This window comes from Carcharhinus amblyrhynchos, chromosome 12 (genome assembly GCF_965287045.1).
Source record: "Carcharhinus amblyrhynchos chromosome 12, sCarAmb.v2.hapA, whole genome shotgun sequence".
NCBI classification, from domain to species: domain Eukaryota; kingdom Metazoa; phylum Chordata; class Chondrichthyes; order Carcharhiniformes; family Carcharhinidae; genus Carcharhinus; species Carcharhinus amblyrhynchos.
Genome location: NC_137335.1, coordinates 51,377,564 through 51,506,837, shown reverse-complemented (window position 1 = coordinate 51,506,837; position 129,274 = coordinate 51,377,564). Strand labels below are relative to the sequence as shown.

At 40.9% G+C, this 129,274-nt stretch overlaps 1 protein-coding gene and 1 pseudogene across 1 annotated transcript; both read right to left on the bottom strand.

Moving 5' to 3' along the window:
• Positions 1-52,831: 52,831 nt before the first annotated feature.
• On the bottom strand, positions 52,832-52,940 carry LOC145350602 (dolichyl-diphosphooligosaccharide--protein glycosyltransferase subunit 4-like; annotated as a pseudogene).
• Positions 52,941-59,737: 6,797 nt separating this feature from the next.
• On the bottom strand, positions 59,738-129,044 carry cenpf (centromere protein F). The gene is made up of 23 exons (XM_080200524.1): positions 128,990-129,044; positions 124,593-124,788; positions 118,802-118,998; positions 117,259-117,371; positions 116,778-116,869; positions 113,119-113,410; positions 111,706-111,908; positions 102,069-102,194; positions 100,510-100,638; positions 100,031-100,153; positions 94,359-94,494; positions 87,385-91,274; positions 84,197-86,497; positions 80,843-80,995; positions 79,524-79,697; positions 79,007-79,144; positions 74,185-74,337; positions 70,936-71,109; positions 69,303-69,440; positions 68,386-68,563; positions 66,017-66,610; positions 64,574-64,761; positions 59,738-63,082 (listed from the first exon to the last, which is right to left on the bottom strand). The coding sequence occupies exons 2-23, from the start codon at positions 124,752-124,754 to the stop codon at positions 62,840-62,842; spliced, it is 9,897 nt and encodes a 3,298-aa protein (XP_080056650.1). The 5' UTR covers positions 124,755-124,788; positions 128,990-129,044; the 3' UTR covers positions 59,738-62,839.
• Positions 129,045-129,274: the final 230 nt, after the last annotated feature.

The window sequence follows — 129,274 nt, the reverse complement described above, 5'->3', positions numbered from 1 at the left end:
TCTCTGTGTCACCATTAAAACTGTTACTGTCTCGCTCTTCCCTGTTTGAATCCCCGCATGGGCCCTATCTACCCCCTCCCCAAGCCTAAAGCGCACAGACTTAAATATTTATGGCAGCCGCTGGATTTAACATTACCAGATCTGTCTAAACCATGTCAAGCAATATCAGATTATTGTCCTGCTCTGCCAAAACTCCACACTATTCAGGATCACCCTAGAAAACAAAGATAATTCCTGATTTATCTTCCCTGCTACAAACTGCCTTCTTCAACCCCTCGGCCCTGTATTGATCACCCTCACCTCCAACAAGTGTGAGGGGCCAATGCAGTTCTATGATTGAGATCATCTGTTTAAATGTCCTTGAAGTTCCCTTCCCTTCTGTTAGCCCACCAAGTGAAACTTCTCAGGTTACCCCTCCCCTCGCCTGGGTCTCTCATCTGTTGATATGCACCCCCCCCCCACCCCACTAATGGATGTATAGTAACTATCTGAATACATGATGACATGCTTAGAGTTTGATAGTGGAGGGAGCTGAGGGAGGATAAACCCTGGTGGACTGCATGAGATCAATCATCTGCTTCCTGCACTGGATGGCAGGCCATAGCCCTGCTGACCTCCTGGTCAATGGCCTCTCAGGCTAGACAAGTGAGGTCGATGTGCTTCTTCCAGCTGTACCTGGTGTAGCGAACATGCCGGTAGTCCCAACTCCCCGAATAAGGGCTTCAAGGACCCTGGCACTGAAAGCTGGCGTTGCTTTCTTCTTAAGGCTGGTAGCCTATTGCCTCTGGGATCCAGAGCAGTTGGAAGGTCTGGTGGAGACAGGTGGGCCGGATAGGAGTGTGCTGGACTGGTGTTTGGCCCCTTTAGCCAGCCAGATTCCTATTTGTTAAAGGAGAATCTGCTTGGTAATTTTGATGCATGTTAGTCAACTATTTCATTTGGCCAAGCCATCATGTCTCTCTATCGCGGACCCACATGGGAACCATAACCGGGAAGTTTCAGTTGCCAGTGGGAAATTCCTTTGCTTCCTAGGACCCTCCACAGCGTCTCTGGCTCAGAGCTGGAGTGGGAGACTTTGAGCAGTTCCATAGTATTTACCTGGGTGGTTACCCAGGAATCGTTAGACAGATTGAAACTTAGTCAAATGCCTTGGTAACTCCACACCTGACCACCTGACTAAACGCCTGACCATCCCCCCACCAACCATCCCCCCTCCGACCAAACCCAACTACTCCCTAACACAGCCCCCCGACCATCGAAACACCCCAACCCAATCCAACTATACCCCTGACGCAGTTGCCACTCTGACTGGACCCAACTACCCTCCAACCTGACCTGACTACCCTGACCTGACTGCCTACTTCACCATCGCCTCACTCACCTACCTCCTTACGTATTTCACCCACCTACCACCTCACCTACCTATCCAATAACCCACCTCACCTGCCTACTGAAAATACTCTTAGGAAACCAACACAACAAAATGCAGTTGATGAATTATTTGGGATTTACTTGCGTCATCCATTTTTGATTTGTGGCATGTTGCTGCAATGTAAGTAGCTAAAACAATTCTCACTGGAAAAACCTCTCTATTGGTGTCCGAGGCAGATCTGAGGAGGCAGGAAAGGGATACATTTACAGCTGAGGTTGTCTGTCTGTCTAATTCAGACTAATGAAAACACATATTAATGTTTTGGAAATACCATGATAAATAGTGTAGACGTAAAATTTATAACTGAAGTATTTAATTTGATAAGTGAATATTATTGTCAGTTGACCTGTAGCACTTCAAATACCCTTCTGAACTTTGATGTGAAGTATTATTTTCCATAAACAAAAAGACACAAAGAATCCTGGGAATCATCTTTCATCTGTTACCACCTTTTTCACTTTGAAAAACCTGCAGTCTGGTCTGATAAAAGCTTTTAGCCAAATCAGTGTGAAAGCCACTACCAGTAAGAATGAGGTTAGAATTCTAAAAGAGCAGAACGGAAATAAAAATAAGACATTGCTTTTTATTAAGTGCTATCACTGCAACCACTCATTCTGTGTACAGCAGCGAAATGAGATGTGGGACATAAATATTATAGGATGGAGGCACTGACAGCCTGGATATAGGTAAGCAAATTTAGCTTGGTCTATGAATAGTATACAAAGACACCAGGCAGATTTAATTTATCAGACTGCTAGCTTGATGTGCAGTCCCATGGGGAAAAGGCAAAGAGGACTGGGATTAGCTGACTTACTCTTGCAGAGAGCCATCATTGGCACGGCAGGCCGAATGGCCTACTTCTGCATTGTAACCTTTCTGTGATTCTATATGGGCTGAATTTTATGCAAAAGTGAGTAGCCCCACTGATGGGACCAAAAGCAGGAGCCAATTGAGAGGCCATTGCCAGGAGCGCTGTCCAATTGGGGGTCGTGACCCATCGATTTGTGACCAATTGGCATTCTGGCAGCTCAGCAGCCTCAGCAGTGCCACCTATAGAGTGGCTATTGCTACAGCAGAAAGGCAGCTCTCTGCAGAAGCATCATCAAAGAAGAGGTAAGTTTTATTTAACCAGGACGGGGCCAGGCAGGTATGCAGCAACAATTGGGGAGTGTGGTGTGGGGGAAGGAGGGGGCAGCTGGTTGCCTTGCTTGGCCATTGATCAGTCATAAAGGAGATCCGTCACAGCACACCAGAGAACCTTCTGGAAGCCTCCAAGATTTATCTGGTACTGTCTTCGTGTGGGCAGCTCGCCTCCTGTCTTGGGAAAATGCCAGTAGGGGTGAGAAGTTGCCTTTAATTGGGCACTTAATTATATTGTGTGTTGCTGTGATGCTGAAGTTCCCACCATTGTTAATAGCCCACAGAGATGTCAGCCTTCTTCCAAATGCATTTCCCTGCTATTTTAGTAGCCCCCATGCCATTCAGCCCATCACCAAAGGGGTATAATCCAGTCCCTTTACTGTGCTGTATGAACGTAGGGAACTGGAAGAATACAAAATACGTTGAATGAAAGATAAATAAGCTGGTGAACTATCTAAGCTATTCAAGTGGCATTGCTGGCAAGGCACAGCAGGAAAAGGTCATTGAGGATATGAGCGGACAATCACAACCCATTTTTATCCGACGAGAAATTTACCTCCCCCCTGCCCCCGTGATATTTTCCCCTCCCACCCGTTGTTATGCCCACCATAAAGACTGGAAAATTCCAACCAATATATCTATTTTCCCACCACAGTCAATCACCTCACTTTTATCTCTGTTAAGGATGGCACGGTGGCACAGTGGTTACCACTGCTGCCTCACAGCATCAGGGACCTGGGTTCAATTCTGGCCTTGGGTCACTGACTGTGTGGAGTTTACACATTGTCCCCGTGTCTGCCAGGGTTTCCTCTGGTTGTCCAGTTTCCTTTCACAGCCCAAAGGTGTGCGGGTTAGTTTGATTGGCCATGCTAAATTGCCCCTTAGTGTCAGGGAGATTAGCAGGGTAAATATGTGAGGTTACAGGGATAGGGCCAGGTGAGATTGTTGTCGGTGTAGGCTTGGTGGGCTGAATGGCCTCCTTCTGCACTGTGATGACTCTATGATTAAAGTTTATTTGCCGCTTACTTGCCAAGTCTGCTGATTTTCTATATTGTCTGCGTCATTGTTTAACCATGTTGAAATAGATCTTGAAAATAGACTTTAAAAACTTCAACCAGATTTAACTGTCAAAATATTGGTGGAACTAATGGCACTCGCATTATTTATGCATAAATGATTAAAGAACTTTAGGTGGCAGGCAGATGTGCAGCTAAATATAACAATCCAGAAGTTGGTGAGAAGATGAGCCACTTTCCCTGTTAGCTTAATGAAAACAACATTTTGTTGCCATAATTAAACATAGCAAAGTTGCTGTATTTGCACAACAGTGATGAACTAAATTCACTGCAAATGTTTAAGATTAGGTGCACAGTGCACAGTGATTAGCACTGCTGCCTTGCAGCGCCAGGGACCCGGGTTTGATTCCAGCCTTGGGTCACAGTTAGTGTGGAGTTTGCAAGTTCTCTCTATGTGTGGGTTTCCTCCAGTGGTCCGGTTTCCTCCCACAATCCAAAGGCGTGCGGGTTAGATTGATTGGCCGCGCTAAATTGACCCTTATGCCAGGATCCTACCACCTTGCCTGCCATGGAATCAGAACGGATGAGGGCCCGAAAACAGAAATCTTTGGGTGGGAAATTCTGGTCTCGCCATAAAATTCTGCCATTAATGTCAGGGGCTTTGGGGTTACAGGGATAGGGCCTGGGTGGGATTGTTGCCAATGACAGCTGTATGGGCCTCCTTCTGCACTGTAGAGAATCCACAAGCACAAATAGGCTTTGAACAATGAAATAAGTGTTAATGATTAGCAAGCAACCTCTGACGCTGAAAAGTAACTGCTAGAATCATGGATACTCATTCCGTCAAATGGTGAACTTCTGTAGGAAATTTTAAAATATCTTTTTTCTTTATCCTTCTGTCCTTTCTCTTCCCTCTCTCCTAATTCAGTCTACCCCTCCTTATTTCTCTTTCCACACTGGATGATTTGACATTGAATTCGCCTGTAATTCACATTCCTCTTAGTTCTTCCACTGTCTATTTCCCAATCTTTAAATCTTACTGATTAATGGAATAGCCTGTTTGCTGTGTTTACTCAGATTCCAAGTGATCTTTCACCCTCACTGTTCCGCCATCAACTCTCACTTTCAGCAACTTATTATAAAAAAATCTCTTGAGGTGCTGGGTGTATGGGGCAAGTCTAAACAATGGCAGGTGCCATTTGTTATCCTGTGACAGTAAGGTTGACCCTATTGTAAAGACACAGGTGGAGATGCCGGGTTTGGACTAGGGTGGGTGCAGTAAGAAGTCTCACAATGCCAGGTTAAAGTCCAACAGGTTAATTGGAATCACAAGCTTTCAGAAGGCTGCCGCTTCATCAAGTGAGTGAGTGACTCAGTCAACTGATGAAGAAGCGGCTCTCTGAATGCTCATGATTCCAAATTAACCTGTTGGACTTTAACCTGGTGTTGTGACACTTCTTACTAGAGACACAGGGGCTAGAATATCTGCACAGTTACACTGATTGTCTCAGTGCATTTCACAAGTTATTGGCACCTCAGCATAAAAAAATTGGAATTTTAAGTGGAAATTGCATTATGCACAATTTTATTGAGCTTTTGTTTTGTATTAGAAGCAGGCACTACTCACAAACCAGGCTGTAACCCCTGGGTGAATGAGTTACTGTTGGGAGTTAAATAGACTTAAATATACTTCTTCACAAGCCTACAAGAAGACTCCTAGACAGTAAGCTGGCTCTTAAAAAGGGACACTAATAGAAAGATTTTAAAAGGTTTGGAACAATTTGTAAAAAAAAACTAAGGATCAGAGTACTGTACCCCTAAATAACAAGAAAATAGTTCTGTACATTTATATTAAAAGCATTTCATCAATTTAGATTGAGTTACTCATAGGTGATAGTCTGACACGTGATTTGTGATATGTACAGCTGCACTAAGTAAACTTTACTTACCAAGTACTTAAATTCAGCAAGGAATGCCTTTAAAGCAATTTTTTTTAAATTACAAATTAAAATGCTTTCTGGCTGTTCAGAGCCATGGTAGATTTTGCATTTGCCATTACGCAAATACATTTGAGTGGAAATTGGCTGAGGGACAAAAGCATTTTTAAAATGGTCCCAATTTTGGGCACAACTTGCATCCGAGATTCTACCACAGGATGGTTATGTTCACAGGTGAGACTTTCTGTTTTCGTGCTTGTTGTGACAATATGCTAATTAACAGACAAACTAATATATTGACGATAAACTGTAGAGGTTAGTTTCTGACTTCCCATTTCCATTAGGAAAACATGCCCAGTACCTATTGAAAATTCAATCACCTGCAGTGTTGGATTCATCAGCTATTAATTTGAAGACCCAATATGCATAAAGTTGGAAAGTTGCTTAATTCTATAACCTGGAAATTGGTCTGTTAGCAGGAACAGAATGGTCAACACATTCCGAGCCCTTAGTGGATGCTGGAGGACAGTGGGGTGTCTGCAGTTAAAACTTTAACCTCATTCTATAATTGTGATCAGATGCTGGCACATTTACACCTCCAGAGACAGAATTCCAGTTGTAACTTGGTAATTTAGGTTGGCTGTCATAAGCTGGCAATGCCTCTTGTTTCTGGAATTGAATGGGGGAGGATGAAAGGGGACAAAGAGAAGGGCTGGGATAGTACTAGCACAGGCAGTTGAATATAGGGGTCCGCAGTACCTTTGTGGAACTGAGAGGATTACTCCTGCTCTTTTAACTCCACGTAAAGGTAATTTTCTTTTGGGTAGACTTTTTAAGGTTGAAGAAACTCAAAAAAGCATGCTCGGCTCTTTGCTAACCAACTTCAGGGACCATCCTGGCACAGTTGGTACACCTGTTTGTCACACCATTCGATATTGGGTTAGGCATGTTACAGGCTGGAGAATGTAGCATCAAGAAGTTGCTCCAATTCTGTGCCAAATAAAGGGCATAGGGAGTTTAATTTTGATCCCTATTTATTTAAGCTATCTTTTGTGTAGTTATCAGAATTAAAAGCACATGAAGCACAAAGTTGATTTTATATTCAGAAGCAGATTTATTCAAGAAGTGATCAAGTACCCCAACTGGCAAAATTTCCCATTCGGAAGACTAAGTCAGGAAAGTTGGTGTGATTCTCGCTGGGCAGTGGAACAGCTGAATGTGGCAAATGTGAGCTACCATATGCATCAACGAGGAACTCACCTAATCCTGCGGCAAGGTGGGCTATCACCTCATGGAACCAAAGGTGCTGACATCATATTTGAATGGTACCCGGACAAACTTTCACTCACCATAGGCCAGGTGTGTGGTAAAGCAGAAAACAACGGCATCAAAGTGAAACAAACCCACTGCAGCACAGTTGAGTGAATTCTCCCTCGCGATTCTCCTCCAGGACTGAGAGGGAAGGCAGGAGATCTTCTTTCTGAAGGATAGGTGTGGAAAGTCCTTCCACCTGACCACGCCAGCCTGGGAGGATGTTGCCGGGGAGCTTAGCATCTATGGAACCCAGGAAAGGATTGCTTTGCAGTGCCACTAACATGATGAACGGCCTACTCTGGTCTACCTGGGTAAGTGAAACTTCTACTCACTGCAAACTCACACTCTCATAAAGGGCATCAGGCAGTCTAAGGATTAGAGTCCACTGGGATGGGTGTCACAAACAACCAGCAAATCTCCCTGAATATCTGCCAGCCACTTTACACGGCATCTCAAACCCTTACCAGTGAAGACACAGGATAAGAACATAAGAAATAGGAGCAGGAGTAGGCCATCCAGCCCTTCGAGCCTGCCCCACCATTCAATAAGATCATGGCTGATCTGTCGTGGCTCAGTTCCACTTTCCCGCCCTCTCCCCATAACCCTTAATCCCCTCTCCTATCAAAAACCCATCAACCCGCGTCTTAAAAATATTTAGTGAGGCAGCCTCCACCACTTCAACGGGCAGAGAATTCCAGAGATTCACCACCCTTTGAGTGAAGAAGTTCCTCCTCAACTCCGTTCTAAACCGCCCCCCTTTTATCACAGCAGAGACAACTGACATGTCTACTTCTGAATTGCTCTTTCATCCACTATAATTTGCCAATTTTTATGCAAGACAATATTTCACATATGGAGAGGGAGAGAGCCATGACTGGCAGGGGAATCCCATGGTTACAGGCCCTCTCAAGATTCAAAGAGTAGACCACAAAGCTCACTGGTGAGGATAGAGATTGTTACTATGAGGAAGTCAGGATCAACCTCCCCCAAGGCACCAGTGAGGATACATTGACAACATGCAGGCAATGACTGTGAGTGTACTTTAATGTTTGAGCCTGCCTCGTCAATAACTAACTTTCTCTTCTCTCTATTCCCAGGCACAGCAAGTAAAGATCAAGGACTTCTTCCAAAAGAAGACTGAGTTCTCAGACTACTTCTGAGGAGGAAACAGAAGTACCCTTAGAAGACTTTATTTATTAGTATCACACTGCAATTAAGTTACTGTGAAAATCCCCTCATCGCCACACTCCTATGTCTGTTTGGGTACACTGAGGGAGAATTTAGCATGGCCAATGCACCTAAAGCAGCCCACCTTTTGGACTGTGGGAGGAAACCGGAGGAAATCCATGCAGACACAGGGAAAACGTGCAGACTCCGCACAAATAGTGGCAAGTCGGGAATCGAACCTGGGTCCTTAGCGCAGTGAGGCAGCAGTGCTAACCATTGTGCCGCAGTGCTGCCCCAAAAGAACTACAATTGTGTTTACCCTCCACCACGCAGATACATGCAAGTTAGTGGAAACTTATTCTAGCGTAGACTCTGGCCCTGGATCTGGTGAACCTCGAACAACTCTGTCTGATGTTCTCCTTTCTCTGCATCTCCAAAATATTTGTTATAGCTGATTCCAAAAGCTTGGCATCAGACTCGGTCTCAACATAGGCCTGGTCTCCTACTGCTCTCCAAGTGTCAGTGACCTTGGCTACCTCTGCAATCACAAGCTGTAGGCCCCTGCCTACTGCTCTAATCCCCCTCTGCCAGTGACTCCATGTATTCCAGCAGGTCAGGCCAAAGAGGAAGCACCAGAGCATCAGAGCTTCAGCAGGTCGGAGCCTCCAGAGGACACTGACTGAATTATCTCAGACAGCAGGACAGCAGTAATCAGGCTGCCTCCATCCTTGCTGCAGATGTCAGGGCTGTCGACGTAGCAATAGGGTAAGAAAAATTAAGAAATTTTGAATGCACACTGGTGCTCACTCATTGCTTTGACTGTTCATTACTGTGACTATGTAGTGTATTAATCCTTCCAATCTCATGGATTCAATTGATAATCAGTTTGATTGAATGTCGTGTGATCATATGGAGCCCCCACCCCCACCCACCCGCCCCAACCCCACCAATGAACTCCCATTAGGATCTTCAGTTATATTCATAGAATCCTTACATTTCAGAAGGAGGCCATTCAGCCCATCAAGTCTGACATCCCACCCCAGCCCACATCCCATCCAGACCCTATTCCCATAACTCCACTCATTTACCTTGCTAATCCTTCTGACACTAGAATAAACTTAGCATGGCCAATCAATCTAACCTACACCTCTTTCACAATCTCACCACATCTACAACATAAGCAAGCGCACACCATCTGATGGCTGGACAATACACCTGTCAGTATTAAATCACAAGCAGGCACGCTTTGGGCTCTGGAGAAATGCTCATCCAGGTTAGTGATTATCCTCCAACTATTGCGCTGATGCCTGTTGTTTATGGATGACGCAAGTGGTCCTTATGACTAAAGCTGTATTTGTTTCTTCACTGTGTGGTTTGCAAAGGCACTTACTTTAGGAGAGTGAGTTCACAAAAATGGAATAGTATCAAACTTTGAAGCATATAGGCTTCCATGCCTCTCTGAATGTAAATGCCACCTCCATGTTTACGACTCAATATCATTCCTTGCTGACTTCCCACGCATGACACTGAACTAGGGAGATAAGGATCAGTATGGAAACTTACAATTGTCTGCAAGAGGGATATGAGTGTCATGTCGGAGGTGTGTGCTAATCTTGATGAGTCTGTCTCCTTATCTGCAGTGATCTTACATTGGACCTGGACAACTGCTTAGTGGTGCTTTATGTGCTCCTTGTGTTAGGGAACAGGATACAAGTCAATCAGAAATTTATTGCTTGACATTGCTGATGTGACCTAGGGTACATAGCCAGGATTGGCCATTGTGAGCTAGAACATGGCGAGGAATGTCATGCTGAGACAGCAATGCATTTTTAAATTTCCTCATGCCTCAGCAGCAATTGTAAAGGGAAGATATTATCATTGGCTGCTGTGTAAACAGTGACTGGACCAGGCTTCCTCCAAGTGCAAAGGTCATTCAGGTCAGAAATTTGTCAGGCTCTTGATGAATATAGCGTCCAGACTGGAACACCATTGTCCTGGTGAGGCACTCACTATGGGGACAATACAAACAAACCTCACAGCTTTACTGCATGAAGTAGAGTTAAACGTCATTGTGTTTTGATGTCTGAAGGACGACTGGAAGTTAATAGCAGGATAATGCCTCGGAATTATGCATTGATGAGAGCTAGCAGTAGGACAAATGGAGTTCTCCAGATGCTGCTCCCTATAGAGACGTCCAAATGCAAAACATTAAAGAAAGTTATACGTGCTTAGGTTGCCTTAGTGAGCTGATGTCATACTGACATGATTACACCCCTGTGTGATTTGGCATTCTGCCATTTAAAACTGCCATGCACACTGACTTGGTGAGGACAAATGTGAAGGGACTGTACAGCACTGAATTATTTTAGGTTGAATGCTAAGGGACTGCTAATCACATTTCACAGCGACCACATGTTGCCAAGGCTACTCTCCCTTCCAAAGATGACTCCCATCTTTAGGACATAGGTGACTAATGCTATATCCACAGTCCATGTCAGACTTTTAAGTTTTTGAGAGGTGTTCAAGCTGAGGATGAAGGTGTTGTTGCAGCCCATTCAGTGTAAGGTTAAGGAAACTTTTGACAACAAAAATCTGCCTTCACCTGGAATTTTGTACCTATAGCGTTGTCACGGCACATCGGCCACAGTGGTATCCTCGTGTGACATGTCTGAATCTTTATCCTGTTCAGAGCCATCCCCTTCAACATCCTCTTCATCCGAGGACATACTTAGCCCCTCAATGTTTACCTCAGGTAACACATTCCACCTTTGCATTATTATGCAGAGCAATCTCTGTGGTTAGTTTTGGAGAATTCTCCCTATTGGGTCCAAACATAAGAAATAGATGTAAAGAGCCCAGTCATTTGCTGTATTAAGGAGCTTGTGGCAGAATGTGCTGCATCGTATCTCTCCTCAGCTGCACCATGTGGACAATAAATGGGTTGTCCCATTATCCGGGGCTTCTGGGGTGCCCTTTGCCCCTGAGGAGCCAGTGCTTGAAGTGACAAGACTCCTCAAGGATCTGTTACCTTTTTTCATTCATTTGTGGGACATGGGTATTGCTGGCTGGCCAGCATTTATTCCCATCCCTAGTTGCCCTTGGAGGGCAGTTGACAGTCAACCACAATGCTGTGGCCCTGGAGTCCTATGTAAGCCAGACCAGGTAAGAATGGCAGATTTCCTTCCCTAAAGGACATTAGTGAACCAAATGGGTTTTCCCAACAATCGATAATGGTTTCATGGTCATCGGTAGATTTTAACTCCAGATATTTTTTATTGAATTCAAATTTCACCATCTGCAGGATTCAAAACTGGGCTCCCAGAACGTTATCTGACTTTAAGGATTAATGATCTAGCAATAATACCACAAGGCTATTGCCTCCTCGAGTGAATCAAAGTGTAAGAGTAATGAGAGTTTCCTAGGTACCTAGCATAAGCAAGACCTGCTTTCTGTGATCATAAATTAGTTGGAAATTTCTTTTCATTTATGGATTGCATTGGCTGCTGCCAGGGAACTTCCAAAGCCTTCCAAAGGCAGTTGATGGTGCCTGAAGGTGCCCAGAGTTGTGGAAACCTGAAATTGCAGAGAATCCCACAATTCTGGCAACCTGGCTTACTTCATCCAGGGGAACTGAATGTGATGGTGATCTTTATTTAAAAAGGCGTTTGTCATTTCCCTTATGCATTTGTATGTCCCCAGTTGTGAAATTCTGCAAAATTGGCCAATCGAGCCATAGAAGGACCCACTGGCAAAATAATTCAGTGCAACTGGCATGGGATGCCATTCAAACCCTTGCAACATGAGTTCCTTTGATGGTCTGCCATAATGAATGGCGGAGCAGACTCAAAGGATCGAATGGCGTACTTCTGCTTCTAGTTTCTATGTTTATATCATCTGCTGGTAAGGCACTTAACTTGGAGGGGGAATGTAATTCCTGTGAGCTGGCCTAATAATGAGCACTCATGAGATGGAAATGATTGCAAATGAGGTCCCCAACATTGCTTAATGGGAAACTCAACCTGTCTTGAAAGTCAGGAGCACAAAATTCTAAATAACTATTCTGCTGGCGGGAAACTGTATTTTGCATTTATTTCAAATCACCAGAATTCCCGTAGCTGGTGGGAGGAGAAAATTCCGCATAATGTGTCCAAATGCCATGGTAGGATGCTGGTTAAGGCCAAGTAATTCCTATATGCAGAACTAACATTGTCAGGTGAACTACCAGGAAAACGTGCTTCAGTACTGAGAGGGGGAAAAAAACATCAGTGCTCCTATCAGTTTACAATACCTTAAAATGACTGATTACAAACAGCACTGAAAAGAACTTCATTAGGTTTGTAACCAAGCCTGGACAATGAGAATGTCACAGATAGAAAAAGTGAAACATATCTACCAGAGTTAGAAAACAATATTCTTTGTACGAAAGAGAAGGGTGGCTTAACAGATTTTTGCAATTATGTTGTTAGGGTAGATGCACAGAAAATATTTTCATTTGTGGCAAAATCCAAAAGTAGGAGTCATAAATATAAGATAGTCATGAATAAATCCCATAAGGAATTCACAAGAATTCTTTTTACCCAGAGATTGCTTAGTATGTGAAACTCACTCCCCATAGGGTAATTAAGGCGAGAAGCATTGATGCATTTAAAATGAAGCTGGATAAAAGTACTTGAGGGAGAGGCAAACAGGAGGATTAGATAAAATGGGATGGCAGGAGGCTCAGATGGAACATAAACACTGGCAGAGAAAACTTGGAACCCAATGGTTTGATTGAATGCTGTAAATTATTTGTGATTCAATGAAATTGGAACTGAAGTGGTTAACGTTTCACATTGAGAGAAACATGGACAATCCCCAAAAATTTTAGAGAACCCAATGTTATACTTATAAAGTTGTAGGAATGAATGTGGTGGTTATATGTCTGCTAAAGTAGGAATTCCAATGGTGAAGAAATATAGACAGTGTATTTAGCTGGTGAACCTTGCACCCCAACACCATCACCATTACACACTCTTCAGCTGAGTCTGAAGAGCAAGCTCAGCTCATTAGTGCAATATCCTGATCAATCCAAGCTGACCTAAAGAATTCTTAAAACTGTCCATTCTGTGCTCATATGCTGGCCTTGCTATATTCTTTCGCTATCCACTTCACAATTCCACAGCTGTCTGCATCTTACATCCTTAACTCTTCCTAAGTTATATCCAATTGTTATATATTTCCTTGTCATCTCCTTCAGACTCCCATTCATTTCTTATAGTCCCGCTCTTCATCAAAAAATGACTTCATGCATTTGTGCCATCCTGTCAACATTATCCTTGTCAATTTATGCCCATTCAAACTTTTTGCTCTTCTGAGCGTGGCTTGCATATTCCCCTTCAACTCTTGCTCACGATCAGCAGCAGTCTTCTGTTGTCCTCTGAAGCTCCCTTCTAACAAACATCCATCTCACTGTATCTCCATCTTCTAAAATCCCCTCTAAAATCTGTTCTTCAGTCACACATTTGGTTAGTCACCTTGTCAATTCCCCTAAATCATTCTCATTCATAGAATCGTAGATTCATAGAATCCCGACAATGCAGAAGGAGGCCATTTAGCTTATTAAGCCTGCATCAACAACAATCCCTCCCAGGTCCTATCTTCATAAATTTATCCTGCTAATCCCCCTGCTAATCCTTTGGCCACTCAACCTAACTCGCACATCGTTGGAGAATGTGGGAGAAACCGGAGCACCCAGAGGAAACCCACACAGACAAGGGGAGAATGTGCAAATTCTACACAGTCACCCGAGGCCAGAATTGAACCCGGGTCCCTGGCACTGTGAGGCAGAAATACTAACCACTGTACCACTGTGCCACCTACCACTATGCCACCATGCCATCTTCTGTTGAACTCCTCCTGAACTTTGGAAATGCCTTGGGATTATTAGCTACGTTAAAGATGGAGTATAAATGCACGTTGTATTGGAAGTGTTGCTTGTGTTGTGGCAGCTGGGATACCACATTCATGTTTGATTGTTTAAGAAGAAAAATCACTCAATTTGTACAAAAATGATGAAAAAACCTGGAGCATACCCCAACTTGATATTGATTCATACGTTCAGCAGAATGATGCATACACAGCCTGCGAAGTGTAAATAAGGGAATTAATAAACATTGCACATAATAAGCACGTTGCTCCTTGGAGATTTTTTAAAAAGCTGTTTTCTTGTATAGAATGTGTTTGGAAGCAGTGATTAATCATTATCTTTTCAAGTTGGTTGATTCTTGCATCATTTTGGACAAGAAATAGATAATGCCAAAGTGGTTAGTGTTATTGCTCCAATATCCAATTGCATATGCTTGATAATTCTTTAAATAGAAAATATTGTGGGTGAATTTATGCAGGGTTCACCCAATGTGTTGCTGCAGTTGTATGAAAGAGGTGTGAAAACCAATTAAAAATGGCATAAGCACTGGAGTTATGGCAGACAAGCAGAAAATTACCCACAGAAATGTGCCCTCTACGTTACTTTGGGTCAGGAGAAATGAATGGCTTTCACAAGATTAGCAAATCAACATTACCAAGACTCAACTGAACAGCAAAGGATGGAGGGAGATTTAAGTCCATTAAAGTTACAAACTTATTTTTAGATTACGAAGTGCATTTTTCTTGATCTCGGTGCATATTTCCCAAAAAGAAAATCTACCGGTTTGGTCAGAAATTGAGGTACAATGTCTAAAGCTGTTTGTCACTAAAACAAAACATTGAGGAAAATATTAATTATTGCTGTGATAAAAATGTTGTTTTCTTCATTCATGTCTTTATTGTAATTAATCATACTGAAAAGCCGATTTTCAAAAAGCAAAAGCGATAAAAGATTGCTTTGATATTGGGAATTATCAAAATTGGCCTCTTGGCTGTAATTATTCTTACGTTTTTACTTGGAACTAAATATTAGACTATCTGATAATAGGCTACAAAAATATTAGCTTCAGTATGTTCATGCATTAAGTGTGAAGTGTTTTAAGAAGGTTTAAGACTAAAATCACTGATTGAATTTTTTTTCTCTTGTAACACCTGGTCCTTCGTTTATTGACCTCAACAAATAGTAATTTACAATATGCAGCTTTTAGTAATTTCACAGTAATTTTTCATAAGAAGCTTTCTGTTTCCAATGATAGAATGTGTTACATTATGTCAGTACCCATCTGGCAGCAAGCATTGATTAGGATTGGTGGTTTAATGGTTCACTGGGCTGTGTGGAAAACAAAGCAATAAAATCAATCCCAGGCCTGAATTTCAGAGCAGTTTCCTTTAAGACAAGTGCAATTATGTACAGGTTATTAGCTTTTTTTTAAAACATCAACTTTATGTGTCAACCCTCATTTCACAAATAAGATACTGTGAATATATAAAAGGAGGGCAAATAATAAGATGTGGTTGACATAATTAATAAAATCAAGCATTGAAGACTAATCTACATTCATACTGGAGGGGTCATAATGCAGTGCCTGCCAATTTCATAGAATCCTACACTGCTGGAAGAGGCCATTTAGCCCATCGAGTCTGCACTGACCGCAATCCCACCCAGGCCCTATCCCCATACATTTACCTTAGCTAGTCTCCCTAAAAAGGGGCTATGTACCATGGCCAATCCACCTAATCTGCACATCTTTGGAATGTGGAAGGAAACTGGAGCACTTGGAAGAAACCCACACAGACACAGGGAGAATGTGCAAACTCCACACAGACAGTGATCTGAGGTCAGAATTGAACCCAGGTCCCTGGCATTGTGAGGCAGCATTGCTCACCACTGTGCCACTGTGCACTCCATAATAACACATCTCCCAAACAGCAGGACAACTTTACTGAAAAATAACAGCCAGTGAAGGCTTACGCTGAACATTTTCGCAACTTAGAGAAAGGACATGTGGCATGGGCAAAGGGCTGAGCAATAATCATCAGTTGCACTTGTAGTAGAGGATTAGGGTGTTGAGTGATAAACAACAAAGTTGCTTGCAATTTTCTTTTATTTAAAGGTGACCCCCCTCCAGTGCTTGAAGCACTGCTTAAGTACTCCAACCATGTTTCTTTTTTAACTCCTTATTGATTTTTTGTAAACAGGCTAAATGTATTGTCATCCAAGAACATGGACCTAGGCGGCAAGTTGTAACTGAATATCTTTCTTGTTGACATGCCTTCAGAACATAGATGACATCCTTGATCCATGGTAGAATACTTCCATCCGTTATCTCTGCTTTTCAACCACTGCAGCAAATATGAGATTTAGTCAATTTAAAGCTTCTCTTCACTGTAGCTCATGGCATGGTACAGGACTCCTGCAACCAACACTGAATGAAAATCAGACTTCTGGAGGCAATCCATTATATAGGGCTGACTCTGGGGCAGCAGGCAAGATGGCACAGTGGTTACCACTGCTGCCTCACACAACCAGGGACCCGGGTTCAATTCCAGCCTTGGCTGACTGTGTGGAATCTCCATGTGTCTGTGTGGGTTTCCTCCAGATGACCTGGCTTCCTCCCACATTCCAAAGATGTGCAATTTAGGTGGATTGGCCATGCTAAATGTGTGAGGTTACAGAGTAGGGTTCAGGGAAAGGGCCTGGGTAAGGTACTTTGTCAAAGAGAGTTGGTACAGACTCCATGGACCTCCTTCTGCACTGTAGGGATTCTATGTGCCTGTGACTGAAAGACAGCACCTCCAACATTACGGCACTCTTTCGGTATTGTATCAGTCTAAGCTATACACAAGCGGTATTTGAAGGTACAACCTGGTGCCTCAGGTGATAATGCTATCAACTGAGCCATGGCATGATCTGCCCTCACCCCCATCCCAAGGATGGGTACTAATTTAATAAAAATTGGGAATTGATGAGTCTAGTATGTAGCAGTTGTGTTGGCCCTCAGCCACTTTACAAGATCTATACTAATATTTAGGGCAAAATATCAAACACCAAGAGAATCCAAACTGCATTTATTTGTCACCTCTACAGTTCAGGATAATAATTATTCTTCACATGATTGGCTTAAGAAGTAGACTTTAGTAGTCAATGCCCCTATAAAATGAGTGCCCATGAACTAACATGTACTTTACAAGATAAATATTAAATAAATTGTAGAATAGAGGAAGTGTTGTCTTGTTGCTGATTTTTGTCCTTAACACTGCAGTAAGGGTTCTTGCCATCTAATGCCGCATGTAGATTAATGCCTCATTTCCGAAGGGTTATATATTAATTAACCAAGCTGCAAAGTTCACAAAGCAACAACTGAGAACCATCTGGTGAATAAGCAAGCCTCAGGCCAAGGCATTTATCAACATTGGCTCAAGGCCATACAGATAACTGAATACTTGAATTACTTCATGGATTTTTTTTTGAAGGTTGTTCACCAAGCCTGCTCTCCATTTATTGTAGTGCTATTAATAGCAAGAAATATTTTGAAATCGTTAATACTGGACAAGCCTGAAGAATTAAAAGCTAAATAAATCCAGTCGGTCAGAGGACATGGAGCTTAAGCTTCTGAAAAACTTGGGGGTCATTTTGATTTTGGATGAGTGTAAAACAGAAGATGTCCAATTAACTGCCAATTTTGATTTTCACTGAAGCCAGGAACTTTTAAGTATAGTTAACGTGTACAATGCAGGAGCTGTAATGGCACACAAGCGGTGCTTGAGTCTAAGCCTTACCTTCGCATAGGTTTATAGAATCCCTACTGTGCAGAAGGAGGCCATTCAGCCCAATGAGCCTGCACTGACAGCAATCCCACCCAGGTCCTATCACCACAACTCCAAGCATTTACTCTGCTAGTCTCCCTGACACTAAGTGGCAATTTATTGTGGCCAATCCATCTAACAACCTGCACATCTTTGGAGCATGGGAGGAAACTGGGCCACCTGGAGGAAACCCACGCAGACACGTTGTGCAAACTCCACACAGACAGTGACCCAAGCTGGAATTGAATCTGTGTCCGTGGCGCTATAAGGCTAAGCACTGCGCCATCGTTCCACCCTTTGATTGCCATGATCTTCTTCTCAGGGCCACCTTGCCATCCCAGCACTGCCCCCTACTGAGTTCTGATTCTGCTGGGACTGCAAGAGCTGCCAACCAACCAGTCAGACTGACCTTTCTCGAAGGCGGGATTTTTTTGTCCCTGTGGGGAAAATATCCAACACCCTGCTTGTTTCGGCGTCAGGCAGCATGTCGTTGCTGAAGGGCAGCCTTACTGAAGCATACCCAACCACCCCCACCACCATCCCCAGAAAATCCAGCTCCTAAAATCCACAGCTTTGTGGGGATAGCATTCCAACATTCCACTGCCCTATTTGTTGAAAAGGTTCTCCAGTTCCAGGAGGCGGGAACTTCAGCAAGATAGATTTTCTGCTTCTGTTCATGATGGGTAGGTTTGGCAGCAGGAGTGGAAAATACCAGGAGGATTGCAAAGTGATATTTTACATCAATGTTGTGATGCAATTGATCCCCCTTCAGCCTCTCCCCCCATCAATGAGAGGGTGCATTTTCTGACTTTCAACATGGTTATAATAAATTACCATATCATCAGGCCCCTACACTGGAACCATCCACCTCCGGGCCATCTCTTGGGTACAGGGCACGCAGCCCAATGAGCCTGCACTGACACGCAAATAAACAAGTCGCTAACACATGAGTATGAAGGATTCATTCTATTCTATAGAATCCAGTTTGGATTGCAAGCCTGTTCACTTCCCGATTTTACCCCTGAATGGTCTAACTCTATATTAAAGACTGGAATTTTAATCCTTTGTATCTATCAAATTACTTTATCATTTTAAATATTTCACTCTGAACTTGTAAACTCAAGGGAATACACAGCCCAAGTTTATGCAACTTTTAATCTTTTATATCCTGATATCAACTTGGCTGTTCCCTCTCTCAAGCCAATATTGCGTGTCTGTTTTCCCCAGAACTGAGGACAGGACTCCAAATGGAATCTGACCAAGAGCCTATTTAACCAAAGCACAACTTCCTGGCCTTTGTAAACTCCTTAAATTAACGGGAAGTATTAGTCATTTGATTATTTGCTGTGCCATTGGTTCTCTTTACGTGATATGCATGCCATGGCAGCCAAATCTCTACTCAGTTTCTAGTCTCTCACCTTGATTCAAAGTAGATGGATAGGCACAGTGCAACACCTCTTAGACTTACGTTAATTCCCTGGGGACAGGCACAACTAGCAGCCCCCTGGTCCTAGGCTGTCCCACAAGAAGGAACAACCTCTCAGCATCTACTCTGTCAAGCCCCCTGAGAATCCTATTTATCTTCTAACCTCGAATGAGCACAAACTCAACCTACTCAACCTCTCCTCATAAGAAAATCTCTCCTTATCCAGGATCAACCTAGTGAACCTTCTGTGGACTGTCTTCAATGCCAATATAATTTTCCTTCGGTAAGGGGATTAAAATTGTTCACAATATTCCAAGTGTGGTCTAATTAGTGCTTTGTATAGTTTTAGCAAGACTTCCTATTTTTTGTATTACATTCCCTTTGAAATAATGGACATGATCTAAGGTGACTGGCAAAAGAATCAGAGAAAACAGGCCCAATTTTACCATCAAGTTGCACCTGTTCTTGGGCGCAAGAACTTGGTAAAGTCAGACATGAGGTGAGTAGTGTGATCCACGCTCACCTCCATGCCGGTTCCCCATTTACCATGGCCCGAAAATGGCCGCAATCGGGATCACATCTGAAATGAGCACAAAGGCCATTTAAATGCATTTGTATGCATTTCAATTGACTTAATAGGCTGCACACCCAACTTTACCAGCAATTCCCCCTTTAACACCATGTTTGTCCATCCACAATCGGCACAAAACAGGCACGCTCTACAAAAGTCCGATTCGGACACTCTGGCTGGTGAGGAGGGTTAACGCCGAGCATCCGACGGCTCTCTGCTTGAGATCGGTGGGGAGGTTGGAAGAAGGGGGTCCGCTGCCACTCTGCAAGTGCTCAGAGAGGGGGAAGGGGAGGTCTGCTGTCACTGCATTTGATCAAAGAGGGGGAAAGGGGAGAGGCACGCGATTGGTCTGGATGGCAGAGGGGATGGGGGGATAAGGGGGGGGGTCAGTAATGTTGTGGGGGTGGGGCAATGTCTGTGGGGGCCAGGGGGAGGGATTATCCAGCCCGGGCATGATGTGACAGGGGAGTCGCATTCTATCTTTTTTTTCCTGTGCATGCGCAGTTGAAGGCGACAATCAGACTACAGGATTTTAGGCAAGTTAAGCCCCACCCATGGGCTTCTGCAGTGAGATTCAGAATTGCTGGTATTTTTTCAGGCAGAGTGCATATGGGGGCACCTGAGAACGGGTCTAAAAGTCGGACCTGAAACACTCCCAGCTTCAAGTCCATCCAAGTAAATTAGGGCCCAACATGAGGAAAATTCTTTTTTACATAGTAAGGGGTTGTTATATGAAAACATAGGACAAGACTTTCCTGCAGACTTCTGAATCCCATCATCAAGCTGAAATGAGGGTCAGATGCTGGCATTATGTAGAAAAGCTATGGTTTTCCCTTAATTAGCCAGTTATTAGCTAGAGAACAGGTTCACCATCCAATAAAAGACAGAAGGCAAACTTTTTTTTTGATTTGATTTATTATTGCCACATGTATTAGTATACAATGAAAAGTATTGTTTCTTGTGTGCTATACAGACAAAGCATACCATTCATAGAGAAGGAAAGGAGAGGATGCAGAATATAGTGTTATTGTCATAGCTAGGGTGAAGAGAAAGATCAACTTAGTATATGGTAGGTCCATTCAAAATTCTGGGAGCTGTAAGTAATGTAAGAGGCTGTCTGGCCTGAAAGCAGCAGTGTAATATTGTTAAATAGCAGGTGGCTTCAACAATTGACTGATACCAAAGACAACCAGTTCAAAGATGTTTTTATTGCATCATTGTGCACTGTGCATGCTCACATTATACGAATACATTACATTGAAATTATTTCTCCTAGGAAAAAGAAGGGTGGCTTAATTGAGATCTTTAAAATTATGAAGGGGTTTGTTAGATGTAGAGAAAGTATTTTTGTTTGTTGCAGAATCCAAAAGTAGGAATCATAAATGTAAGATATGGAGTAGTCATGAATAAATGAGGAATTCGGAAGAATCCTTTTTGCCCAGAGATTGTTTTGTATGTGAAACTCGCTCCCCATGGAATTGTTGAGACGAGAAGCATTGATGCATTTAAAGTGAAGTTGGATAAAAGTACATGAGGGAGAGGCAAACAGGAGGATTTGATAAAATGGGGTGGGAGAAGGCTCAGGTACAGCATAAATACTGGTATGGAGCACTTGGAGCCCAATGGCTTGTTACTATACTGTAAATTCTTCCTCTTTCTAACACAAAAGATTTTTTTGTTCCTCTTCAGCAGACTATCTCCTGTTTCATTAGTTATAAACTTCAACAGTGAGATGCAAATAAGTAAATCTTTATGTATGTGCACTGTTGGCATACTTAGAATTGCCTTTGTCTTAGCTAAAACGGTACTTTCATTCATGTATGCTGACAATTTTGTCTGACGTGTTGGTCTTCAACTTTAGCAATAAAATTTGGTATGATCAGACTCAGTTGTGTCCGTAACCATCTCCTCATTAAAAGTTCAGCAGATTATATTCTACAGTGGACTGTGAACTCCTTATACTTCAGCAGGGACTCAGTCAGTCACCATTACTTACTGAGTTTTGAATGCCTGTGCAGCACTTGGTTCTCCAGTGCTTTGTTAACTAGCCTAACAGATTTTTCAGCTGATCCATTGAATGCAAGATGGTACAGAGTGAGGATATGGTCAATACCATTTTGATTCATGAGATTTTGGAATGGAGTAGAATAAAATTGAGGGCCATTATCAGAGGGAAGCTCCTCAGGTAACCCATGACAAGCAGAAATAGACCATAACAATTGTTCATTCAATATCAGTTTTTGTGTTTTACTTTGGTCTACAAGTGGCTATCAGTGAGTACCAAAAAATCATAATTTTCCTTCTCACAAAATCTAATATCAATTTTTTAAAATGGTGGCATTGGCCATGACCATACCTGCAATGTTTATTTGGTGACTTATTTCTACAGAGAGTACATTTCCTTGCCAGAGATTCTAAAAAATCTCTTGCTATGGATTCTATACTGATCTTATTGCTTTCTTTTCAGTCTAGAGCTAGGTTCTCAATAAACAAAGTACCGTCATTCTGTGACCCCACTTAATGCAGCCCTGCTCACATGACAACTCATTGTGGAACGTTTTCCATTCTTTGTTTATTCATTGTGTCCATTCACTCACTGGGTGGAATTTTATGGCCTCACTCTTCCCGAAACAGTAAAATCCCACCCAAGGTCAACGGACCTTTCCATGGACCGCTCCTCGTTCGCTCTGATTCCTGTGGTGGGCAGGCCAGTAAAATTCCAGCCATTGTCTCTTTGTAGTCCCTTTACAGATTGAGTGTTTCTGAGTTTCAGCTGCAACTTCAGTTTTAGTGATTGGAAAGTCAGCGGCCAGAACATTCTGGCCATTCTCACTGGCAGGATCTTCCAGTCCTGCTGACAGTGGACCCCCGCCACTAGTTCCAGGATATGACTGATCACTGCTCCGATACCAGTGTTAAAAGTATTACGTGGTAGCTTCAGGTCTTAGTGAACAAATAGTGCATCACTGATCATAAGAACATAAGAACATAAGAAACAGGAGCAGGAGTAGGCCATCTAGCCCCTCGAGCCTGCCCCGCCATTCAATAAGATCATGGCTGATCTGTTGTGGCTCAGTTCCACTTTCCCGCCCTCTCCCCATAACCCTTAATCCCCTCTCTTATCAAAAACCCATCAACCCGCTTCTTAAAAATATTTAGCGAGGCAGCCTCCACCACTTCAACGGGCAGAGAATTCCAGAGATTCACCACCCTTTGAGTGAAGAAGTTCCTCCTCAACTCCGTTCTAAACCGCCTCCCCTTTATCTTGAGGCTGTGCCCCCTAGTCCTACTGTCTTTTTTGAGCGGGAAGAGTCTCTCCACCTCTATCCTATCCATCCCATTCATCATCTTATACGTCTCAATGAGATCTCCCCTCATTCTTCTAAACTCTAGCGAGTACAAGCCTAGTTTATTCAGCCTCTCCTCATAGCTCAACCCCCTCAACTCCGGTATCAGCCTAGTAAACCTCCTCTGCACTCCCTCCAGGGCCAAAATATCCTTGCGCAGGTGCGGCGCCCAAAACTGCACACAGTACTCCAGCTGCGGCCTCACCAATGCCCTATACAGCTGCAGCAAGACCTCCCTACTTTTATATTCAATCCCCCTCGCTATGAAGGCCAGCATCCCATTCGCCTTCCTGACCACCTGCTGCACCTGCAAGCTGGGTTTTTGCGACTCATGCACAAGGACCCCGAGGTCCCTCTGCACCGTCGCCTGCTGCAGTTTTTCGCCACGTAAGTAATAGTCCTTCCTACCATTCTTCCTACCAAAGTGGACCACCTCACACTTGCCAACATTAAATTCCATTTGCCATTTCCTGGCCCATTCGCCCAGCCTATCTAGATCCTTCTGCAGACTCTCCACACCCTCCGCACAATTTGCCTTTCCCCCAATCTTTCGTACTTTTCGTACATGCATCGTAAGAAACCATTTTAGAATCAGATTGTAATGGAGCTTTCAGTCTCAAACAGAAATTGTGAGTAGTATTGAACCATATCTAAAAATGTTCTAAGCCACACACCTCGTTTGGCTTGGAGGAATTGCCTCTATCTTCTCTTTCATTTGCTGCAGCCCCTTTCTGTTGATTTTCACACCAATTGGCATAGAATCCAAGGATACAAAATCCCATGCTGGCCTACCCACTTCCATCCCTACTTCAGTTGAAGCTAAAATTCCTGCCTGTAGGAACATAGGAAATTTAAAACACAGCAGGAGGTCATCTGGTCCGTAGTGTCTGTGCTAGTTGAAAAAGAGAGTGATCCAGCTAAGCACCATTTTGTACTGTGTAGCCCAGTACACAATGGCATTGCAAATGCTTATCCAAATACTTTTTCAAATTCGACGAGAGTTTCTTCCTCTCCCAGCCTGCAGGCAATGGGTTCCAGACTATTAGTTTCAAAGTGACAATCACAAGGGGACACAAGTTCAAGGTAAGGGGGTAAAGGTTCAGTGGAGATGTGCAGGGGAAGTTTTTTACACAGAGGGTGGTGGAGGCCTGGAATGCACTGCCAAGTGAGGTGGTTGAGGCAGACACATTAGCCAAAATTAAGACTTATCTGGATAGACACACGAACAGGCGGCGTTTAGAGGGATACAGGAGGTTAGTCTAGATAGGACAACCTGACTGGCGCAGACTTGGTGGGAAGAAAAGCCTGTTCCTGAGCAGTACTGTTCATTGTTCTTTGTTTATCGCGAATCCTTCCCCCGATTATTTTAAATTCATGCTGCTTGGTTATTGACATCTCTGCAAGAAAAATAAGTCATTCCTACCCATGTTACCTTGACACCCTCATCATTTTATACACCTCAGTTAAATCTCCCCTCAGCCACCTTCAGAGAAAAGAACTGATGCCTACTGAATCTTTCCACACTGCTAAAATTCTCCATTCCTGGCAATGCCCTTGTCAATCTCCCATGCATGTTCTCCATTGTGGTCAGATGCTTCCTGTAATACAGTGACTGGGATCAGCTATAAAAATATTAGCCTAGCCAGCGGCACCCACATCCCGTGAAAGAATTTAAAAAAACATCATTGGAACTGCACGCACTACTCTTGTCTTAACTAGTGTTTGTACAATTTTAGCAATCTTATACTCTGTGCCTTAGCTAATAAAGGAAAACATCCCATATGCCTTCTTAACTACCCAATCTATCCTCACAGACCTGTGGACATAATGGACCTTTGTTGCTCTATACTTATCAGTATCCTGTCATTTATTGTGCATTCCTTTACTATGTTTGTACTCCCTAACTGCAGTACCTCACACTTGCCTTGCTTGAATTTCACTTGTCACTTTTCTGCCCATCTGACCATTCCATTGTTATCTTCCTGTCGATACAAAATGTCCCCAAAAATTTGAAGTGTCTCAAAAGTCTGAAAAGCAGAGGGTTTCAATTTTTTTGACAGCCGGGAGTTTCACACCTGTGGGCGGAGCCTAAGCTAGCTGGAGAAGCTCGATGCAGACTGCTAGATGTGTGCACCCTGCTCCTCCATATACTGTATAAAAGTGTATACAAGTGTACACAGTACATGGGAGATCCACCCCCCAACAGACATCACACTCTCCCCAAGGACTCCCACCCCACCCCCCCCCAGTCACCATCACCACCCCCCCCCCTCCCCCGACAGACCACCCAGCTGATTGGCACTTCACACAGATCACCACTCCCCACAAACCCAGCCCTGATCGGAATCCCTCCCACAAACCTCTCCCCATCACCAGCACCCCCCAGAGACCCCTCCCCCAATTTCAGGCCCTTCAATTGCTGGCCTCCTGATTGGCAGCCTTATTCCCAATTGGCAGCCTCAACACCCAATCAGCGGCCACACCACTAGCCACCCTACCCCAATGCAGATTTCCCCTTCCCCTCCCTGCCTACCTTCCCACCACTCTCCCTGGTTCTGCCCTGTCTGGTTTGCCCCCATGAGACCTCACCCCCTCAGATCCCACACATTTGGTACTGCCCAGTGCCCAGTTGGCAGTCCTGAGTGCCTGGTGGGCAGTGCCATGGTACCGAGTTGGCACTGCCAGGGTCCCAGGCTGGCACTGCCCAAAGAGCACTGCCCTTGCTGCACTTGGGGGGCCTCCATGGCCTCCGGTCCTACCAGCTAAGCCATCACATCGGATCCCCATTGGTGGGAACTATCTTTGATCCTTACTGGTGAAGTCCTCTACCAGTGAGGTTGGAAAGGTAAGTGAATGCGGACTATTGCATCTCAGGCTCACTAATAATATTACAATGAGGTTATAAATATTTAAATCAGCGTCGCACCCTTCCTGGATGCAAAGTTGATTACGTCAGTATAATTGGCCTTGGAGGGTCGCATCGGTCCTAATTTTTAGTCTCCCACTAAAATTTCCTACCCCCGCTACGCTACTTGACTAATGCAATGGGGCCTACAAATTTTTCCTCTATCAACCAAAAGAACAATTATTGAATCATCTGCAAATTTCATGACCATGCCCCCGGCATTTACCTCTAAATCATCGATAGATCCAATGAGAAGTATAATCTGAATAATGAGCCTTATGGGCTCCCACTTAAAATGGATTATCAAGTTACAAAAATACTCAAAGGCCATTTCCTGCCATTGAGCCAATTTTGGATCCAACTTGCCATTTGCTTTATACCTCATGGGCTCATACTTTTCTAACGCATCTTCTATGTGGGACATTGTCAAAATCCTTGCTAAAATCACTTGGATTGCATCGAGCAGTCTACCTGTCTCAACCCTCCTTGTTATGCTCTCAAAGCTTCTTGATTAACTCATGTCTTTCTAAGTGACGATTTATTCTGTCTCTCAAAGGTGTTTCCATTAAAATGCTCATTACTGAGGTTAGGTTGCCTGGCCTGTAACGAGTCAGTCTATCTCTTTCTCTCTATTTAAACAACAGAATACTTCTCAATCCATCTTCATCAAAAGGGAAAAAGAGGGGATGGTGAAAATAAAATGAAGGGAATGAGAGAAAATAATAAAATGCTTCTCTTTGGCTAAAGATTCACGCCTAGCGTAATTATCCATCCAATAAATAGTCAGTTTAAACAAAACTATTTAGCTTGGGCTAAGATTTATCAATTTTTATGCTGACCCAAATTTTTATATTAGTATAAGGTAAAATTTTTCCAAGTAAATAATATGTCTTGTATCACATTTTACTTGATAGAAACTCCTCCCAGTAAATATTAACGATAACACTTGTTGTGGTTCCTATCAAATTGTTTTTGACTCCAGGAGGCAAATTAACAGTTACTAATGCAGCTCCCAGATGGTAATTATGAACCTTGAGCCAAACTAATTTTCTTTCTGAAGCTAAATCTGTTTTTCCAACGTGTGATAAATCTTTCTGACAACTTACTTTCCTTGAAACTGAAATAAACAGCACAGTTGGCATCTGACTGATAACTAGAAATAACCAGACAGAGGTAGTATGAAGATGTAAGTAACACTTTCATTTGCTGTTGCTGAAGTCAATACAATCTGCTAGTGCATGGCAGGATTCTTAAGCATAAGCCCATTTGAAATGCATATGACATTTTTAAATCTGTTCAATGTCAAAGGCGAATGAAATATGTACAGAAAATATATAGATAATAAGCAATTACCTGGCAGCAAATACATCAAGGTGGCGAACTGCCAATTCTAGCCATGGAAACAACATTTCAGCAATGCCCGATAGTCATTCCATATTCTTTTTAATTTTAAATAATGTACATTCTATGGGGGCGGGGATGTGCGGGGAGTTTATCCTACTAGTGTGCAGGTTAAAAGAACAAAAACGCAGTTGTGCAGTGGTATTTTCACTGGACAGGGTCTCTATTAATGCAGGTTCAAATCCTGCCACGGCAGATGGTGAGATTTGAATTCCGTATTAGAATTAAAAGTCTAATGATGACCATGAAACCACTGTCGATTGTCATAAAAAATCCCATCTGCTTCACCAATGTCCTTTAGGGAAGGAGACTTGCTATATTTGGTCTGGCCTACATGTGACTCCAGGCCCACAGCAATGTGGACATCTTAAAGGTCCTCTGAAATGGAGGGCAGTTAGGGATGGGCAATAAATGCAGCGCCAGCCAGCGATGCCCACATCCCGTAAATGAATAATAAAATAAAATGCCTCCATGTCAGGAAGCCAGCAGGAGGCTGCCACCTTGCACATTTAACTCGAGCAAGTTTGGTAACATCAGTTAGGATAGGTGGTGGATGCTGAAAGGAAACTGACCAGATTGTTAACCTTGAATCGTGTACTGAACTGTCAGAGCACAGTTTCCCTGGAACCTGCCAGCTTAAACAAGGTGGGAGAACCCACCATGGCAGATGGTGGAATTTGAATTTAATTTAAAAACGCATGGAATTAAGAATCTACTGATGACCATGAAACCATTGTCGATTGTTTGAAAAACCCCTCTGGTTCACTAATGCCCTTTTTGAAAGGAAATCTACCATCGTTACCTGACCTGGCCTACATGTGACTCCAGAGCCACAGCAATGTGGTTGATTCTCAATTACCCTCGGGCAACTAGGGATGGGCAATAAATGCTGGCCAGCCAGTGACAGCAAGGCCCACACATGAATTAAAAAGAGCAGGGATTGATGGGGGAGTTGAAGGCAGCGGTATAGTGGTTGGCTGAGATATGGCCTTGGTAAAAGGCCTTTGCTCATAGGACTTGTTACAAGAGTGTACTTTCACTGTTTTCCAAGATGTTGAAGGTCATTTCTGCTATCTTAGAGTTATGTACTTTTAATTTGTAATTCCCAACCGTCAGCCTTATCAGCAGCACGGGAGCAGTTTGTGCAGCTCTACTTTGGACCGCAGATCTACTTTGGATCTATTTCCTTGCTGTATTGCTCTATGACTCTCTGGCTCTATGACTCTATAACAAAACAGGGGGAATAACACCAATGCCACCAGTAGCAACAGCAACTACCTGCTGCTGTTCAGAACTAGGGTTGCCTACCCTCCAGGATTAGCCTGGAATCTCCTGGACTTGAAGATCAATCTCCAGGACACTGCTGTAACCTGCAACCTTGGAGGGTATTAAAATGTTACCATTTTCTTTGAACGTTTCTTTTTACTAGATATAGAAATATTGCAAGTTGAGAATTAAAGGGTTGTTTTGCTGGCAATCAAACATCACCCAGTTGGGTAATGTCTCTTGTTGCTTAGACTTAGCAAAGTGCTACGTCACAATGATGGATATGTTGGCCAAGGTGGTAATTCATGTGACGAAACCTCCAGGGGTTTAGCAACTGTACTCAGGGCAGAGAGGATGAACACAGAGATCCACCTTGAAAGAAGGCACCAGAGCAAAGGACATACAAGCAGAGGAGTCGCTTTCAGGATATGACTGAACACAAGTTTTTCAGAAGGCTCAACTTCCATGTTAGGTTGTTGCTGACATTTACAACCTTCTCAAAGAAGGCCACCTGTCCCTTGGATGAGGTGGCTGCGCATTGCCCATGGTTGTCAAGGTCACCACAGCCCTGAATTCCTTCACTTCCAGCTCCTTTCAGGGATCTGCTGGTGATATTGCTGGGAATCCCTCAATCTGCTGTGCAGAAGTACTTCTTGGAATACAATATTTGCTGGGGCCACCACTTACATCCACTTTGCTACTGATGACGCTATTCAGAACAAGAGGCCCTGGGATTTGCTACCCCAGTTGGACTTCCACAGGGACAACCAGTCATGTATTGTACCCAAATGGCAATCAAAGCACCCTCAGATCAACCAGTAGTGTGCATCAATCAAAAGGGGTTCCATTTCATTAACGTTCAAATGGCATGTAGCCGCCTAAAGATTTTGATCCATGTCTGTGCAAGATACCCAGTGATGCAGTGATGTCTTTATTCTGCACCAGTCAACTCTCCCACAAATACTCATACCTCCAAGCTGTGTCTGATGTTGGTTTCTTGGAGATAGGTCGCCCTGTAATGACATGACTAGTAACATCTGTCAGAAGCCCTACCATTCACGTACAAAAAAAACTACAATCAAAGCCACATAAACACACGAATGGTCACTGAGCAAACTATCACTATTCCCCATTCCAATCTATAATTGTAGATCAGGGCCAGATGGCTATATTGAATCCTGATTCTGTACTTTTAAGAGAGCCTCTCTACCTTCCTTCCTGCAGGTTTGTGCTTGCCTATTCAAAAATGCACCTTAAAATCAGGACATAGCAAGAAGACAGCAATTTCAGGGGAGGGAACTATCCTCATTTTCCCCTTAATGTTCAAATCAGGCCCATTGCATCATAAACTGTGGTTTAATGCTAAACAGACTGTCCTCAACTTTGTGATGCCGTGTTCCAATAAGTGACACTTACAACATTTATAAATTGATATCCCATTTTGACTTTACAACATCAGTTTTGACTTTGTGGTACCATGCCAGCATATTCATATGTTCACATTTTGTGCCGCCCAGTTGTATGACTGGAAGGTCGAACTGTCATTATTAGGTTGGAGGCAAGTGTTTTATTCTGTTAAATTTTTTTGGCACAACCATCATGATTTTATCGCATTTATGCGCTAATGTTGTATTCAATATGCAATCAGACTCGCAGATGTTCAAGGTTAAACAGGCAACTGACAATGATCGATGGTTTCATTGTATCTGCCACACTAAGCAAGGAACATGTGCTTAGGCGATCTGACATCAACAGTTGCCTCAGCAACTTGATAATGCAGAAGTTGAGAGCATTTAGCACCACCAGATGCCCCGTGAATGATTTCCAGCCTTGGTTCAGGAACCAATTGCCAATTTAGAATATTGGACAGAATTTTACATTTCCCAGATGGACATGCACCCAACCTGAAAGTGAATAAAATAGCATGTGATTACAGCAGGATGCGCAATCTTTTGATCAGCGGGCCAAGCACAGATTGGCAACACAACCATCAACAACTAATGAGCCAGTTGAGTGGATTATCTGTCCTAATGAGTGGGCAGCATCTCAATTTGAAGGCCCTTCCAGGACCTGAGAGCTCTGGCCTTCCCTTTCCCCCGCCCTGACCTAACCCCCAGACGCTGCAATCACCTCCTGCAAACTTCCCACCCAATTATCTCACCCCCGGACTTATCTTGGAACGGTTCTGGGATGTAGTTCCAGGCAGAATGCTGCAGTACTGCTTCTAGCCAGTGCAGCACGGTACCTGGAGGGGATGGAGCACTGTTAGTTGATCAAATAGAAAAACTATAGAAAATTACAGCTCAGAAACAGGTGTTTTGGCCCTTCTTGTCTGTGCCGAACCACTTTTTGCCTAGTCCCACTGGCCTGCACTTGAACCATATCCCTCCACACCCTTCTCATCCATGAACTCATCCAAGTTTTTCTTAAATGTTAAAAGTGACCCTGCATTTACCACTTTATCCGGCAGCTCATTCCACACTCCCACCACTCTGTGCGTGAAGAAGCCCCCCTAATGGGCTGACAGTTCTCCATGGTCTTCCAAGGGTGGACTAGTCAGCAGTCAATTGCATGTGAAATGGCAGTGGGCTTCTGAGAGTCAGTGAGGGGTGCATGCCATCCTAAAAATTCTATCCACCGCTCCTCTGGGAAAATTGGATCCAACTTAGAACATTTCAAGTTATAACCCGGTTTTCAGGAACAAATTGACTGGAATTTTACCCTCCCGCCCACCACAGGAATCGGAGCGGGCAAGGGGCAGACCATGGATATGTCTGTTGACCTCAGACAGGATACCCATTGCATCTTAAGTCCAAGGACTGCCTGAACAGTTAAATGAAATGTCCTGCGGGAATCAACTTGTTCAAGCAAACATAATTTGTGATGAAGAATCTCAGACAGATGCTTGTATTTGTTATGGATTCCCTCCACTGTAACAGATGGGCAATTCTTTTTTTAATAACGCTTACTAAACCTTAAGTTGCAGCAGATGGGTAATGTACTAAAATACTCAGGCAAGATTAAACATTTCTAGAGCAAGGTACCTGATAAGGCATGCCTGAATTGTATGTATGGTGCAATTACAGTGATTTTCACGAATGGATTCATTTGGGCTGGAATTAAAATGATGTAACATGTTCTTATTTTCCCAAACATTCTTGTAATCATTGTTAGGTTAAGTTATCCACTTGCCTAATTATGGTTCTGCTTGTCTAATTCTGGCTATTAAATTAGAAATGCTTTTATGATAAGGTACTCCTTACAACATAAAAGAGAATCAACTTCATCAAAAATTGTCTGCCCACGCAGTCATTAAAATGCAAAGTCAACCCAGTGGTAACCATACAAATATACCACTTGCATGTGATTTTTCTCATTCATAAAATGACTGGTTTGGCAAACAATTTTTCATGTAGGAAATGTACCTTTAACTTACGTTACATATCTATTGCTGGATGGAAATATGTGAGGCAGGATTTTCCAGCCATGTTCATCCCGAAACCGGGAAATCCCATCCGAGATCAATGGACCCTTCCACAGTCCACCCCCACTCACCCACTACAATTCCCATGATGGACAGAATGGGAAAATTCACCCCATGATGCACTAAATTTCGGATCCAAAGCTCAAACTTACAGTGACGTTTGTTGGCTAAAATTGGTAGTGTTGATGTAAAACCAACATTTTCCGTTTTTGTTTCCGATTCCAGCAGCCGCAGTACTGTACCTTTATCTATCTTAATGTAAAACTTTTCATTTCACATGGAACAAGTTTGTCTCCCTCATGTTGTTGAATATATTCAATAAGTAACCAATAAACTACTGATTTTAGCATATTCAATTAGTGAACTAGTTTATGATCACATCACTCATCGGGGAGGCAGTGGCCCAGTGGTATTAGCGCTAGCCTATTAGTCCAGAAATGCAGCTAATGTTCCGGGACCCTGGTTTGAATCCCACCATGGCAGCTGGTAGAATTTGAATTCAATCAAAAATATCTGGAATTAAGAATCTACAGGTGACCACAAAGCCATTGTTGATTGCTGGAAAAATCCCTCTGGTTCACTAATGTCCTTTAGGGAAGGAAATCTCCCATCCTTACCTGGTCTGGCCTACATGTGACTCCAGAGGCACAGCAATGTGGTTGACTCTCAACCCCCCTCTCTCTAAAGGCAACTAAGGACCGGTAATAAATGCTGGCCAGCCAGCAATGCCCATGTCCCATGAATGAATTTTTAAAAAACTCCCCCAAATAATAGCTATTTCTGCAGTTGTTGATTCTTACCAATGACAATATCAGAAATTGACTGTCAGGTGCTGTCACTGAGATTCTTAAAGATATGCATTCTTTCACAGAAAGCCTGAACCACACAAACATCACTAAACTTTCGACTGGACTCAGCATGGTTGATTTTGATCTGCCTTTTTGTGTGAATCCAGATATATTGATGGAAATCAAAAGCAAGTGAATCAGCCTCACAGCTACATGTTAATCCATAATGAATTCTACTCTAATCCCAATACATGAGTGAATTGGTTTTTTTACTGTCTACAATACAGTGGGGAAAATGGAAAAGGGAATTGCATACCTACCGATATATTTGCAAATAATGTGACATCCTTACAACTTACCTGCAGATCTGGATTTTCATCCTCGAGGCGCATAGGAAGAGTCAGGAAAATTCCTGGCTTGACCTGTCCACCTCAAGAGAAAGGGTGAGATCTTCATTGCTGGGAACCAGATGTAGGCTGGTGTCAGGGTGCTACATGTCTTCTGTATGCTCTCTACATGACTATGCTAATTTTGCCCTTCCACACACCTCCTCAGGCCCCTCATGTCCCCTATTCCAGGCTCTGCTCTTCCACCCACCTCTCTGTGCCCCCTTATGCCCTCAATGCCAAGTTCTGCTCTTGCAGCCAACCCTTCAGGCCCCTTACACAAGGTATTGCCTGTTACCTGCCTCTTATGACTGTGTATCTCTTCAGTGCCAGGCTATGGTACTTCCATGGCCATTGGTCCACTGTACACTTCCTGAAAACAATGAATATCACAGTGTAAAATGATATGTGTTTAAAAAAATTTTGAAAAATTGCAATCAATTGATAGATTTCTCCTATGCTTGAAAAAAAGATGGACAAGCTCATAAAAGTATAAATCATTTAGGCCCTTTGAAATTCTAAAAATCATGAACCACAAATACTTGACACCACTTGTCTTATGTCAAACAAACATGGTGAAATTGATGCTGAGATCAGAGAGCCTGAGCTATCAATCAAACAATATTTCTTCTGAAGAACCTGTATTCTTTACTTTTCCCGATGGCTCTCAGCCACATGAACATAATGAGGCATTGTATATGGGGTGGGGGGAGGAAAGGGAAGGGGGTGGGAGGGCGGTGGAATCTTTGGAACTTATCCACAAAATGGGTCTCAAGCGCACCAAGATTCATGACTGCTCCAAGGGGCTGTGAACCATGACTCTTAAAACCTGGTAGAATTCCAACTCTGGATGTTAGTTTCTGACAAGAAGCAGTCCGTTTCCTTTAAAGGCATTCCCAAAAATCACACTGCCTGGGAAAAGGATCAGAAATGCCCGACCCAGGAACAGCCCCCATTTCCAAAAGGCTCCTGAATCAACCAGGCTCAGTGAAGATCCAAGTCATAATGTGCCAGAAGTGAAATTCGAACAGATTTGTGTATACCTTATACTTTAGTGTTTAGCTCAGAATATTACAATGAATCAAACCATTCTGTAAACACAACAGATTCAATTCTTTCTGTTGAACTCATTTGAATTTTAGCAAATTAATGAATAAAGTCCCAATTCTTTCTGAATTCAACTGCAGTTTTTATAAATGTTAGTTTTTGCAAGAGCTACTCACTTTGAGGATAATTTTATCTTCGGGTGATAGTATGAGATGAGAAATTCAATCAGTGGGCTTCTCTAGACAGTTGTATGATGGTTGGCTAATCCTATTATTCCGTTTTACACTATTGCCCAAAGTCAAATTATCCCTGTTGCAGGAACAGGAGTAGGCCATTTAGCCCCTAGAGCCTTTCCATTATTAAGTGAAATCACATTAGATCGATGAGCTAATACCTTTGCCCAAATTTCTTTGCACCTTTAGATAACAAAAATCAATCAATCTGAAATTTAAAATTTACAATTGATTGAGACATAGTTGCTGTTTGCAGAAAAGAGTCCAAATTTTTAACAACACTTTAGGTGGAATTTAATGCCCTGTCCCAACAGAGAGTTGTTTTTCAAACTGGAGGCCTGTGACCAGCAGTGTGCTTCAGGGATCAGTGCTGGGTCCACTGTTATTTGTCATTTATATTAATGATTTGGATGAGAATATAAGGGGCATGGTTAGTAAGTTTGCAGATAACACCAAGATTTGTGGCATAGTGAACAGTGAGGAAGGTCATCTCCAATTGCAGTGGGATCTTGATCAATTGGGCCGGTGGGTTGATGAATGGCAGATGGAGTTAATTTAGATAAATGTGAGGTAATGCATTTTGGTAGATTGAACCTGGGCAGGACTTGCTCAGTTAATGGTAGGGCGTTGGGGAGAGTTACAGAACAAAGAGATCTAGGGGTACATGTTCATAGCTCCTTGAAAGTGGAGTCACAGGAGGACAGAGTGGTGAAGAAGGCATTCAGCATGCCTGGTTTCATCAGTCAAAACATTGAATACAGGAGTTGGGATGTCTTGTTGAAATTGTACAAGACCTTAGTAAGGCCACACTTGGAATACTGTGTGCAATTCTGGTCACCCTATTATAGAAAGGATATTATTAAACTAGAAAGAGTACAGAAAAGATTTACTGGGATGTTACCGGGACTTGATGGATTGAGTTATAAGGAGAGGCTGAATAGACTGGGACTTTTTTCTCTGAAGAGTAGGAGGCTGAGGGGTGACCTTATAGAGGTCTATAAAATAATGAGGGGCATAGACAAGGTAGTCAGTATCTTTTCCCAAATGTAAGGGAATCTAAAACTAGCAGGCATAGGTTTAAAGTGAGAGGGGAGAGATACAAAATGTCCAGAGGAGCAATTTTTTCACACAGAGGGTGGTGAGTGTCCAGAACAAGCTACCAGAGGTAGTAGTGGAGGTGGGTATGATTTTATCTTTTAAAAAACATTTAGATAGTTACATTGGTACGATGGGTATAGAGGGATATGGGCCAAATGCGGGCAATTGGGATTAGTTTAGGGGTTTTAAAAATAAAAGGGTGGCATGGACAAGTTGGGCCAAAGGGCATGTTTCCATGTTGTAAACCTCTATGACTCTATGACTCTATGACATGTTGGGGGACAGAGGCATTTGATCAGAGATGATGATGGATGTTGACCCTATTGCCTTCCTTTTTCTGCCCAAATTAAATCTGGGGTGGAAAGGTTTATGAACACACTTTCTGCCCTGGCACCACTTGAGGCCCCCTAAGTGGACAGTTATTAACCATTTAAGGGCCTCATCCTGCCACCATTGGTATCTGCGCACCAATGGGCAGGGATTCACCGAAAAGCAAACCTAGCTTCCTGGGGTTCCTTTTCTGATCAAGGGACAAAACAACAGGAAGAGGGAATCAATGGGTACCACCCCCAAACTCTTGCTGCCGACCCCTCCAATCCAATCCCGCACGATTCCTGTCCTACCACGATCCCACCCTTTCTATCATTCACCTGTGGCCTGTGCATCTCAGCAATCCTGTGCCTCAGGTGGTTGCATTATTGGCAGTGCCCACTACCTCCCCATTGACTCTGCTGAGCAACGCATGACTGATTAGTCAGCAGCTCTCAGTGGATGCTGAGTGGCATTCCACCCCCACCCTCCCCCAAACTGGGTCATTGATCTCAGAAGGCCAGCTGCTGCCAGTCAAGTGCCAAATTTGATTTGCATTTAATTCGGGGGTCCTCGCATAAGTAGGTGACAGGGCTAGCATCAGCTGGCATTACCCCCATTGCCTACATTAAATTCCACCTTTTGTGTGTTGAAACGCTTCCTAATTTCTTCCCATTTTAAAGCATACTCCCCATCTTAAGCTCCCCAACCAGCAGAAATATCTATCCCAAGCCACCCTATCCATTCCCCTTAATAAATTGAAAACTTTTATCAAATAATTCCTAAATTCTAGGGAATACGAGCCTACATTTATATGGTTAGTAGTTAAACCTTGGGGTCCAAGTATCATTTGGGTAAATTTACAGTGCAATCCCTCCAAGGTCAATATACCTCTCTTAAGGTATGATACCCAGACTGCTTACATTATTCCAGGTCTGGTAACCGGGGCTTTTTCCCTCCTTGTATTCTAGTCCTTTAGATAGAAAGGCCAGCATTCCATTAACCTTTCTGAATATCTTCTGTGCCTGTTCAGAAAAGTTTAATAATTTGTGTACCTCATATTTCTTAGGTTGGATACCCAACTTTCTCCACTGTGTCTATCTTTATGCCATTTATAAAATATTCTATCTTTTTTATCTCCAAATGAATGACTTTGCATTTGACTACATTGAAATAAATTTGTCACAGTTTTGCCCATTTATTTAATCTATCAATATCTTTTTCTAATATTGTGCTTCCATCTCCACTAATTACAAAGCCCCATTTCTTTTGCCATCGACAACCTTGGGTGTGTGCCTTCTATTCCATCATCTAAGTCATTAATAACTACGATCAACAGTTAAAGCAGCAATACAGATGCTTGCAGGACAAAACTAGTCACATCCTGCCAATTTTGACCATCATTCCAACAGGTCCATTGTCTCCATGAGCTTCAGCTTTCACGAGCTGTCTCTTTTATTAAATGCCATATAAATAATGCCGCTCGGCATTCCCCCGTCCGCTACTTTTGTCACCTCTTCAAAACGTTCCATCACGTACATCCAGCTTAACCATTTGCTCATCCATACTGCTTTGCTGAACATTTGCAAGGTGTACAGTCACTCTACCCTTAACTACATAGAGCCAGAGAGTCATAGAGCAATGCAGCAAGGAAACAGGCCCAGCCGGTCCATGCTGATCCTGGTGCCGTCTGAGCTCGTCCCAATTGCCCATGTTTGGCCCACATCCCTCTAAACCTTTCCCATCTATGTACTTATCCAAATGCTTTTTAAATGTTACTATCGTACCCACCTCAACCACTTTCTCTGGCAGCTCATTCCATATACATACTACCCTCTGTGTGAAGCAGCTGCCCCTCAGGTCCCTTTTAAATGTTTCCCCTCTCATCTTAAACCTATACCCTCTAGTTTTCAATTCCCCTTCCATGCAGGACCTATTAATTTTCTGACAACAACAGCTAGGCCAACTAGACTACAATTCAAATAAAGCAAAATACTGCAGATGTTAGAATCTGAAACAAAAACAAAGTGCTGAAAAATCTCTGCAGGTCTGACAGCATCTGTGGGGAGAGAATAGAGCCAATGTTTCAAGTTTAGATGACCCTTCATCAGGGCTGTTGAAGGGTCATCTACATTCAAAACTTTGGCTTCATTCTCTCCCTACAGATACTGTCAAACCTGCTGAGATTTTCCAGCATTTTATGTTTTTGTTGATGTCTATAATTCCATGGTTTCCATCTAAACCTTTCTTAAATAGCAGACTAACGTATAATTTTTCACTCTAAGGAAGTTGTTCTCAGTTTGAGAGAACTTTGGAAGATTGCAGTAAGGGGATCGGCAATGCTGCCATCCATTTTCTTTAAAGTAGGTGGAGAGGGTTAAGACTCCTATGGACTCACAAGTTGGGATATTGGAGACACAAGCTCTAAGGCAGAAATGGTTGCCATAAAGCTCAGACTGATTTCTTTAGCTGCTTCCATATTTTCCATTGATAGGCTTGGCTGAATGTATTGCTCTCTGAAGCCAGACTGCTGCTGAAAAAGAAGCCTATGGCTGGAATTTTACCACTCTGCCTGCCAAAGCGAATGAGGAGCAGAAAATGGGGAGGCCCGTTAACCTGGAGTGGGATTTTTCAGTCTTGGGGCAAGTGTATCCGGAAAATCCTGCCCTATGAGTGAGTTGTTCATATTTCTTTTGGAAAAGCCCTGCCTTTCCATCAGCTGCCCCCACACTCAATTCATTTCCCCCGCCCAACTCAGTGATTGTAATCTACCCATTTCCTCTGCTCAACAACTGAAGCCGCCACTGTGGTCCCTCCCCCCCAACCATTCCCAAATTTACCCTTCCAAATTAAAATTGGGTTACACTGGGAAAAATTCTGGAATAAATGCTTTAAATCCCAGGATGAAAATCATCTGGCCCAGGGGGTTTGTCACTCTTTAGTGCCATTATTTTCCACATCATTGTTGCATTGCATTTGTTATTTTTGGTAAGCTCCTGTCATTGATTTAATAATAATTTCCTTGGGATTTCTGACTTGCTGACTTTTTCCTGTACAGTAAATGCTGGCACAAGAGTAATTATTCGAAGTGTTCCCCCATGTCTGTATTTTTAATAAACTGATGGTATTAGCTGATAAGAGACCACATTGCTCCTGCCCACTTTATTTCTTTATATGATTGGAAAAGTGTTTTTGCTGACTTTGATTACCCGTGCAAGTTTCTTTCATGCTCTTTTATTGTGACTCACGGCTGGCTGTTTCTTTGTATCTGTCCCATATACCAGGACCTGCACCATTTTCTGCAATTTGTGCATACTTTTCCTTTTCCTTTTTTGTTGTCTCTTACTCTTTTGTCAACTTTGCCTGTCCTTTTTTTGGCAAGTAAAGTTCTTAGGAGCTTAAGCCAATTCTGTGTCACATTAAACTCTTTGTTGAGCACTTCCCGAGATCTGCTGCAATTTTACCTGTTAACTTTCTTGCCCAGTTTACTGTGGCCAGTCTCTGTATTTTCACATTGAAATCAACCTTAGCTAAATTTAAAATCTCAGTAGGTGTTTTGCATTTATCCCATTTCAACACATGTGGACTGATCACAGAACCATTGCAGATTGTTGGGAGAAAGGGAATGACACTCAGCACTATTCTTGAGATTCATTTCAAATGTGCATTGGTTAAATTAAAGAAACAGGAACTTACAGCCCAACTTTAACTGAGAACAGGAGTCAGATAGAGTGATTTTAATATCCAGTCCTCATCTGCAAGCTGTCAATCAGTTGTCCGATGGAAGCAGCCAGGAGTTGACAGCTGGCCAGAGGTGGGTGTGAAAGATCAGGCTGCAGGAGCCTGCCAGCCAATGTCAAAGGAATAGTCACAGGTAAATAGATGGGTCTCAGGCAGGCAGTTTGTGACTGGAGAAAAGGAGGGAAAGCCTGGAGAAGAAGAGAGCTAAATGTTCTTGTTCCTCCAGATCCCACAGGAAAGGCAAATTGTTTACCTATCTGCGTGCCATCTGGACCTGGCTTCTCGCCTCATTAGCTTCACGTGGTGGAAAAGCCGCCATGGCTTCCTTCTCAGGCCTCAGTTAAAAATGCATTTGGGGATTGAACATTAACCTGCATGTTTCAATTCACAAGGTCCTCACCTGCTTCGTACAGTTGCAGTATCTGTCAATGAGTATGGTGATGAATTCCAAGTGGGTAAATAACCAGCTCATTCTTAATTGCCCATATGCCTGAATTTTGCCATTTTCGATTTTCAGTGTGCAACTGAAACAGCAGGGAGTAAATATAGATACAGAGGTCATGAGTTGTGATGGAACATTTGGCTTCTTTGCTAACAACATAACTGATTTAATGATCCTGTTGTCGTTCATTATTGTAAGTCATTTTATGATCAGCAGGGTGTAGCCAGATTGTACAAATTACAACAAATCATTTACAAAAGTTCATTTTAGAAATGGACAGAATATGTGTGACTATTTGGAGGCATGATGTATTTATTGGGGTGATACACTAGATGAAAATTCCAATGACCACTTTATTTGAATGACCTACTTAAAACTGATGAGTTCACTAAAATATAAAATAAGGATAAGTGGTATTTCTTCTAATGAGGTTACGACAAGTTCACTTCAGGTACAAAGACAACATTGGCAATGCAGCTATTTTTAAATATTGGAACACCAGTTTGAGAAAGATGATATATCTCTAATAGTTCTGCCTCTATTTTGTATACATAATATATATTTTTATCTATCTCTATATCTCTATGTTTCTATATCTATTTTTATATGCAATATATAAATATATATAACATATATACATATTGGGCGGCATGGTGGCACAGTGGCATAGGCATTGCTACCTCACAGTGCTAGGGACCCAGGTTCAATTCTGGCCTCGGGTCACTGTCTGTGTGGAGTTTGCAATTTCTCTCTGTATCTCCGTGGGTTTCCTCCGGTGCTCCTGTTTCCTCCCACACTCCAAAGATGTGTGGGTTAGGTGGATTGGCCATGCTTAGTGTCAGGGGGATTAGTAAGGTGAATGCATGGGGTTACAGGCTTAGAGCCTGGGTGGGATTGTTGTTGGTGTAGGCTTGATGGGTCGAATGGTCTCCTTCTGCACTGTAGAAATTCCATGATTCTATATTGTCGAATCACAGAAACTACAGCGTAGAATGAGGCATTTAACCTACCGCGTTGCTGCCACTGCTATCTCTTTAATCTTTTTCCTCATAACTTACAGTCTCCCCAGTGAGATTGACAAAGGTGCCACACTGAGACAGTCATTACCAAAGTCGCTATGGCATCCTGTACCACTGTGACCATGGTGAACTATGCCTCTTTGTTCTCCATTGTCTTTCTGCCAACCTAGATCTTGTCAACCATACAATTGTTGTCTCATGCCTTTCCCTATTGTTCATTGTTGGGGAGATGTTGGCCCAGTGGTATTATCGCTGGATTATTAATCCAGGAACCAAGCTAATGTTCTAGAGACTCGGGTTTGAATCCCGCCGTGGCAGAATTCGAATTCAATATAAAATATCTGGAATTATGAGTCTACTGATGACCACAAAACTATTGTCGATTGTCGGGAAAACCCTATCTAGTTCACTCTTGTCCTTTAGGGAGGGAAATTTGCCGTTCTTACCTGGTCTGGCCTACACGTGACTTCAGACTCTCAACAGCCCTGCAAGGGCAACTTGGGATGGGCAATAAATGCTGGCCAGATAGCGATGCCCATGTCCCATGAATGAATAATAAAAAGCCTCAATGTAATTGTCTTCATTTCACTCTTACCTATGTGATTAAAACCAGAACATCAATAGCACTGCATTCTCTTCGCTGCTCCAGAGTCCTCCAAGAATCTATTCTCGTTTGCTTATTCTTGTTCATCTACACATTACCATCTATCAACACTGGGGCAATTTCCACATGCATTCTAACAGCAAGGATAATGTGAAAATACATTGCCTCTGTCTTTTCACATTATTTGGATGGGTATTGGATGGGTTGCAATATATTTCTGTTAAGCCCTGCCATAAATTCAGCATTGTTGCCCCCAATTCCATTGCTTTCCCCAGTGATGTGCCAGGCTAAATAGAATTGATCACAACCTCAGCATCGTCTCAGATCTTGAGCTGACCTTCTGACTCTATGACCTCTCTATCAGGTGACCATTCACTTTCATCTCTGTGAAATCAACCAGCTTTGTTTTTAACTTAGTCCATCTGCTGCTGAAACCCTCATTTACGTCTTTTCATCCATAAACTCAATTGTTCCACAATTTCCTAGCCAATCTTCTATCTTCTAACCATTGTTAACTTAAGGTCTTCAAAAACCCCGCTGTCCACTTCCTATCCTGCTCCAGTCTGCGCTAAACTAAATTGCTTTCTAGTCCCTCATATCTTATTAATAATTCCCATCTGATATTAAATCTATTCACTGCCTGTGTAACATCCTAATTCCATTACTTACATACTACCCCCGTCCCATTCAGCTCTGCATTCTTCTAAATATGGACCCCCTCTCTCTTTGCCCCACTACTGTTGTCTCTGCCTTCAGGTGCTACGGTTTGCTCCCACAGTTTGAAAGACGTGCTGGTTAGGTGGATTGGCTATGCTAAATTTTCCAAACAGGTGCTGGAATGTGGCAACCAGGGGATTTTCACAGTAACTTCATTGTAGTGTTAATGTAAGCCTATTTGTGACATTAATAAATAAATCTAAAAAAAACTATGCAGACAACACATCATAACCCCCCTTACATCATTCTCTTCAAGACACTCCTTCATAGATAATTTACAACAAACCTTTGGTTACAGGTTTTAACATCTCCTCCTTTAGTTTACCATCCATTTTGATTTTGTCTCTGTGAAGCCCCCTTATTAAATGTGTTACAGTATATAATGACATGTTGTTATATTATTCCCAAATTCCCACTGAAAAGAACTGGCTTTTTTTGGTGTTTTTCAACCTAACACACAGGGAAATACAAATATTATGTAAAGAAATTTCTTGGTCCCAAGCATGCTCCAAGGTTCATTGACAAGAGAGCCTCAAAACCCACTGGAGAAAAGCAGAAATCCAACTCAAGACTTTCTTGGTCTGGGAAGGTAGGGAACCTGTCTCCACTTCCTTGTCCATTATTCCCCTTGATATATTTTGTGTCACAACTTCTGTTGGAAGCACGAGGGACATATTTCAGTAAGGCTTTATTACATTTTACGGGTTTTAAACTGGATATTCTGTTCAGGTTTAGCATTTACAACCACTACTGTAATTAAACCTCATGTTCACTAAAATTCAGTATATGTCTTCACCTGCCCAATATCTAGGTAAATGTTGAGACCAAGCAATTGAACAAAGAACCTTTAAATGATACACTGAATTAAAGGAGTATCATTTACTGCCATATGATGTGTTCTCCATGGGCAGATGTATACTTTGCCAGATTAAGCATCCAGCTATAAAGCAGTCAACAATTTATTTTAAAATAGACCAGGTAAAATCAACACATTCATGGCCAAACAGTATATAGTGAATAATGCTCCTTACCATTGTTACAGGGCTAAGCACAAAGACAAACATTTTGCAGGAAGGATGCAAACTCTACAGTTGCTGCCACTTTCCTTTCAATAGTCTGAGTAAGGCTGGTCTTTCATATGCTTAGTGTGTTACCTATTTTATTGAGAGAGATGGGCTGGAATTTTACCATCCCGCCAGTCTTGGGAATTGGAGCGGATGAGGGGCGGATCATGAAAAAGTCTGTTGATTTTGGGCAGGATTTTACGGTTTCAAGAGGAGCACAGCATTAAAGTCATGATGTCTTATTCTGAATCACCTCACACTTCTCCACTTTAACTTCATCTGCCACATATTTGCCTGCTCCACCAACCTATCTATATCCTTTTGAAGTTCTACACTGCCTTCTTCACAGTTTATAATACTTCCAATATTTGTAATTGATAGCAGTGGAATTGATATGGATATAGTATATATAGATTTTTATGTTCAAAAAATTAGCTTTATGTTACAGGCAGTCAGTACGTCAGGGAGGAATGCAGCTCAGATTTAGGGAGAGCAGGATAATTACTCATTTCAATATTGCAAGTGTTTATTTTAAGTAGAGCTAATGGACTTTTGTTTACTTAAGTTTCCTTGGGATTTCAGATTCATGAGATGTTGTAGTTAAGGTGCAGAACTGGGTCTGCAGCAAAGAGTAAAAACCTTTGCAGAAAGCAGTTAGTTGCATCTGAAGTCTGATCGAAGCTATAAGGATTTTGCTGTTTTCTGGAACTCTATCTCTCTCTGAAAGCTTAGGACTATCTCTGCTCATTAGAGCAAGTACTTTTATGATTACTGTAAGGGTTCAGGCTACCCGCACCCCACCCCCCCCCCCCCCCCCCACCCCACACTGAGCCAACCACCTCTCTCCTCAACTCCCAACTCCCCACTCCCCGCAATACTTGCCGGCGTAAGATTATCAGGCAATGCCTCCCCCCCCCCCGAATTACCAACATCAGACCTCCCCTCCCAAGTGAGCAAAGCCCCTCTATGGGGTTAAGAATAACCTGAGGCTAAAAAACTAACAGTTCAGGGAAGATTAAATCAGAGTGAATTCTGTACAGAGAAACCACAGAGTTCCTGGAATATATTTTACAAAGGTACGTTTTGCAGAGAGACACATATAACCACTGTTAGAGAATCTAAATATGTAGTTTTGAAAACATATATTCTGTATTAAAAGCATACATCTTGGCTAATGATACACACTGCTGTAAGGCATGATGGGGTGTAGTCAAGTAAAAAGAACTACATTATTTGGAACAATGCAGCCATTGAGAGAAGAACATAAGAACATAAGAACATAAGAAATAGGAGCAGGAGTAGGCCATCTGGCCCTTCGAGCCTGCCCCGCCATTCAATAAGATCATGGCTGATCTGTCGTGGCTCAGTTCCACTTTCCCGCCCTCTCCCCATAACCCTTAATCCCTTCTCTTATCAAAAACCCATCAACCCGCTTCTTAAAAATATTTAGCGAGGCAGCCTCCACCACTTCAACGGGCAGAGAATTCCAGAGATTCACCACCCTTTGAGTGAAGAAGTTCCTCCTCAACTCCGTTCTGAACCGCCCCCCCTTTATCTTGAGGCTGTGCCCCCTAGTCCTACTGTCTTTTTTGAGCGGGAAGAGTCTTTCCACCTCTATCCTATCCATCCCATTCATCATCTTATACGTCTCAATGAGATCTCCCCTCATTCTTCTAAACTCTAATGAGTACAAGCCTAGTTTATTCAGCCTCTCCTCATAGCTCAACCCCCTCAACTCCGGTATCAGCCTAGTAAACCTCCTCTGCACTCCCTCCAAGGCCAAAATATCCTTGCGCAGGTGCGGCGCCCAAAACTGCACACAGTACTCCAGCTGCGGGGAAAGGCAATTCTTATCAGTGTCTTTAGACGGTCCTAATGAATAGTATATTCACTAGCCAAGGATAGTGCTAGATATCTCAGACAGTTCAAATGAATAGGTCAGATAAGAAAGTCCAGAGAATGTTAGAGGACTGTGAGAACAACTCTTAAAGTTCACAAACTCATGTATTCCTGTGCTGTCAGAGAATAAATTTATTGGCTAAGGTAAATAATCCATACTAATAATGATTGGTTCATACCCGGCTGGTGTGAGCAAAAGGGTGGGAAATGACTTTTGAGAAGTGTATAACTATAATACTAAAAGTAGTGTGATTTTGGAGTGATTTAGAACAGCCTCTCTCCTTAATATGTTGACCAGGCCTAGAAAGTAAAGATACATCTTTAGTCAGAATACTTGTCTCCACTAGCCTTTGTGTTAGCTGATTTATAATTAACAAGGGAAATCCCTCAAGTGAAAGCCAGTTTAATACAGAGTCTCTGACAAAATCCTCCTACAGTTACGAACTGCATCTAAAGTGGTATTTATGTCTGTAAGAGGAATGTTGCTTATTTGGAACTGGAACAGCAATAAGTTAGAAAATAAAGTTGTTTTCTTTTCATGTTTAACAGTTGTTCAACTGCTAGTAGTTAGGTTGCTTCATTTGTTAGAGTAATATTTAAACTATGTTATTAAATAAATTTTGTTTTACTATAAAAAATCCCTTCTTTGTCAGTGGAATCCTTTTTGGCAGGAAGTATCCTCCCTCACATTTATGCCAAAATAGAAAAATTGTTGGGGTGTAGTCTGGCTTTACAAAATACCTTGGGGTTTGGATCCTGGGATTCTAACAGAATCATCTGAAAACTTTGAAACTATCCACTGCACACCAAGATCTAGATCATTAATGTTTATCAAGAAACGTATGGGAACCAGAATGGATCCCTGAGGAACACCAGTATGAACCTTCCTCGAGCCCATAAAGTATTTATTGACTATTATCCTCTCCTTCCTATTGTTTGGTCAATTTTGTATCCATGTTGCTACTGTTCCTGTCATTCTGAGTTATAACTCCTCTCATAAGTCTGTTGTGTGCCACTGTATTGAATGTCTTCTGACAGTCCATGTACACTACATCAACAGGATTACCCCCATCCCTGTTACCTCTTCAAAAAATTGCAACAAATTAGTTAAACACAATTTCCCCTTCAGAATCCTCTCTGTTTTTGTCTAATCAACTCACATTTCTCTATGTGACTGTGAATCCCATCCAGAATAATTGTTCTGGAACTTCCCCCCTCCCCACTGACTGGTCTGTAATTGCTGGGGCTATCCTTACAACTTGTTTTGAATAAGGGAGCAACATTTGCAATTCTCAATTCTGGAGAAGACTGGAAGATTAAGTAAAAATGGACAGAGTCAATTTATAAACTTTATGGTTCTTTCATATCTTGGGGACATGTCATCTGTGTTTATTTGTGCTGTAACACCAGGGGCACATTTGCTGCACATGTGAAGAGGCGATGTCAGTGGTAGTGAGCGATACTTTTAAGTACAGCTGGTGTCTGATAACTCCTTTCATGTTTAGCAAGCAGACAGATATGCTAAATTAAGTTTTGAGATGCAAACTGAAACCAGTTATTAGGAGTAAATTGAAAACAGAATCCTGTCAGGATTGGCTGTTACCCAAAATGTTCATTTGCCATCATAATTAAAGTCCTCATCAGAAATATATCAGGGTGTGATTTTTTTTAATTGGATGTATTGCAGACACTATCAAAAAGACTTTGAGAAATATCAAAATATTGGTTTACTCCACATTGCATTATTTATTAACCAGAACTTAAGGAGCAACTGGACGAATACATGAATAGGATGGGAATGGAAGGATATGGACTCTGTAAGTACATATAGTTTTAGTTTAGGCAGGCATCATGATCGGCGCAGGCTTGGAGGGCTTAAGGGCCTGTTCCTGCGCAGAACTTTTCTTTGTTCTTTGTTCTAACCCTTACTATGTTCGACAAATGAATATGTTCTTCAATAACTGGCCTGTCCTGAATAACCCCTGTTAGCTCTTTATAATTCTTGTACTTGTAACAAGGGTATTTATTCACCACAATTCATAACAAACATTAAAAAAAATTACCCTTCAAAAAAATTATCACCCAAGGTGAAACTAGAGACAATGGGGGCAATTCTCTGGACAGTGATTTTGGAGAGAAACCTGTCACACTGGAGGTTAAACAGTTTCCAACGCTCCCAGCACGGAGTGATTAGGATCTTGCCCACAGAAGTTGAGAACATGATTCCAAACTCGTTTCCATTCATTTTAAGCAAGATTAAGGTTGAATGCAGCAGCCTCCCAATATGCTCCCACCACCACCTCCCCTCCCCACCATCTCCCCAATCTCCCCTGACCCTGTGCCCTGCAGGAAGTCACCTGGGTGCCAAGCACTATAGATCCTTAAAAGCAGGAACCAAGGGTCATGGATTCCAAGCGCAGCAAGGAGGTGGTGCAGCTCACCACCACCTTCTCAAGGGCAATTAGTGATGGGCAATAAATGTTGGCCAGCCGGCAATGCCCATGTCCTACAAATGAATAAAAAAAACTTCCAGGGTGCCCAAGGGCAAAGCATCTGCTGCCAAGCTGCAGAGGGTCCTTCAAAAGGGCTACATGTTGTAGGCTGGACTGGAAGGGTTCAAGACAATAGCCTCCCTCGGGATAGGGGTCATGTAGCTAGTCCTCTTTCTGCTGCCTTTAAAAGCTTTGAACTGTCACACAGCATGTCAATTTCAAAGACCTGTGAGTTAACGCTGGTTAGTAGGCTGTCTGTTGTAAAAGCTTGGAAGTATCTCTCACCATATCAATTTCAAAGAGCTGTCAGGCTGCAGAGGCTAGTCTTCTCCTTGTTGCTTTTAAAAGCTTGGAAGTGCTTTGTTCACATTCCATTTCATGGAGTTTTAACAACCCTCTTGAGTGGCAGCTCCTGGCTATTCCAAAGGAGGGGTTATGATTTTTTTTTATATAACTCTTCACATTCCATTAACTCTGAAGGCGCTCCTCAAAAGCACAGCTGTTCAGTCTCAGCTCATTTCGTTGAGGGGATATTTTCAACTCTGAAGTGCTCCCTAGAAAGCTCAGATGTACAATCAGTTCATTTTTTTAAAGTGAGTTATTTTTCTAACATGTCTGAACAGCATGCCCTTACTGGATGCTGGCTTTAACCAATATAAGCAGCTGGCACAACTCTGGCATTAAAATCCCAGGGTTCCTCAATGAGGAGCTTCTCACAGCAATTGGTGAATTTCTGGAAAGACATGGTGACCACACAGGGGTGTAGAAAGGGGTCAGAGGCCATTGTAGCCCTGGGTGGTCATGGGTGTGGCTGCACAGTACCCTGGCACGGACACCTGGCACACTGGCAGTATCAAAGAGGTCATAAATGGTTGGGGCCTTCGGCAACCCCATTGTGGGGCTTTGCTCACTTGGGAGGGGGGAGCAGCCCGATGTTGGTAATTGGTGGGAGTTGCCTGGTGCCCTTATGCCAGCAAGTATTGCGGGGGGTGGGGAGCTGGGGAGAGAGGTGGTTGGGTCTGTGTGTGTGTGTGTGTGTGTGTGTGTGTGTGGGGGGAGTGGGAGGGTGGCTTGAGGGGGAGGAGGCCTGTCACTTTATTTTGAAATCAAGGCACTTTTTAAAAAGGGCATCTTGATCTCTGAAGAGTCAATCCTTCTTGTGTCTTAAAGTCCCACACATCTCACTCACAGTGCAAATTACCCCAACCTCAAAAAAATGTCTAAATATAGGTGGATCGTGATTGGGATTGTGTCAATGCACTCAGCAGGAATTGCTCCATGTTTCCCACTGGGGGCCACACTTAGAAGATTTTAGGGAGAATTGCTTCTGGGATTAATACCCCCCAGCCACCCTCCCCCCCCCCCCCAGCTATCAAAGGAAGTAGCCAGGCTATGCAGGAATTGGGATTTTTCTGCAATGCTGATGTTCCTGCTGCCAGCCAGAGAGGTTTCAGGGTCAGCTGCACCAGTGAGTGCACGTACAACATGTCTTTGCAGTCAAAGGAGTCGCTCCATGCTCAAAACCTGCTCAGTCGCATGGAGCTTACTCCCTCCTCGCTCATCCCCCAGGATGGACAGATGAGCAAGTGTGAGCTGGTGCTTGGGAGAGATGCTGAATGATGCTCCGTGTGACTTATTGGATGTATAATCCCTCCCTCCCTTTTATCCCTCAGGCAAATCTAGAGAAAGGAGAAAAGAATACAGGTTAAATTGTCCTGACAAGCAGACTTCATATCTAATTTATAGTGAAAAGAGCATTGTACACGGTTTGATGATATATTTTGCTAAGCCTAATGAATAATATGTTAGAATCAGAAAAGAGAAGCAGAAGTTTCCCACAAAGCTGGAGTAGGCTTTTAACTTTTTACTTCTCAACTTTGGCACCCTTAGAGGACAGTCTGACAGCAATTTCTAGAATTTCTTTCTGATAAAGGTAAGTAGTCATAGTTTTGTGGGGCTGCCATTTGGCACTGTTCTCTTCCTGTTGCCTTGGATTTATTGCTGGGTCATTTTGGAAGATGTTGGGTGTTTTACTCATAGCAAGAGATCGCAATGTAGGCAAAGGTACCTTTATCAAAGTAACCTTTATTTACGTCCTTAACTACGTACAAAATTAACTGCTGGTCTTTCAAATTCTCCTCTATGTGACACCATTATTACCTGATTCCCTACGCACATGCTCAGTAGCTATTATTCAACAAGTGTTAAGAGTTAACCCTTTACTCTACATTGTGCTGAGCTCTTCAAAAATGGTACAAAAAGATAGTATTCACCAAGCTGTGTGAAATCAGTATGTATCCCATAATGAGTTTGATTATTCGCGTAGGTAACAGGTAGCTTCGGCGTGTGGGATGCTCACTCACCGAATACATGCCTAAATGGGAGTGAAGGATTAGTTCCTTGTGAAGGCTGGAGAGTGAGACTGTTAAAGAATACTCTGGCTGCCTTATGGGCATTCATGTTAAGCACTTAAAGTGCTTTAAGGGCATGGTGGAGGAGATCATGATAAATGGAGAACATGTTTTGTAGTTTAGTGGGCACAAAAAAATGTTCTGAATGGTTTCTCACCCCTTGCCTGACAGTATGATTCTTGAACTCATTATTGTAAGAGCCTAAAGTCTGTGGAGGGATGGAATTAGTGGTGATGTGTTGTTGCTCATCCATCGTAATCGATGAGGACCTCGACACCATTAGTCATTTTGAGGCTGGTTGCGATGCGTCCGAAGATGACTGATCAGGCCAATTCGGGCACGGAATGTCCTGGCACATATTGGACAGACTTGTGTAGACGCTGTAGTTGTTGCGCTGGTGGCTCTGGACTTGCGCAGCTCACGCTTGAGTTGTGCTTCAGCAATACACTTTGCTTCGTAAGCTTCACAGCCTTTGTTGATGAAACAGCGCCAGGTAGGGCAGTTTTGTGCCAGCATTTCCCAGGTGGTCGTGTCTATGTCCAGCAACTTCAGGGAGGCCTTGAGTGTGTCTTTGAAATGTTTCTTTTGCCCTCCATGCGAGCGCCTTCCAGCAGGGAGTTCCCCAAAAAGGAGTTGCTTGGGTGTGCGCTCGTCTGACATAAGGGTGACATGACCTGCCCACCGGGTCTGCGCTTTCATCAGCAGTGTGTGGACTGATGGTAGACTTGCTCTAGAGAGAACTTCAGTGCCTGGTACTTTGGCTTGCCATCTAATGTGTAATATTCTGCAAAGACAAGTCACGTGGAAATGATTGAGCTGTCTTGCATGCCTTCAATACACAGTCCACGTTTCACAAGCATACAGGAGGGTAGTGAGTACCGTGGTGCTGTAAACCTTCAGTTTTGTTGCTGGGCTGATTCCTTGATGTTCCCATACAGTGATGGGAGCACAGTCTACCGAAAGCAGAACTTGCCTTTGCTATTCTGCAGTTAACTTCTGTATCAATAGGGTTGTCCAAAAGCGTGTGCACGTTCCAAGTGCCAGTGGTGAGCGTTGTGTTTTATTTTGTTCGTTCAACCGCAAGATAGGATCCCCGCCAGCCATGGTAAACTGACCAGGGTGTAATGAAGCAGGCAATGTTTAGGGCACCTTTTCTAGCCCCTTCCTCATTCGATGGAGGTGAGCAGTGCTTTCCTGAAGAGGATTGCTGAGTCGCCAAGTTGGACGCCGAGTTCCACTGCTGCTTCAGTCAGCGGAAAATGACCATTAGACCTGAGCCGCCTGCGTGTAGGTCCGTGATTACTGCTCCCAGTGAATCCACACCTGCTGCTTCATCGCTCGCCCATCGCCACAGGACTTCAAAGGTTGAACAGAACACTGATGATGATGATGAATGGTGTTGAGACTAGCGCTTGATTTGGATTAAAGTGAGAGAGAGTTGCGCAGCCTCACTCTCTCTTCCCAGTTCCCATCTAGATCCAGTGGCAAGACAAAAGTCAAGACAGCTGGAGATGGGACTAGGCGCAGTGGATGACCAGGACATCTTCTGTGTCTTGTCCTGCTCTTCGCGTTCCATGATGCTTGCAGAGACCGCCTCCTTGACTGTTGGGCCCTCCACTGGTCTCTTCCGCTCAATCCGCTGGAGTCTGTCTTCACATGCTGGGATAGACATCTTCCTATCTCACTGAGGGTTGAGACTCGTCGGCTACCCTCACCTGGTTTAGCCAGCTTGTCAAAGACATTGCCCAGGGTGTGGCCGCTGTCGCATGCAAACAGCTGCGGGGAGCCACAGGTGAGAGCTAAGTGCCAGGCGGGGACAAAGGGTGGACAAGCCGCCCGGAAAGGACGTGAGATGTTCCCCCACCAGAGGTATTACCCCTCCCTGACACCCCATACACATCCTGGAGGTGATAAATGTGACATTTGAAAATGTCATAGTATTCATCATAAACAGTGGGCAAGAGAAAAGGGGTAAAAAATCTGTGAGGGAGTCAAGATGTAATGGAAAGCAGAGTTTTGTATTCAATGTTTACATTTGTCTGGCTCAAAGACCATATTGAAAACAGATACAAAATTAAAAGTAATGAAGCCAAAGATTTTGTTTTCGTTTTGGCTGACCTTAGTATTCTTGTCTCTCCCCCATGGGAAAATGTTATGGATTTAAGAGCAGTTACCAATATGGAGACAAACCTTCCACATTCCTGTTATGGGCACTTCACCACAATCTGCAGCTGAGTAATCAACTCAAATCCACACACACCATTTTGCTGGGGGGGTTTAAGTCAAATTTAAGGCATATTTCTAAGTACAAAACACAATAAATGCAGTTGTCATTCATTGTAGTATTGACAAAGTCCAGAGTGCATTGTGTTTTATCAAAGTTGGCTTCCATCTCTCAAAAACAATTCACACATCATCGTTCCTAATTTTCATTGCGACAGTACTACAGTCCTGTGCTGTTCCATTACTTTGACTTCTTGAGGTTGTTAACAGCAACATAACGGTACAGGACAATAGGGAGGAAAAGGGATACCCCCCAGAACCTTGGCAAAGGGCTGTACATCAGTGATCATCCTCCCAGAAGGGTTGACAAGTTAAACCCCACTCCAAGCCCTGACTTCAGGCCACATCTCTCCAATAGCTGTTTTTGCAGTTATCCATCACAGCCATGCTTGAAGTATGCAAATTGCCCATGAAGAATGCCACAAGAAAAGTTAGTCAGAATTATGTCAAGGAATAAACTTTGTAATTTAGCACAGTTATGGTCTTTCCTTAACAAGAGAATATTGGGAATTTGGGTATTTAGGTCACTTTCTGCACCTCTTGAATCAGATATAGAATCCTTTTGATTCTGATGGGAATCTTTGATTCTACAATTAAAACTTCCTAAAGTTCAATCTCAGTTCCTGTAACATTATCAGGAAATAAAACAAGGTAGTGTTTTCAACCTTCTAAAAAAAATCAATTATTATTGGATATAGAGCCTGAAAAGAATAATTTGTTATAATAAGCCTGTGTTTCATTTATGAAGAAATGATGTGAAACATTAATAGCCTGAAGGAGCTTCCTTCTTGCATTGTGAATTATTCTGAAGTACTTTCAGGAACTGTTAAGTCAAAGATCTTGCATGAGCTAATTCAATGATATGGTCAGTTGCATACTCTTTATGGAGCTTTTTTTAGCATAAGTGTAGCAGGACGATTGAACGTATAGTGGAGCTTTTTTACTTACAATAGTTTGATTAAGTTACAATGGGGCTGTAACTAATAATTTCTCAAAATACAGGTAATTCATGAATACCTACAGAGAGCTGTTGGAAAACCGTCAGTAAACATGTTATGCCAGGGCCATTGATGTGTCTATTGGAAGCTGAGAAAGGTACCATGCAGCTAATGTAGAATCTAAAGGTAAAAAATAACATGCAGAAACTGGCTTAAGGTTTACATACATCACCAAGCATGTGTTTACAACAGATGTTAATGACGAGAGTAGGAAAATAAAGCTAACATATGAAGAGGTGGTGTTATGAAGCTCTGAAGGATATATTGGCCAGAATTTATTGGCGGTGAAAGGAGTCCCACTACTTTAGCCAAAAGTAGAGGGTGGTGGCGGGCACCATCGCTTCAACCAGTGTTAGAACCCAGGGCTACACATTGTGGGTGATAGCTAATCATCCCCGAGAGCTGCCAGCCCAATCAGAGGCACCCCACCAACTTCAGCAACACCATTGGAGATGGTGATCACCGCCAAGCCTGCCAGGAAACCTGTGGCCTTCAGCAGTAGGTGTAAAGAAATTTCAAGTGATCACATGGCCAAGTGCAGGAGGGGAAACCCCTTTCAGTAAACTATATGAGGCTGTCAGGCTTTGTCCATTCTTCCTCTTTGCCTCTCTTATTTCCATTTTCACTTCCACTCTAAACTTCCTACATTCAGCCTGATTGTCACTTGAATGATCAATCTGCCGTCTGTCCAACACGCCCTTTTGCTGCTTCATCTTATTTTCTGTTGCCTTTGCTGTCCAGAGAATTCTGGCTTTGGTTGCCTTATCTGTGTCCCATGTGGGAATGAACTTTGGACTCAGTTCATCTGCTCCTTAAAGTTATCCCCCATTGTTCCATTGCAGTTTTGCCTTCCAATCTTTGTTTCTAATTTACCCGAACCAGATTTGTTCTTATTCCGTTGAAAACGGCCCTTCCCCCTATTAAATGCTATCCTTACTAAAGATTGTTCCTTGTCCTTTTCCATAGAGGACAAAACCGTATGATACCATGTTCCCTGAACACTGTTCCCTGAATATTCCCCAACTAACACTTGTTCTTCTTGACCACCTCATTCTACAGAACAAGGTCCAACCATGAATCCTTCTCCTTTGGGTTAGAAAAATACCAATGAAGAAAATTCTCCTGAACACACTTCAGAAATGCTTCTCCCTCACTACCCTTTACAATATTACTATCCCAATTATATTAGGATAATTAAAAATCCCCTTTTCATTATCCTGCAGTTCTTGCACCTTCCTGTAATTTCCTTGCAAATTTACCCCTCTATATCTTTTCCACTAGTTGACGGTCTATAGAATACACCCAGTAATGTAGTGGTATCTCTATTACAACTTGGTTGGAATTCTCTGCCAGCTGGGGACAGAATTTGGCACTCAGCCAAATTTCCATTTACTGCAGTGGAACAGGAGAATCCCGGCTACGAGCAACGCCAGAGAAATCTGGCTCCTTAACTCTAATCCAGTAGATTCTTGTCTCGATCCTTTCTGTAGCATTCTAATGTTTTCCTTAATCAATATTGTTACTACCTTTTTTTCTTTCCTTTCCAATCTTTCCCGGATGTCTGTGTCAAGAAGTATTTAATCTCCTGTTGTTTATTTAGTACCCCCCCAACCAGGGAACGGCCAGAAAATCCCACACACAATGTGAATGCATTGGCAAAAAAAATCCTTCTTTCCTTTAGGACGCTTACTCTAGTAAGTGTCAGGTTTCAAAGGTTAAAGGCAGTGCCCGGGCACTAAGGTAAAATTTACCATACTGGTACAGAGCAGAGAGACCTTTATTCTGCATCTGATCATATGATATCAAACCTAATCAAGGGTGGCATGGTGGCATAGTGGATAGCACTGCTGCCTTACAGCGCCAGGGACCCAAGTTTGATTCCTGACTTGGATCACTGTGTAGAGTTTGCACATTCTCCAAGTGTCTGTGTGGGTTTCCACTGGATGAACTAAGAACAAAGAAAATTACAGCACAGGAACAGACCCTTCGGCCTGCCAAGCTTTCTCCGACCATGCTGCCTGACTTAACTAAAACTCCCTACCCTTCTGGGGACCATATCCCTCTGTTCCTATCCTAATCATATTTTTGTCAAGATGCCCCTTAAAAGTCACTACCGTATCCACTTCCACTACCTCCCCTGGCAACGTGTTCCAGGCACCCATTACTCTGTGTAAAAAATCTGCCTCTTACATCTCCTTTAAACCTTGTCCCTCACACTTTAAACCTATGCCCCCTAACAATTGACTCTTCCACCCTGGGAAAAAGCTTCTGACTATGCACTCTGTCCAAGCCTCTCATAATCTTGTAGACTTCTATCAGACCACTCCTCAACCTCCATCATTCCAGTGAGAACAAACCAAGTTTTTCCAGTCTCTCCTCATCGTTAATGCCCTCCATACCAGGCAACATCCTGGTAACTCTTTTCTGTATCCTTTCCAAAGCCTCCACATCCTTCTGGCGACCAGAATTGAGCACTATATTCCAAGTGTGGTCTAACTAAGGTTCTATAAAGCTGCAACATAACTTGCCAATTTTTAAACTCAATGCCCTGATTGAAGGCAAGCATGCCGTATGCCTTCTTGACTACCTACTCCACCTGCATTTCCTCTTTCAATGATCAATGTACCTGTACAAACAGATCCCTTTGCCTATCAATACTCTTAAGGGTTCTGCCATTTACTGTATATTTCCTATCTGTGTTAGATCTTTCAAAATGCGTTACTCACATTTGTCCAGATTAAACTCTATCAGCCATCTCTCCGGGTACTCCGGTTTCCTCCCACAGTCCGAAAGACATGCTGGTAGGTGCATTGGCCATACTAAATTCTCCCTCAGCGTACAGGTGCCAGCATGTGATGACTAGAGGATTTTCGCAGTAATTTCATTGCAATGTTAATGTAAGCCTATTTATGACTAATAGATAAACTCTACTTTAAAGCTTCTGAACTTCTAATGCTTGAAATGGAAAGTGATTTTCACCCTAGCATCACCATTCTTTACATTGATCCTTACAACATTCACAGTATGGTCTGAAAAATAATAATGTAGGTTTGCAGAAACAAGTTGGCATTTCATACTTTGCTATAGCCTTTTCTCCAGTTCAGTGAAATGCTGTGGTTCTAAGGAGCATGCAGTCATGATGTGTTTTAAAAAATGGGCAAAATGTCATTTCTTTAACTTTTTATAGGATAAATTGAAGAATATACTGCAAAACCTGAGAAATGAGCTGCAAACAGATTCAGTTGTTAGCTACTCCGAGCACAGTAGAGCAGCACAGAAAACCCGGCTTCTTGGCAAGAACATCCTACAGAACATATACTGCACTAAACCAGGAACTGTTCCAACTTAAAGATGATCCCAAAGGAAAACATGATTGGCGAACACTGAATGAGAACTCAGCCTTGGCCAAAAATAGAAATGTATACCTGGGAAAAAGATCAAAAAAGACTGAGCTTGAAAGTCTGAGAAATACACTTGCTGCAAGGCTTTCTACAGTAGATCAAGATTTCAAGTAATTCTGTGCTTTTTATTTCAAGCAAAAGAAAATAGCAAGAATGTACCACATACCACCTATCAAGGTCACAGTGCTCTTCCTGGATATCTCAGATGACCAACTATGTTCTGTCACCTGTTTTGGGATGTACTGCAAGTAAAGGTTACTTAGGCCATTGATGTTTGTAATGATTATTTTCAAACCCATTTGTAACTTATCAATCCCCAGTGGTGAATAAGTGTCCAAACTTTCTGTTTCAATAATATAACTCTGAAAAGATATTCTGAAGGTGTTTTTAAGCAACCAAAGTGATTGATCTTCCAGTTACTTTCCTTTTATTGTAAGAAGTCTCATAACACCAGGTGATAAACCTGATGAAGGAGCAGTGCTCCAAATGCTTGTGATTCTCAATAAACCTGTTGGACTTTAACCTGGTGTTGTGAGACTTCTTACATCTAATGTGTCCCCATCATTCCTTTTATTGTTGAAGCATACAACACTTCAACTTAATGGCTGTTCATAATCGAGTATTTGTTATAACTGAGATTTATTATTTGAATAATTTGTCCCTGAACCACACAATAATGCCCACAAAACAAGATCCTAGAAAGCCTCTTTACATCTGTGTGGATTTATCCCCGAAAGGGGTAAGGGGAGGCAGGGATAATACTGATCATTGACGGGTGTCCACTGAGCACCACCAGTTTTCCCAGATGTGCTGCTGTCTGTCCATCAACCAAAGAGATATGTCTCACTTAAGTCTCAAGTAGAAAGAGGTTGTACAGCAATGAAGAAAACATTTTGTCACTGCAAGAACTGTCCAGACTACCCTTTAACTCCATGGCTGAAAGAAACTGCTCCACAATAAGGTAAAAACATCTGAGTTTAATGCCCCAAGTTGTAATGTTCATCCAAGACCATAGAGCAAGTTCCTGACACACCTTCCCTACTTGAACTTCATAAAGAGAAATCATAATCCAGTAATTACAAGGTGGGTGGCTGGGGGGGTGGGGTGGGATGCGGTGGTGGTGGATGGGGAGGGGAGGGATACCTTTCACCTTTCCTTGAGGAAGCTGATCACTTACCCATGGTAGAGCACAATTAATTTTCACCTCATTCATAATATCAGATGGACAATCCACTCTACTAGATTATGGTCCGGGTGGAGTTGGTTATAATTACTTGCACAAGTCCTGAAATCTTCTATTTATAGATCATATGACGCTTATAAATATTCTGATTTGATTTATTGTCACATGTACAAGTATACAGTGAAAAATATTGTTTCTTGCAATACACAGCGAAGCACAAAGAGGGTTCAGAATATAGTGTTACAGTCATAGCTAGGGTGTTGCAAAAGATCAACTTACTACGAAGTAGGTCCATTCAAAAGTCTGATGGCAGTGGGGAAAAAATTGTTCTTGAGTCAGTTGGTATGCGACCTCAAATTTTTGTATCTCTTTCCTGACAGAAGAAAGTGGAAGAGAGAATTCCAGGGTATGTAGGGTCCTGGCTGCTTTTCTGAGGCAGCAGGAAGTGTAGACAGAGTCAGTGGGTGGGAGGCTGGTTTGTGTGATGGACTGGGCTTCATTCACGACCCTGTGTAGTTTCTTGTACTCTAAGACAGAGCAAGCGCTATACCAAGCTGTGATACAACCAGAATGAATGTTTTCTATGGTGCAGCTATAGAAGTTGGTGAGAGTCGTAGCAGACATGCCAAATTTCCTTAGCTGCCTGAGAAAGTAGAGGTATTGGTGGGATTCTGATTGAAAGCGCCCAGTAATTTCAATCTGGCATTCTCCTTTAACGTTTCCACCTCTTACTTTTTGCAAGGTTGGCTATTATTTTTCCTGGAACAGAAATAACTCAGAATAACAAACATCAATCTGTACCATAGTGCTGTCACAGGCAAAGCGCCACTGTGACATTTGACACAAATGATGGCATGTATTTTTTTCAAATGTTGCCTTACTGTTTACTTTTTGACCTCAGGATGGTTATATTGAAAAAGGGTGGCCCAATCTCTTAATCACAACTTGAAGTTATCTTGTACAAGTATTGCTTTGCATTTGCATGGATAACTTTTGCTTCTATTATAACAGTAACTACACTTTAAAAGTACTTAATTGGCTGCAAAGTGCTTTGAGACATCTAGTGGTCATGAAGAGCAATTTATTTGAGAGACTGATTTAATGAGTAGTTTAGCATGTAAAAAGGGGTTTAGTATGATATTTCCTAACAATGACAGCAGCAACAGGGATATGAAATTGGCTACGTGACAGGAAACAGATAGTAGTAGTTAATGAATGTTTTTCATGCTGGAGGGGGGTTTATAATAGAGTCCCCACAGGTCAGTTTTGCAACCATTGCATTGCCTGATATAAATTAACGATCCATACTTTGGTATACAAGGGAAAATTTTAGTATTTGCAGATGATATGAAACTTGGAGGCATTAAACTGTGTAGAACTTCAAAGAGATATAAACAATTTGGTGGAATAGGCAAACAGGTGCAATTCAGTGCAGAGAAATATGAGGCAACTAATTTTGGTAGGAAGAACTTGGAGACATCACGTAAAGGGTACAAATTTAAAGGGGACATAGAAGGAGATGAACCTGGCTGTGTATGTACATAAATCATTGAAAGCAGCAGGACAGGTCCTGGACTTCAATAATAGCGGCATAAGTATAAGGTCAAGGAGGTTATATTGAACTTGTATAACACACAACTTCAGCCTCAGCTGGAGTATTGAGTCCAGTTCTGGGAGCCACACTTTAGGAAAGATTTGAAGGCAGTGGAGAATGCAGAAAAGATTTGTGAGGATAGTTCCAAGGATGAGGAACCTCAGTTAAGATGATAGATTGGAGATGTTGAGACTGTTTTCTTAGAAGAAGTGAAAGCCAAGAGGAGATGTGATGGAAGTGTTCAAAGCTCAGGGGTCTGGACAGAGTGGATAGGGAGAAATTGTTCCCATTCATGAAAGAGTTGAGAATGAGAGATTTAAAGTAATTGGTAAAAATATCAAAAGCAGGATGAGGGAAAACTTCTTCGCAGAGCAAGTGGTTAAGGTCTGCGAGTGTGGTGAAGGCAAGTTCAATTGAGATATTCAAGAGGGAATTAGACTGTTATCTGAAAATGATACATGTGCAGAGTTAGGGGAAGATGTGGGAGAGTAGCACAAAATGAATTGTTTATTCAGTGAGTGGGTGCTGACACAATGGGCTTCCTTCTATTATTCTGTGAATTGACAGGAAATGCTCAGGAGCAAACAAATTACTATGATCTGGTTAATGGTCAAAAGTGAGCTAACTGAATAAAAATGAGTAAAAGATGCAGGACAATACATTAAATTTCACCCAATGCCCTCCCTAAGGTGATACCAGTTGAGGCCCGTAAGGTATTCACGCAGCAGCTGACAAGGCAATCATGTGGGAAACCCAAGAATCAAACCTAGTTGAGTTTGTTTGCGGATTCTTATTCATTCCTTGTTCAAAGGCACTGAATGCCTGATTAAGAGACACAGAACAGGAAAGCTGTGGCCTGTTAGGAGCCGCTAACTGTTGTAGTCACAGTAATTATGTGACCGATCCAGTTAAGTTCCAAGACATGTTGCCAACTACCTCCCCACGCTGCTCCCCAATAATATCAACAGTAGAGAAATTGAGGGATGGTAATGCTATTGAATGTCATGATGTACTTCGAGTCTTGGACATGATCACTGTGTGGCGTGAATATTCCTTGGCTCTTGTGAACCCAAGCTTACTGTCTGGATTTAATGTAGTCCAGGTACATGGGTTTAGACTATTCATCACCCAAGGAGTTGTGAATAGAACTGAAGGTTGTGAAATTTCAAGTGAACATCCCCAGTTTTGAAAGTGAAACAGAAGACCATTATGCTTAGAATGCTACCGAGGAGCTCTTGCTACAATGGGATTGAAATGATTGGGCTCCAACAACTACAACATAGTATAACTCCAGCCAGTGGACGGTTTACCACAATTCCCATTGGCGTCAATTTTATCAGGCATCTTGATGCCAGTCATGAGCAATCACTCTTATCTCAGCTCTTTGTTGTTGACTGAGGCTGCAAAGAGGTCTGAATCTGAGATATCCTGGCAGAATTAAAACTCAGCAATTGGAACAGATTATAGGCAAGTGCTGCTTGATAGCACTCTTATTACCTTCCAGCACTTTGTTGATCATTGAGAATGGGTTGATGGGTCAGGATTGTCAGATTGTCCATCAGGACAAATTTAATATTGTTAGGTGGAAGTCAGGGTAGGATTTTAAGGATGGTGAGTTATCAACGCAAACATGACTCACACCATTTAACACTCAATTAAGCATTCAGAGGCAATGTTGGGACTTCTATTGCCTTTAGAAGGAAGTCAGCCAATCAAGTTGGCCAAGAACTCTTCAATCTGGCCAAGCACAGCACTGCAGTGACCAGAAGCAGTACTACAGCACTCTGCCTGGGACTATATCCAGGACCATTGAAAAAGTAAGTTCTGGGACAGGAGGTTGTCTCAGGGGCTCAGGAAGGGGCCTATCTTAGCTGGAGTGGGGAGCGTTTGGCTAGGGGAGAGGATGGCCCGGAGCTCCAATGTCACATGTGGGAGGCACCTCAACTCAGAAGGGTCATTTAGAGAAGCATCCTTTCCTGCTCAAGATGGGGAAAATTTCATTGTCACTTTCCCAATCTACCTGCCAGCCTAAAAATTGGGGCTGAATGGGAAAAGGTCCTTAAGAGGTCACTTAAAGTCCTTAATAGGTGAATGGGCAGGTTTCCTGCCTGTGGACCTGTCTACCCAAGCACAAATTTGTGTCTGCGTTTGGGCATTCTGATTCCCATTTTGTTGTACTGTTTTATACGACTGAGTAGCTTGCTAGGCCAAATACCCAGTGCATTCATACAGGCCTTTGGATTAAAGTTCAGTGATAACCTCTTTACTATCATACAAATGGAGAGTACATTATAGAAGATTAAGCAACTTTTGTTAAACAAGATCAGCCACAAATTTAACCAAAATTCTATTAGTTTTAATTAATTTCTGTACAAGTTGTATACAAAACACTAGAAAAAGACAAAAGAAGCACTCTGTGCTCTGAGACAAGTAAAACATAACAAAAAGCAGAAGGAAGTGTATTTGTCTCTCACAAATAAAATCAGTTTTAAATGGCAGTAAATTAATATATTCTCATGTGCTGAATGATTGTTGTTACTGGTTATAAAACTGGGTGTGAAACCATACCCTACATATATTGTCATAAAGCTTTGCAACTTTAAGACGACAAAATTAAGCTTTACCCAGAAATATGATATAATTCAGACAAATTATAAATGTTCCAAGACAAAATAGGTCCTATATTTCAAAAGGTAATTTAGAGACAACAAGCTTGTTGCTGACGTGACAGAAAAATGAATGGTGGTGTTAATTGAATAATTGACATAAAATGTACATTTTATAAGTGTACAAACCATCAGTTTCTTGCAAACAGATGATTTTTTCACCCTTAATTGCTTTGTAAGTTTACTATGGTGTTGCTAAATAAATGAAAGTTATTACTGCAAGTTTACAAACATTTTAATCTCTCTAACTCACTGGATTTTACTCAGTTTTGGTATTTTCTATTTTGTATCTCCAAAAAAAAATTAAAGTACTACTGCAAATCCTGTCCAATTTCTACTATGTTGTTTCACTGTACTTTGCAGTTTTCATTTTCTTCGCTCACAGTAATCTGTTCCCTGTGTTGCTTATTTTGTTCGAGCGTTTTCTTCGTATTCAATGGGCATCTACGTTTTTGTGATTGCTTCCCACCAGAGGTATCAACGGTCATTTTCTTTGGAGTGTTTGTTAAAGATGATAGAGGTGGCTCTGCCATAGCTGGTAGTGAACCCAGAAATAATTCTGGAGAGGAACGCGTAGATTCAGTTGCGTGCTGAGGAATACATGATAATTAAAGTCAAAATGTGAAATTTCCTGTGATGTGAGCAGACATCATAAATAATTTTCTGGTTATTGGAAGGGATAGAACATAGAACAACTACAGCACAAACAGGCCCTTCAGCCCACAAGTTGCACCAAACATGTCCCTACCTACTAGGCTTATTTATAACCCTCTATCTTACTAAGTCCCATCTACTTATCCAAAAGTCTCTTAAAAGACCCTACTGAATCCGCCTCCACCAGCACTGCCAGCAGCCAATTCCACACACCCATCATGTTTCTACCCTTCTGCAATCAGATGGGTAGAAACATGAAGTGACAACATGCAATAGGAGAGAAGGTAAAGACCAGCAGACAAGAACAAAATGCAATTCTTATATTTACATTTGCAATTGCACTGTACACTAAAGGATTTAATGATTCATAAATGTGCTTTTAAGAAAAGCTGTGACACATGCTTGTCCAAACTCTGCAGTAAGTTGCTATGTAATAGTTCCAGAATCTAGGATAATGAAGTCCAAGAGTAAAAGGCGAGATCTAAATTGAATTGAAAAGCAACGAAATGTGGAAAAAAAAACCCTTCACCAATTTTAATATAAAGAGAACGGGGTGAAGTTTAATCCCCAAAAGTGGATGGGATGGAATCTGGTCAGATGTTAAAATCTACGGTAGCACAGAGGCTGTTTCACTGTGCCAGGGACCCGGGTTTGATTCCAGATTGGGTCACTGTCTGTGCGGAGTTTGCACATTCTCCCCGTGTCTGCGGGTTTCCTCCAGGCGCTCTGGTTTCCCCCACAGTCCAAAAGATGTATTGGTTAGGTGCATTGGCCATGCTAAATTCTCCCTCCGTGTACCCGAACAGCCCAGAGTGTGGCGACTAGGGGATTTTCGCAGTAACTTCATTGCAGTGTTAATGTAAGCTTACTTGTGACTAATAAATAAACGTTTAAAAAATCCAACCTCAACCTACCCAAGTTCCAGATTTAATGATGAGAACAGCCAATTCCAACAGCTGGGTTGGCAATTTAAGTAATATAACAAAATTGGCAGCCTTCCATTTGACCTGTTTTACAGGTTTTATAGTGACCAGCTAGGAAAGTTAGTCAACCAAGTTGAGGAAAGCTTTGGGGAGAAGACAACAGCCTTCATGGCACTGCATCTGGGCGAGGAGTAGTTGTTCTTCTCCCACTTCTCCACACTGTCTGACCTCAAAACCCCACCCTATCCTATACAAAAGGCTATAGGACCAAAGCCAGTAAATTCTTAGCCTCAGTATCCAAGCCAAAATAATTTATTAGCTGTCTCATCTTTTCCCAATTCACTCAACATTACACCTGGAAGATGGTACAAAATGCCAAAATGTCCCTAGGTACAGCCTTCATCAGTTTTAGCCACATTTTATTTCTTCACATAACCAGCAGACTGACATTTCTATATCAATTACACAACCATTGGAAGCATTGCACCTGCTAAATAATATTACCTGTTGTGCATGGTTATCTTCTGTTGTCATCTCTGATTTGGTACAAGTTTGTGCAGCTCCCTTACGTTGTGTCTCCCTAAGGGGAGATATCCTGTTCTGAACCGCAAGCTCAGAACCAGCTCTGTTGAGTAAGGTTGTCCTGCGCAATATATAGGGGCTATGTGACATAGCAGGAATGTCTGCAAAACCTAAAAGGAGAAAATACATCTCAATGCAATGATACTACACATATACCAGTGATATTAGACAAACTTATCACTGTCAATATTTGTTCAACTTGCCATACCCAACAATACCACATAATTTAGCTAATCAGCCTTTCAAAATAATCTTTGATAAACTGTAACTTTTTGTCCTCAATTGGACTCATTTCTTCCCAGTAAGATATTGACTTGCAAGATTATCAGGACCTTCAGGGAAAGAGTTCAAGACACTGCCCAAGCTTGATTCTTTAAAAACTTCACTATGCATAGCATTTTTGACTCACCTGACTTGCATCTTTCAGGGATGATACAGGAACTTTAAAAGTTGGTGACTTTAGGTCAGGTGCAATATAAATATTTAAAACCCTTTCCGAGGTAGGGCTGGCAACCAATTTGCCTAGAAGAGGCAAGCTGATCATTTAAATTTGAAATTGAGGCTGTTTGTCTCAGAATTAACCACCATTATAAATTTAATCCTGGTTGGTTGTGTTTCCCAGACCTCAAGGAAGCCATGTGTAAAGAAGAAGAAATCGTGGACTCACTTGCCACTTTACCTGCTTCACTCAATCCCCACGGTCAGACAGATAACTCTGAAACACTCCTCCCAGTCCTGCCTGTCTTCCTGTAATCGCCACCTCCCACCTCTTCAACTCAGCTCAATCCCTTTCAATGTCTAATGTCCCCATGTGGATCCCAAGGCCTCCAACCTCCCACCACCAACCCTTCCAATCTGCACCCTTCCCCCGATTTCCAACCATCACTGACTCTTGTGAACTCAAACCCTACAGCCCAACACCAAAATGAGAGGGGTACAGAACTGATGAGTCAGTCATTCTTAGTACATCCCACCTAATTCTCCTCTCCATTAAAATTAACAGAAAGGGAAATCAGACAGGATCTAAGGGGCAGCCAATTAGCTAATGACTGCTTTGTGCTGCCGTTGAAAGTTGAAATCAGCCCTGGCAGATGTTGGAATCCCACCAGAATTCATAAATGGGTCTGTAAGCATTAACATCATAGCCAAGCCCAATCCTCACCCAAAGGGTTTTGTGAATTGGCTGATTTTTCCCAATTCTGGTCCAAGATTAGGAATCAATATTCATGTCTATACTAGATCAGTTAATTCAAGAAATTATTTTCCAGGTTTCAGCGATTGTTAAAACATCAGAAGCATATTTACACTTGCAATGACCTCAATCTTTTGATCCTGATTCATTGGTCCTTGATTGAAGAAACTTACCCTTTTTAACTAAGTGTGGAAGACCCTCTGGTTCATACAAAGTTTTATCTTGTGCAGCTGACCTTAAAAGGACCTCTTGCGCTTTATCACTTCTTGTCCTCTTTGCAGAATTTTCCAGAGCTTCTGATTTCAATTCATCTCGCTCCTCCTTGGATTCAGCTGCTCTGACTCTCTTCGTGAAAAGGTTAGACTGACTCTCTGGGTACTTATTGTGACTTTTGTTCACAGCCAATTCCAATGGAGCATCCAAATCTAGTCCTACAATACTGCTTCCATTTGAAGACTTCAGATGTTTTTGCTGACTGTTTGACTGACCAGGTGACTTCTTTTCACGTTTTTTGGCAGCAGCTGATCTTGATGCGGCAACTTGTTCTGCAGAACCGTTTTCACCTTGAGTATTCAACTGTTGCAACTTGTTGTTTAACAAGACAACCCTGTTCTTCAGCATTTCATTTTCCTCCTCTAGTCTGTGGCTGCTTTTGATCAGGTTCCAATACTTCTCCATATTTTCATCAATTTCTTTTGTTTTTTCCTCCAATGCCTCTTTTAGTTCCTTCATCTCAGTAGTTAATTCATCTATCTGTGAATCTGGACCTAATGTTAGAAAGATTAAGACATTAAAACGTATTCATCTCTGAAAACTTTGCGCAGACTGGATAAATTCAGGCTAATGAAAAAAATTTGTATTTTACAAACACCACTAAATGTGATTCCCTCTCCAATCTGCATTTTACCATTGATAACTACACAATCATACACAGGACTGACCCAGTTAATAATCTGAAATGGTACATTTTAATAATATGGCACAGTGCTGGTTAAAAACAAAATTTGTGACAAGGCACAAGCAATTTCTGTTTTAAACTTAAATTTGGATAGGAACTGAAGAAGGAAATGCATCTGTATAGTGGAATTACCATTAATCAAACTTGAATATAAACAGGAAATAAAGTTCTGGGCTAATAAAAAAATTGTTAAGAATGTACTTAACAATTGTTAGGTATAGTTTGCTGATTTTTGAGCAGCAAGATGAAGGATATCAAGGCAGGTATTCTCTTTGGCAAACTTTGGTGCTCAGGATAGAAATACAAACCTGACCTGAAAGGCATCATTAGTGGGAAAGGCACTAACAGAAATGCAGATAAGATAGTTTTTTCAAAATTCTTTTTAGATTTATGTAGAGGGATAATATACGTCCGATACCAAACCACAGTGATTGTTCATAAAATTGTTAATGTGTGATACATTCTGGGTAGTTTTCTGCTGTTAATTAATACAGCATACAGTTCACTTTTGAAGAAACATATGACTTTTATTTTGAAAAAGTGCACACCAAGATGAACTACTTGAAATTTTCAAGAATATGAATGCTTTTCTTCATTAAAGCAAATGCCAAGGAAAATAATAAAACTTAGGAACAAGAAGGGAGTCAGTTAAAGTGTAATGAATGTGTCAATTAGTCAAAAATAAATTAATTGGACAAGTGGTTCAAACAATTAAATAAATCACTTAGATTACTTCTGCATTTTGTTTTAACTGAAAAAGTTGGTTGAACTTGAACAATGTGACAAAAAAAAATCATATTTTCAATATTTTCACAAAATTACCGTGGTATATGTGAAATAGGCTTGTGTGGGGCGGGGGGGGTGGGTTTTGATTAATTTGTTAAATTGCAAGATTAGTAACATCAAAATGGGTTAGCAAGTATTTTGAAACAAAGGTGAGCATGGCTAAAATGGGGACAGTAAGCAGGATAAATGGAAATTTGCATTAGGAAGATAATGAGAGGGAAGTTTAACTGTTGTATTTCAAAAGATAAATGAATAAAGCAAAGCATGAAGTTTATTCTTACCATAAAAAACATGAAAGATCTGTATATTGTGGAAGAAGAAACTTACAAGGGGATGTAAAAACAATAGATTTAAAACATGAAAGGGAAAAAAAGAGATTGAAGGCTGTATCCATAGTTGTGCTAAAAACAAATCTGTACAGAAAGCAGCTTACAACTATTCTCAGAGAACCTGTAGATATTTGTGGTAATTATACTTGAAATATTATGGAGAAAACTTATAAGGACTATTACCTAAATTGAGGGGGGAGGGTGTGCTGTGTAAATGTAATCTTGTGTTTTATTTTTTCAAAAAATATTTAAATTTAGTATTTACAATCTCCAAGAGTGATATGAAATTTGTGCTCCCGATTTCAGCACATATGCGTTCGCATTATAAAATACAAATTGCCAAATTGTTGCGATAAGTTGCACCAAGTTTCCCTTTGGGATTTGGGCAGCCCAGCAATTACCACCTGCCACATCATAACAACTGCCTTCTGTCTAATTCAAATGTTGGATTCATCTACTGTCTACTTACCCAGTTTCTGGCTTTTCTGTAGCTTTGCAAGTACTTCTTCTTGTTGCCGAATGTGTTTCTTCAATGATTCCTTTTCATGTTCAAGCTGTTTACAGCTTTTCATCCAAAGTAGCAGTTTATTCTGAGCACTTTCTTTGTCTCTTTTTAGCTTAGTTACAGAGTTTTGCAATTCTTCTGCCTAGAAAAGAAAATCATCATCGATACCCATAATTTAACTATGATTGATACTTCTGTTTTCCAAAAAAATGCATTCATTCATTTAACCTGGGCTCAAATCATGACAAATGGTGAAATCTGAATTCAATAGAAGTCTGAAAGTAAAGTGTATGATGATGAATCATGAAACTATTACCAATAATCATAAAAACCCATCTGGTTCACTAATATCCTTCAGGGAAGGGAATCTGCCATCTTACCTGGTCTGGCCTGCGTATGACTCCAGAACCACAGTAATGTAGTTGACACTCAAATGCCCACTAAAAAATGGAGGGCAATTCGGGACAGGCAACAAATGCTGCCTCAGCTAAACAAAACAACCCACTGATTTATAGAAAGGTAGAGTTTGATTATTTATTACTAATTTAACGCAGTAATAATAATTTCTGCTCTCTGACTGCAAGATGTAATATAAAAAAACAAATTTTAAAAAATTGTGTTTCTTTTTTGCTCTCATTTACTAAATGTTTTCTTGGCTTAGTTTAATAAAGAACAAAAGGTATATACTTCTGACAAGTGTATCCAAATTAGATCATGCCCTTATGTTACACAATTGTATAATTTGATATTGGGCAGTATGGACCTGGCTCCCAGGACATGGTCTGGTCAAAATGATCATTCCTAATAATAATCAGTTTACATCAAGAAGGGTATTTTGGATATAGAAATAGGCAAAATGCCCAGATTTCACTACATTTTACCTTGCCGATGGCATCTTTTAAGGCAACATTTACTTCTTCTTTTGCAGCCTTTAGATTGTTTGTTTCCAAGACTTGTGCAGTAAGTTGTTGTTCCATTCCGACCAACTTTTCTTGGTATGAATGTATTTGATCTTCATGCTAAAGTATTTACAATTGGTAAGGAAATATTTGATCATTTAATAAATATGTACAAAATACTCTGATAAAAATTATGAAGTAAAAGAAAAACTATAGGTAAATGGGTACATAGGGCTGAATTTTCATGTCTCCATTCACATTGGAACAGAGGTAGGTAGGATTTTAAAATGGTGCTCCACATAATTCCAGGTTTCCTGCTCCCTTCGGCTTATTTAGTGGAGCAGGATAAGAATGCGGGAGTACCGAGCCTGCATGTAGCATGCCTGGCTTTGCTGACTCCATTGCTGGGGGTGGGCATTTTACACTCAGCAATTTTGATGGAGTCAAGCCAGTTCATGAAAGAGATGTGGTTCACGGCAGCTGAGAGAAATTATGAAGCAAAGGAGGACTAAGAAACTAATAAAAGGAAGAACAGAATATGAACATAATCTAACAAGAAACATAAAAACTAATCATAAATATTTATATTCTCAGTTAACAGTTTTCTCGATGCCCAATTTAAGAAAGATCTCTTTCTTTGGGTCAGTTTTAAAATGATATTGTACCTTCTAACTCATTCTTGCTAACTTGTAGCCTAAATCCTAAATTCCTTGGGAACTCACAATTTAGATCTTTAGATACAGTTTCTCACCTGTCTATCAGAGAATGGGAAAACCAAATTTAGTATAAATATTTATGATTAGTTACTTTAAATTTGTTTGTACAAATGTTGTTATTGCCACTACCTGCATTGAAGTTCAAATCCAGAACAACCTGGAGTAATAGGTAAGTTCAGATATGAGTTAGAGGCCTCAATCCCATGGTCACAGAACATGTGCCCACAAACTGCAATGAAATACCCAATCAAATAATCAATTTTAGCAACATTGGTTGAAGGATAAATGTTGGTCAGGAAACTGGAGCCCTCATGCATGTCTGGGGAAATGTTTAGATCCACAGGGACAAATGGGCCTTTCATTTTGCGTCTCATTAAAAATACACCACAAACTACACTGAGATGCAAGGTGGATTCTCTAGACTGATCTTGAACTCACCCACTCAGAGGTGAGACTGCTATCATTGAGCCACATCAAAGATCTCAACTATCAGAGTTCTGGAAAAGCAGAGTCAAAAAAGATCGGAGCAATCTGACTGTAATGAAAAAGAAGAAAAGATTCCAGAGTATTGACCTTTATCTTATCCAAAAGTAATGAAATTATTTTGGAGAAAGAAAGGAGTTGTTTAATGCTTGAAAACATCTTATAACTGTACGTGGTAACAACCAGTTATTCATCTCATTAGATTTTAGGACTTCATTTGATTCCCATGATGTTGTACAACAGTTACTAAATTTTAAAAGCAATTCCCAAAGTTAAGCTCTGAGATGAGACATGGGCCTATGGATAGTTTTGTATTTTGGAAGATTTCCAATACTAAGCATAAAACCTAGTCGCTGGATTTTTGTTCTAGCTCTGGATGAATCTTTTATCTACTCAGACTTAGTGCAATCACTTACCTGATCCTGTAAATCCTTAAGCACAGCTTGGTGCTCTTCTTGGATGCACCTTAATTTTTGTGTATGTTCATCTACTTCCTTCTTCAGTACATCAACATGCTGCAGTTCATTCCGAAAGTCCTCAATATCTTTTTCTAACTTGAATTTCTCTGACTGAGAGATTTCTAGCTGCAACTAAGAGATAAAAGCAATTTTAAAAATAGAAACAATCACATCTGAAATATTACATCCAAAAATAATTTCAATACTAATTTTCTTTTTAACTAACTTATCAAGGAAACAAGAAACAGACAATGGGATGTTTTTCTCCTCTAGTGGCACCAAGAAAAAAACTTTGTAAGATATCTGTCTGTGCTTACTAGTTTAATACCCTAAAAGTATGATTTTGGTGGGATGGGATGGGCAGAGTATCTTAGAGGGCAGGATTGTTGGTGTTGACAGTGGGGTCTTAAGGAAAAATTCAGCGTGCTGGTGATGGGAGGGAACACTCACAGACAGAGTGGGGAGTGGAACGCGGTAGGATGGCAGGTTCAGGGAGAGTCTGATCAGTGACGGTCACACTGGTGAGGGGCACAGAGGGGGGCAAGACTGGTGGCTTGGATAATAGGAGAATACAGTGTCATGGTAGGAACAGCAAAGGTAAAAGTATCACCTCTGAGGAGAGAGAAGGCATATGGAGTAGATTGTGATTGGGTAACGGGAATGTTCAGTGGTGACTGAAGGTAGACGAATGGTGTTATTGGGTGGTGGAGCAGTAAGTTGGTGGGTGGGGGAGGGAAGACAGCGGTGGACTGATTTGAAAGCTGATATATACCATTTTTCCAAACTGTCCTTGACCACAGTTATCCTGTCAGTGAGATCCCTGAGCTGGGAGGAAGGTGTTTTTTGGGCGGGTGGAGTTCAAGGTCAACACGTGTAGTTGACTCAAGGAAAATTCGAATAATTATGAGGCAACTGGATGTCAAGCTGCTCAGTTGTGTTCTCTCTATGATGAAGCCTGCATTGCAGTAGGATTGTTCCCAACTCATAACATCAAGACCCCAGCAAGATGCGGAGTAGTCATTCGCTATCGGTTGTGGTCAGAGGCAGGAAGGGACAGAGGGAAAGAGGTGGATGCTTCCAAGAGGCATCCACTGGTGGAAGCCAGTTAATTCGCTACTCTATTGTCCTGGGTGAATGATCATAACTGACAAGGCCTCATGCAACTGGTTTTTCTATGTTGCAATGGTCTCAGAGTCAGCAGGGTAATGGAGACGAGCAGAAGAGTGTCCGAGTGAGACTTCTTGAACATGGCTCTCATTACCTGTGTCAAAGAGCAATGTCTCCAAGTATGAACCGGAGGAACATCTGGTCTTCCAGCATGTTCTTTACTTAAAAGGGATGGGGTGGAGTAGAGATGCCATGTCTAGATGGAGGCCAGGCAATGAACTTAGCATTGGCCTGCAGGCTTTGAGATGGAGGGAAACCCGTAAAGGATCTACTTACTAATTTTATCACTTAAAGTTAATCACACTTCCACTGAGGCACTGATGATGCAAGCTGCAGGGAAACCCACCTTGATCATTGCTGTCTTCTGGATATTGAGGAGAGCCTGATCTTGGCCGGTATGGGTCATGAGGATCAAGAAGCAGTGGGGTCTCTATAAGATCAAGAGGCTAAACAAACGTGGATCACTGCAATGGCAACTATTGGCATAGCTATGGATGTATAATTGACAGTGCTCTCAGAGATGATTGAAAGGCAATGCTAGAGATGCCCTCATATGCCCACAAAATGGTTGCACATAGATGCCACCTTGTCCGGTATGAACAATGGCTGCAAGACCCTGGAGAAATAGTGTCAAGCTCCTAGCCTGCAATGAACGAATGTCTTTCTGGGTGCTGTTTAAACATGGCAGCATGGCTTTCAACCTCATGACAGAACTTTTGAAGTTGATTAGCAAAAGAAAAGCATGTGGGATAGGAATATACTGGCATGGATTAAGGATCAACCAAGATTGATAGAAAACAGATTAGAAATGAACAGGTTATTCCTGCATTAACAGGCTGTGGCTAGTGAGGTACTGCAAGGTTCAGTACTTGGGCTCCAACTGTTCACAATATACACCAATGATTTTGATGTGGGGGCCAAATGTAATATTTCCAAGCTTGCGGATGATTCAAAGCTAAGTGGGAAAGTGTGTGGTGAGGAAGATGTAAAGCGGTTACAGGAGGATTTGGACAGACTTACTGGGCAAGAACATGGCAGATGGAATACAATGTAGAAAAATGTGAGGTAATCCATTTTGGTACAAGAAACATAGATGAAGAGCATTTCCTAAGTGGTAGGAAATTAGAGAATGTAGATGTACAATGGACCTAGGTGTTCTTGTCCACAAGTCATTGAAAGCGAGCATGCAAGTGCGGCAAGCTATTAGGAAATGTTAGCCTTTAATCACAAGAGGATTGGAGTACATGAGTGAAGTCTTGTTTCATTTGTATGGCAGCTTGGTTTGACTGCACCTGGAGAATTATATGCAAATTTGGTCCCTTACCTCAGAAGGATATTATTCCCAATGGGGGTGGGAGGGGGGGGTTGCAACAGACTTGTTCCAGGGATGGCAAGACTGTCTTACAATTAGGCCTGTATTCACTACATTTGAAGAAAGAGGGGTGATCTCATTTGAAGCCTACAGAATGCTTAAAGGAATAGACAGGGTGGATGCAGGTAAAATTTTTCCTTTGGTTGGGAGTCTAGACCAAGAAGAGGAGAAATTCCTTTACACAGAGGGTTGTGAATCTTTGGAATTCTCTATCCCAGAGGGCCGTGGAAGCTCAGTCATTGACTACATTTAAAGATAGTGATTGATAGATTTCTGAATAATGATAACAGAAAGGGTTATGTGGATAGTATGCATATAAAAGGCTTTGAAGTGTCTTATCAGTCATTATTGTGTTGAATGATGGAGCAGGTTTGACAGGCTGAATGACCTACTCCTACTTCTACATATCAAGACAGGTAACCCTTTACCTGCCCTGCCACACAATTTGCTGTGTTCCTCGTGACTGAACGACTAACAAATTCAAAAGTGGAAGACCTCATGTTCATCCTCCCCACAGCCCAGCTGGAATCATGCCGACTATCCAATTTGCCACTGGAGTTAGACTCCACAATGGAAAATTTTGCCTGAGGACTTTCTATGCGTTTTTGTCGATTGCAGCGTGAGTACTTTGGTAAATAATAGATGGTTGGAATTTTCTGATACCAAACCTTGAAGCTTTCTGTCCGATTTCTGAACTCTTCAAGCTGTGCTGAAATCAAATTCTTCTCCACATCAAAATCCTGCTGCATTTTCAGAATCTTTCCATTGGCTATGGTTAAATCAGCCTGCATTTTATGATTATTTTCTGTCAAATCATTTGCCTAAAAGATAGCCATAGGTTGATTATTAAACATTATGGTGTTTTGATCATCTCACCAAGTGTTAACATCTTACACATTTATTATAACTATGCAAAAAGGTTAATTGGAAAAAAACTGCTTGTATTAATATCAAAGTATCTTGTTAAAAGCAAAATACTGCAGATACTAGAATCTAAAATAAAAACAGAAAATGCAGGGAAATCTCAGCAGATCTGACAGCATCTGTGGAGAAAGAACAGAGCCAACGTTTTGAATCTGGAATGTCAGAGTTGATTCGAAATGTTGGCTCCATTCTCTCTCCACGGATGCTATCAGATCTGCTAAGATTTCCCAGCATTTTCTGTCAAAGTATCTTGTAGCTGATTTAAGGCACAATGGTCCAGAATTTGTAGCTAGTAATGAAGTGACATGCTCATTGCTGACCTCAAAGAAAACTGCCTACAAAGATCTAGCAATCATTATGATTTCCCCTTTCCCAGCATTAATGTGAATCTAGTGTCAAGTCAAAGGCAACTCAAGCTTATAATGTCACTTAAGATGAACTCATGGAACAAGAAATGTTCTCATCTAGGTCTGAAAACTCCCATTGTCACTGGAATAATAGAATCATAGATGTCTACAGCATGGAAACAGGCTCTTCAGCCCAACCAGTCCATGCCACCCAGTTTTTAACCACTAAGCTAGTCCCAATTGCCTGCATTTCGCCCATAGCCCCCTATGTCCATCTTTCCTATGCAACTATCTAAATGCTTTTTAAAAGACAAAATTGTACCTGCTTCTACTACTGCCTCTGGCAGCTCATTCCAAACACTCATCACCCTTGTGTGAAAAAATTGCTCCTCAGACACTTTTGTATCTCTCCCCTCTTACATTAAACCTATGCCCTCTAGTTTTAGACTCCATTACCTTTGGAAAAGGATGTTGACTATCTAGTGAATCTATGCTCATTATGTTATAGACTTCTATAAGATCAACCCTAAGCCTCCTAGGCATCAGGAAAAAACATCCCAGTCTATCCAGCCTCTCCTTATAACTCAAACTATCAAGTCCTGGTAGCAACCTAGTAAACCTTTTCTGCACTCTTTCTAGTTTAATAAATATTCTTTCTATAACAGGGTGACCAGAACTGTACACAGTATTCCAAGTGTGGCCTTAATAATGTTTTGTACAATTCCTGTATATAACTTTCTGACCAATGAAATCAAACATGTCGAATGCCTTCTTCAGCACCCTGTCCATCTATGGCTCCACTTTCAAGGAGCTATGAACCTGTACCCCTAGATCTTTGTTCTATAACTCTCCCCAATGCCCTACCATTAACAGAGTAAGGCCTGCAACGATTCAATCTATCGAAATGCATCACCTCACATTTAGCTAAATTAAACTCAATTTTCCATTCATCGGCCTACTGGCCTAATTGATCCAGTTGCAATCCTAGATAATCTTCTTCACTGTCCACTATGCCACCAATCCTGGTGACATCGGCAAACTTACTAACAATGCCTCCTAAATTCTTATCCAAATCATTAACATAAATAACAAATAACAGTAAACCCAGCACCGATTCTTGAGGCACACCGCTGGCCACAGGCCTCTAGAATGAAAAACAACCCTGTACAACCATTCTCTCTCTGTCTTCTGTCATCAACACAGTAAAAAGTCTGACAACACCAGGTTTTAGTCCAACCGATTTATTTGATAGTAAACTCACAAGCTTACTATCAAGCTTACTGAGTTTACTATCAAATAAATCGGTTGGACTAAAACCTGGTGTCAAACTTTTTACTGTGTTTACCCCAGTCCAACGCCGGCATATCCACATTCTGTCGTCAAGCCAATTTTGTATCCAACTGGCTACCTTACCCTGGATCCCGTGAGGTTTAACCTTATGCAACAACTTACCATGCAGTACCTTGTTAAAGGCCTTGCTAAAGTCCATGTAGACAACGTCAACTGCATTGCCCTCATCTACTTTCTTGGTTATCCCTTCAAAAAACTCAAATCAAGTTTGAGAGAGATGATTTCCCACTCAAAGCCATGCTGACTGTCCCTAATCAGTCCCTGCCTCTCTAAATGCCTGTATATAACAAGGAGACTTTTGCAGCCTAAGTCCATTCTTTCAATTTTTTATTTATTCACAAGGTATAGGCATTATTTGTGAGCAATATTCCGTTTAAGCTGTGCAGGTGCCTGGCTGTGCAGCATTCTGGATGCACGCATGCATGGATGCATGACAATTTTAAAGAAACCGCACAGTGCAAAAAATATGCCCTGCAAAACAGAGATATTCGAGGAGGCGTGTTTGGTAAAGCCACCATTTACTGATCATCCCCAATTGCCCTTAACTGGTGGCGTACTAGGCCACTTCAAAGGGCAGTTAAGAGTCAACCACATTGCAGTGAGTCTGAAGTCACATATAGACTGGACCAAGTAAAAGGGCAGAGTTCCTTCCTTCCAGGATATTAGCACACCAGATATGTTTTCAGATTATCCAGCAGTTACATGGTCACCTTACCTAACTGACCCAGCTGCCATTGTGGAATCTGAATTCAATTCTCTCAATTGTTAGTCTGGACCTCCACTATTTTCTGGTCCAATAACATACCCACTCTAACAATTCTGATGATTCCTTCCTTAAACCTTACCATTGTTTGTCATCCCTGTTCTCCTCTTTTAAAGCCATCTTTAAATCGAAGACCCAGACGGGGTATAGCCTATATTTCCCAGGCCTTGAATGGGGAGGTGAGATATTACCCTCGATATTGGGCCATAGGCCCCATTTATTGACCAATATCCAAACTTGCTTTATTGATCTCCTAATCCCTCCCTTTTTAGCTTAACATCGGTTTGCCTTATACTTTTGAAGCACCTTGTAGTCTATGTGAATGCTGCTATATAAATTACAGATACCAACATTGTTGTAGCAAAGTTGGTCGCAGATTTGCTAGTTTGGTTTATGACTGATTTTCTCAATTTTGTTAACATATAGATCATTTTTACCCAGAAATGACTTTATGAAATTTCCCAATCATGTCTGCCAAATAACAATTCAAGCATTGTAGATCATTCAAAATCTAAGATAACAGAACTAGTTAACAAGAACACTGGGAAAACAATTTGTACCATTTGCACTGCAACATTTTCATTGCAATTCAATAGATTAACCATGTCAAAGGAAACATGAAATGAATACAAAGAACTATAAACTAAAAGTTCTTTTAAACCGACAAACCGAGGATAATTGAGTAGAAATTAGGTAAACCATGAAAGAATGATTACACTGATCCAAATTTAGGATCTAAAAGCCTAATCACTGGAGGTAGCAAAGACAGAAAAATATTGCATATCCTTTTAACTGCAATTAAAAAACAAAATGTAAACTTGCATACTTATTCATTCTAAAGAACATTGAAGCAATGGTGAAGAGCATATAATGGCTATGATTAACAAAGTACCCACCTAAGAAAGAGCTAATGAAATAGTTCTGGTGAACTATTACCTGAGCTGCCGCTATGTACAAGTGTTCCTTTCTGTCAGTTGCCTGGCTCAACATGTAATGGAAGCAAATCTGTTGAATCAGCAAGACTGAGCAGGATTTGGATATCACGCCATAATAGTGCACAATGAGTATGTCTGTTTGGGATTGAGGGGGCGCGATGAGGGCTACATTCAATGCAAGGTGTATTTATACATGTTTTTAAAAAATGATGACCTGAGGTTAAAAAGCTGATGCGTTAGGCTTTTAAGCTGTTTTCCCAAAATTATAAGGAATTTGCATGGTGGTTAGCACTGCTGCCTCACACTGTCAAGGACCTGTGTTTGATTCTTGGCTTGGGTCACAGTTTGTGTAGAGTCTGCACGTTTTCCCCATGTGCGTGGGGTTTCCCCCCACCGTTTTAAATGCTTTTGGCCATGCTAAATTCTCTCAGTGTTCTCAAACAGGTGCCGGGCTGTGGCAACCAGGGGATTTTAACAATAACTTCATTGCAGCATTAATGTAAGCCTACTTGTTACACTATTAAATAAACTTTTAAGTATTTATTAGCTTGTCCGATAGTCAGTGAACATCTCATTTTGTTGTAACGTGCACAATTGTGCATGCTTGGCAGAAGTTATCTGACATAAGCCTTTCCTTCTAATTGTGAACAGAGGAAGGGATTGAAGAAAAGGACAAAGTCAGTCAGAATTTTCTTTTAAACAACACAAAACTGCAAGGACAAGCTTACGCCAAGCTTCAAAAAAAACAATGCACCTGAATAAACTAGCTTTGTCTTCAAGTCAAGCAAGACAACACAGTGAAATGCAAATGGGCAGCATTTTCATTACTTGGTATTATAACATAGAGGCAAGCTGTACTAATTTAATGCAATAAGTCCGGTAACAACTATTACTTTTGTATGCTCATATACATTGATATAAAGCAGAGTAACATTTCAAATTTGTCAATTTCCTAAGACTTGTCAGTTTTTGAAAAGCTCATGGAGACACAATCGTGACAAGGAAATATCATTCACACCAAACTGTTTGGTCAGGCTTACTATAACCGTTGGGCACATGCTAAATGCAAGGCTCTCAGAATTTGCACAACACAAAATCCAATCCTAACAGTTTACATTGACAGCATGTTGCACGTAGAAGTAGGCAAAATGCTCAGGTTTCACTGTTTTACCTTGGTAATGGCATCTTTTAAGGCAACATTTACATCTTCTTTCAGAACCTTTAGGTTATTGATTTCCATGTCTTGTGCTGTAAGCTGCTTTTCCATTGCAGCCATTTTCTCTTGGTACGATTGTACTTGAACTTCATGCTGACAAAGCAAATGCAGTATTTATCATTGGTAAGATAGTATTCATCAACATTTTTTGATAATTGTGTACAAGATAGACTAACATAATTGATGTGCAAAAATTTTGAAAAATCCAATCAAATCTCAACAAAATTCAATGAATGATTTACAATAGTAGGGCAATTTTGATAATTAACAAAAAAAGTGGTTCCCACGTTGGTGTATAACAATCATTGAGTTCTAACGGCAAATTGCTGTTATAAGCTCTGTAACGGTGGGGCATGGAGATGTAGATAGTACCTGTATTTTGGAATATTTCCAATACCAAGCACAAAACTGTTTGATTTTTGTTCTAGCTCTGGATGAATCTTTACAACTCTAATTTAGTGCAATGATTTACCTTGCCCTGTAAATCTTTAAGGACAGCTTGGTGCTCTTCCTGGATACATTTTAGTCTTTGTTTTTGTTCATCTACTTCCGTCTTCAATTCATCAGTGATCTGCAATTCAGTCTGAAAGTACCCAACATCCTTTTCTAACTTGCATTTTTCTGATTGAGAGATTTCTAGCTGCATCTAGAGATGAAAGCAATTTTACAATCATATTTGAAATATAACTTCCAGTAATAACTACAGCATTTCCATTATTATTTTCCATATTTCTAATTAGATTTTTCATGAAAACAAAGAACAATAAAATATTTTTCTCCTCTATCCAACTGTGTCACAAAGGAATAAAATTTATAGAATCCCTACAGTGCAGAAGGAAGCCATTTGGCCCACCAAGTCTGCACGACTCTGACCGAGCATCTTACTTAGGCCCACCTCCCATCCTAATCCTGTAACCATGGGCATTCACCATAGCCATAGGAGAAACTAATTATGTTTAAATCAGAGTTACTGTGTATGTATGTGAATGTACGGAGTATAGTAAATAAGATTTGGGAGTTACATGTGTAGTTTGTCATGTGGAAATATGATGTTGTGGCAATAGCACAGGCCTGGCTCAAAGGATGGGGCAAGACTGGGGGTTAAATATTCCTGGATATAAGGTGCTCAGAAAAGATAGAAAAGAAAAAGTAGGGTTTCTAGATCGTTAAAGAGTGAATTGCAGTGCTGAAGAAAGAGGGTGTGCCAGAGGATTCAAGGATAGAATCAATTTAGTTAGAGCCAAGGAACAAAGAGGATGAATTGAAAAAAGTGAAAAGCCACACATCTTGGAACACCACGGGGCATTTTTGCATGATCAATTCACCTATCTTGCATAGCTTTGGACTGTGGGACGAAACCGGAACACCTGGAGGAAACAAGGGGAGAATGTGCAAACTCCACATCGACAATCATCCAAGGCCAGAATCAAACTCAGGTCCCTGACGATCTGAGGCAATGCGCCACCATGTTCTTATTAGATTAAGGACCATGATCGCAACTAGTTTCCTATTACCCTAAAAGTATAGCTTGGCTAAATTGTGACAAAAATATTGTTTTAAACTTTCCAAAACCCTTGATTACAAACAAAGCTCTTAAAGCAGTATAATATTTTGAAAGCATTTATTTCTTATGACTAGACAAAGTTTTATTTGCAACTAAGTAGTTTTGTAGATAAATACTGTTACAGCTGTACTACTATATCTAGACTCGATACTTCCTTTTGTTTCAAAATACCTGGAAAACATTGATTTTTGGCAAATGACTGACTGTAGAATTTTCTAATACTGAACCTTAAAGCTCTCTGTCTGATTTCTGAATTCTTCCAGTTGCGCTGAAATCAATTTCTTCTCTGCATCAAATTCCTGCTGTATTTTCAGCATCTTTTCACTGGTTATGCATAAATCATCCTGCAGTTTATGGTTGTTCTCTGTAAGATCCTTAACCTAAAAGAAATCATGGTTGATTGTTAAACTAAATGTTATAGCATTTTGAGGAAGCTTATTAACCAGTTTTCATGATATGCAATGTAACTATATAAAGAAGAGAAAGGTAACTTGCATCAGTATCAAAATAGTTGACTTAAGGCACTAAGGAAAAGCACGGGCTTTGCAGCCAACAGCAAAACGATGTGCTTGCTGCCGATGTTGAAGAAAGCTGTCCACAAAGATAGTGATCTATTACTTATATTTATCCAAATCTCAATATCACTGTGAATCTGGTGCCAAGCCAAGGAAACTCTAAGCATCCAGCAACAAGTGTAAACAGCCAACTGAAAAATTCTCAGATTACAAACCAGGAAGTACAATGCAGTGATTATCCTCATCTTTTTATAAATGTTACAAAAACTAAAGAGTACTTCATATTCATTAGAAGCTGAAAGATCATAAAAAGCTCAGAAGTATTTAAAAGTGTCAGATTTCATAATGGAAAAAACGGCAATAGCAATATTTAAATATAAAGTTATTTTTCATGGAATGAAAATCATGTTCAACGCCAGAAATGAGTTAGTACGCTTTAAAAAGTTACATTTCATTAACAAGACTTAATGTTTGAGAGATTTTAACAGCAACATTACATTGGGGAACATTACAAGGGGAAATTCTCATCAATTCAGTCATTTGTACAGATGCTGAACTTCAAGATCACATCCTGTAGAGGTTTAAGGAATCAACTGGCAGTAGCTTTTGTATTTTCACATTTAACTGTACGTGTGGACATCACAAGGCAATGATGGTGAAGACTAGTAGTTTTTTTTAAACTTCCCACTCTAGGAATCAGATTAATTAAGGCAGATGAATGTGTGGCTGGAAAGATGACAGGAGGGCTTTAGATTCCTGGGACACTGGGACTGGCTCTGGGGAAGATGGCCCCTGTACAAGCTGGCCAGGTTGCACCCGAGCAGAGCTGAGACTGAGTTCCTTGCAAGACCTTCTGCTACTGCTGTCAGAAGGGCTTTAAACTAACTCAGTAGGGGTGTCAGAATCAAGAGAGAATATTGGAGAGGAATACTAGGGTGCATAAAATACAAGGAGAGACAGATCGCACTATTATGGAGAATAAGTTAATGAAGTCTGAGAAAAGGAGAAAGTAATTATGTTTAAATCAGAGTTACTGAACGTACAGAGTATAGTAAATAAGATTTGGGAGTTACATGTGTAGTTTGTCATGTGGAAATATGATGTTGTGGCAATAGCACAGGTCTGGCTCAAAGGATGGGGCAAGACTGGGGGTTAAATGTTACTGGATATAAGGTGTTCAGAAAAAATAGAAAAGAAAAAGAAATAGGGTTTCTGGATCGTTAAAGAGTGAATTGCAGTGCTGAAGAGGGTGTGCCAGAGGATTCAAGGAAAGAATCAATTTAGCTAGAGTCAAGGAACAAAGAGGATGCATTGAAAAAAGTGAAAAGTGTAGAACTGCAAAAGGACATATGAAGTTCAAAGTGGAAAGTGTGAAGTAATGCATTGTGGTTGGACGAACAGTGACAATACAAAATACTTAAGGGTGTGCAAGAGCAGAGATCTGGGTGTATATGTGTATAGATCATTGGAGGTAGAGAGCAGTAGTAAAGCATATAAGATTTGGCACTGCTGTCTCACAGCACCAGGGACCCAGGTTCAATTCTGACCTTGTGTCACTGTCTGTGTGGAGTATGCACATTCTCTGTGGGTTTTCTCCGAGTGCTCTGGTTTCCTCCCACAGTCCAAAAGGTGTGTGGGTTAGATTGATTGGCCATGCTAAATTAACTCTGGTGTCTGGGATTAACAGCGTAAATGTCCGATGTTACGGGAATAGTGCCCGAATGGGATTGTAGTCAGTACAGCCACAATGGATCAAATGGCTTCCTTCTGCACTGTAGGGATTCTAAATAGTATCTTGGGCTTTATTAATGGGGGCATAGAGTACAAGAGCAAAGAAGTTATGAGGAACTTATACAAAACATCAGTTACATATCAGCTAGAATATTGGGAACCAAACTGTGGGAAGGATGTGAGTGCATAGGAGAGAATGCAGACAAATTTTACAAGAACAGTTCCAGGGATAAAAATTTCGGTTATGAGGATAGATTGGACCTCCTTGGAAAGAAGGTGGCCAAGAGGAGATTTGATAGGATGTTCAAAATCATCTGTGCTGCACAGAGTAGATAGGGAGAAACTGTTCCTGTTCATAAAAGAATCGAGAACAAGAGGGCACAGATTTAAAGTGATTTGCAAAAGAAGCAAATGTGATGTGAGAAAAACCTTTTCACACAGCAAGTGGTTCAGATTTGGAATGCACTGGAATTATGTTGGAGGCAAGTTCAATTGCGGCATTCAAGCAGGTTCTAGAGGATTATTTGAATCAAAACTATGGGCAAAGATACTGGGAAAAGGCAGAACAATGGCACTCAGTCATAATGCTCATTTAGAGAACTACTGCAGACACGATGGGCCCAAATGGTTTCCTTCTGTACTGTAAAAAATTTGTGATTCCTGTTAAATTGAAAAGTCTATGGTATTTCTTTTAACTGCAATTAAAACAGAGAAGTGGACTTTGAAGCAGAGAATGTTCACTCAACAATTCTTGGGATAAAGTGGTTAACATATGAGGAAAGGTTGAACAGCCTGGGCCTGTACTGATTAGAGTTTAAAAGAACGAAAGGTGAACATAATGAATCATACTGGAAGGATGTTTCCCCGTGGGGGAGTCTGGAACTAGGGGTAGGGACGTAGCTTAAAAAATAGGGAACGTCCATTGAAGACTGAGGTGAGTTTTTTTAAAATAAAAAAGGGGTCGTTCATCTGTGGAATTCTCTTCTCAGAGGGCAGTGGAGGCTGGAATGGTTGGATGTATTCAAAGCTGAGTTCGATCGATTTTTGATCAACAAGAGAGTCAAGGGTTATGGAGGGGATAGAGTGGAAAGTGGAATTGAGGCCACAATCAGATCAACCATGATCTTAAATCAATAGCAAAGCCAGCTCAAAGAGCCAAATGGTCTACTCCTGCTCCTATTCCTGTGTGTTGTTGTAACTTGTGTATACTTCCATTCAAAAGGATTTCAAAGTGATTTCGGAGAAGAATATTAAATGTGGATATACTGCTTACGGGTAACAGAAAAATAATTTTCACCAAGACATAATCATGTATTTTTGGTAAAATTATTATACCTGAATAAGAAGAGCAGAAGCTTGCAACTGAGAAACTTGTAGTTCATTTTGTAGTTGTTTCTCAGAATTTTCTTTAGTCTCTTGCATGACCTTATGTCTAGCTGACAAATCTTGTGCTGCTTGCTGAGCTTCAGCTGCTGCTGTCTGCAATTCCTTCCTTTCTGTCTTTAAGTTCTCCACCTCCGTAAGCAAGTTACACAAATCCATGGAATCTTTTTGCCTCAACTGTTCCATATCTGCAATTTGTTGCTGAAGTTTCTCTTTCTCTTCTATGTGTTTGCTTACCTGCTGTTGAAATACTTGAAGATCTTTACTTAGAATTGTATTTGCAGATTGCAGCTCCACATTTAACCCATCAATTTCATGAACTTGGTCAGTTAGCCGGATCTTCTCACTTTCTAAATTTGAGTTTTGACTGAAGTAATTTTTCTCATTTTCTCTCAATTTTTCCAACTCATCGTGGCACACTTTTACTTGTTCATTTAAATGGCTAATTTGAGACTGTAGCTCATTAACAGAACTTTCATAGGCTTCTGTCATTTTGAGCTTTTCGTTTTTAGCTGCTTCGCATTTTCCTGACAACTTTGAGCAACGAGTTTCTAACTTTTCCTGACTTTGTCTCAGTTCTTTCTCTAAAGCTTGCTTTTCAGATAAGAGGGAATTGTGATCTATAGTCAATAGCTTGAGCTTTTCAGTAATTGTTTCCTTCTCTTCCTTTAGTGTCTCAACCTGGTCCTTTGCAGTTTCAGCTTGCAATATCATTTGCTCCATATTTTCTTCAGTCGTCTGTAGCTCCCGTTCAAGTGCCTCAATCTTGTCTTGAAGCAAGTCTGCTTTTCGTTCACTGACTTTGAGCTTTTCGGCCATATGTCGACTTTTATTCTGATCCGCTTCAATGCGCACTTTAAGTTTCTCAATGGCAGGCCGCATTTCAGCTACTTCTGCCTCAGTGGCGTTTAATCTTGTTGCAACTTCGCCTTTTTGCAACTGAGAGGACTCCAAGGATTTGAGTAGTTTCAACTTTTCAAGTTCTACTGTATTAAGTTTGTTCTGCATGGTTTCAGTCTGCTCCAGCATGGATAGATTTTCCTTCTTCAACTGATTCAGTTGCTGCTGCAATTTCTCCCTTCCTTCTGTGTCCAACATAGAATTCTTCTCCAAATATCGGACTTCTGGGATCACGTCTTCCCTTTCCTTTGAGACTTTCTCCATTTGTTCAGCAACAGCTTGTAGCTGATTGGTTAGCTTTTTTACTTCAGCTTCAAGCCCGCAGATTATATTAGAATTATAGATTTTCTCAGCTTTCAGCTCTTGAATTTTTACCTCTTGCTTTTTACTGGTTTGTTCCAATTCATCATTTGTCTTAGCTAAAATGCTAAGTTCCTGAATAACCCCATTATTCTCAGTTTCAAGCTCAGTCAGCTTTTCTCCCTGAACAGAAATAGTCCTTTGACTTGATTCAAGTTCTTTTTCTAAAGATTGCTTTCTGGTTTGCAATTCTTCCAGGTCAACTTCCATTTCAAGGATATGTTTTTCTAAGTTTACTTTATCTGATTTAGCACGCTTCAGTTCATATTCTAGTTCAAGAAATTGCTCATTCCTGTCTTTTTTATCTACCTCTAGGCTCTCCAACATCTTGGTCACATCAGACAATTTAACTTTATCCACATTCAGCTGTAGTGTCACCTTAAGGAGTTCTTCCTCCAAACATTTCACTTTGTCAGAAAGATTCTGATTTTCAAGAGCAGAGGACTTTAACTTGTTACATAGATGGTGCTTCTCCTCTTCAAACGACACCATTTTCTTTTCTAATTCAGTGTAAGCAGAACCTTGGAAAAACAGTTCATTTTGATGGGTATCTAGTTTGGAACGCAAATTCTCCATTTCGCTGAGCAGCGCTTCAGTTATTTTCTTATTCTCTTCATTGGGAAGGAGATGCAGAATTTGTTCAGACTTCTGTTCCAATTGTAACTGAGAATCAATAGGGATTTCACAGGCTGATAGTGTTGCAGTGGAATGCCAAACTTCCTCATTAGTTAAGTGTATCTGTTCAACTATGTGCTCTTGTTTTGTGTTACTTTCATTCAATTCATCACCAATGTCTTTGCTGACATTTTCAGCATCAGCCAAATGTATGTTGCAGCATACAGGACTTTCTCCCATTGTGCCAGACTGCAAACTAGCCTTCTGTTTCCTTTGTACTTTCCTGTCAGGTTCCACATTTAGATTGTTAACCAACTCCAACTGATCAGTTATCAAAGCCACCTCACTTTGTTGTTTCTTTGAATCAGCATGCTTTAACTGAAAAACAAAAATATTTGTAATTAAAACATCAATCCTTGTTTACCAAAAAAAGGCAATTAACAAAATTATGTATGGCCAGACTTGATATAATGAAATATTATAATGGAATAGCAACATGTAAATAATTACGCAGAAAGTTATTCCATAAAAATACATTGCTAGATTATTCCTACCATCTTAGCTATTTTGTCACATTCTTACACATTATTAAAAAAAAGTATTTTTGAGATATCCCAGATAAGTGATAGGTATTATTGGAATATAATTTTGTTCTTTCTGGAAATATACATACTGCTGGTACTTTCAATACCAGTAGTAAACAGTGATAAAAATGTCCAAATTATGAAAATTACCATTCAAACCAAGGTGTTTATATATAAAGTTTGAATCTCAGTTGAGGAGGTTTTCAATGTTACGAGTGTAGGACAAGATGAAAATATATTTATTTGTGCTATTAGTCCATACATTGCAAAAACAAAACAAGCGTTCCATGGAATTTCAGCTCTCCTGATGGTTCATTGGTTAGATACACATCATGTATCATACAGAAGGTAGATCACAGCCTCCAATTCCTTCGATGTAATTTTAATTTGAAAAATAAAAGGAGCATCACAATTGGACTGACTTCACTGGTATTGCTTGCAAGGGAAAAGGCTAGAAAACTAGGATTGCTATTTCTGAATACCATTTTACAGTCACTGTTGGAAAGAAGGACTTGTTTGGTGATGCTGGTTAGGGATAAAACCAAGTCCAGCTGTGATTCCCTCCATGAACCAAAAATAAAATTTGCAAGAATTATGGTATAAACTTAACAATTATAATCCTCAACTGAACACTTACTACATCTTTCAGTAATTAATAATCACAATATTGATTTTTATTACCTTATGTGGAGTACTCTCTGCAGAAAGATAGCTAGCATGCAACAATGACTGAGTACTGAGATCCAGATATTGAAGCTGCATCCTTGCATCTTCTAATTCTGCAGACATTAATTCAGTCTGCTGTTTCTGTGCTGCCAATTTGTTTTCCATTTCGATTGCTAGATTGGTTAACTTCAACTGCCATTCCTCAATTTCAGATGAATGCTGCTGTTTCAGAGTTTCAAGTTCTTGTCTTGTTGCAGTTAAACTTTGATGCAATTCCCAGGTTTGATCTGCAGAATCTTGCTTTTTCTGAAGTTGTTCTTTGAGCAATGTAGTGGACTGCTCAGAAGTCACAGAACTTTCCAGTTTCACTGTTTTCAGTTTCAGGTGAGTACCCTCAACAGAAATAGCAGTCTGGTCACTTACAGTCAAATTAATTGAATTCTCTTTTAGCTGCTGATGCAGTAAAATTATTTCATCATCTTTTTTCTGAATCACCTTCTCTAGCTGTTTTAAGTGCTCTTTCTGCTCTGACACATGAATGTGTGCACTTTCCAGTGTTGATTCAAGTTCTCTCAACTGAGATTGCAGTGTTTCTTTTTCAGTCTTTGTTCCTGATAAAGCAGACTGGGTTTCAATCAAATTATTCTGTAATAAGGACAATTCTGCCTTTAATTCTTCCATGATCTGGTTACCTTTTTCTACAGGGTTTAAAAGGTTTTTCTTTTTTCCTGATGATTCATTTTCACTGTCAACCACCTCTGTCTCTGCTGGAATGTTTTGATGCCTAATTTCACGGGATGAAATAATTTCTTCTTTCACAGCTTTGCACACCTGAGCACCTAGATCGATAGTTGTGTGTGAGGAATCTACTTTACTCAACAGTGATGCCTTTTCAGTTTCCAAAGCTGCAATCAGAGATTGTAACTCAGACACCATTGAATTGAGATGTGCTTCCTGTTCTTTACTTTTTTCAATTTCACTCTTCAGATCCTCAATAGTTTTCTTCTGCAGAGCTATCTGTTCCATCAAACATTCTTCACGATTTTTGCTTTCAATGAAATGCAGGTGCACAGCTGATAATTCAGACTGCACATTACTCAACTCCTTCTGTGCAAGTGTTCTTTGCTCCTCACTCTGTTGCAGAGTATTCTCCAAATTGTTCAAAGTAATTTGCATTTGTGCTTTTAATTCGTGCTGTTGAGATTCCTTTTGAGATTCAATATCACTATTACGACTCATTAAGTCACTTATCTGCATTTCAGACTGAAACAGCTTCCCTAGGAGCTCTTTTTCTTTCAGCTGATATTGCTTTTCTGCATTCTGGCTTTCAGTAAGCTGGATTTCCAAGGAACGAAGATGATCAAGATTCTCTTTTTGCTTTTCAGATTCACTCTTTAGCTCTTCAATAGTTTGCCTTTGGCAAATTATTTGTCCTTGCAACAATTCTTCACGGTCCTTGCTTTCACTAAATTTCAAATCCATAGTTTCCATCTCTGCCTTCATTGCACTTAATTCTTTCTCTAGAACAGTCTTTGTCTCCTCACAATGCTGAAACTTACTTTCCATATTGCTATTCTCAGTTTGCATTTGCTCAAGTTGGGAAATATAAGCCTCTAAAGAAATCTCTTTATCTTCAAGGTCCATCTGGAGAAGCTGGAGTTGAGCTTGAAGTTTCTGAAATTCAGTTTCTTTTGTCATTACTGTATCTTTCAATTGGTCTGAAATACAATTTTTTTCTGCAATTAACTTACTGCTTTTTATATTTTCAGACTGCGCTATAATCAAATCATTTTCAAGATTTTCTAATTTTGTTGCAAGCATGGTTTCTTTTTCAGCTTGCTTTTTTATCAGATGTGTCAATTGTTCTTTTTCCTCAAGTAGTTCGCCATGATCTTCCAATATTTTGTTTTGCTTTGCATAAGATTCAGCAAGTTCCTTTTTTAAATGATCAATTTCTTTAATCTTCTCTAGCTGCGTCTGCAGGCCTTCCATTTCTTCAATCATTGCTTTAATCTTTTCCTCATAGTTTTCAATTTTAGCATTATATTCAATAGAACCCAAAGCATGGCTTCTTTCCAGCTCTGCAACTTCTGTAATTTTCTTCAGCAATTCCTGTGATCTCTCATGTAACTGCTTTTCCATGAAATCTTTGTTTTCTTCCAAAGCAATACATTTTTCACAAAGATTTTTAAATTCTTCTTCTAATGCAGCATGCTGGTGCCTTAGTCCATCTTCCCTAATGTCCTTTTCATTTATCTTTTCAGATAATTGTTGAATATCATTGTCTTTGTCTGCTACTGTGTTTTCCAATAATCTGTATTTTACAGTTAGTTCTTCATACAGCTCTTTAAATGCATTCTCTTTAGTAGTAGCTTCTTCATATTTTTCGGTCTGTTCTTGCAACATTGCTTTACTTCTTTCCACCGCATCAGCAAAATTAGAATTCATTTTGTTCAATTCCATATTTTCCTGCACCATAGTATTGATGGAGTTTTTCAATTCTTCATTTTCCTCAGCAAGCCGTACAAGTTCTTTTTCCTTCAAATTAATTAACTCTTCTTTCTCTTGAATATACTTCTCAGACTGAAGACAAACTTCCAGCTTTGCTTCTAACTCTTTGTTGGTTATCTGCAAGCATTTCAGATTATTCACATTGGTCTCAAGTTCTCGTGCAATATTCTGAATATGTTTATCTTTCTCATCTATGCTAGTCTGTAATGCTTCAGCATGTTGCATTTTCAACTGATGAGTTTCTTGCTCCATCTCCGCTCGCAAGTTCTGATATTTCTTTTCTATCTCCTCATTTTTTCCTTCCAATTCTTGTCTCAGTTTTAATAAAGTTTCATACTTAATTTCCATTTCAGATCGTTGCTGTTTTTCAAGCTTGAGAGAGGATTCTTGAGAAATAATCTGTTCCTTGAAGCTAGAGATATCCTGTTGGTAGTCTGCCAATGTTGACTTTATATTTTCAACTTCAAGATTGTCAAGTAAGCTTTTTTCATACTCTTGCATTAAATTATTTTTCTCTGCTTCAGCCTTGGCAAGCTGCTCTTCGAGATTATTTGTCATCTGCAAAATTTGGTCTTTCAAATTCAAAATTTCAGTTTCCTTCAGTTCAATTAAGCAATCTTTTGACTTTGCCACATTACTGATATTTTCATAATCAGCACAGAACTTATGTCGAGACTCTTCTAATTCCACAACTTTGTTGGTTTCTTGTTGCAAGTTTTTCTCCAATTCAGCTATTTGTGCTGTTAGCTGAGAAATGCTCAAGCTCAGGTTTTCTACTTCCTTTCCCTGTTTTTGTTCCTCTTGTTTTGCTTTTCTAATCGATTCTTCAAAGGCCTGTTTTTGTGTTTCAAATTCAGATGTTTTCTTGTTGAGCATATTCTTAAGATTATCAGTCTGTCTTTGCAAATTCTCCTTTTCATCTTCAACAGACTTAAGTTTTTCAGATTGCTGTTCACTCTTGCACTGGAAAACTGCTAGATTCTGTTCTTGCTGTTGATTTTTATTCAAAGAAACTTCAAGACTTTGTTCCAATTCTTTAATTTTGTTTTCCATTATCTCCTTTTCACACTGAAAATTATTTACAATGTGCATATTTTGCACCTTCCACTGAGCCAACAAACTACTTTCCTCCTTTACTTCTTGAAGTGCCTTTTCTCTTAATTGCATATTTTTCTGTAGTTCTTCAATTTCATTTTCCTTTGTACCAACTTGAACTTTCAGCTGCTCCATATTTCTTTCTTTCTCTTTTATATTCTTAAATGCAGAGTCAAGTTCCATTTTCAGATCAGAAATTTGTTGTTCAAACTTTTCCGTATTTATACACATTGACTTGTTCTGTTCATCTAGTTTCTGCTGTAGATTTTTTATCTCGTCTTCTTGAACAATGTTCTTACCTAAAAAGATGAGAGGTATATAGAAATCAAAAGGCACAATTTCATCAGAAAATAAAAACTCAAAATAAGAAAAAAAGTCACATAGCATTTAATTAATTTTATTGCAATATCTGGAGAGGGACAATTTGCTGTGCGCTATGGATAAGGAGCAGTAAATGTTCTTTCCGTACTGTTTTACAATTTTCTTTTAAATGCTGCACTAAGGAAATCTAACCCCATTATTGTTCAATAAAATTGATTTGTTAATGGAATTTGAAACACCAGAGTACAGCTTCTACAATGTACTTACTTTGGGAATTTGGTGAGTGGCAATTGACAGAATTCTAAATGATTAAAAGGTCAATTAATTTCTGAAATCTAGTCAAATATACATTTAGCATTTAACTTTAACCTTAAACTTGAAGATTTTTTTCACAGTTAGTCAATAGTAAACAATCTACCCGTTATTGACAGCTGTATTTAATGAGGTGATTACTTAGAACTGGTTACCTGGTCAGCAAGGGCTGACTCGCGTCTTCAGATTCTGGCTAGAATAAATGCAGTAAGAATTCTCACAACACCAGGTTAAAGTACAACAGGTTTATTCGGTAGTACAAGCCGCTAGCTTTCAGAGTGCTGTCTCTTTATAAGATGAGTGGGATTTCAGTTCACAAACAGGGCGTATAAAGACACAAACAGGGCGTATAAAGACACAAACAGGGCGTATAAAGACACAAACTCAATTTACAAAATAATGGCTGGAATGCGAGTCTTTGTAGGTAATCAAGTCTTAAAAGGTACAGACAATGCAAGTGGAGAGAGGGTTAAGCAGAGGTTAAAGAGATGTGTATTGTCTGTAAGAGTTGATTACCTTTATTACCTGTACTACAGAGAAATCAGGGTGTCCTCCTACATGAAATACAAGTCAACAATGCAGCACCACAAATAATAAGAACATAAGAACATAAGAAATAGGAGCAGGAGTAGGCCATCTAGCCCTTCGAGCCTGCCCCGCCATTCAATAAGATCATGGCTGATCTGTTGTGGCTCAGTTCCACTTTCCCGCCCTCTCCCCATAACCCTTAATCCCCTCTCTTATCAAGAACCCATCAACCCGCTTCTTAAAAATATTTAGCGAGGCAGCCTCCACCACTTCAACGGGCAGAGAATTCCAGAGATTCACCACCCTTTGAGTGAAGAAGTTCCTTCTCAACTCCGTTCTAAACCGCCTCCCCTTTATCTTGAGGCTGTGCCCCCTAGTCCTACTGTCTTTTTTGAGCGGGAAGAGTCTCTCCACCTCTATCCTATCCATCCCATTCATCATCTTATACATCTCAATGAGATCTCCCCTCATTCTTCTAAACTCTAACAAGTACAAGCCTAGTTTATTCAGCCTCTCCTCATAGCTCAATCCCCTCAACTCCGGTATCAGCCTAGTAAACCTCCTCTGCACTCCCTCCAGGGCAATCAACAGCAAATAGAATGTTGATTTGTAATGCAAGACAGACAGAGTATCAAGTAGGGAAGTCTTGCTACAACGGTACAGAGTATTGAGAGACCACACCTAAAGTACTGCATACAGTTTTGGTCTCCTTGTTTAAAAGGGGAGATATACTTACATTTGAGACAGTTCAGAGAAGTTCCCACAGACTGCTATCTGCCTTGCAATCATTACGGGGCCTTCTGCTCATAATGCTGTTTGTCTTGCTGCAAAAAACCCTAATAAAGGTTACCCCTTGTTGATTAGGGTGTAATTAGGTTAACTGTCATATTAACTTAATCATTATTGCTAAACCACCTGACCTGGAAAGCTATAACATTTATAGAATGCCAACCTTCTTTACTAGGATTAAAAATCTTCTTTGCACTTTAAGAATTTTGTTCATCTACATTTTAGTTTCTATCTTTAATAACAATAAATTATTTCACTGTATGAATATTTAAATTAAAAATGAGAAATTTTAAATGTTTTTTACTTCTCGGTTTACAGTGAATATTTCAATTTGATTGTTTGCGGATATCACTGCTGCTGTATTCTCTTGATCTAGCACCATGTCAATGATCGCTAGAGATTAGCGGGTAGGTAACTTCAAAGTCAATTGCGAGTCCCATCACTTTGCTGCTGACCACAGAATACACACCTATGTGTTCTACTATTATTATTTATTTTCAAAGACTTACATTACTGAGTTTCTAATCTTAAGTTAGCACTGCAGTTAGAGTGTTTTTTATTCATTGCCCTATTGCGGCATGGTGGCGCAGTGGTTAGCACTGCTGCCTCAACACTAGGGACTCGGGTTCAATTCCCAACTTGGGTCACTATCTGCGTAGAGTTTGCACCCTTCAAATTTTCCTCCTTCCTCATGCCTAACCATCACCTGGCATTTTGCACAAAAGATGTGATGAATGCATCCGTTCTACTACAAATCTATCACATCATTTTAAAATAAAAAATTCAGAGTTGCTTGGTTTTGAAGGCACAAAGTTGTATTGACGTAATGGCCTCTCTCTTCAGGCTTACCATCATTGCATCATTATCTAAACTTGATTTGAAAATTACATATCATTCAAGATGGGTGACAGGAAGCAGCAAGCAATGAAAAAGCACTGAATGAGAGGGTTAGGCGAGCAAAGTGTCAAGGGAGATGGTTGGAAGAGGTGCCAAGTTAGAAAAAGTTACTGAATTATTGAAAGGATTTTTGGGCTACTTGGGTTTTTAAATGTGAAAAAAATCCTCAGGATCCTAATCCACCATTGTTACATTTTTGTTTATGGCAAAGTAATTTCCATTTAGCACACCATTTTTAGCAAACTATTAGGAGTGCTGAATCAAGGGTAGCTGTATCTCCTACAACAAAGCAGATTCTCATACAATTCTTTTTAAATTCAACTCAATGGGGAATATTTTGGGTGGAATTTTCCTGATGGCAGTGGATCTTCCAGTTCCATCAATATTTATGGTGTTTTGCATGGCTCGCCCATCCCACTGCCAGGGAACCTGCCACTGGATTTGCCTTCGGCAGGATTGAAAGGGCCAGAAAATTTCACTCTTTAAACAGCTTTGTTAAACATTGTACATTTTACATAGATATTAAAAAGTTTTACCTTTCAGCTCTTCCCCAAAATTCTTACTACGGTTCAAATCCTGTTTGTTCTTTTTTAGTTCATCTTCCAGTTGGTGAATTTGTACAGAATTCTGATGGAGCTGATTGCTAAGACAATTTCTTTCCTCCTGAATATTCTGTCAAGAAATAAATATTAGTAAAACTGGCTTTTATATCAAATTTATAATACAAAGAGATTCTGAATGAAAAGAACTGAATAAGTCACGATTAACTATTACTATTCGTTTACTCAGATGCTTTCAGAGGGAGCTTTTAAAAAAAAACAAAGAAAAGATCACGTGTCTGTCATAGGACAGAATTCTCCCATTTTGAGACTAATTGCAGTGGCAGGTAGCTCCATCTGCATCTGCCCTGCTGACCAGATTAGTGGGATCCCATGCCAGAACCAGAGCTTGGAAGCTCATTAATTATGCACAAATGAGTTCCCCTCCAACTTGCCTAGCAAGCTGGCTGCTGATTCATTCGCCTGCCTCAACCAGTGGGTTTGAGGGTCCTGGTGCCATATTAAAAATCAATCCAGCACACTCATATCACCCTCTCCAACCCACTTGTCTTTACCAGATCTTGCACGATGTCAGCAATCCTGAGGAAAACGTTTGGCAGGAGGAGTCCTGTTCCTTCAATCAACCATCTGGGGTTCAATCAACTGAGCACAACAGCTGCTCCACTGGGACCTCACACATCTCCTTCCATGAAATGATGTGGTAACCCTTTGACCCCCTTGTTTGTGAGCTTTTCATGCAGCCTTGTTGGGCTCCTACATGACACCAGGGCAAGACCCCTGTACTTCCCAACTCCAGGCATAGTACTGATTCAACATTGAGACATAAGGTCCATGGGTCCAGCAGCATGGTTCTCTCCATGAAAACAAGCTTGACATGAAGATGGAAATAGGAACCTGCCTGCCCGGCAGACTGGTGAACAGCGCATCAGGAGCAGCACAGCACTATGCAGAAGATTGTTGCACTCACTCTAAAGTCTCTGATTGCGAAAATGTGACGTACACAAGGCAGTTTAGAAGGGGAAGCAGTGGCCTAGTGGTATTATCGTTAGACTATTAATCGAGCAACTCAGCTATTGTTCTGGGGACCCAGGTTTGAACCCCCTCACAATAGATAATGAAATTTGAATTTTAAAAAAATCTGGAATTAAGCATCTATTGATGACCATGAAACCATTGTCAATTATTGAAAAAACCCACCTGGTTCACTAATGTCCTTTTAGGGAAGGGAATCTGCCATCCTTACTTGGTGTAACCTACATGTGATTCCAGAGCCACACCTATGTGGTTGACTCTCAATTGCCGTCCAAGGGCAAATAGGGATAAGCAATAAATGCTGGTCCAACCAGTGATGCCATGTCCCACAAATGAATTTTTAAAAAATGCCACTCATTAGCAGTCAGGTTTGACACTGATGTTTTTCCCACTAGTGTGATACATAATTGAAAGGCCTGACAGGATGCCAGCGGACAGATGTGAAAAATAAGCATTCATGAGATGTAAATGGTGTTTGCGCCAGCTGACAGCAGGAAGGGCAACCCACCATCGGGGGATGTGCAACAGAATTTCATACTGGTGGGTTTTTGATTTTTTGGCTCTCACCAGATTCACCATACCCTGACTTGTTGGAAGAATTCCGTCCATTGTCTCTGAGTTTTGCTGACAGATTGCACATTCTAAGTAATTGGAGTGGAATCAATGGGAAAATTGGGGTTACCACTGACCGCGGTAGAGGAGGCCATTCAAGAGGGGGAAGCAAAACAACATGTGATAGTTGTAAGGGACTCTATAATTAGGGGGATTGATAGCATCATTTATAAGCCAGATCGTGAGGCCTGCCTGCTATGTTGCCTGCCCGGCACCAGGTTGAAAGACATCTCTGACTGGTTTGAAAGAAAATTGGAGTGGAAGGGGGAGAATCTAGTTGTTGTGGTCCATGTTGGGACAAACAACATAGACAAGACTAAGGAGGAGGATCTGTTTGGGGATTATCAGGCATTAGGAGCCAAATTAAAGAACAAGTCCTCAAGGGTTACAATCTCTGGATTTCTACCCAAGCCACATCCTTTAGCCATGTGTTCACTTCCTTAATTTTCTCATCTCAATGCCAATTTGCATAGGGATGTGACTCTATAATTAGGGGGGTTGATAGCATCATTTATAAGCCAGATCGTGAGGCCCGCATGCTACGTTGCCTGTCCGGCACCAGGGTGAAGGACATCTCTGACCGGTTTGAAAGGATATTGGAGTGGGAGGGGGAGGATCTAGTCGCTGTGGTCTATGTTGGGAGAAGGTTTCAACTACATGGAAAATTACAGAAGAAAAGTTAAAAGGGAAAAGATCTCAGGAGATATTTATTAATGAAGGTGTTAGGATTCAAAAAAGGAAGGTGTAAAAATGAGCACAAAAGGCATTTTACCTAAATGGTCGTAGCATTCAAAACAATGTAAATGAGCTGACAGCACAAATCCTTGCCAATGAGTAGAATTTAGTGGCCATTACAGAGACATGGTTGCAGGGTGATCATGACTGGGAGTTAAATATCCAGGGCTATCAGACTATTCGGGGGGGACAAACAGGAAGGTAGTGTAGCTCTGATATTTAAGCATGCTATCAGGGCAATAGTGAGAGACGATATAAATTCTGTGGAGAAAAGTGTTGAATGGCTGGAAATTAAAAATAGTAAGGAGAAAAAGTAATGATAGGCATAGTATATAGGCCGCCAAATAATATCATGGTGGAGTGGATAATAAACAAGGAAATAACTGACACATATAAAAATAGTACAGCAATTTTCATGGGGGACTTTAATCAACATGTCGATTGGTCAAACCAAGTCAGTCAAGGCAGGAGGAGTTCATAGAACATATCCACGATAGTTTCCTCAAACAGTATGTAATGGAACCTACAAGGCAGCAACTATCCTAGGTCTGTCCTGTGTAACGAGACAGGAATAATTAATGATCTCACAGGGATCCTCTCGGTTAAATTTAAAATACAGATGGAGTGTGAGAAGTTAACATCCAATACCAGTGTCTTGTGCTTAAGCAAAGGAGATGACAATGGGATGAGAGAGGAGTGGCTAAGGTAGATTGGGAGCAAAAAACTTTATGGTAGGACAATCGAGGAACAGTGGGGGTCTTTGAAAGCTATTTTTCCACAGTGCTCAGCAAAAATATATAACAGTGATAAGGAAGGACTGTAGAAAAAGGGATAATCAGCCATGGATGTCTTAAGGAAATAAAACAGGGTATCAAATTGAAAGAAAATGCATACAAAGTGGCAAAGATTAGTGGGAAACTGGAGGATTGGAAAATCTTTAAAGGTCAACAGAAAGCCATTGAAAAGCTACAGGTAAAAGATAGATTAGGAGAGCAAACCAGTTCAGAATATAAAAACAGATAGCAAAAGTTTTTACAAATATATAAAAAAAATAGAGTGGCTAAGGTAAACATTGACTCTTTAGACGATGAGAAGAGAGATTTGATAGCAAGAAGTGACGAGGCACTGAACAGGTATTTTGTCGGTCTTCACAGTGAAAGACACAAACAACATGCCAAAAATTGATGACAAGGTGGCTATGTTAGGTGAAGTCTTAGAAATAATCATTATCACTAAGGAATCAGTGTTTGGCAAGCTAATGGTGCTAAAGGTAGACAAGTCACCTGGCCTTGATGGAATGCATCCCAGAATACTAAAAAAGATGGCTGGGGAAATAGCAAATGACTCATGGTAATTTAACAAAATTCGCTCGACTCTGAGGCAGTTCCAGCAGATTATTAAACAGTGGTATCACATTTGCTGTTTTAAAAAGGGAATAGTCAAAAGGTGGTTAACTATAAGTTGGTTAGCTTAACTTTCATAGTGGGGAAAATGCTTGAATCTATCAAGGAAGAAATAGTGAGACATCTGAATAGAAATTGTCCCATTAGGAAGACAGAGCATGGGTTCATGATTAACTAATTTAGTGAAATTCTTTGAGGACATTGCGAGCACAATGGACAACGAGGAACCAGTGGATGCGGCATACCTGGATTTCCAGTAGGCATCTGACAAGGTGCTGCAAAAAACGGCTGCTGCCAAGATAAAAGGTGCATGGCATTATGGGTAATGTGTTAGCATGGATAAAGGAATGGTTAACTAACAGAAAGCAAAGAGTGGGGATAAATGGGTATTTTTCTGTTTGGTGATCAGTGACTACTGGTGTACCTCAGGGACCAGTGTTGGGACCACAATTGCTTACAATTTACATATATGATTTGGAGACAGGCACCAAGTGTAGCATGTCAAAGTTCGCAGATGACACAAAGATGAGTGGTAGAGCAGAGCACACTGAACATCTGTAATTTAAGTGAGTGGGCAAGGGTCTGGCAGATGGAGTACAATGTTGGTAAATGTGAGGTCATCCATTTTGGTAGGAATAACAGCAAAATGAACTATTATTTAAATAGTAAAAAAATGCAGCATGCTGCTCTACAGAGGGACCTGGGTGTCCTTGTACATGAATCACAACAAGTTGGTTTGCAGATGCAGCATGTAATTAAGAAGGCAAATGGAATTTTGTCCTTCATTGCTAGAGGAATGGAGTTTATAAACAGGAAAGTTATGTTGCAGCTATGTACGGTGCTGGTGAGGCCACACCTGGCATACTGTGTACAGTTTTGGTCTCCTTACTTGAGAAAGGATAAACTGGTACTGGAGGGAGTACAGAGGTGATTCACAGGGTTGATTCTGAAGTTGAAAGGATTGCCTTATGAGGAGAGACTGAGTAGACGAGGACTATACTCACCTGGAGTTCAGAAGAACGCAGGGGGATCTTATAGAAACATATTAAATTTTGAAGGGAATAGATAAGATAGAAGCAGGGAGTTTCCATTGGCAGGTGAAACCAGAACTCAGGGACACAGCCTCAAAATAAGGGGGGAGTAGATTTAAGTCTAGAGTTGAGGAGGAACTTCACCCATAGGGTTGTGAATCTGTGGAATTCCCTGTCCAGTGAGGCAATTGAGGCTACCTCGTTGAATGTTTTTAAGGCGAAGATAAATAAGATTTATGAACAGTAAAGGAATTAACGGTTATGGTGAGTTGACGGCTAAGTGGAGCTGAGTCCACGAAAAGCCAAGATCTTATTGAATGACAGAGAAGTCTCAAGGGGCCAAATGGCCTACTCCTGCTCCTAGTTCTCATGTTCACCATCTTGGGCTCTAAGTTCAAGACACTTTAGTCTCATTTTTTAAAAATGTGATTTATAAATTCAAATGAGGTTTTCAGGCAGTGGAATTAAAATTATTTGGTGTAAAGCGCATCCCTTAAGTCTCTTCTTAAAACCCCCTTCCGACCAATTCCTCCACACTTTACAAACTGTCCTTTAGCACAAAATATATTCTTCCTTCATGCTGCAGTGAAGTGCCTAGGATGTTTTTGACATTAGAGACTTTATTTAAGTTATTGTTGATGTAGCAGATAGACAAAATATCAGTGACTTAGCCTCTCATCCCTTGAGTACTGCTGTCTCGCCTCAATATGAGTTTAATATACCACATAACAAGGGAAGAAGAGATCAACACCTTTCTTTTAAAGAACCAAAAACACTGCAAAAAAAAATGGATCAGTCACTGAAAACACAGTTTGAATTGTTTACTCAACCTTACTTCAAGCTTTTTTTTCAGGTCATTTTCCTTTGTCTGATTTTCCTTCAGCATTTGGTTTGAACGAGATAATTGCTGCCTAATTTCATCCAGTTCTCTTTCCAGTTTCCGTTTGTTTGCCGATACCTGTAACCAAGAAATGTACTTTCACGTGTTAATTTTTGATCTCTTACTGCCCACAGGTAAAACACAAATATTTTCTAAAAATTCTCCTAAATTGAAAATAATATGCCTGAAAGGAAATTACAATAAATGAACCTTAAACTCCAAGCACCAAAATAAATAATTTCACCGGTTGTCTGAACCACAGTTCATATTGGCTTCAATTCATAACAGTGGAATTCAACATCCTGACCGCAGAATTTATTAAGCATCAATTTTAGCCAAAGGAAGTCTAAATTTATAATTAAGTGGGCTAATTCAGATAATTCAATACTGCAAGTTGTCCCCAATTCGATCAATTTATAGCCAAAAATACATACTTTATCAATCTCCAACTGCAGAACATTATAATCATTTTTAGCTTGCTGTAACTCTTGATTCAGTTTATTTTTCATTTGGCTAAATTGTTGATCCAGGCTCTGAAGAGAGTGTTGCTGATGAGAAAGTTCCTGCAGAACAAATGATGTTTTAGAGATTAAATACATGTTTTATTATTTCAAATAGATTAGTAGACTGAATAGCATATTAATAAACTGCAGTATATTTCTTGGTTACAGGTATAGAATTAAAATGCTAAACATCACTTTTATATACAATAGTCCATTAGGATAAAGTCCTATCAGAATGGAAAGATTCTATAAGGAACTCAGCCAATCATTGGCATTCTGAAATTATAATCATACATTACTGCATTTTGTGGAATCATTGACTTCTTGAAAATTTAAAAAATGTGTATAATAATAACGTGCTGCAAGAGACAGCTGTGGGGCCAAATTCTTGTACTGATGCAATAATCTATTTGATTTATCTTTGCAGTAGCATGAGTAAGATGGAAAACAATGAATTGAGGATTTGAATCTATCCCAGCACTTGTGTCGAAAAATACATTTTTATTCTTTCATGGGTGTCACTGACAAGGCTAGTATCTATTGCCCATCCCCACTGCTCTTGAAAAAGTGCCATCTATTATTCAATCACGATGATCACGTCACTCAAACATACTGCTGAATGGTTACTAACAAACTTCCCCTCTTCTTGTAGGGAAAGTGGCACACAACAGGAGGCAGCAGGAATTAATGGACACATGGGGTGGAAGAAGCCACTTGTTTAATTCCCACAGAGGAGACAATACTGGTATTATGTCAAGGGCCATTCTTCCCCTCCTCCTTTCTTTTCAACCTAAGTGCCCTATTCCATGTGGCTTCTGCCCATTCTCCCAGTAATGCTCAAATCCAGATGAAGTCTCACTAGGCCTTCCATGTTTGGATGCAACTTGTTTATACACAAGCTTTTAAGTCACCAAAAAGTACTTGAGCTGTTTTTAGACGTGTCCTGCAAACTATTGGAGGTTTAAACAAATACAGAAAAGCACCCCAAATCCATTGAAACTGTAGAAGCAGCCAGAAGAAATAATCCAGCAACCGTCAAGTACATGCTGATTCTTTTAGGGGTTGGGGGGGGGGGGGGGGGGTGTCCTTTCATAACCACTGAACATGTTCTGCTGTGTAAGGCTAAGAAGTACAGAAATCCAAAATGTAGCACAGTGGTTTAAGATGCCATAAAAATAGATGCTAATCGAGTCCAACTTTGCCTCCCATTTTTCAACATGTGGGGTTGGATATTACAGGGCACCCATATTCCCTCTCTCTGCATTATAACTTGTGGGAATCCTGAAGTTACGATAGCAAATGGGGGAGAGGCCCTGAGGAAATATATCCCAATAATTGGATTCCAAATAACACGTCAATTGTAATGCTATATGGAAACTACTTACATATTTTCATCTATTTTCATCTTCAAACTGTAATGTGTACTTTTACTTGAGTAAAATAAGTACAAATAAGTATAATGCAACTCGCTATAAGTGTAATTTTATCACCTGTTGGAAGTCTCTCTCTTTGTCTTTCAATTTCTGCTCCATGTTGCGCCGTGTACTGTCAGCATTTTGCCTATGACAGCTCAATTCATCAGACACCTGTTTCAGCTTTTGTTCGACCATTACGCACTAAAAAGACAAAAATATGGCTGTTATTTTTATATTGCTCTGGAATCTACTCTGCCATAAATACACAGAGAAAATCACTTCAAAGCTGCATCAAACGCGTAGTTAAGAATTTTTTAAAATCTGATACGGTGTTACTTAAACCTAAATGATTATTTGGTTTCACAACTACACTCAACTGCAGCTTAGGTCCTGTCAAAATTAGGACATGAAAATGTTTTTTATCTTTCTGATCAAATAAATCTCTATTGTTAATTGGCTGGTACTTTCCTGTCCTTAATTGGACAAGAACAGAGGTGGATTGGCAAAAAGCAAAACAGCTTGCAATGTAGCTGGAAATCTCCCTACTTTTTCCTCTGTGCCATTTTCTCCTTGGGCAGGAGAGGGCCTCAGAACCCGCCTGCTTGTATTAATGAGGCAATTTAACTCATTATATTAATTTTGTAAAATACAACATAAAAGTGTACAGTTCTCAATTTTGGGGGGATGTCATATGATGAATATGAACAGGTTTTAAAAGTTACATTTCTTTCCAATGAAATGTTATTGAATAATTATGTTCTATAAATTTATATACCAACACTGAACAGAACCTAGTTTATTTTTGGATTAGGTTTACTATTTTAGAGAAACCTAACCTCTGATCACCCTGAACTTCTTAATTTCAGCATCCATAGTAAGCCTTGGTTTTGGACACTTCAAAATCTAGCTGTACACAGTATTCACCAGGTTAAATAGTTATGCTTTCTGACTCATTCTGCATAGCCCTTAAAAGAAAACACAGTTTCAAAATATAACAGATTCAAATTCAGACTTTCGATGTGTTGCACTCAGCCTTTGATGACTAGGCAGTTTCAAATTTATTCTCCCTCTATCTAATTCTCAAAGAAATAAATGTGACTTCATAATCAATAGTCTTAAGCCATGCGTAATTCCTTCAATTAAAAAAAGTATGCCCCAGTCTTTGAATCCGAAAGTAGTATCACTTTCTCATTGCTTCATTTTCTCTATACTTGTGATCCAGTGATAAACTCTCTTTTTTCTAGGATTTACCAACCCCTACAGTTTTACTTTGTACTATATATAGATCAATGACTATATAATTTTGATTTTACGTACCTAGCATTTTTGAGCAACAAGTATATTCTCTTACCCAAAGTCAAAATGAAATAGAGTGGTGGTGGTGGAAGGAAAAAAAAATGGAGCCGTGTGTCAATGGATATGACTAATTGAAAATTTACCTTGCCCGTTCTGAGATTAGTCTTTCTGTCTTGGACTAGGGGAGGTAGCGACATGCTAGTATTGTACTAGACTAGTCATCCAGATTAGGAGAAAAGGCTCTTTGGCCCATTGAGTCTGCATCAACATGCAAGAAACACATGACACCAGAAACACCAGATAGCTAGGATAATGCTTTGGGGACCCAGACTTGAATTCCACAACGGCAGAAAGTAAAATTTGGAATTAAAAATCAAATGATGACCATGAAACCATTGTCGATTGTTGTAAAAACTCATCTGGTTCCCTCATTTCCTTTAAGGAGGGAAATCTACAATCCTCACCTTATCTGGCCTGCAAATGACTCCACATCCTGCACACTGGATAGCATTGCTGCATCACAGCATCAAGGATCCAGGTTCGATTGCGTGGGTTTCCTCCGGGTGCTCCGGTTTTCTCCCACAGTCCAAAAGATGTGCAGGTTAGATGGATTGCCATGATAAATTCTCCCTCAATATATCCAAACAGGCACCAGCATGTGGTGACTAGGGGATTTTCACAGTAACTTCACTGTAGTGTGAATGTAAGCCTACTTGTGACTAATAAATAAGCTTTAACTTTACATCAACAGCAATCTGGCTGACTCTTCAATGTCATCTGAAAAGTACACGCAAGAAATCTCACAACACCAGGTTAAAGTTCAACAGGTTTATTTGGTATCATGAGTTTTCGGAGTGTTGCTCCACCATCAGATGACTGGGATCATACAAGGCAAACACAAAGAATTGATCCACTTGGATTAAGAGTTTAGCTTGCACATTGGAGGCAGACTTGTCTAAACAAGAAGATAAATGAATCACTGAGGGATTGAGCAAGATGTCTGACTGGAAAAAGTAGCTAGGAGCATCACAATGCATAAAGTTGCCAATTTGCCATCCATTTGCAGCTCAGGTTGAGGAAAATAAGATCAAAATTTTAAAGCATTTATTATTATATAATGCAACAGAAACCATAAGACATGAACTGATGAAGTCAAGGCAGGAACCCAGCTGGAAAGTCCCGGGGCCATAATCTTTAGAAAGAAATCCAGCCCGGTGAGAATTCCACAAACCAAGTGAACTCTGCAAGCTTAACAGTGACATCAATTACTTGAATACATATTATAGGCTTAAAAAGATAACCAAGTTAACCAATTGCAAGAAGAGGACCTAAACTCAACATTAATGTATGGAAATAAAGCCCTGTTTAAAAGGTACTATGTAAATCCATTAGAGGGTGAAGTGAAGCTAAAATAAAATAAAGCTTTACCCACACTACATTGACTGAAATCAAATGAACGTACGTATTGTGAACACAAAGAAAAAATGCATCTTCATGTAATAAATGAAGGGGGCAATTCTTTAGGGCCACTATCTCCAGCCAGGATTCCCAATGTTAAATGGGCATGAGGACCAGATCAAGATAGTGATCATGTGTCAAACCCACTGCTAGTCTCCTGGCCCAGAAAGCCTTGCCAAAATTGGTTCTTGTCCCCTCAATGGACTTGGGGGGGGGGGGGGGGGGAGAGAGAATGGGGGAGTAGCCAAGGTTTGTATCACTGCCAAGGGCTGAAAAATCAATCTCTTTCAGCCAACAGACATCCATTAAGCTGAATGGCTGCCTCGTCTGCTACTATTATCTATGAATCTACACCCAATCTCACTTCATCCAATGAGACCCTTAGAAGGACAATTCACATTAGTTAAATAAGACATGCAAATAATTGTGCTATTGAAATACAAGGATGATGCAGAATTGTGCCCATTTGAACATTGGCTCTTAGAAGTTTTACAAGTCTGACTTTTGTTGCAGCTCCCTTGGATTTGAAATTGATCTCAGAGTTATGACAATACCACACTTAATAAACATGCCAGATCTTACTTGTGAAGCCTTTTAATTAAAAAGGACCAGACTCTCTCTACATGGTTTTGCTTTCTCCTCAATACTCACCTTTTTAGCAACTGCTCATAACATTTCAATGTAATTCATTGGCACTCAGACATAATGAGGACACAACATGCTATGCAAGTCATTTTATGATGGTTTTCTCATCATTTTCAGCACCTATACATGACATGGCGAGCAGCTGGTCGCCAGAAGGTAATGATGTGGAGATGCTGACATTGGACTGGGATAAGCACAGTAAAAAGTCTCACAACACCAGATTAAAGTCCAATAGGTTTATTTGGCAGCACAATGGTGCTTTATTTGGTGCTGCCAAATAAACCAGTCAGACTTTACCTGGTGCTGTGAGATGTCTTACTGCATTAGCTACTTATGAAGTATGCTGGTATGGAGTAGCTCCCCTTCCCAGCGTTAGGAGTGTCTGCCTTCCAATGATTAGATAAGATGGGAAACACATGAGGTCTTATGTGCTAATCTATATCTATTTTATCATATACAAGCTCAGAACCCTATATATTGTGCTACCCTGATGCTCCTGCACTAGGTACAATTTCAGAATTACACCTCATTTTATTATCATGGATATGCGTGAAAGATAGAACCATTGAGATACAGTGCAAGTTTGATTCAGTTATATCACAGATTTTAAATGGACATTGCATAGAATATCTAATTAGTCTCATGATTAACTACTTTTTGAGGAGCAGTTCAGTTACAGGCTTCAAATGATTTTTTTCTGGGTTCTTGCTGCACTTGAGACTGTCAGAGATAAATCCACAATTATAACTCCAAAAGATTGGTCTTATAAAAGATCTAACATGAAATGCTTCCTGCATTAATGTGAGACAGGGTTGTTCTTCCTTCAGTTATTCTGAGAGAAAGAAAAGTTGAAAGTGTCCTCGAATGTCAGCTGAACAACTCATTGCTGATTCAGAGCCTCGTACACCTGGTGCGTTTGGCCTGGTGTGATTGAAATGGGGGCATTTTTTTAAATTTTAACCTTCAAACGCACCCATTTCCTGTAGGTGGTAGCACTTAGATTTTGCTCGGGATAATTGCAGCCCTTTAAGTTTGTGACTGTAAAAGTGGCTATGCACCTTGCCAGAAGTTATCTTCAGAGGAAGTACCCAGTTTCCCAACATAACTTCTGTTTTCCAATATCAACAGAAATTGGTTTCTGTTTTCAAACCAAGACCACTAATTAGAGGGTGGATTCAATTAAATGTAATTAACATTTATCTCCTGAATACTCAATCCACCTACATTTTCGTGCCCATAACCATTATATCGTCCAAGGAAAACAAAAGTAGGTACTGACACAAAACCAATAAGATAAAAGCCAAATAAGTAGATTTGCAGTCAAATGGGGGGGGGCGGGAATCACACAAAGAGATAGAACTACAGTGGGAAATGATTAAAACAGGGATCAAGAGTTCAGGAGAAATCTGGTATTAAAACAGAAAATGTTGGAAGCATTCAGCAAGTCAAGCAATAGCGGTGAACAGAGAAACAAAGCTGCAAGTAGTTGACCTTTTGACGTCCTAACCAAAAAGGTCATTGCTCGGAAATGTTAACTGTTCATCTCTTCGCAAAAGCTATCTGAACTGCTGAGTATTTCAGACACTTTGGGCCCTATTTTACCATTTTGATTCAAAGTGCTGAACGGACTTGAAACTGGGAGTAATTCAGATCCAACTTTTAGTCTGGGGCGGTGGATAGAGGAGAGCCGGTGGATGTGGTCTTTCTTGATTTTCAGAAGGCGTTTGACAAGGTACCTCACAAGAGGTTATTGCAGAAGGTAAGGGGCATGGAGTTGGGGGTAGGGTGTTAGCGTGGATAGAGGATTGGTTGTCAAATAGGAGGCAGAGAGTGGGGGTTAATGGGTGCTATTCGGATTGCCGGTTGGTGACTAGTGGAGTGCCCCAGGGGTTGGTGCTGGGGCCTCAGCTATTTACCATTTATATAGATGATCTGGAGGAGGGAACCGTGTGTACGGTGTCGAAATTTGCTGATGACACCAAGATTGGTGGAAAGGCAAATTGCGCGGAGGGTGTGGAGAGTCTGCAGAAGGATCTAGATAGGCTGGGCGAATGGGCCAGGAACTGGCAAATGGAATTTAATGTTGGCAAGTGCGAGGTGGTCCACTTTGGTAGGAATAATGGTAGGAAGGACTATTACTTATGTGGCGAAAAACTGCAGCAGGCGATGGTGCAGAGGGACCTCGGAGTCCTTGTGCATGAGTCGCAAAAACCCAACCTGCAGGTGCAGCAGGTGGTCAGGAAGGCGAATGGGATGCTGGCCTTCATAGTGAGGGGGATTGAATATAAAAGTAGGGAGGTCTTGCTGCAGCTGTATAGGGCATTGGTGAGGCCGCAGCTGGAGTACTGTGTGCAGTTTTGGTCGCCGTACTTACGCAAGGATATTTTGGCCTTGGAGGAAGTGCAGAGGAGGTTTACTAGGCTGATACCGGAGTTGAGGGGGTTGAGCTATGAAGAGAGGCTGAATAAACTAGGCTTGTACTCGTTAGAGTTTAGAAGAATGAGGGGAGATCACATTGAGACGTATAAGATGATGAATGGGATGGATAGGATAGAGGTGGAGAGACTCTTCCCGCTCAGAAAGACAGTAGGACTGGGGGGCACAGCCTCAAGATAAAGGGGGGGCGGTTTAGAACGGAGTTGAGGAGGAACTTCTTCACTCAAAGAGTGGTGAATCTCTGGAATTCTTTGCCCGTTGAAGTGGTGGAGGCTGCCTCGCTAAATATTTTTAAGACGCGGGTTGATGGGTTTTTGATAAGCGAGGGGATTAAGGGTTATGGGGAGAGGGCAGGAATGTGGAACTGAGCCACGACAGATCAGCCATGATCTTATTGAATGGCGGGGCAGGCTCGAAGGGCTAGATGGCCTACTCCTGCTCCTATTTCTTATGTTCTTACGTAGACCCGTTCTCAGGCGCCCCCATACGCACTCTGCCGAAACAATTACCAGCAATTCTGAATTGCGCTGCAGACGCCTGCGGGTGGGGCTTAACGTGCCTAAAATCATGCCGCTCCAATCAGTGCCTCCAACTGCATGTGCAGAAAAAATAGATTGCAGCTCCATGCCACATTGCTCCTGAGCCAGCAAATATCTTCTTTTAGCCCCCACAAGCATTGTCCACTCCCACATTACTGACTCCTTTACTTTCCCCAAACGCAACCACCACCCCCACCCCCCCCTCCACGCCCCAACCCCCAACCCGATCACAGGCAGATTCTGAATGGCAAACACTGTGGTCAAAGGGGGAAGTCCTGGTAAGGTTGGAGGGGCAAGCCTGATCGCCGCCATTTTCAGACCTTGATAGAGGGGGAACCAGCATGGAGGTTGGCGCAGATCATGCTACTCATCTCACCGCCCAACTTTACCAAGTTTGTTCCCAAAAATGGGCACAACCTGATGGTAAAATCAGACCTTTTGTTTTTATTTCAGATTTCCAGCATCCAGTGTTTTCTATTTTTAAACCTATTTTTTTTTTCTACAATTAAACTTGCCAATAATGAAATTTCATGAATGATTAAAGACGCAATGGTAAAACTGAAACCAACTTTGGCAAGAGGAATATGAAAAAGTTAGGCGAGGTGGTGAACTTTGGCAAGAATAGAAAGACCACATACTGCTTAGATAATAATAGTTTAAAAGAATAGAGAACAAAAGTGATCTAGGAGTGCACTGCTTATTAGAGTAGAGTAATCAGAAAAAGCAAGCACTGGGATTTGTTTCTAGGGCGAAAAAAAGGAGAGCCGGGAAAGTTTATTTTCTCATGTGATATGGTCATTGTTGGATAGGCCAACATTTACTGCCGGTCCTTAAATACCCTTGGAGGTGGTGGTGAGCTGCCTGCTTGAGCTGCTACAGGCCATGCAGTGTAGGTAGACTCTCAGTGCTGTTTGGAAGGATGTTCCAGGACTTTGATCTATTTCTCACTGACTTCATTTTTGCTAGGGCTCCTTAATGCCACATGCGGGCTGCCTTGATGGCTCTGTCAACAACTTTTCTATCATTTTGCTGATGATCAAGAGTACGCTGAAGGGGCAATAGCTGGGCGAATTGGATTTGTCTTGCTTTTGTGGGTACCCTGGGCAATTTACCACAATGTCAGGTAGATGCCAGTATTATAGCTTGACTGGAACAATTTGGCTAGGGCACAGCTAATTCTGGAACACTGTTTCCAGCACTACTACTGGAATGTTGTCAAGGCCCATTGCATTTGCAATTTCTAGTGCCTTCAGCCATTTCTTGATATCATGTGGTGTGAATTGAATGACTGAGAACTTGCTGGGAACGTTAGGAGGCCGATGAATTATCTACTCGGCACTTCTGGCTGAAGATGGCTGCAAATGCTTCACACCCATTATGTGCTGGGCTTCCACATCATTGAGGATGGGGATACTTGTGGAGCCTCCTCCTGCAGTTAGTTGTTTAATTGTCCATCACCATTCACGACTGGACGTGCAATGTTTGCTGATTCTGATCCATTGATTGTGGGATCACTTAGTTCTGTTAAATGCTGTTTCTGCTGTTTAGCATGCAAGTAGTGCTGTGTAATAGCTTCACCAAGGTGACATCGCATTTTTAGGTGTTGCTGCTAGCATGCCCTCCTGCACTCTTCATTGAACTAGGATTGATCCTTAATCGATGGTAATGGTGGAATTGCAGATATGACAGGCCTCAACGAACAGATTGTGGTTGTATACAGAATTCTGATGGCCCATTAAGCACCTTATGAATGCTCAGTTTTGAATTGCTAGACCTGTTTGAAATCTATCCCAAAAGTATGGAACTGTCAATCAACACAGAGGAAGTATCCTCAATGTGAAGGCAGACATCTCCACAAGGATGGCACAATGTCACCACAGTCAATACTGCCAAATGCAGCTGTGACAGGTAAGACCATTAGATATAGGATCAGAATTAGGCCATTCGACCCATCGAGTCTGCTCCACCATTCAGTCATGGCTGATAACTTTCTCAACCCCATTCTAGGATTTGTCCACTTCTTGGTTCCCTTGTTGTCTGCTAAAGACCCATTATAGCAGCTATGACCTTTAGGTCCCGGCCAGCTTGATCAGAAGTGATACTACCGAGCCACTCTTGCTGCTGGACATTGATGTCCCCCACAGTACATTTTGTGCTCTTGCCTTAGTGCTTTCTCCAAGTGCCATTCAACATGAAGTCGAACTGATTTCATCAGTTGAGAGGGCTCAATAGTGATGTTAAGAAGTTATGTCAAACTTGTACCTAACATTGATTAGACCACAGTTCTGGCTTTATATTAATAGCATAATTAAAAAAATACAAATATAGAAGCACTGGAATGGCTCCAAAAATAAATTTGAGAATAATACCAGAATTGGGGAGACATAATCATTAAGGGCAGTTTCAAGAAGAAAGGCTGAGGAATGACCTGATTAGAGATCATTAAGATAATGAAAGGACATGATCGGGTAGAGATGGAGAAAATAGTTCCATCTCTGAAGGAGTATAAAACAAGTGGTCAGAAATATGAGTGACAAATAAATCAATAGGGAATTCAAGATAAAGGGGAGGCGGTTTAGAACGGAGTTGACGAGGAACTTCTTCACTCAAAGGGTGGTGAATCTCTGGAATTCTCTGCCCGTTGAAGTGGTGGAGGCTGCCTCGCTAAATATTTTTAAGAAGCGGGTTGATGGGTTTTTGATAAGAGAGGGGATTAAGGGTTATGGGGAGAGGGCGGGAAAGTGGAACTGAGCCACAACAGATCAGCCATGATCTTATTGAATGGCGGGGCAGGCTCGAAGGGCTAGATGGCCTACTCCTGCTCCTATTTCTTATGTTCTTACAGAGTAGAAAGAGTGTGGAATGCACTACTCTGACTATTTGAGAGAAATGTAATTTTTTCATCGAGGGATAGCTAGATAATCATCTGATGAAAGAGACTTACTGATCGGGCTAGTTAGAGGGATGGCACAAGGTTTGTGTGAGCATAAACACTGGCATGGATCAACTGGACCAAATGGCCTGTTCTTCTGCAGTAGGCCTGATGTAACAACAATAAGATAAAATATTTTTTAGTTTATTAGTTTCACAAGTAGGCTTACATTAACACTGCAATGAAGTTCCTTTGAAAAAAGTAACTTCATTGCAGAGTTAATGTAAGCATCCTTGCAACACTAATAAATATAAACATAAGAACGAAGAATAAGTCAGTTTCAGGCAACTACTTTACACTAATAGTGTTTAAAGCTATTCCAAAACTGCACATTCACAGAACATACTAGTATCCAAGTCTGAAAAAATATAAAAGGAAGACAGTGAATTAATTGATCCTCCTTTACCTTAGCATTGGCTTGTTCACACTGTGCAGTCACTTTGGTCAATTCATCTCTGCATTTAGTCAGCTTGCGCTCTCTCTCTGAAAGATCTGTTTTAGTTTTATCAAACTGGAATTGAATTTCATGTAGCTTGTTCATATGATTTTTCATTTCTTTCTCCTGAGCTTGAAGTCGAAATTCCAGATCCAAAACTTTAGCTTGCAGTTCTTCAGAAAAAAAAAGGAGTACTTTCCATCAGCACTAGAAATTAAATATTGCTGGAGTACAGCAACTAATCATCATTTACTTCATCTGAAACATTTCGATCAACGTTTAATTCAAAAGCAATACAATGGCTAGTATTGCAAGAATACAGAGTACATTGGGGTACTTTTGAGAACAGAACTTTGTCTAATTCTGGCCTCTGGACCCAAAATATTTATTTAGCTTGTCCTTTCAGAATATATTTCCAGCTCTTTATGTGATGGGTTAAACAGAGTGAAAGTGTAAATGATTCACAAAGGACGAACTTCTGTCATATAGTATGTATCGCCAAACATGGAATTCCATAAAGTGAACAGTTTTAGTTTTCAAATAAATACCCTGAGGGAAATCAGGCAGATGTAGACTTTTATCAGTAGAAAGATTACTCTTTGATGGATTGAAAGTATAAATTATTTGCTCAACAGTAACTTCTGAGGATTGGACAAGCTATCACATTGTTCTTCAATCTTCAGGAACCTGCATTCAAATCATATCCTGATTGGTGGGCTAAGTCCTTTTTGCTCTCGGGACAAGATTTTCCAGTCCTCCCCGCCAGCGGGATCTTCTGGTCCTGCTGCAGGCAACCCCTCCATGGCAGGACAGGCATGCCATGCAAAGTGCTGCTGACATCAGCAGAACCAGAAGATCCTGCCAGCAGACAGCAAGCCACCTCCACCACAGGAAAACACACCATAGAGGCAGGATGCAAAAATCCCACTCTGTCTGTTGTAATGATCGTCTTCACATCTTAGTAGATGCAAAGCTACAGAGCAAAGTTAATACTTAATGAAATATAATTAACAGTCAATATATTGCTTGTGTGGGAATTAAAACGATTTATTCTGAAGCAGCAGAGACTGTATATCTAAAGTTTAATCCAGGACAGAAACTAGTGTCAAATAAAGCAAGTTTAGTTCTGCAGCTGTCTATGCGAGAATTATGTGAGAATATTTGTCAACTCCAGGTGACAAATTAAAGACAACAGTAAGACACCACAATGACTGACATGAACAAAAGAACAAATCAATGTGTCTTGGTAGCGAAATGGGTAAAATCCCTGCTCATACACCACTTGTATTCCTCATGCTGTTTAGAATTTAAAAATATTCCTAAAAACAATTCCTCTTTTAAAATGATTAGTTTTGGACAATTGTTATTCTTCGGTCACAATACCTTGATTTTGTGATTTCAGTTGGTCCTCTTGCTTGGAACTGTCCACACTGCTATTAAACAAGCTTGCAGAGTGTGTGATCTCTTGCAATGACTTAGGACAACGCTTCAAGGGAGTTTCTTCCTGCTCCCATTGAAGATTCATGGCAACACCCTTCTTCAATGGGGTCTCCAATGAAAGGGAGGTTTGCTGACTGGGAGTCTGGTCTTGTTGCCATGGGAATACAGAAGATGATCGCTGTCTTGCAATATTCCGATGGCTAATGGTACTCTGAGGTTGTGCTTGGTTGATCAACTGCAAAATTGTAAAAACTCAATTTAGAAAGGTTACCATGAAATGTTTCCCTAAAACTACATTCCTTAACCTGAAATTGAGAACACTCCTATCAACCTATGAGCTTCTATCAACAGTAAATATGCCACAAACCCAGGTCCCAAAAGTGTGTTAACCCATTGTACAATCCAGGTGACCAGCATGTGCTTTTCTATATTCTAGAAGAAAAAGATCGAGACACCACAACATCACCTCGCATTTATATGATGCTTTTAATTTGGACTATATCCCAAACTGCTTCACAAAGATGTAACCAAAGAAGAGTCACCAAACCAAAGCAGATTACATTGGAGGAGCCAAAAGATGAGTTAAGGAGGTGGATGTTAACAAAGGCCTCAAAGAAGGACAGAAAGGTAGAAAGACAGAAGGCTCAGGAAGGAATTCTGTAGCACGGGACCTAGGTAACTGAAAACAAGGCTACCAATGGTAGGCTGAAAGAAAAAGGGAGGTGAACAGGGACAGATTTCATAGAATGAAGAGTTCAAGAGGAGAGGTAAACTATATGACTGAGGGAGGTAAAGAAATAGACAAGGATCTACAATGACAGGATTGAAAAGTGAGGATGAACAAATGTCCCATCTTCCTATCTCAGACTTGCATCGTATGCAGAATTCAAACCTCTTCCAGTCACTTCACCTACCACATGCCCAATTTGACCCAGTCACTGGATAATCATTGCCCTCCCTCCAGAGTCAATGGCAACATTGGAAGCCTCCCCACAAAACTAGATTCCAACACTTGCCATGCCAAACCACTGCAATGATAGTGTCACTCATGTGAACTATTACTTTGGTTTCTTCCCTACTTCACTGGGTCTACCCCCTTTCAAGCAATTCACATCGTTCCTGCGACTCACCTCTTCTTCAAAATTATCTTTGCCTGCCACCACTTCAAGTCCCAACCCAAACATTTCACTCAATTATACTCTAAACCTCCACATTGATCTTCTCATCCTTGATAATTTATCTCAACTTCTCTTCCTTTTTGTCCTCTGAATTTGTCACCTTCTAGTCTACATAAAAACGTTCACTCCATATAAACTCTTCTACCTACTCTCACTGCTAGGCTCTGGTTAGAAAGAGGTCAAGAAGGATGAAGACTCATATCACACAGTCAGAATGTGTCACTTTTGATTTTCCTTAGAGCTATTCAATGCTGTGGAAGAGGTAAAAATCTGACTGGAGAGTCAAACAAGGAAACTCCAGAAAAGATAGCCACAGAGCATTTGAGGATTCAACGACATAAAGAGGAGAAATAAAGGATTGATGAGTTGAGAATGGGTTTTCCGAAGCAAAAAAAAATCCTTTCTAATAAAGTAGTTGGAAAGCAAACCAGAAAACGATGAAAACCATAATTTGATTTATTTTTGTCACGTATTAGCAAACAATGTAATGTAAAGTATTATTTCTTGTGCAGACAAAGCATACATTCATAGAGAAGGAAATAAGAGAGTGCAGATGTAGTGTTACAGTCATAGCTAGGGAATAAGGAAAGATCAACATAATATGAGGTAGGTCAATTCAAAAGTATGATGCAGCAGGCAAGAAGCTGTCCTTGAGTTGGCAGGTACGTGCCCTCAGATTTTTATATCTTTTTCCCAATGGAGGAAAGTGGAAGAGAGAATATACAGGATGCGTGGGATCCTTAGTTATGCTGGCTGCTTTGCCGAGACAGTGGAAAGTGTAAACAGAGTCAATAGATGGGAGGCTGGTTTGCATGACTGTTTGGGCTAGATTCACAACATTTTGTAGTTTTTTTGCAGTCTTGAGCAGAGCAGGAGCCATACCAGTGTGTGATACAACCAGAAGGAATGCTTTCTGTGGTGCATCTGTAAAAGTTGGAAAATGTCGTAGCTGACATGCCAAATTTCCTTAGTCTTCTGAAAAAATAGACTTGTTGGTGGGCTTTCTTAACTATAACGCTGGCATGAGGGGACCAAGACAGGTTGTTGGTGATCTGGACGCCCAAAAACTTGAAGCTGTTGCCCCTTTCTACTTCACCCCCATTGATGCAGACAAGGGCATGTTCTCCTCTATGCTTTGTTTTGTTGACACTGAAGGAGAGATTATTGTTGCTGCACAACTTCACCAGAGTATCTCATTCCTATATTCTGTCTTGTCATTGTTTGAGATTTAAATGCAGATAACTCCTTCCAAAAGTCCAGCCACAAATTTGGCCTCTTCCAATACTGGACTGCTTAAGGAAACCATAGCACATTACATGAATACGCCTCATCAATGGGGGAGGAGAGCACGGTTAGGAAAGGGGGTAGCAGAAGGTAATAGGGAGGACATACAAGCATTAATTGCAGCTACATTGTCCTACATCTGTGAAAATTGGTGTTGCATTAAAAAGGAATTTGTCATGCAACCACTGTCAAATAGCTGCATCTCACATATGCAAAGGAAGCATTTCTGAAGCGTAACAAAGTAACTTTACAGATGTTTGTGGAGGAGGGGTGAGCAAGGCCCTGATGAAAATTCGATGGTATTTCCTCCTTTCAAATTCATCAACAACTTATTTTCATCCATCAAAGAGTAAAGAAAATTAAAATCAATACTTAACTCTCAAAGTTAATCTCAATTTTGTGTATGTAAGGAGAGAAAATATATTGATATGATTCACATTCTAGTGTCATTATATGATCAACTGTCTTAACTTCTTCCAAAAGCACAACCTCAAATCTAGTCTTTTCCAATTCTGAACTGCTCAGGCAAAGCCACAGCATATTACATAGATAAAGCTGATCAATGGGGGAGAACAGCAGGGTTCTGAAAGGAAGTAGTGGAAGGAGGATATACAAGCATTAGCTGCAGTTACATTGTCCTACCTATTGCACGTTAAGATGAACGTGAAAAACTACAGTGAAACTTCTCTTGAGCAATAGCACAAAAACACCAACAAGCACTCAGCCCATTGTTTTTTTCCCTAATTTTAAGTCAGTAGAATTGGACTGAGTGTAAAATGGTTTAACAATCCACCACTGCTCGTTTTGTACTCTGCTAATTCAAATTTCACATTTATAGATCCGGATAGTGTCAAATAATGTGTTTCACTTGTTGGAAATCTGAAATAAAATCAGTTAATGTTTCAGGTCTGTAGCTTTTCACCAGAACATGTCAAGATGCTAAATTAAACATATATAGAAAAGGAAAATACAAGCATCTCATAAAATGGCATTTAATATATCGCACAGAAAGACATTTTCGCCAGAACTGGGAGCAGTTCTCTGTTCAGTTACCACCTTTCTCATCTTTTTAAGATGCCAACAGATCTGCTGTGTACTTCCAGAAAATTTTCTTCAGTGGAGATAAAAGATTTGTCTTACCTTGGTCTGAACTATTTTTAGTTCAGTTTCCAAACGCCTTCTTTCTTCCAGTTCTTTATTATATTTTTCCTGTAGTTCCTCCAATTTTGAATCTGTAAGCAAACCATCAAAATGACATGATACCAAATAAACTCCGCTAATATTGCCTAGTCAACATTAACAAAAAAATTCAATCATTTTTGTACATTCTACAAGTGACTGCATTCTTCTATAATTAGCATTGCTTTTCTGTTCATTTTAAATGCACCACTTGGCATTCCCAATTACACAAATCAGAAAGAACCCATATATTAGCCAGGGCAGCAGCAAAGGGCATTAAATTTCAGCCTTACAACCAACTAAAAGACAGCCTAGATTACATGTTCAAACCTTGAATAGGGTTTGATGCATAACTATCTGTCTCAAAAGCTAAGGCTAACACTTCTGATTTCTTTAAACCTTTAAAACATCAATATGAAATAGTATCTATAACCAAGCTCACCGGCAAAATTTTTAATTGGTGTCATAGATCCAGAGAGGCGTCTTTGTGGTGTTCTAGATTGTGTATCAGACGGCGTTACTGTTTGCTGGCTTCGCTCAAGTTCAGACTTGTATCTATTAAAGAATAAATAAATGAAGAGTAGGTTGTTAAATTAGTCTGATCTAATTGTCTTTTTATTCATAGAAGCAAAAATAAGTCATAGTTTCATTTAAGAGTTTTTTTTAAAAAAGTGAAGTAGATCAGCCTGTCAACAAAATTAAAAGTTGGCTACACGATGACTTGTCTGCATCAGTTTTCCTAGCCATTAAGATAGTTATGCATAAATTCCCTGAATCAATATTTCTCACAATTCCCAAAAGTAGCTATGCAACATGTAATCCAGCAACCAATTTGATTTTATAACTTATAACTACTTCTGCCCTATACATCAAACTCGAGTGAGTGAGCACCTTGAGTCTGGGAATGAGCTGGACACACACAAATACATTCAACGTTTTACACTCTAATGGTCATCTTCATTTAATGCTCATTTATTAATTGCCAATTTATTGCCAACTCCACCTCCCCCCCCAAGTTGTTTCTTCTCCTACATCAGGTTTTTTTTTTGAATTTCATGTTCAATGTTGCGTCAAGCCTTAACTTTCTGAAATTTGAGAGAAAAATTGAAACGCAAAAAGGCGAAACAAGCCAGCACTAGATCACATAGGTAAATGATAAATTGTTCAAGGAGCATGTTCTCATCCCTTTGAAGTACATTATTCCATTATATTAGGAGATTAAATTAAGGATTATAGGAGCAGTCGCATTATTTTGACTAGCGATTTTTTTTTTTAAAACTCCTTTCCTCTATCTGGAAAACATTGACTCCTTGCTGAAGTACAATTCTACAAATGCCGGCCAACCTTCAGTATCTAACCCAAGTAGCTATTATTTATGTTTGAAACAAGACAAGACAGAAAGTCAGCAGGCAGTTTTACCACATTGTTCCAGCAAAGCCTGATATTGTCTTCAACATGACATCCATGCATATACTCTCAATAGGGAACCTTATGCAAAAAAAATTGATCTGTTATTCCAACAATAGTTCAAACTGCCTTCTGAATTTAAATATCACCCTCTAGTGGTTAACCACTATAACACCTTGTTTCACAAATATTTCACTCCAATTAGTGTCTGAATATTGAAACTGCTCTTCTCCACACTTTTAAACAGCAAAACTGTGTCACGTGTTTCCTGTCGAAAGGATATGTTGTGGGTATGCCGGCGTTGGACTGGCATAAACACAGTAAAAAGTCTGACAACACCAGGTTTTAGTCCAACCTAAAACCTGGTGTTGTCAGACTTTTTACTGAAAGGATATGTGCCAAAGTCTTATGTTAGATTGAGGGGGAAAAAAAAAATAGGTGGAGGTTTACTTAGAATCTATTGTGAGCCACCTAGCAGTAATGCTGCCTTCCTGACTTCTGGCACGCAGCAATGTTTCCTTAGTTCTCCTGGTTGACTATGAGTGATAATATCCTCCACCATATAAAAACATCTTTACCTCTTGTTGTCTTGCTCAAGCATGTCCATCCGTTTCTTGCTCGATGCAAGCTGCCCTTCCAGGTAATTAACTTGTGATTCCTTCACCTGCAGTTCATGGGAAATCTTCTGCCTGGTTTTCTCAAGGTTATCACATGATTCTATGAGGCTCTGGTGCTCCCGTTTCAGAGCGCTTGTTTCAGTCTTCTCATTCTCTACCTGTTTACAAGCAATGTTAAATAATGAACATTGTTTCTACAACAAAAAAAAGGAAAAATTACTGGTCACATTACAATAACTGCCACAGCCATTTTGCACTCCTTTAGCAGGTTTTGACTTATTAACAAACGATGATTCTTCTGGTGCAACACACCCCAAGTGGTTTATTGTTGATTTCAGCTCAGACAGTGAGCTTTATCAAGTTATTTTTTTCCCATAGAAACATCACAGATGTGGTAGATTTAAGGTCAAACTATTATTATAGAAACATAGAAGATAGGAGCATGATGAAGCCATTTGGCCCTTCGAGCCTGCTCCATCATTCATTATGATCATGGCAGATCATCCAACTCAATAGCCTAATACTGCTTTTTCCCCTATAACCTTTGATCCCGTTTGCCCCAAGTGCTATATCTAGCCGTCGCTTGAATGCATTCAATGTTTTGGCATCAACTACTTCCTGTGGTAATGAATTCCACAGGCTCACCACTCTTTGGGTAAAGAAATATCTCCTCACCTCCATCCCAAATGGTCTACCTTGAATCCTCAGTCTGTGACCCCAGATTCTGGACACCCCCACCATCAGGAACATCCTCACTAGAATTGTTAGAATTTCATAATTCTCTATCAGATTCCTCCTCATTTCTCTGAACTCCAGCAAAAACATTCTTAACCTAGTCAATCTCTCCTCATACATCAGTCCTGCCATCCCCAGAATCAGCCTGGTAAACCTTTGCTGCACTCCTTCAAGAGCATCCTTCCTCAGGAAAGGAGACCAAAACTGCACACAATGCTCTAGGTGTGGCCTCAACAAGGCCCTGTATAATTGCAACAGCACAGCCATGTTTCTGTACTCAAAACCTCTCGCAACGAAGGTCAACATATCATTTGCCTTCTTTACCACCCGCTACACCTGCATGCTTACCTTTGTGACTGGTGCACAAGGACACCCAGGTCCCGCTGCATATTCCTCTCTCCCAATTTACAGTCATTCAGGTAGTAATCTGCCTTTTTTAAGCATGAACTTACAAGTATCTTCTATATCTGTTTGACTGTTCATTGCATTCTCATATTTAAATCATAAGACTTCATGGTCAAGACACATAGGGTGAATTTCTATGGAGGATGAACAGTGGAAATCCCAGAAATGCAACACAGATGAAGATCAAGAGAACAACCAGAGAAATTCACCCCTGCAATCAAGGCTGACACTCCAGCTCTGCTGATATTGTCGGAGATACCATCCTTTGGACATGTGGGCCGGAATTTTACTGCCTTCCCGCCATGGGGATCAGAACGGACGCAGGAAAGGTCTGTTAACCTTGGGCACAATTCTACAGTTTCGGGATGAGAGAGGCTGTAAAATCCTGCCCAACGTCCTGTCTATTCGCTCAGGGCACACATTTAAGATTTCATTATTCCAAGAGGAGCAGGAAGTTCCCTAAGTCTTTCCCATCCTCCCTCAGGCAACATCAGCAGAGAAAACAATCATCCAGTAGCTGTTGTAATATCTTCCACAAAGTGGCTGCTGCATTTACGTATAATCCAAGAACCCTACAGTGCAGAAAGAGGCCCTTTGACCCATCGAGTCTGCACCGAACACAATCCCACCCAGGCCCTACGCCCATATCCCTACACATTATATCCACTAATCCCTGGACAATTTCTTAGCATGGCCAATCAACCTAACCCGCACATCTTTGGACTGTGGGAGGAAACCAGAGTACCCAGAGGAAACCCACACAGACACGAGGAGAACGTGCAAACTCCACACAGACAGTGACCCGAGCTGGGAATCGAACCCAGGACCCTGGAGCTGTGAAGCAGCAGTGCTAACCACTGTGCTACTGTGCCGCCCCACTCTAATGCAGTCACTCCATTTCAAAGTCATTCATATAATAAATGCTGAATACTGTGATGCTGGAAATCTGAAAAAACAGTAGAAATACTGGGAAAACTCAGCTTGCCTGCCCCCGTTTCCTCCCACAGTCCAAAAGATGTGCTGGTTAGGTGCATGGCCGTGCTAAATTCTCCCTCAGTGTACCTGAACAGGCGCCAGAGTGTGGTGACTAGATTTTCACAGTAATTCCATTGCAGTGTTAGTAAGCCTACTTGGGACACTAATAAATAAACTTAATATACTGATTCAGGAAGTAATTAAGAAGGCAAATTGCATGTTGGCCTTTATTGCAGGTGGATTGGAGTATAAGAATACAGGTGTTTTACTGCAATTATACAGAGCCTTGGTACAATTGGAGTAACGTGCATGCAATTTTCATCTTCTTAACCTCAAGATACACTTATAATAAAGGGAGCGTAATCAAGGTTCACTAAATTAATTCCGAGGATGACAGATTGTTTGGTAATGATTAAATAGGCTGTATATTATTCTCTGGTGTTTAGAAAAGTGAGAGGTGATCTCATTCAAACATACAAAATTATTATAGAGCTCAATATGGTGCTTTCCTGGCTTAGTAGCCTAGAACCAGGCTAGAGGGCTGCAGAAGATCAGTTATTGGGCATGTTCAGAAATGAGAGTGATAGGTATCTACATGTTTAAAAACATCAAGGAATAATGCATAAAAATGGTGCTGAAGCAGAAGATCACCCATGATCTCACTGAATGGCAGAGCAGACTTCAAGAGCTGAATGGTCCAGTCTTGCTTCTCTTATGTTCACACAGCACCAGGGACCTGGGAACAATTCCTAGCTTAGGTCACTGTCTGTGTGGAGTTTGCACATTCTCCCTGTGTCTGCGTGGGTTTCCTTCGACAGTCTTAAGATCTATGGGTTCGGTGGATTGGCCATGCCAACATTTGCCCCTTAGCGTCAGGAGGACTACCTAGGGTAATGGGGATGGGGCCTGGGTGGGATATGGTCAGTGCAGATTCAATGGGTCAAATGGCTTCCTTCTGCACTGTAGGATTCTATGTCTTCACTAGAGTGGTCAAGGTAAACGAATGCTTCTGCCCATCACATCTCACACACGCCATGCATTTCTCCCACTGCTCAATGTACAATATACCTATCTCTAACTGGATGCTCAGAACATCCTGAAATTGCAACTCACTGACACGTATCTTTGAAGCACGTAGCTTCATATTCCTTTAGCTATTCAGCTATAAGGCACCACCCAAATGCAATGGCCCACAGTCCATGACATTTAGCCCCAACACTTGTCGTTGCAGAGTTGAAAGACTTAAGTTACTCTGAAAATTGTTGTGTTGTGTAGTACAGGGACACTGAGTCCATGCTAGATGTAGGGGAACTTGATTTCAAATGAACAGCAGCCCTCACTCTATCTAGCTGCTGCTATGGCCATCACCCTTTTTCTTGCTCCTTAGTGGCCTCCAGATCCCAGCTAGTAATAGCTGGACCTGATACTGACAAGCTGGAATTGTTCTCCTTCAACAAGGTTGGGGGGAGATTTGGTCAGTGTTCAAAATCATGAGGGGTTCTAGACATAATAGATAGGGGGAAACTATTCACACTGGCCAAAGAACCAAGGCTCAGGACAATAGCACTTGAAAGTAAATGACAAAAGAGCCAAAAGGCAACATGTGAGAGAAAAAAATACTTTATTTACACAGCGAGTGGTTACGATCAGGAATGCACTGCTCAAATGTCTGGTGAAGGCAGATTCAATCCTGACTGTCAAAAATGAATTGGATAAGTAGCTAAGGAAAGACAAAAAAAATAGACCTACTGGGAAAAGACAGCTGAGTGGGACTAGAGTAATTTGCTCAATTACTCTTGCAAAAAAAAACTGCCACAGATCTGGCTGGTTGAGTAGAGTAATCTCCTTCTGTGATGTAACTATTTTATGACCTTATGACCCTTTGTGAAAGATGTTGAAGAAATAAATTTGTTATAAAATATATTATTTCATACATTCCACAATTAATTTCTATTGTTTTTATTTTGAAATGTATAATTGTAAATTTTTCCAATAAACAGTTGCCATTTTTCATTTGCATTCATTTAAATCAACAGATTCCCAATGTCAAAAAGTGCACCTTCACAATAACATTCACTATTACTACACAACTTTCTTCAGTTCAGAAGCACTGTACTTCAGCAATAGAATTGTATTATTTACATGTCAAACACCCCTGCCCTTCGATTATTTACACACAGGAGGCCACCATTTGGCCCATTAAGTCCATACTAGCTCTCCATGGAGCAATCCAGTCAGTGTTACTCCCCAGCTCAATCCCCCTAGTCCTGCAGGTTATTTCCTTCAAGTGCCCATTCAATTTAATTTTGAAATCTTTGATTATTACTGTTCTAATTCTGCCCGAAGAGGCAGACATGAGTTTAGTTTAGCATCTCATTCAAAGGAAATAACTTCCAACAGTATAGCACTCTTTCAGCACCCTACTGAAACGTTAGCCAAGATTATGTCCTCAAGTCTCTAGATTGGGGTTTGAACCTACCATCAATTCAGGAGGTAAAAGTATTCCAGTAAGTAAAAGGTTGCATTGGTAAACTGGTAGGTGACTTGTTACTTGATGTTAATCCACAATGGATATTAGATAGATCATGCTAAAACAATGATCCAATGACAATGAAATAATGGTGATACTATCACACCACATACTACTCAGGTCAGGGTGGTATATGGTGTGATAGTGGTCTTGTAACATTGTTGATCTCAGTAAGTGATCTGCAGAGGAATGCCACTATTGAAATAACCTTTGAGTTTTACATGCTCCAGTTTTGTATACTTTCCATGTAAACTACAGCTATTTTGGATTATACAAGGCCACTTAATATTTCTAAAATAAGTTGGATATGTTAAAATCCTTATATATCTGCAGTACGAAATTTGTTATTGGTGGTTACTAGACCTGGACCACACTAGCCTCCACAAAAAAGGTGAAACTAGCACAGTTTATTGACAAGCAATTGACAAAATGGCATTTTAAAAGTCCAAACTGTAACAATGCACTAGGTACTCAGTGATGCATGCAAAATGATCATGAAGCATGTTATGAAAAACACCTTCGTTAAAACAATAGACTAATCTAACTATACATGGCATACATGTTAATAGAACAAAGAACAGCACAATACAGGAACATGCCCTTCGGCCTACCAAGTCTGTGCCGACACAGATGCCTCTCTCATCTAATATTTTCTTGCCACAATGTGGTCCGTATCCCTCTATTCATATATCTATCCAGACGCCTCTTGAATACTGTTGTACAATCTGCTTTGGCAGTGCGTTCCTGGCATTTACCACCTTGTGTGTGAAAATTTTGGCCCTTACATCTCTTTTAAACTTCTAATGAAATGGAGTTAAAAGGTTGCAGCAGGTACTTGCATTTCTGCACTGGAGCAAAGGAAATCCTCAACATACCCTCAGTTTACTTTTGAATGCAGTAACTTATGCAGAAAAATGTGAAAGCCAAAATTTTGTAAAAAAGTCCCATGAACAGCAAATGATAATGGTTGAGGGAAGAATTAGGTTCTCAATCCCATCAGGTGCTCTTCAACTTCCAATTCTCTGGTTTAGCCAAGAAAGCCAACATCTAAGGAATAAAGCTGACATCTAGGAATAGCTAAACCATTTCTAAGTGAAGAATAATCACCTTTTGCTTTTGTTTCAATAGTGCAGCTTCCAGGGATTCTAGCTGAAATTGTCGCTGCTGACGTTCCTTCTTGAGTTTATCCAGCTGAGTCTCTATCTCCTGTATCTTCTGGAGAGCCTTTGTGGGCAGTCCCTCTTTCCATTCTTCTACAGCCCAGCTCATTTTGTTTGATTCTGGGACAAATTTAGATCATGATCTAAAAAAAAATGAAAATTCTAGGATTAGTCAGTCATTGCAACACAAAACGCAGCTACTTGGCTCATCAAATCCATACCAAAGTTCTAAGATTTTGCGATAGCAGCCTGCATGGAATAAATACAAACACTCCATAAAAAAGATATTGTTCAATTATTTGCTGAGTGAAACTTGAGAAGCATATATGTTCCCAACAATCTGCTGCTCTTAACTGTCTAGATGGTAGTGGTCTTGGGTTTGGAATGGTTAGCTCCTGCAGTGCATCTTGTAGATGGTACATTCAATTGCCACTGTTTGTTGACGGTGGAGGGATTGAATATTTGTGGAAGAACTATCATGCAGGCTGCTTTGTCTGAGATGGGTGTCAAAATTCTCGTATTGTTGGAACTGCACTCAGCCAGACAAGTGAAGAATATTCCATTACACTTGACCTGTGTCTCATGGATGGTAGCCAGGCTTTGGGGATTCAGGAAACAAGTTATTTGGTTTCCCAGCATTTGACCTGCTCTGGTAGCGCAGTAATTATATGTCTGGTCCAGTTCAATTTCTGGTCAATGGTAACTCCCTAGATGTTGATAGTGGAGATTCAACGATGGGAATACCTTTGAATGACATGGGCGATGGTTAGATCTTCTCTCTGATCTTCTTGGAGATACACAGCAAGAAGTCTCACAACACCAGGTTAAAGTCCAACAGGTTTACTTAGTTGCAAACACCACTAGCTTTGGGAGCACTGCCCCTTTGTCAGGTCAGTGGGAGTTCTAATCACAAACAGGGCAAATAAAGACACAAACTCAATTTACAAAATAATAATTGGAACGCGAGTCTTTATAGCTAATCAATTCTTAAAGGTACAGACAATATGAGCAGAGAGAGTGTTATGCACAGGTTAAAGAGATGTGTATTGTCTCCAGACAGTTAGTGAGATTTTGCAAGTCCAGGCAAGTCATAGGGGTTACAGATAGTGTAACATGAACCGAAAATCCCAGTTGAGGCCGTGTTCATACGTGCAGAACATGACTATCAGTCTCTGCTCAGCAACTCTGTGCTGAGGTAACCATTACCCAGCACTTCTGTGATGCAAATATTACTTGCCACATGTCAGCCCAAACCTGGATATTGTTCAGATCTTGCTGCATTTAAATATGGACTGCTTCAGTATCAAAAGTGTCACAAATGGTATTGAAGTTGTGCAATCACATCAGCAAACATACCTACTTCTGACCTCATGATGAAAGGAATACCATTGGTAAAGCAGTTGGATGATCAGACCTACGACTTTGAAGTCCCACAGCCAGAGTACATTCTGCATGCTTGTCACTCTCAGTGCTTCCAAGTGATGTTCAACATGGAAGAGTACTGATTCATCAGCAGGGTGTTTCCTTGGCCACATCTGACCTGGTGCCATTAGGGTCCAGAATCAATGTTCAGGATTCCAACTGCCTCCAAACTGTATACCACACTGCTGTCACCTCTGCTGGGTCTGCCCTGCCAGTGACACATGACATACCCAGCAACGGTGATGCCTGAGGCATTATCTATACGGTATGATTCCTTGAATATGACGACACCAGACTGTTGCTCAACTTGTCTGAGACAGCCTGGGGTTTTGGAACAAGCCCCCAGATGTAAGGAATACTTTGTAGGGTCAGCAGGGCTGGGCTTGCCATTGTCATTTCTGGTGCCGAGGTTGATGCAGGGTAGTCAGTCCACTTTCATTCCTTTTGTGTTCCAAGCAGTTTGGCCATTAAGAGTCAATCACATTGCTGTGGGTCTGGAGTCACATACACCAGACCAGGTAAGGACGGTGGGTTTCCTTCCCAAAAAAGTATTATGAACCATTCTATTATGGTGTCCACTGCAGAATGAGTTGGGACAATCATTTCTGAGTGAATCGTCTGAGTGGATGAAGTTTCAAACATTTCCCTTTCCACATCCACAGACCTGTCAAACTAGCCAAGGTCACTTAGATCATTGGAGAAGCTGGAAATCTTTCTAGTTTGTATGACCATCTTACATTGCTCAGAATAATCAGAAAATGGTAAATCTAAACAATACACAGCTATCCTACACTCTTTTGGGCATCTCAAACCATGGCTCCCAATAATTCCAAACAAAATGTAATAAAATTCCTTGCTTAAAAATTCATTTAAGAAGTATTACTGTTTGAGGACAATACATTCCTAATATTTTACCAAATAGTAGATGATCAATTCAAAAGAAAAGAAAGTAAACATACAAATCAGACCACATGTTTATGGGTGTGATGGCAAAAATTAACAGTAATTTACTTTGAATTTCACATTCCTTCTACAATTACTGATCACCAAGCTCACAATTACATTTGAATCACTACTGTATTTAATGAAAACAAAAATATGCTCAGAATACTACACAGATGCTACCAGGCTTGGCTGTGAGAAACAGAGGCTGAAACCTTAATGCACCATTCTTGACACATAACAGGAAGTGTGCACCACTTCCATTCTTGCTTTTTGCCGATTCCCATGGGATTGCAAATAAAACTTAGCGCCAGCAGAATGGACAGGAAATGCGCGCAATAATGTGGCAAGGGATGTTTCTTCCCATAGTGTAACCTGCTGTCAGCTGTCAATGCAGCAAGTACAGGCAGACTGCAAAAGTGCCTCCTGGACAAATAGGGTATGCACAACCGTAACTTTCCTACCCAACTCCACTGCCATCAACACAAGATAGATTGAGGGCACAAAGCTGTTTTTCAAATTTAAATTTCACAAGTAAATATCTCACATTCATGTTGCCAACACCATTACTGGTTTAGATTAACTTAGAGCAAAACACAGAAATAAAAACAGAAAATGCTGTTTAAGCTCAGCAGGTCTGGCAGCTTCTCTGAGTGTGTCAAATCCATATGACTTCTTCAGAACTAAACAAAGGGAGAAATATGATGATTTTATAATGTTAGCGAGGGGGTAGAGCAAAATAGAAGGTCAGTGATAGCTGCAATCTAGGAGTGATTGCATTAAGATGTTTAGGGCATACTGACATTTACAGGGGAGTTAGGGAAATTTCTTCATTTCGGAAGAAACAATACATTTTTGCTTTCCACTCTTCAGTTAACGCCCAATATTGTATTTGCCACTCTAAAAGTTGGCCAAATTTGCAGGTTCAGCTGATTTTTCTTTCTATGCATTGTAAAGGACACTGTCCAAAATTATTCACAGGAATAATTGAAACTCAAAGCCCAGCAAGGATTCTGCCAGCCAACGTCCAAAGACAGACCCAGATATGGACAGTACCGAGACCACCTTTTGGGGCCCTCATTTTCTTAGTTTGACTGACTGTTCCCATCACCTCCCAGGACTCCCTTCTCTCTTCCATATCCCAGAACCCCACCACATGCTCTCCCTTGGATTCCCTCTTCCATGCCACCAATCCCACCCTCCAGCAACTCCGCCCCCCCCCCCCCCCCCCCCGACAAAATCACTTACCCTTGCTGATCCCAAATCTAATGGACAAGAGCATCAGGGGAAGCCAAGCCACCGCCACTCTTTATAGGACTAGGAGTGGGCAGGTTTAAATATCCCAAAACTTGTTTTCGAATGAAGTATTTAGATAAAGCATGAAGGGGTAAGTGGTAGGGAAGTAGGCGAGGGTCCTGCAATAACTATTTGATTAAGCAAGTCGAAACCATCCAAAGTCTCCAGCTCTAAGTCCCAGACACAGGGGAATTGCCCATTGAGCGTCCAAGTTTCACAGGTAGTTCCCACATAATCAGGAACTGTTCTTTGCCACAAAGGCTGCATGACCCAAGTACCTCCAGCTTCCTGTTTATTATTTTGCATTACTACTGCATTTAAAATGGTCATGACAGATCACTAAGCTAGGCTTACATGGACGTGCATTATGTTCACTGCTTACACGGGTTTACCCTTTATCCTTGTGCCTAAATGGTTTACCGTTAAATCCAGTGTTCAATGCCTTCCAGTTTAAAGGATTTTTACACAGCGAGCTAGAATCTGGACGATTGTAAGTACCAAGGTGAACCCGTGTGAACACAGCTCACTTGTGAAACGGCTTTTCACTGTTCACATTTTCCCTGGCGGTCGCGATGCAAACAAAACCCGAGCGGCCCCTGACCGGCCGCTCAGCAACCCCAACAACAACAACAACAACAACAAGCCGCCCCGGACACATCGCCGTCAAAACACCGCAATTCAAACCTGAGCCCAGAAATCCGACAGCCCGACCGTCCCTTGCTCGCGCTCCCAGTTCAAAATCCCAACGTTCACCCACCCCCCTGCATCCTGCATTGCTATTGGCCACACCGAGTACTGGGCACGCTGGGAACGCGCCTCTGATTGGTCCAGACCGGGCCAGGACACAACGTCTGATTGGCCCCCCATTCAAACCCGACTCTCTCCGCGGATTGGCTGGTTCACTTACTGCCGTTAGGGGGCGGTCCGCGCGAGCCCCCCTCCAGGTTGGACAAACGGTGAGAGGCGGAC

What these genes read in the sequence shown, in the direction of transcription:
- cenpf (XM_080200524.1), bottom strand. Translation starts at nt 124,754, where the DNA reads ATGAGCTGGGCTGTAGAAGAATGGAAAGAGGGACTGCCCACAAAGGCT. An exon ending in TAAAAATAGTTCAGACCAAG is followed by an intron (nt 113,411 to 116,777) that starts GTAAGACAAATC and finishes ACAATTTTGCAG; the next exon opens with TTGATCAACCAAGCACAACC. An exon ending in ATCGGACAGAAAGCTTCAAG is followed by an intron (nt 71,110 to 74,184) that starts GTTTGGTATCAG and finishes TTTATCTCTTAG; the next exon opens with TTGCAGCTAGAAATCTCTCA.